The sequence below is a fragment of the Chlorocebus sabaeus genome, chromosome 28, assembly GCF_047675955.1.
Source record: "Chlorocebus sabaeus isolate Y175 chromosome 28, mChlSab1.0.hap1, whole genome shotgun sequence".
Lineage (NCBI taxonomy): Eukaryota > Metazoa > Chordata > Mammalia > Primates > Cercopithecidae > Chlorocebus > Chlorocebus sabaeus.
In genome coordinates this window covers 11,890,758-12,011,474 of record NC_132931.1, presented here as the reverse complement: position 1 = coordinate 12,011,474, position 120,717 = coordinate 11,890,758, and the positions used below count along the sequence as shown (strand labels likewise).

Here is a 120,717-nt window from a genome sequence, read left to right as displayed (position 1 = left end):
GTGCAATCATGGGTCACTGCAGCCTCAAACTCCTGGGCTCAAGCGATCCTCCAGTCCCAGACTCCTGAGTAGATGTGACTAAAGGCATGCATCGCCATGCCCTGCTAATTTTTTAGTTATTTTAATTTTTTTTAGAGATGGAGTCTTGCTATGTTGCCCAGGCTGGTCTCAAACTCTGGGCTCAAGTGATCCTCCCTCCTCAGCCTCCCAAAGTGCTGGGATTACAGGTGTGAGCCATTGCGCCTGGTTTATTCCTTCTACCTAATCTCTACCTGCTCCCTCACTCCCCTGAGGTGGGGGACATGGAACAAATGAACTCTTCGTTCCACTCTTGATTTCTACTTCTCATTTTTCCCTTTACTCTGACCAAAACTTCAGATTCCTTCTCAGAAATAATACTTCAGTGGGAAAGGACCACCTAGGAGGGACCTGTGCAGACAGCAAAAACTGTCATAAAACTGTATGGGAGGCCAGGTATGGTGGCTCATGCCTGTAATCCCAGCATTTTGGGAGGCTGAGGCGGGTGGATCACCTGAGGTCAGGTGTTGGAGACCAGCCTGGCCAACGTGGTGAAACCCCATGTCTACTAAAAATACAAAAAATTAGCCGGGTGTGGTGGTGGCACCTGTAATCCCAGCTACTCTGGAGACTGAGGCAAGAGAATCACTGAACCTGGGAGGCGGAGGTGGCAGTGAGCCGAGGTTGTGCCACAGAACTCCAGCCTGGGCGACAAGAGCGAAACTCCGTCTCAAAAACAAAACAAAACAAAAACAAACAAACAAACAAAAACAATTGTATGGGACCCTGATCCTGGTTGTTATTCCATATATGAGGGCCCGCCTTTTTGCTTGTATCATCATCTGTAGAGAAGTCAGCCTGTGTTCCCCTGCATATATGCAAACGGGAGAGAATGTTTTGCAATCTGCTGCAGGAAAAATTACGGACAGGTTTTGGAGGTTGGAGGGTACTTGACAGGTGTGTGGGGAGCAGGGCGGTAGGGGTGGAGCTGGAATGGGAGGAGTCTCTGAAGGGGAGGACCCAAGAGAATTTTCCCTCTGTTCTAACCTGCTCCTGGGCTACAGTGCCCTCTTCAGGTCTTACTGGGAACTGCTAGAGAATCCTTAGGACTGTGACCTTGTACATTTCTCTCTTTTTCTTTCCTTCCTTTCCTTCCTTCCTTCCTTCCTTCCTTCCTTCCTTCCTTCCTTCCTTCCTTCCTTCCTTCCTTCCTTCCTTCCTTCCTTCCTTCCTTCCTTCCTTCCTTCCTCTTTCTTTCCTCCCTTCCTTCCTTCTTTCCTTTTCTTTCTTTCTTTTTTCTTTTTTTTTTTTTGCAATAGAGTCTCACTCTGTCACCTAGGCTGGAGTGCAGAGGCGCGATCTCGGCTCACTGCAACCTCCGCCTCCCGGGTTCAGGCGATTTTCCTGCCTCAGCCTCCCGAGTAGCTGGGACTACAGGCGCCTGCCAATACACCTGGCTAATTTTTTGTATTTTTAGTAGAGATAGAATTTCACCATGTTGACCAGGCTGGTCTCAAACTCCTGAGCTCAGAGGATCTGCCCACCTAGGCCTCCCAAAGTGCTGGGTTTACAGGCGTGAGCCACCGTGCCCGGCCATGACCTTGTACATTTCAATACACATTTGTATTGTGGTTTCCACAGATGGCATTTGATTCTTGCACCACGAATGCTGTGAGTCAGTAAAGGAGAAATCTCCCTCTTAGGCTGCTGACATTGGAACTAAGAGGCTTGTTCTTAAGCCGAAGGAATCTGGCTAATAAGAGATTGAGCTAGAACCTGAGCACAGGATTTAGGACTCCTAACCCCAAAGGCTGTCCACCTCTTAGCCTGATTTGTAGTCTAAGGCTCAGACATCTCATCAATGAGTAACCTGCTTTTTCTCCCCTCCTCCCCCTCTGCAGGATACAGGGTCACTGATCTTATTCCACAACTCTCTTCAGACTTCTTACTGCTTTCAGTTTCTAAAATACAATAATAAAAAAATAGTAATTTTCAACCAGATGTTGCAGCTCATGCCTGTAATCCCAGCACTTTGGGAGACCAAGGTGGGAGGATCCCTTGAGCTCAGGAGTTTGAGACCATCCTGGGCAACATAGTGAGACCCCCATCTCTACAAAAAAATTTAAAAATTAGCGGGATGTGGTGGCATGCACCTGTAGTGCCAGCTACTTGGGAGGCTCAGGGCAAAACAGCACTTTGGGAGGCCGAGGTGGGCGGATCCTCTGAGCTCAGGAGTTTGAGACCAGCCTGGTCAACATGGTGAAACTCCATCTCTACTAAAAATACAAAACATTATCCAGGTATGTTGGCAGGCACCTGTAGTCCCAGCTACTCGGGAGGCTGAGGCAGGAAAATTGCCTGAACCCGGGAGGCGGAAGTTGCAGTGAGCCGAGATCACGCCACTGCACTCCAGCCTGGGAGAATCACTCAAGCCTGGGAGGTTGAGGCTGCAGTGAGCTGTGATCACACCACTGCATTCCAGCCTGGGTGACAGAGCAAGATCCCATCCCCACCCCCACAAAAATGGTAGTTATCAAACCTGAACTGTCTGAACCCTCCTGGGATGGATGTGAGAGGCGAATACGTTAGAAACTTTTAAAACATTTATTCCAAGTTTATAAAATGGCTACTGTGAAGCAAGCCTTTGCACTAAGTGCTAGGATACATGAAACAACACTCATAGCCCAGTGTCCAGTGGGCAGCCTCCTGGGGGCAAAAAGACAGACACACATTAATTTATTTTATTTTATTTTATTTTATTTTATTTATTTTTTGAGACAGGGTCTTGCTGTATCACCCAGGCTGGAGGGCAGTGGTGTAATCTCGGCTCACTTCAACCTCCACCTCCTGGTTCAAGCATTTCTTGTACCTCAGCCTCCCAAGTAGCTGGGATTACAGGCACATGCCACCATACCTGGCTAATCTGTGCGTGTGTGGTTTTTTTTTTTTTTTTTTTTTGAGACGGAGTCTCGCTCTGTCGCCCAGCCTGGAGTGCAGTGGCCGGATCTCAGCTCACTGCAAGCTCCGCCTCCCGGGTTTGCGCCATTCTCCTGCCTCAGCCTCCCGAGTAGCTGGGACTACAGGCGGCCGCCACCTCACCCGGCTAGTTTTTTGTATTTTTTAGTAGAGACGGGGTTTCACTGTGTTAGCCAGGATGGTCTCGATCTCCTGACCTCGTGATCCGCCCATCTTGGCCTCCCAAAGTGCTGGGATTACAGGCTTGAGCCACCGCGCCCGGCCTTTTTTTTTTTTTTTTTTTTTTTGTGGTAGAGATGGGGTTTCTCCATGCTGACCAGGCTAGTCTCGAACTCCTGATCTCAAGTGATCCACCCACCTCAGTCTCCCAAAATGCTGGGATTACAGGCGTGAGTCACTGCACCTGGCCTTGATGCACATTAACTCAAACACAGTCATTTTGGTATGGGACTCAGTGCTAAGCTGTGCAATGCCAAGAGGCCGGGGAAGCAAAGAACCACAGGAGTTAAAAGAACTAAGTGAGGCCCAGAGTCCGTGCTGAGAGGCAGATTCCCAAGGAAGGTGTTGCCAGATTTCAGAGGTTCTTCGAGTGCAGGCCAGGAAAGGAACTTTCCTCTGAACTACGATTATGGTTGTAATTAACAACACATTCAATCTGTGGCATCTGCACGCTGCAATTCTCACCCCAACTCCACGAAGCAGGAGTACAATGAGGATCATCTGCATTTGTCAGATGGGGAGCTAAGTTCTGCTGGAAAGTGACAGAGCCAGCTTTTTTGACTTTCCGATGGGGACAGGAGCCAGCAAAGCCTAGTTCTGAGTCAAGAGGTTACATAATTGTTTAAAGATGGTGCCTTCCGTTTGTAGAGAGCTTGGCTATTTACATGAAAAGCATGTGATTTCCTGGCCTGCTTTTCATTTGCTCTCCTAACGCCAAGAGGAAGGCCGGGATGTTGGGGGGTCCTCATTTTGCATAGGAGGAAACTGAGGCCCAGAGAGATTATGGGCCTTGCCCGGGTCATAAAACACGGAGATGGGGCTGGACGAAGTGGCTCATACTGGTAATCCCAGCACTTTGGGAGACTGAGGTGGGAGGCTGGCTTGAGCACAAGAGTTCCAGACTGGCCCCAGAAACATAGGGAGACCCTGTCTCTAAAAAAATTTTAAAGTCATGGGGCGTGATGGTGTGCACCTGTAGGCCCAGCAGAAGCAGGAGGGATCACTTGAACCCAGGGATTTGAGACTGCATTGAACTATGACTGCAGCACTGCACTCCAGCCTGGGTGGTAGAGCAAGATCCTGTCTCAAAGGAGAGAGAGAGAAAAAAAAAAAGTCCGGGTGTGGTGGCTCAGGTCTGTAATTCCTGCACTTTGGAAGACCAAGGTGGGTAGATCACCTGAGGTCAGGAGATTGAGACCTGCCTGACCAACATGGTGAAACCTCATCTCTACTAAAAATATAAACATTAGCCAGGTGTGGTGGTACACGCCTGTAATCCCAGCTACTTGGGAGGCTGAGGCATGAGGATTGCTTGAACCCGGGAGGCAGAGGTTGTAGTGAGCTGAGATGGAGTCACTGCACTCCATCCTGGGCAACAAGAGCGAGACTCCATCTCAAAAAGGAAAAAAAGAGAGAGAGAGAGTCCCTTTTCTCTCTGACCCAGGGTCACCAGGGAGAGGAAAGAGAAGAGATGGAGTGAATGAGACAGCTGTGGTCAGCAAGGCGTGTCCATCTTCCGCGACCGACTCCTTCCCATTCAATCCCCTGCTGTGGGCTCCTGCTTCTTCCCTGTGTAGGCAGAAGGTACCTATCAACTTCCCTTCTTCCCAACTCCCCGCTCTGAGTACTGCACTGGAAGCCATTCAGCTGCCTCCTGCTGCCCCAGCTCTCCATCTTAACTAGAGCCTCTCGCTCCTGGGTACCCATTGCCTCAAATCCTGCCTCTGGGCCCAAGCAGCAGGCTGAACAAAGACCTGTCCCCGGCTGGGTGTGGTGGCTCACGCCTGTAATCCCAGCACTTTGGGAGGCTGAGGCGAGCGGATCACGAGGTCAGGAGAGCGAGACCATCCTGGCTAAGATGGTGAAACTCCATCTTTATTAAAAATACAAAAAATTAGCTGGGGGTGGCGGCGTGTGCCTGTAGTCCCAGCTACTCCGGAGGCTGAGGCAGGAAAACGGCATGAACCCAGGAGGTGGAGGTTGCAGTGAGCCAAGACTGCGCCACTGCACTCCAGCCTGGGCGACAGAGAGAGACTGTCTCAAAAAACAGACAAACAAACAACAATAACAAAAAAACCTGTCCCCAGGTCACAGGTCACCTAGGATTTTTTTTTTTTTTTTTTTTTTTTGAGATGGGTTTCGCTCTTGTTGCCCAGGCTGTGGTGCAATGGAGCAATCTCAGCTCACTGCAACCTCCACTTCCCGGGTTCAAGTGATTCTCCTGCCTCAGCCTCCTGAGTAGCTGGGATTACAGGCGTACGCTACCACACCCAGCTAATTTTGTATTTTTAGTAGAGACGGGGTTTCTCCATGTTGGTCAGGCTGGTCTCAAACTCCTGACCTTAGGAGTTTGCCTCTGCCTGCCTCAGGCTCCCACAGTGCTGGTATTACAGGCGTGAGCCACCGCGCCTGGCCAGTCACCTAGGATTCTACTGGAATTACTGAACTAGGATTCTATTGGAATTACGTGATCTCACCACGGTAGGGGTTGTTGCTGGGGTTGCATTAGCTAAACAGGGTCTTTTAGACACTGGAATCTAAGCTGAATGCTAATTTTATTATTTCAAGCTGGTCAAAGTTAATTCTACTAAAATTCCATCATAAAACTGTGGCATCGTGAAAGATTGTTGGCAACAGATAAATAGATTATAGTATAGTTTCTCAACTTATGGGAGTCATGCCCAAATGTCTCTAAACTCCCTTATTTATTTAAGAAAATTGATTACTAAAAATGGCCGGTGGCTCATGCCTGTAATCCCAACACTTTGGGAGGCCAAGGTGGGCGGATCACCTGAGGTCAGGAGTTCTAGACCAGCCTGAGCAACATGGTGAAATCCTGTCTCTACTAAAAATACAAAAATTGTCTGGGCATGGTGGTGCACGCCTGTAATCCCAGCTACTTGGAAGTCTGAGGCAGGAGAATCGCTTGAACCTGGGAGGCGGAGGTTGCAGTGAGTCGAGATCGTACCATTGCACTCCAGGCTGGGCAACAAGGGCAAAACAACAGAAAAAAAAAGTATGTGACCAGGAGCGGTGGTGTACACTTGTAATATCAGCACTGTGGGAGGCCAAGGTGGGAGGATCACTTGAGGCTGGTAGTTCGAGACCAGCCTGGTCAACACAGCAAGACCCCATCTCTATAAAAAATGTTTTTAAGGCCGGGCGCGGTGGCTCAAGCCTGTAATCCCAGCACTTTGGGAGGCCGAGACGGGCGGATCACGAGGTCAGGAGATCGAGACCATCCTGGCTAACACGGTGAAACCCCGTCTCTACTAAAAATACAAAAAACTAGCCGGGCGAGGTGGCGGGCGCCTGTAGTCCCAGCTACTCCGGAGGCTGAGGCAGGAGAATGGCGTAAACCCGGGAGGCGGAGCTTGCAGTGAGCTGAGATCCGGCCACTGCAGTCCAGCCCGGGCTACAGAGCAAGACTCCGTCTCAAAAAAAAAAAAAAAAAAAAAAAAAAAAATGTTTTTAAAAATTAGCTGGGCTACTAAAAAGTAGGCTGTAGTTCCAACTACTTGGGAGGCTGAGGTTGTAGTGAGCTATGATTGAGCCACTGCACTCCAACCTGGGTGATAGAGTGAGACACTGGATCAAAAAAAAAAAAAAAAAAAAAAAAAAAAAAAGTGACTGCCACACATAGATTTCTTTCTTTTATTATTATTATTATTTTTTGAGACAGAGTCTCACTCTGTCACCCAGGCTGGAGTGCAATGGCGTGATCTTGGCTCACTGCAACCTCCACCTCCTGGGTTCAAGCGATTCTCCTGCCTCAGCCTCCTAAGTAGCTGGGATTACAGGTGCGCATCACCATGCCCAGCTAATTTTTGTATTTTTAGTACATGCTGGGTTTCACCATGTTGGCCAGGTTGATCTCGAACTCCTGGCCTCAGGTTATCCACCCTCTTTGGCCTCCCAAAGTGTTGGGATTATAGGTGTGAGCCACGGCACCCAGCCAACATCATAGATTTCCGTCTTTAAAAAAATCTTGGCTGTACTGATTGAGCCTCCTCCACAGTCTTACAGAGGAAGGAGCTAAAACACAGAGAGGGTGAGAAAAGTCCCTAAAGACACACAGCAAATTTAGGACTGGGCTCCAGTTCTCTCCAGGGGTTTTCCACAGCCCAAGTTCTCTCATACCTGTTCCTGCAGCTGCCAGTCTTGTCAAGGTTGCCAGTCTCTGGGGCCTTGCTGGTTCCTGACTCCCTAAAATACAGGGCCCAAGGGTCCTCCCCAATTTTCCTGTCCTGCCTTGAGCTCCCCACCCCCAATTCCAGACGGATTGGGAGCTGTGACCCCCAGCTCTGTGGTCCCAAAGGGAGGTCAGCTAAAGCAGCCACCAGGGTACTTATTGCCCAACAGGGAGTGGCTATGATCAATGTCTTCTGCTGCTCTTCCCTGGGTTAACCATTTCCTGACCCTTGCCCCTCTGTTGATTCCTCTGCTAACCTGGTATGGAGGAAGGGTGGACAAGGGCTTGGGATGGGCACTCTTGATATCCCCAGCTCTGACACAAACAGGCAGGGGGCCTCTCAGTCCTCAGATGTGGTCCTCAGATGTAATCCCTGCCTGGGGTCTGTTGGCATTCCGTGGCGAGGCTCTTCAGCCTCATTTGGGCAGAAGGGGTCCTGGGGACTGCAAAGGGGCTTTCTTTTTCTTTTATTTATTTCTTTTTAGAAACATGGTCTCCTTGTGTTGCCCAGGCTGAAGTGCGGTGGTGCAATCATAGCTCACTGTAGCCTTGAACTCCTGGGCTCAGGCGACCCTCTTGCCTCAGCCTCCTGAGCAGCTGGAACTACAGGTGCGCACCACCACGCTTAGATAATTTTTGTATTTTTTGTGTAGAGGGTGGGTTCTTACTATGTTGCTCAAGCTGGTCTCGAATTTTTGGGCTCAAGCAATCCTCCTACCTTGGCCTCCCAGAGTTCTGGGATTACAGGCACAAGCCACTGCGCCTGGCCATTTCTTTCTTTCTTTCGTTATTTTTTGAGACACATTTTTGCTCTTGTTGCCCAGGCTGGAGTGCAATGGCGTGATCTTGGCTCACTGCAACCTCCGCCTCCCAGGTTCAAGCAATTCTCCTGCCTCAGCCTCCTGAGTAACTGGGAGTACAGGCATGCGCCCCCATGTCCAGCTAATTTTTTTGTATTTAGTCGAGACTGAGTTTCACCATGTTGGTCAGGCTGGTCTCGAACTCCTGACCTCAAGTGATCCACCCACCTCGGCTTCCCAAAGTGCTGGGATTACAGGCATGAGCCACTGTGCCCAGCCTCCGGCCATTTCTTAATATGATCCAACCACATACCTACTGATAAATATTTATCATGATAATTTTTCCTATTGTAAACAATGTTGCAATTAACATCTTTAGGTATGGGCAAATTTGTGCAAAGTGCATGTACTTCTGCAGCAAGATTCCTAGAAAGGAAATGTTAGGTCAAAGATATGCACATTTGAAAGTTCAATAGTCATTGTCAAATGCCTTCTAAGAAGTCTTCTGGCCAGGCACAATGGCTCATGCCTGTAATCCCAACACTCTGGGAGGCCAAGGTGGGTGGATCACCTGACATCAGAAGTTCGAGACCAGCCTGACCAACATGATGAAATCCCATCTCTACTAAAAATACAAAATTAGCCGGGTGTAGTGGCACATGCCTGTAATCCCCACTACATGGGAGGCTGAGGCAAGAGAATTGCTTGAATTCAGGAGGCAGAGGTTGCAGTGAGCTGAGATTGTGCCATTGCACTCTAGCCTGGGTGACAGAGAGAGACTCCTCCCCAAAAACAAACAAGCAAAGAAACAAACAAACCAAAAAACAAATGCCTTCTAAGAAGTTTTCCCTGTCTGGGCACAATGGCTCATGTTTGTAATCTCAGCACTTTGGGAGGCTGAGGCAGGAAGATCACTGGAGCCCAGTAATTTGAGACCAGCCTGGGCAACATAGTGAGACCCTATCTCTATAAAAAAACAAAAACAAAAACAAACCCAAAAATTAGCTAGACATGGTGGCTCGTGCCTGTAATCCCAACTACCCTGGGAGGCTGAGGTGGGAGGACTGCTTGAGCCTGGGAGGTTGAGGCTGCAGTAAGCTGTGATGGCACCACTGCACTCCAGCCTGGGCAACAGAGTGAGACCCTGTCTCAAAAAAAAAAAAAGTTTTCACCAACATTCTTTGTTTTGTTTTGAGACAGGGTCTCGCTCTGTTGCTCTGGCTGGAGTGCAGTGGCTTGATCATAGCTCACTGCAGCCTCGAACACCTAAGTCCTCCTGCTTCGACCTCACAACGAGCTGGGACCTACAGGCACATACTGCCATGCTTGGTTAATTTGTACAATTTTTGTGGAGACAGTGTCTCACTCTTTTACCCAGGCTGGTCTCTAGCCTCAAGCGGTCCTACCGTCTCTGCCTCAAAAAAGCACTTGGGATTACCAGCATGAGCCACCACACCTGGCCACCAACCTACAGTCTTATCATCACTGAGTTCGTATCTATCTGCATCTTGTCCAACACTCCATACTACCGATCTTTCAAATTTTTGCCAGCTGAGCACAGTAGTTCACACCTATAATTCCGGCACTTTGGAAGGCCAAGGCAGGCAGATCACTTGAGCCCAGGAGTTTAAGACCAGCCTCGGCGACATGGCGAAACCCTGTTTCTGCAAAATATACAAAAATTAGGCGGGCTTGGTGGCATGTGCTGGTACTCCCAGCTACTCCAGAGGTTGAGATGGGAGGATCACCTGAGCCCGGAGGGTTGAGGCTGCAGTAAGCGAAGTCATGCTGCTGCGCTCCAGCCTGGGTAACAGAACGAGGTCCTGTCTCAAAAAAAAAAAATTTTTTTTTTTTGGTCACTATAAGAGTCACAATTTTGATTAGCATTTCTCTTATTACTAGTGAAACAGAACAGCTTTTCAGATGTTTGCTGGTTGTTTGTATCTCTTCCTCTGTGACTTATCTTTCTCAGTGATTTGCCAATAGGCATTTGCAGTCCTTTTTTATTTTTGACATGGAGTCTCGCGATCTCGGCTCACTACAACCTCCACCTACCAAGTTCAAGCGATTCTCGTGCCTCAGCCTCCTGCGTAGCTGGGATTATGAGCATGTGCCACCACCCCCGGCTAATTTTTTGTATTTTTAGTAGAGATGGGGTTTTGCCATGTTGGCCAGGCTGGTCTTGAACTCCTGACCTCAAGTGATCCACCCACCTTGGTGTCCCAAATGCTGGGATTACAGGTGTGAGCCACCACATCTGGCCGTTTGCAGTCCTTCCTTCACCTAACTCTCCAGTTGCCACCGTTGCCAGTTATGGAATTTTAGGTTTGAAATGGTTTTCTGTTGGAATTCTGCAGACAATGTTCCGCTGCCTCTTAGACTCCATGGTTGCTATTGAAAAGCCAGATGCCATGTTGATTTCTGATCGTTGGTATATGACCTGTTATTGTCTGTCTGAAAGTGTTTCAGATCTTCTCTTCTCCCCTGATAGTCTGAAATCCAGTGCTTCCATAGGTCTCTGTACATTCATCACCCTGGATACCTTTTTAATCTAGAGACTTGTATATTTCAGTGCTGAATATTTTCTTGTGTGTTTTTCTTTTTAAAATAATAATTTATTTTCCTTTGTTCTCTCTTTTTGAACTCCTTTCATTTGAGGTTAGACTTCCCGGATTGATCCTCCAAACCTGTTTCCTTTTTGTTTCTTTCTCTTTTTTTCCCCCCTTCTCTCTAGTTTATTTCCCTCAATTTCAATCTACAACGCTTCTACTGGATGGTAAATTTCAACTCTCGTAGTTTTAATTTCCCAGAGCTTTTCTGTGTTTCTCTGTTCATTTTTCATGGCATCCTTGGAAGGATGCCAAGCTAAGGAGGCCAGGAGTGAATAAAAGGGGTCCAAGCTCCCAACTGTGCCCTTCTCCTCTCCCCTGGGAGCCACCACTGAGGTTCCTCATGGTTCCTCCAGTCTGGACTCTGCTGCTGCTGGTGGGAGCTGCCCATCTCAGGTAAGCTGGGCCCAGTGGGTAATGATAAACCAGGGTCAGTTGAGGGTGGCTGTAGGAATATGGAAGGGCAGAGCTGGAGGGGGTGAGCAGGCTAACTACAAAAGACCTGGAGAGAGGCCGGGCGCGGTGGCTCACGCCTGTAATCCCAGCACTTTGGGAGGCTGAGGTGGGCGGATCACGAGGTCAGGAGATCAAGACCATCCTGGCCAACATGGTGAAATCCCGTCTCTACTAAAAATACAAAAAATTAGCCAGGTGTGGTGGTGCGCACCTGTAGTCCCAGCTACTTTGGAAGCTGAGGCAGGAGAATCGCTTGAACCTGGGAGGCAGAGTTTGCAGTGAGCCGAGATCATGCTATTGCACTCCAGCCTGGGTGACAGAGTGAGACTCCATCTCAAAAACAAAAAAAAAAAAAAAAAAAAAAAAAAACCTGGAGAGGAAGGGGGAAACCCGGTGGGATGGAAATGGGTTGACCTTGACTGCTGACCCCAGGAAGGGGGAGAGCTGCACAGGCCCAGAGCCTGGAATTAAGGGGCAGGTTCTGGGAGCAGGACAGGGCTACAATATGAGAAGGGACAGAGGAGGTGCAGAGCTGGAAGACACATCTAAGGCTAGGAGAGAAGGATCGAGGGGTCAGGCCCTCAGGAAATGGACAAGACCCAGGGTGGACCCAGCTGATGAGGGAGACTTAAGTATGAGGCAGCAAAGAAATGACGGATGACAGGCCGGGCGTGGCAGCTCACCCCTGTAATCCCAGCACTTTGGGAAGCCGAGGCAGGTGGATCACCTGAGGTCAGGTGCTCGAGACCAGCCTGACCAACATGGTGAAATACTGTCTGTACTAAAAATATAAAATTAGCCAGGCATGGTGGTGCATGCCTGTAATCCCAGGTACTGGGGAGGCTGAGGCAGGAGAGTCACTTGAACCCAGGAGGCAGAGGTTGCAGTGAGCCGAAATTGCACCATTGCACTCCAGCCTGGGCAACAAGAGTGAAACTCCGTCTCAAAAGAAAAAAAAAAAAAAAAAAAAAAAGAAATGATGGATGTCTTGGTGTCCTGCAGTGTGTTTGGGAGAATTTGAACAAGTAGAACTTCAACAACAAAAAACTGAGGTCTGAGCACAGTGGCTCCTACCTGTAATCCCAGCACTTTGGGAGGCCAAGGTGGGAGGATTACATGAGGTCAGGAGGTCATGGCCAGCCTGTGCAACATAGAAAGACCCCATCTCTATAAAAAATAGAAATAAATTAGCTGGGTGTGGTGGCATGCTCCTGTAGTCCCAGCTACTGGGGAGGTTGAGGTGGGAGGATTGCTGGAGCCCAGAGGTTTGGGGCTGCAGTGAGTTGTGATTGCACCACTGTACTCTAGCCTGAGTGCCGGGGAAAAGAAAAGAAAAGAAAAGGAAAACAAAGAAAAAAAGTCAAGTCACATACATTCACTGCATAAACACGGATCATCCTTCCGTGACCACTCAGAAAGCTCATAGTCACTGAGTCTTATAATTCTTGATAATGACAAGAGTTGCATTTTTGCTTTCTCCAAACCACCCCCAAGGAGAGAGAAGCCTCCGGACAAGAAGCTGGTTGTTCGCAGCTCTAGGGACAACTGTGAGTTGGAAACCAGGAGTGCTAAGATTTCTCCTCCCTCCTCCGAACCCACATTCTGCCACCAGAACGCCAGTGCCTGAGTTCCTAGCAGAAGCGGCCACCTCCAGTCCCCTCCGGGCATCAGCCAGGACTACAAAACGTGTCCCGCCAGACCAAGTCCAGCCCTCCAACCTCAGTTCATGTCCCTGACCTTGGCATTCTGTCCACTCTCCCAGACCTGAATTTCTCCTAAAAGATTCTCTCTTTCAAATCTCTGCTCTGGGCCGGGTGCTGTGGCTCACACCTGTAATTCCAACACTTAGGGAGGCCGAGGTGGGAGGATGGCTTGAGGCCAGGAGTTTGAGAGCAGCCTGGGCAACACAGTAAGACTCTATCTCTCCAAAAAACAAACAATTTCTGCTCTGGACCCCAAGTCTTTGTGACAGCTTTCTTTTTGTTTTCTTTTTTTGAGACGGAGTCTCCCTCTGTTGCTCAGGCGGGAGTGCAGTGGCGTGATCTTGGCCTCACTGCAAAGTTCGCCTCCTGGGTTCAAGCGTTTCTCTTGCCTCAGCCTCCCCAGTAGCTGGGACTACAGGTGTGCGCCGCTACACCTGGCTGATTTCATGGCAGCTTTCTCTAAGCATAGCAGTCTTGCTACTTCCATCTCCCAGTGTGGTTCTGGGCCCTGCCCCTGTCCTCTCTGAAACCTCACAGTGACCCGTTCTTCCTAGACGTCCTCACCCAGTGTGATTTTGAGGATGATGCCAAACCCCTCTGTGACTGGTCCCAAGTGTCCGCAGATGATGGAGACTGGGTTCGAGCCAGCGGGCCCTCTCCCACCGGCACCACCGGGCCTCCCGGGGGGTACCCCAATGGAGGTAAGCGGCTACGGTTTCCGGGGGGCCATGAGCAGGGAGGTGTCTGGGAGGCGGGGATGGCTAGATGGAGGGAGAAGGGAGGCAACCAGAACAGAGTGCCTGGGCTCTGAGAAGGGGATGGGTGGGGGCAGCCCTCGGAGGTGACTGGGCCTCAGGGTCCTGGGCTCTGCCTCCCCCAGAGGGCAGCTATCTGCATATGGAATCCAACAACTTCCACCGTGGGGGCGTGGCCCGCCTGCGCAGCCCCAACCTATGGGAACAAGGCCCCCTCTGCGTGAACTTCGCCTACCACATGTTTGGGCTGTCTTGGGGCGCCCAGCTCAGGCTGCTGCTGCTCTCGGGTGAAGAGGGCCGCCGCCCGCACGTGCTCTGGAAACACCGGAACACCCAGAGACCCTCCTGGATGCCCACCACCGTCACCGTGCCCGCAGGGTTCACCCTGCCCACCCGAGTAAGGCCAGGGGCAAATTGTGGGACCTCAGGGGAAATCTAGGTTTGGGGAGCCTGGGGGTGGGGGTGTGGCAAAAAGGGATTGTGGGGGCCAAGCCATCTGAAATCAGGAAGGAAACTAGGAGCCAGGAGGCCTGGCTGAGGGGCTCATGGGGTTGGGTCCATTTATCCTCTTGCAGCTGATGTTTGAGGGAACACGGGGTAGCACTGCCTACCTGGACATTGCCCTGGATGCCCTCTCTATTCGCCGGGGCTCCTGCAATCGCGGTGAGTCCCTGTCCCTCCTCCTACCACCACCTGCCCTCGGACCCTTTTCTCTCCGCCCTTGCACAACTACCCAGGGTGGCAGGAGCAGTTCATGGACCAGGAGTCTAGTTGCTTCCTCTGCCTCTGCCCTCCACGCCAGAGGTAGAGATCACGCCACTGCACTCCAGACTGGGTGACAGAACAAGACTCTGCCTCAAAAAAAAAAAAAAAAAAAAAAAGATAAAGAGGCCGGGCGCAGTGGCTCAAGCCTGTAATCCCAGCACTTTGGGAGGCCGAGACGGGTGGATCACAAGGTCAGGAGATCGAGACCATCCTGGCTAACACGGTGAAACACCGTTTCTACTAAAAAAAAAAATACAAAAAAACTAGCCGGGCGAGGTGGTGGGCACCTGTAGTCCCAGCTACTCGGGAGGCTGAGGCAGGAGAATGGCGTGAACCCGGGAGGCGGAGCTTGCAGTGAGCTGAGATCCCGCCACTGCACTCCAGCCTGGGCGACAGAGCAAGACTCCGTATCAAAAAAAAAAAAAAAAAAAAAAAAAAAAGAAGAATGAAAGGTGCCAGAGAAAGGAGATGAGGAGCTGGCTGTACTGGGTCTGCCAGGTGGAGCTCATAGGGCTTTGACTCTGGTAGCAGCCACGCCTAAAGAGAGGTCTCCTCCGCCCAGCACTGTGGCTCAGGCCTGTAATCCCAGCACCTTGGGAGGCCAAGGTGGGAGGATGGTGTGAGGCCAGGAGTTTGATATCAGCCTGGGCAACATAGGGAGACCCCCATGTCTACAAAAGAATTTATTTATTTATCTATTTGAGACAGAATTTCACTCTTGTCACCCAGGCTGGATGCAGTGGCGTGATCTCGGCTCACTGCAACTTCCGCCTCTTGGGTTCAAATGATTCTCCTGCCTCAGTCTCCCAAGTAGCTGGGATTACAGGTGCCCACCACCATGCCTGGCTAATTTTTGTATGTTTAGTAGAGCTGGGGTTTCATTGTGTTGGCAAGGCTGTTCTAGAACTCTTGACCTCAGGTGATCTGCCCACCTCAGCCTCCCAAAATGCTGAGATTACAGGCATAAGCCACCGCGCCTGGCCAAAAACTTTTTAAAAATTAGCCGTGTTGGCCAGGCACGGTGGCTCAAGCCTGTAATCTCAGCACTTTGGGAGGCCGAGATGGACAGATCACGAGGTCAGGAGATTGAGACCATCCTGGCTAACACGGTGAAACCCTGTCTCTACTAAAAAATACAAAAAACTAGCCGGGTGAAGTGGCGGGTGCCTGTAGTCCCAGCTACTTGGAAGGCTGAGGCAGGAGAATGGCGTGAACCCAGGAGGCGGAGCTTGCAGTGAGCTGAGATCTGGCCACTGCACTCCAGCCTGGGCGACAGAGCGAGACTCCGTCTCAAAAAAAAAAAAAAAAATTAGCTGGGCGTGGTGGTGCCACCTGTAGTCTTAGCTACTCAAGAGGCTGAGGTGGGAGGACTGCTTGAGTCCAGGAGTTCGAGGCTGCAGTGAGCTATGATCACACCACTGTACTCTTAGCCTGGGTGACAGAGACCCTGTCTCTAAAAAAGAAGAAAATATTATATCTTCCCTTCTTTCTTTCCTCTCAGTCTGTATGATGCAAACATGCAGCTTTGACATTCCAAATGACCTCTGTGACTGGACCTGGATCCCAACTGCCTCCGGGGCCAAGTGGACTCAGAAGAAAGGGTCGTCGGGAAAGCCAGGCGTGGGGCCTGATGGCGACTTCTCTAGCCCTGGTAGTGAGTAGCGGGCATGCTTCTGCCCCTTGTCTTTCTGGGCACCACGCACCCTACTGTAATTGCCCTGGGACGGCCTGGCATGAACACCTACAACTTCAAGCCTCTTATCAACTCAAGTTTCACGTAGGAAGCTGATTTCAAGAACCCAGCCAGCCTCCCCCACCACTGCCCTACAAGCTCTACCTGGCACACCCAATACAGCCAGCTCCTCATCTCCTTTCTCTGGCACTTTTCATTTTTTTTTTTTTTTTTTTTTTGAGGCAGAGTCTCATTCTGTCACCCAGTCTGGAGTGCAGTGGCGTGATCTCTGCTCACTGCAACCTCTGCTTCCTAGGTTTAAGCAATTCTCCTGCCTCAACCTCCCGAGTAGCTGGGACTACAGGCATGCACCACCACACCTGGATAATTTTTGTATTTTTGGTAGAGACAGGGTTCCACCATGTTGGCCAGGCTGGTCTCGAACTCCTGACCTCAAGTGATCCACCTGCCTCAGCCTCCCAAATGCTGGGATTACAGGCATGAGTCATTGCTTCTGGCCCCTTTCATTCTTCATTCATTCAAGAAATACTGAGCACCTACAATATGCCAGTTGCTGTCCTAGGCACTTGAGATACACCAGTGTACAAAACAGACAAGGAAGAGTAGGGTGGGGTAGTGGGGGACAGTTACTGAAACAAAGTAAATATAGTTATAAAGTGAGCGGTGCCACTGGGAAAATAAAGAGTTGAACAAATTTGGAGCCAAGTGCACTGGCTCACACCTGTAATCCCAGCGCTTTGGGAAGGTGAGACGGGAGGATCACCTCAAGTGATCTGCCCACTTCGGCCTCCCAAAGCACTGGGATTACAGGCGTGAGCCACTGCACTCAGCTGTGAGTTATCAATTATTTATTTATTTATTTCTGAGACAGAGTCTCGCTCTGTCTCCCAGGCTGGAGTACAGTGACTTGATCTCAGCTCACAGCAACCTCTGCCGCCCAGGTTCAATTGATTCTCCTACTTCAGCCTCCTGAGTAACTGGGACTACAGGTGTGCACCACCATGCCCAACTAATTTTTGTATTTTTAGTAGAGATGGGGTTTCCCTATGTTGGCCAGGCTGGTCTCGAACTCCTGACCTCAGGTCATCCATCCACCTCGGCCTCCCAAAGTGCTGGGATTAGAGGCGTTGAGCCACTGTGCCCGTGCAAGTTATCAATTTTAAATGGGCTGGTCAAAGTAGGTCACATTCAGGACACATTTGAGCACGAACTTGAAAAAGGTGAAGGCGTAAGGCCTGCAAATTATCAAGGGTAGAGGAGGACATTCCAGGCTGAGGGGCCAGCTGTGCGAAGGTCCTGAGGTAGCATTGGGGCTGTCAGGGAAGGAGGGGATTAAGGTACAGCAAATAGCCATGTGGCCGGGATGAAGAGGGTGACCTGAGATCCACAGGAGAGGCAGATCACATAGAGCCTTGAAGGGCATCGTCAGGACTGTGGCTTTTCTGTTCTACGTGAAGCTTCCCAAAATCCTGGGAGCTTTTGCAGGATTTTGAGCAATTATTTGATCTGACTTTTTTTTTTTTTTTTTTTTTTTTTGAGATGGAGTCTGGCTCTGTTGCCCAGGCTGGGGTGCAGTGGCCAGATCTCAGCTCACTGCAAGCTCCGCCTCCTGGGTTGATGCCATTCTCCTGCCTCAGCCTCCCGAGCAGCTGGAACTACAGGTGCCCGACACCTCGCCCGGCTAGTGTTTTTTTTTTTTGTATTTTTTAGTAGAGACGGGGTTTCACTGTGTTAGCCAGGGTGGTCTCGATCTCCTGACCTCGTGATCCACCTGTCTCGGCCTCCCAAAGTGCTGGGATTACAGGCTTGAGCCACTGCGCCGGGCCTTGATCTGACTTATTTTTAAAGGATTTTTTTTGTGTTGCGAATCCACTGATGAGAACAGGCAAAGTCGATGCAGAGACGCTGTTTAGGAGTCTTTTTTTTTTTTTTTTTTTTTTGAGACGGAGTCGCTCTGTCGCCCAGGCTGGAATGCAGTGGCCGGATCTCGGCTCACTGCAAGCTCCGCCTCCCGGGTTTTCGCCATTCTCCTGCCTCAGCCTCCCGAGTAGCTGGGACTACAGGCGCCTGCCACCTCGCCCGGCTAGTTTTTTTTTTGTATTTTTTAGTAGAGACGGGGTTTCACTGTGTTAGCCAGGATGGTCTCGATCTCCTGACCTCGTGATCCGCCCGTCTCGGCCTCCCAAAGTGCTGGGATTACAGGCTTGAGCCACCGCGCCCGGCCGATCTGACTTATTTTTAAAGGATTTTTTTTGTGTTGCGAATCCACTGAGGAGAACAGGCAAGGTCGATGCAGAGACGCTGTTTAGGAGTCTTTTGCAAAAATCCAGGTGATATTCTTTCTTTCTTTCTTTCGAGACGGAATCTTGCTCTGTCGCCAGGCTGGAGTGCAGTGGTGCGATCTCGACTCACTGCAACCTCTGCCTCCTGGGTTCAAGCGATTCTCCTGCCTCAGCCTCCCGAGTAGCTAGGATTATAGGCATGTGTCACCATGCCTGGCTAATTTTTGTATTTTTAGTAGAGATGGGGTTTCATCATGTTGGTCAGGGCGGTCTCAATCTTCTGACCTCGTGATCCACCCACCTTGGCCTCCCAAAGTGCTGGGATTACAGGCATGGGTCACTGTGGCTGGCTGATATTCTTTCTTTCTGTGCACCCAAGTCTATCCCTAGCTTCTTTCCAACACCTCCCTGTGCTCGCAGCTGAGCTTCTTTCTCTTTCTACTGTTGACTTCTTCCTTTTCTCTCTCACACAACATTCACTTTCTCTCTCAATCTTCTCCACACAGCCCACATTTCAACCCCTCACTCAAGAGGTCAAGCACAGAGGGTTCTGCTCCCTAATTTCCTTTCTGAATTTACACTTCTTAATTTTGAATTTAAAAAAATGTTTTTTTTTGTTTGTTTGTTTGTTTGTTTGTTTTTGAGACAGAGTCTCGCTCTGTTGCCCAGGCTGGAGTGCTGTGGCGCAATCTCGGCTCACTGCAAGCTCCGCCTCCCGGGTTCACGCCATTCTCCTGCCTCAGCCTCCCGAGTAGCTGGGACTACAGGCGCCCGCCACTGCGCCCGGCTAATTTTTTCTATTTTTAGTAGAGACGGGGTTTCACCATGGTCTCGATCTCCTGACCTTGTGATCCGCCCGCCTCGGCCTCCCAAAGTGCTGGGATTACAGGCGTGAGCCACCGCGCCCGGCCTAAAAAAATGTTTTTAAAAACTAAGCCAGGTGCAGTAGCTCATGGCCTGTAATCCCAGAATTTTGGGAGGCCGAGGTGGGCAGATCACTTGAGGCCAGGAGTTCAAGACCAGCCTGGGACATATAGTGAGATCTTGTCTCTACAAAAAATACAAAAATTAGCCCAGCGTGGTGGCGCACACCTGTAGTCCCAGATACTCGGGAGGCTGACGTGGGAGGATCGCCTGAGCCTGGGAAGTGGAGGTTGCAGTGAGCTGTGATTGCACCACTGCACTCCAGCCTGAGTGACAGAGTGAGATTGTGTCTCAAAATAAATAAATAAAAAAAATAGGGATGGGGTCTTGCTACATTGCCCAGGCTGGTCTCAAACTCTGGGCCTCAAGCCATCCTCCTGCCTCGGTCTCTGAAAGTGCTTGAAGTACAGGTGTGAGCTGTCACATCTGGCCTTTATCTCTTTGTTCTTCTTTTTCCCTTAATATTTCTCCTTCCTCAATCTGTTTCCTCCCTTCCACCTTACCATTTCCACATTTTCTTTTATTTTCTTTATCTGTAAAGATGGGGTCTTGGTATGTTGCCCAGGCTGGTCTCAGACTCCTGGCCTCAAGTGATCCTCTTGCCTCTGCCATATTTCCTTTTCTGTTTCTTCCCCATCTTTTCCTCTCTCCACTCCATTAGTGTCCACTCCGACTCCTGCCCTCCTGTCTCTGATCTTTCCTGCTGCCTAAACTGTCTTCTAGAAGGGCCCTGGCCAGGCGTGGTGGCTCATGCCTGTAATCCCAGCACTTTGGGAGGCGGAGGCAGGCAGATCACCTGAGGTCAGGAGTTGGAGACCAGCCTGGCCAACATAGCAAAACCCTGTCTCTACTACAAATACAAAAAATTAGCTGGGCGTGGTGGTGTGTGCCTGTAATCCCAGCTACTTGGGAGGCTGAAGCAAGAGAATTGCTTGAACCTGGGAGGCGGAGATAGCGCCACTGCACTCTAGCCTGGACAACAGAGTGAGACTCTGTCTCAATAAAAATAAATAAGTAAGTAAGTAAATAAATAAATAAATAAGGCCTTAAGAAGCCCTGGCCCCACCTTCGCTGGAAGCCGGCCAGCCCTCTCTGCCACCCCTCAGCATTTTTAAATTATGTACTGTGGACTGTGCCCAGGAGCTTCAGTAAATGCTGGCTGGCCTTTTGGCTTTTTATTTTTCCTTTTTCTCCCTTTCCATCTCCATCTTGCTCGCGTCCTTACATTTTCTTCGCCTTTCACTTTTTTTTCCCTCCCATTTCTCCTCTTCTGTTTCTCATAGGTCTCCTTGATTTTATTTTCTTTCTTTTTTTTTTTTTTTTTTAGAGACAGAGTCTCGTTCTGTTGCCCAGGCTGGAGTGCGGTGGCGCGATCTCAGCTCACTGCAACCTCCGCCTCCCGGGTTCAAGCGATTCTCCTGCCTCAGCCTCCCGAGTAGCTAGGATTACAGGTGCTCGCCACTACGCCCGGCTAATTTTTGTATTTTTAGTAGAGACGGGGTTTCGCCATGTTGGCCGGGCTGGTCTTGAACGCCGCACCTCAGGTGATCCGCCCGCCTCGGCCTCCCAAAGTGCTGGGATTACAGGCGTGAGCCACTGGGCCAGCCCGTCTCGATTTCTCTTTCACCATTTTCCCACGTCCTTTCCTTTCCCTTCCCTCTTCCTTCCCGGTTGTTTCCTTTCTTCTCCTTCCTCCTGCCCATTCCCGCCATTCCAGCCTCTTCGCCGCCGCTCAGGATCCCACCTTCCGCGGGAGTGAGCGCGCACCAGGCAGGACCGAGCGCGCGCCAGGCATGACTCCCTGGGACTCGGGCGCGAGCACGCACGCGAGCGCGCTCCCCATGAGTTGGCAGCCGCTTACATTTTCCTCTTCGCTACCAGTTGCGTCACCTAGCGAGGTCCACGCTGATTGGCTGTCTGAGTTGGGGGCCGAGGTGGTGGTGGGTGACAGGGGGTTTGCCTTTGCTGGTCTGTGTCAGAGCCGCTGTGACTCTCACCAGTTTGTATGAATAGGTTATGTCCAGCGGGTAAAGAAAAGGAAGAGGCAACCAGGTGTAGTAGCTCAAGCCTGTAATCCCAGCACTTTGGGAGGCCAAGGTGGGAGGATTGCTTGAGGCCAGGAGACCAAGACCCGCCTGGGCAACACAGTGAGACCCCATCTCTTAAAAAGAAAAATTAGCTGGGCATAGTGGTGTGCACCTGGAGTTCCAGCTACTCGGGAGGCTGTGGCGAGAGGATTGCTTGAGCCCAGGAGTTTGAGACCTATGCCACTGCACTTTAGCCTGGGCAACAGAGCCATACCCTGTCTCAGAAAAGAAAAAAGAAAAAAAAGGAACAGGCTGTGACTCTAGTGGACCTTAAGAGTTAGCACCCAGGCCAGACATGGGGGCTCGTGACTGTAATCCCTTGGGAAGCCAAGGTGGGTGGATCATCTGAGCCTAGGAGTTCAAGACCAGCCTGGGCAATGTGGTGAAACCCCATCTTTTCAAAAAAAAAATTGAAAAATTAGCAGGGCTTGGTGGCGCACACCTGTAGTCCCAGCTACTTAAGGAGGCTGAGGCGGGAGGATTACCTGAGCCCGGGCAGGTTGAGTCTGCAGTGAACCATGAGAGCCATGATTGCGCCACTGCACTCCAGCCTGGGCGACAGAGTGAGACTGTCTCAAAAACAAAAACAAAATAACAACAAGAAAAAAAAAGAGTTAACACCCAAAGGACAAAGTTCTAGTTGCTGCTTTGGAGAAGGTGTCTGGCGTTTCCCATGGCAGCGCCGGGTCCTTACCCAGCCCAAGTATTTCTGGGAAAGTTGAAGACCTCAGTCAGTTGGCATAGGACCACCTCGGCACTGCCTGATTCCAGGCTGCTGTTGGGGCTCCCCAGGGACAAGTCCCCAGCCTCCTCAGGGCCCTATCTCTGCTGCCATCTTCCCTCAATTCCATCCACCTCAATTCCCTGGCCTTTTGCTTCACAGGTGGCCACTACATGCTCCTGGACCCCAAGAATGCAAGACCCGGGCAGAAAGCCGTCCTCCTGAGTCCCGTGAGCCCGTCCTCCGGCTGTCTGAGCTTTTCCTTCCACTACGTCCTCCGGGGCCAGTCTCCTGGTGCAGCCCTCCATGTTTATGCTTCCGTCTTGGGTTAGAGCGGAGAATTCACAGGATTTACACTGACTGGGCGCATCTCCCAGGGTTGGCTTGATGGGGCATCCCTCAGGGTCTAGGGAGGTCTGGAATATGTGTGAGATTATTCCATGAAGTGGAAATCATGGCTGAGAGGGCTCTTTGGGAGGCCGAGGCGGGCAGATCACGAGGTCAGGAGATCGAGACCATCCTGGCCAACATGGTGAAACCCTGTCTCTACTAAAAATACAAAAATTAGCCGCCTGTAGTCCCAGCTACACAGGAGGCTGAGGCAGGAGAATCGCTTGAACCCGGGAGGCGGAGGTTGCAGCGAGCCGAGATCATGCCACTGCACTCCAGCCTGGCGACAGAGCAAGACTCCATCTCAAATAAAAAAGAAGGTTGTGCTGGCCTGGCACGGTGACTTACACCTGTAGTCCTGCACTTTGGGAGGCTGAGGCTGGTGGATCACCTGAGGTCAGGAGTTTGAGACCAGCCTGGCCAACATAGAGAAACCTTGTCTCTACTAAAAATACAAAAATTAACCAGGTGTTGTGGCACATGCCTGTAATCTCAGCTACTCAAGACACTGAGGTAGGAGAATCGCTTGAACCTAGGAGACAGAAGTTGCAGTGAGCCAGGATAGTGCCACTGTACTCTGGCCTGGGCAACATAGCAAGACTCCATCTCAAAAAATAATAATGATGGTCAGGCGCGGTGGCTCAAGCCGTAATCCCAGCACTTTGGGAGGCCGAGACGGGTGGATCACGAGGTCAGGAGATCAAGGCCATCCTGGCTAACACGGTGAAACCCCGTCTCTACTAAAAACTACAAAAAACTAGCCAGGCGAGGTGGCGGGTGCCTGTAGTCCCAGCTACTCAGGAGGCTGAGGCAGGAGAATGGCTTAAACCTGGGAGGCAGAGCTTGCAACGAGCTGAGATCCGGCCACAGCACTCCAGCCTGGGCGATAGAGCGAGACTCCGTCTCAAAAAAAAAAAAAAAAAAAAAAAGATAAGTAAATAAAATAAAAAAGAAGGTTGTGCTTTCATTTGGCAGTAATAGTCCCCAACTATACCCTCTGCTCCTCATCCTCCTGGGTATAGTTCAAAGTCATTTCCCAGTCCCCTTAAGCTCACTTCTCCCTCCGATTCCTTTCACTGCAGGGAGCATCCGGAAACACACTCTCTTCTCAGGACAACCTGGGCCCACCTGGCAGGCTGTTTCTGTCAATTACACAGCCGTGGGACGGATACAGGTACAGAGAAGCAAGGGGTCAGGTCCTTGCACACGGTAGGCACACCCAATGTTGAAATAAATTGAGGGGCATGGTGCTGTGGCTCATGCCTGTATTCCAAATACTTTGGGAGGCTGAGGAGGGAGGATTGCTTCAGGACAGGAGTTCAAGACCAGCCTGGGCAACATAGCAAGACCCCATCTCTACAAAAAAATACAAAAATTAGGCGGGCATAGTGATGTGTGCCTGTAGTCCTAGCTACTCGGGAGGCTGAGGTGGGAGGATCATTTGAGCCCCGGAGGTCAAGGTTGCAGTGAGCTATGATCGCACCACTGTGCTCCAGCCTGGAAAACAGAGCAAGACCCTGTCTGGGAAAAAAAAAAAATGAGGCTGGGTGCGGTGGCTCAATCCTGTAATCCCAGCACTTTGGGAGGCCGAGAATGGTGGATCACGAGGTCAGGAGATCGAGACCATCCTGGCTAACACGGTGAAACCCCGTCTCTACTAAAAAATACAAAAAAACTATCCGGGCGAGGTGGCGGGCGCCTGTAGTCCCAGCTACTCGGGAGGCTGAGGCAGGAGAATGGCTTAAACCTGGGAGGCGGAGCTTGCAGTGAGCTGAGATCCGGCCACTGCACTCCAGCCTGGGCAACAGAGCCAGACTCCGTCTCAAAAAAAAAAAAAAAAAAAAAAAAGAAATGAATTGAGGGTCTGGAACAGGGAGTAGGGATTCTGGGTCGTGGAATGGAGCCGAGTCAGATCAGGGGCTTAGGGGTATGGGCTGTGTGCTCACTCCCAGCCCATCTCCCTTTTTCTCCAGTTCACCGTGGTGGGCGTTTTTGGAAAGACCCCAGAGCCAGCTGTGGCAGTCGATGCAACCAGTATTGCTCCTTGTGGGGGTGAGAACAGGCCCTGGGAGGCCCGGATCTCTCAGAATCCGGGGTGGGCTGGGAGAGGGCTGGAGAGCATCACTCAACTTGCTTAAATATCCTATTTTGATCCCCCAGAGGGCTTTCCTCAGTGTGACTTTGAAGACAACGCCCATCCCTTCTGTGATTGGGTCCAGACTTCCGGGGATGGTGGACACTGGGCCCTCGGACATAAAAATGGACCCGTCCACGGCATGGGCCCCGTGGGAGGTTCCCCTAATGCAGGTGAGGAGATTGAAGAGCGCTTGCGCCAAGGAATCACTCAGTCTGCTCCCAGGTAGTGGGCTGGCTGCTGTGACTGCTGGGAGAAGCTGTTTCGGGCAGGGGGAAGATCAGTCCGCAGGTGTTTATTCGGAAGTTGCCATGGTACCGGAACTGTGGAGATAGCAGAGTAACTTAAAGATTCTCAGGGCGGGGGGATCACTGAAATCCTAAGAAAACCCGGGCAATCTCACTTCATGGAGCCCAAGGCTTCAAAACCCACCACCTCATTTTCAGTCTAGACACTTATGAGTGGCTCATGCCTGCAATTCCAGCACTTTGGGAGGCTGAGGCGGGAGGGTTGCTTGGGCCCAGGAGTTTGAGCTCAGCCTGGGCAACATAGTGAGAATCCCATCCTTAGAAAAAAAAAAAAATATATATATATATATATTTTAAATTAGCCAGATGTGGTGGCGTGTGCTTGTAGTCCCACCTACTTGCGAGGGTGACATGGGAGGATCGCTTGAGCTCAGAAGTCGAGGCTGCAGTGAGCTGTGATTGAGCCAGTGCGCTCCAGCCTGGGCAACAGAGAGAGACCTTGTCTCTAAAAAATAAAAATAAAAAAATAGGCCAGGTGTGGTAGCTCACACCTTTAATTCTAGCACTTTGGGAAGCCAAGGCAGGTTGATCACTTGAGGTCAGGAGTTCGAGACCAGACTGGGCAACATGGTGAAACCCTGACTCTACTAAAAATATATAAAAATTAGCCAGGAGTGGTGGTATGCACCTGTAGTCCCAGCTACTCAGGAGGCTGAGGTGGGAGAACCGCCTGACCCCAGGAGGCAGAGACTGCAGTGAGCTGAGATCACACCACTGCACTCCAATCAGGGCAACAGAGTGAGATTCTGTCTTACAAAAATATTAAAAAGAAATAACTTTTTTAAAAGACAATAATGAGGGCAGGGTGCAGTGGCTCACACATGTAATCCTAGTGCTTTGGGAGGTTGAGGCGGGTGGATCACTTGAGGCCAGGAGTTTGAGACTAGCCTGGCCAACATGATGAAACCCCACCTCTACCAAAAACACAAAAATTAGCCAGACATGGTGGCGCACACTTGTAATGCCAGCTACTTGGGAGGCTGAGGCAGGAGGATCGCTTGAACCTGGGAGGTGGAGGTTGTAGTGAGCTGAGATCGTATCCCTGCACTCCAGCCTGGGTAATACACACACACGCGCGCGCGCGCGCGCGACATTAATGAATGTAATCTAGGTTGCTGGTTTGCCTTTTTTTTTTTTTGAGATGGAGTCTTACTCTGTCACCAGGCTGGAGTGCAGGTGTGATCTCGGCTCATTGCAACCTCCACCTCCCGGGTTCAAGTGATTCTCCTGCCTCAGCCTCCCGAGTAGCTGGGATTACAGGCACGCACCACCACACCTGGCTAATTTTTGTATTTTTAGTAGAGATGGATTTTACCATGTTGGCCAGGATGGTCTTGATCTCTTGACCTCGTGATTGGCCGGCCTCGGCCTCCCAAAGTGCTGGGACTACAGGCGTGAGCCACTGTGAATGGCCACTTTTCCCTTTCTTTGTGACGTCTAAAATGAGCAGAAAATGTTAGTTAGATGTCTAAAATGAGCAGAAAAAATAATGCTATGACCTGGGGAATTTGAGTGTTTGCTCAGATCCCTGTTCAGAAAGCGAAGCTTCGCTAAAGCAGCAGTTGGTGTGTCCTGTGCAGGCTTCTTATCTTGCCTGTTCCCTTCCTTTGCCCAGGGGGTCACTATATCTACCTTGAGGCTGACAAGTTCTCCCAGGTAGGGCAGTCGGCCAGACTGGTGAGCCGGCCCTTCTGCGCCCCGGGTGACATCTGCGTGGAGTTCGCGTACCACATGTATGGCCTTGGGGAGGGTACTATGCTCGAACTCCTCCTGGGAAGTCCTGCGGGGAGCCCTCCGATTCCTCTCTGGAAACGCGTGGGGTCTCAGCGCCCTTACTGGCAGAACACCTCCGTCACCATCCCCTCAGGACACCAACAGCCCATGCAGGTGAGAGACAGAGGCTGGGGTCCTGTCTGTGTGGGGTGAGAGGGTCAATGCCTGGGATCTGGAGGCGCCACCAGTGCTGAAGAGGTAGAAAACTGGAAAGAGAGCCAAGAAAAGGGGAACTTCGTGTTACGGAAAGCGAGAAAGGGGCCGGGACAGGGCTGGACCGTTGAGGCTGGAACAAGGTGACATTTTGGCAGAGGACAGACTCTATGCCCAGTGGAATCACAGAGTTGCTGGAGATTCATTTTTGTTTCTCTCTCCGTCTTTCTCCCTTGTCGCCTTCAGCTGATTTTCAAGGCCATCCGGGGCAGCAACATGGCCTTTGTGGTTGCTATGGGTTTCATCTTGATCAATCCTGGGACTTGTCCAGGTAAGACCAAAGCCCAGGCTCCAGGAAGGGGGCAGTGCCCTGAGATCACCATTCCCCAGGGTTCTCTCTATGAACTGCTTAAAATGCAGGTCCTGGCTGGGCGCGGTGGCTCAAACCTGTAATCCCAGCACTTTGGGAGGCCGAGACGGGCAGATCACGAGGTCAGGAGATTGAGACTATCCTGGCTAACACGGTGAAACCCCGTCTCTACTGAAAAATACAAAAAACTAGCCAGGCAAGGGGGCGGGCACCTGTAGTCCCAGCTACTCGGGAGGCTGAGGCAGGAGAATAGCGTGAACCCGGGAGGCGGAGCTTGCAGTGAGCTGAGACCCGGCCACTGCACTCCAGCCTGGGCGACAGAGCGAGACTCCGTCTCAAAAAAAAAAAAAAAAAATACGGGTCCTCCCTGGAGCCTGAATTCTCACCCAGCTGGCTTTATTTTCCATCTTCTACCCGCCTCTCCTTCCCCTGCACTTCAAGATGTTTGCCTGGGTGAATGTGGCTTAGATACCATGGATTTTGGGGGCTGGATCCAGAACTCCTTCCTTCCCCTGCAATCTTGAAGGCCAGACCCATATCCTATTCATTTTTGCTTTTCTCGTACCCGGCACAATATCTGACATATATTACTGTTTGTTGAGTGAATGAAGGCTGGGGGTTGGGAGTAGAAAGAAAAGTGTAAATAAGTCGCCCACTGGAGCCCACTCCAATTAGATGGCAGTGAAGAGGGTGGTGGTATAATTTTGACTAAACTCCAGGGATTCTTATTTTTTTTCTTTTCAGTAAAAGTGCTACCAGAGCTTCCTCCCATATCTCCAGTTTCTTCCACTGGCCCTTCTGAAACCACCAGCCTCACAGAAAACCCTACAGTTTCCATAGAAAAACCCACCGTCACCACAGAAAAGCCCACAGTCCCCAAAGAAAAGCCCACCATTCCCGCAGAAAAACCCACCATCCCTACCGAAGAGCCCTCTTTCCCCACAGAAAAACCCACCATCCCCACTGAAGAGCCCACTATTCCCACAGAAAAACCCACTATTTCCACAGAAAAGCCCACTGTCCCCACAGAAGAGCCCACTACCACCACTGAGGAGACCACTATCTCCACAGAAGAGCCTGCCATCCCCACAGAAAAACCCACTGTCCCCATGGAAAAAACCCACTATCCCCACTGAAGAAACCACCACCTCCATTGAAGAGACTACCATCTCCGTAGAAAAACCCACCATCCCCACAGAAAAACCCACTATCTCCACAGAAAAACCCACTATCCCCACGGAAAAACCCACCATCCCCACGGAAAAACCCACCATCCCCACAGAAAAACCCACTGTCCCCACTGAAGAAACCACCACCTCCATTGAAGAGACTACCATCTCCATAGAAAAACCCACCATCCCCACAGAAAAACCCACTATCCCCACAGAAAAACCCACTATCCCCACGGAAAAACCCACTATCCCCACGGAAAAACCCACCATCTCCACGGAAAAACCCACCATCTCCATTGAAGAGACTACCACCTCCACAGAAAAACCCACCATCTCCACAGAAAAACCCACCATCTCCACAGAAAAACCCACCATCTCCACAGAAAAACCCACCATCTCCACAGAAAAACCCACCATCTCCATTGAAGAGACTACCATCTCTGTAGAAAAACCCACCATCCCCACAGAAAAACCCACTATCTCCACGGAAAAACCCACTATCCCCACGGAAAAACCCACCATCCCCACGGAAAAACCCACCATCCCCACAGAAAAACCCACTGTCCCCACTGAAGAAACCACCACCTCCATTGAAGAGACTACCATCTCCACAGAAAAACCCACCATCCCCACAGAAAAACCCACCATCCCCATGGAAAAACCCACCATCTCCACAGAAAAACCCACCATCCCCACAGAAAAACCCACCATCTCCACAGAAAAACCCACCATCCCCATGGAAAAACCCACCATCTCCACAGAAAAACCCACCATCTCCACAGAAAAACCTATCATCCTCACAGAAAAACCCACCATCTCCACAGAAAAACCCACCATCCCCATGGAAAAACCCACCATCTCCACAGAAAAACCCACCATCCCCATGGAAAAACCCACCATCTCCACAGAAAAACCCACCATCTCCACGGAAAAACCCACCATCTCCACAGAAAAACCCACCATCTCCACAGAAAAACCCACCATCTCCACAGAAAAACCCACCATCTCCACAGAAAAACCTATCATCCTCACAGAAAAACCCACCATCTCCACAGAAAAACCCACCATCTCCACAGAAAAACCCACCATCTCCACAGAAAAACCCACCATCTCCACAGAAAAACCTATCATCCTCACAGAAAAACCCACCATCTCCACAGAAAAACCCACCATCCCCATGGAAAAACCCACCATCTCCACAGAAAAACCCACCATCCCCATGGAAAAACCCACCATCTCCACAGAAAAACCCACCATCCCCATGGAAAAACCCACCATCTCCACAGAAAAACCCACCATCCCCACGGAAAAACCCACCATCCCCACAGAGAAGCTCACAGCCCTGAGGCCACCCCATCCCAGTCCCACAGCCACTGGGCTGGCAGCCTTGGTGATGTCTCCACATGCTCCAAGTGCCGCTATGACCAGTGTGATCCTGAGCACTACCAGAACCCCCAGACCCAATACAGGTATGAGGTGGATGGAGCGTGGGCCAAGGCTGAATGTGAGAGAGAGTGACTAGGAGAGAATCAGGGAAAGGGATGCTTCTGGTAGAAAGCTTCTAGTTGTTTCTAGATGCTTCTAGTACTCTCAGGGCAGAGCTGAAGCAGTCCATGGTGACTTCAGAGGAAATGGGGAGGACTGCCCAGAGTGAGAGGGATGGCAGGGCTGGAGTGGGTGGGGGTGTCAGGACCCAGCCACAAGGCTTCCTTCTCCTTGTTTGTTACTGAGATATAATCCATATTTCATAAAATTCACCCTTTTAAAGTGTACAATTCTAGGCCAGGCATGGTGGCTCACACCTATAATCCCAGCACTTTCAGGGGCCAAGGCAGGAGAGTTGCTTGAGCGCAGGAGTTCGAGACCAGCCTAGGCAACATACATAGCAAGAGCCTGTCTCCACTTTAAAATGGGGAAAAAAAAAAAAATTAACTGGGTGTGGTGGTGCACACCTGTAGTCCCAGCTACTCGGGAGGCTGAGGTGGGAGGATCGCTTGAGTTTGGGAGGTTGAGGCTGTAGCGAGCCATGACTGGGTCACTGTACTTTAGCCTGGGCAACAGAGCGAGACCCTATCTTTAAAAAAAAAAAAAGGCAATTCTATGGTTTTTAGTATATTCCCAAGGTTGTGCAACCATTATCACTTTCTAATCCAGACATTTTCATCACTCCAAAAAGAAACCCTGTACCTATTAGCAGTCCTCGCTCCACCTTCCCCCAGCCCCTGGCAACCACAAATTTCTTTCGTTTATCCATGGATTTGCCAGTTCTGGACAGTTCATACAAATGGAATCATGCAATATGTGAGCCTTTGTGTTTAGCTTCTTTCACTGAGTGTAATGTTTTCCGGGCCATCCATACTGTAGCATGCATCAGGACTTCATGCCTTTAAAAAAAGTATTTCTTATTGTTTATATATATATATATGCTGTGGTCCCATGACAGAGATTGATGGCAGAACACCTGGGTTCCAGCTCCATCTGCTCCCCAGGTGAAGGAACGGGGATCACCGGATAGTCCCAAGGGGTCAGCTCAGAAGCAATGGTTACACGACAGCGAAGTTATTCATTCAGTCTTTTCTTTTTTTTTTTTGAGACAGGGTCTCGCTCTGTCGCTCAGGCTGGAGTACAGTGGCCGGATCTCAGCTCACTGCAAGCTCCGCCTCCCGAGTTCACACCATTCTCCTGCCTCAGCCTCCCGAGTAGCTGGGACTACAGGTGCCCGCCACCTCGCCCAGCTAATTTTTTGTATTTTTTAGTAGAGACGGGGTTTCACCGGGTTAGCCAGGATGGTCTTCATCTCCTGACCTCGTGATCTGCCCGTCTCGGCCTTCCAAAGTGCTGGGATTACAGGCTTGAGCCACCGCGCCCGGCCGCTTATTGTTTATATTTTTGAGACAGGGTCTCGCTCTGTCACGCAGGCTGGAGTGCAGTGGTGTGATCTCGGCTCACTGCAACCTCCGCCTCCAGGGCTCAAGCAACTATCCTGCCTCAGTCTCCTGAGTAGCTGGGGCCACAGGCCTGCACCACCAGGACCGGCTAATTTTTGTGTTTTTAGTAGAAATGGGGTTTCACCATGGTGGCCAGGCTGGTATTGACCTCCCAAAGTCCTGGGATTACAGGGGTGTAATCCTGTAATTACACTTCAGTCTCGGCCTCCCAAAGTCTTGGGATTATAGGGGTGAGCCACTGTGTCCGGCTCTAGGGTTTCACCCTGTTGGCCAGGCTGTTCTTGAACTCCTGGCCTCAAGTGATTCGCCTGCCTTGGCTTCCCAAAGTGCCAAGATTACAGGTGTGAGCCACCGCGCCCAGCCTAAAATTGTTTTATTTTTAAATTTGTTTTGTAGGGATGGGGTCTCACTACGTTGCACAGGCTGGTCTCAAACTCCTGGCCTCAAACAATCCTCCCACCTCAGCCTCCCAAAGTGCTGGGATTATAGGTGTGAGCTACCACACCCAGCCTTCAGGCCTTTTTATGGCTGAATAATACGGTCCTGTTTCCTAGAGAAGAACTTGAGTTTGGGGGTAGAGGAGAGAGAGGGAGACTCCCTGAGAAAGCTGTGGAATGAAAGCATGACAGAGGCTGTTTTCTCCTTAGAGCGCTGCCCCCCAAATGCACACTACGAATCCTGTGCTTGTCCGGCTTCGTGCAAGAGTCCCAGGCCTAGCTGTGGGCCACTCTGTCGGGGGGGCTGTGTCTGCAACCTTGGCTTTTTGTTTAGTGACAACCACTGCATCCAAGCCTCTTCCTGCAATTGCTTCTACAACAACAACTACTATGAGGTAAGCCCCTCGGGATGCTGTGGTCCCATGAGGGAGATTGATGGCAGAACACCTGAGTTCCAGCTCCATCTGCTCCCCAGGTGAAGGAATGGGGATCACTGGGTAGTCCCAAGGGGTCAGCTCAGAAGCAATGGTTACACAACAGCCAAAGTTATTCATTCAGTCTTGTCTTTTATTTTGAGACAGGGTCTCGCTCTGTCGCTCAGGCTGGAGTACAGACAGTGGCGTGATAGTGGCTCACTGCAGCCTCCACTTCCCGGGCCCCAGTGATCCTCCCACCTCAGCCTCCCGAGTAGCTGGGACTACAGGCACATGCCACCGTGCCCAGCTAATTTTTGTATTTTTGGTAGAGACAGGGTTTCACTACATTGCCCAGGCTGGTCTTGAAATCCCGAGTTCAAGCAATCCTCCTGCCTCAGCCTCCCAAAGTGCTGGGATTATAGGCATAAACCACTGTGTCTGGCTGGGCACATTTAGTTTTTTCTTTTTTGAGACAAAGTCTCGCTCTGTCACCCAGGCTGGAGTGCAGTGGCACGATCTCAGCTCACTGCAACCTCCACCTCCCGGGTTCAAGCAATTCTCTGCCTCAGCCTCCCAAGTCGCTGGGATAACAGGCTCACGCCACCACGCCCAGCTAATTTTTGTTATTTTTAGTAGAGATGGGGTTTCACCATACATTCTTTACCTCTTTAAATCTTTTATCCGTATTTATAAGGTGTACACAATAAGATTTTCTACCTCATATAACATTGTTGTAAAGACGAAATTAAGTCCTAACACATACAATTACTTAATAAGTGTTAATTATTATCGTTAGCAATTTATGATAAATATATCCAAACTATTAATTAAAAGTGCATTAAAGGGCCCAGCACGGTGACTCACACCTGTAATCCCAACACTTTAGGAGGCCGATGTGGAGGGATTGCTTGAGCCCAGCAGTTTGAGGCCGCAGTGGGCTATGATTGCACCACTGCACTCCAGCCTGGGTGACAGAGAGACCCTGTCTCTAAAAAAAAAAAAAAAAAAAAAATGTGCATTAAGTAATTCATTAATGTCCAGAGCCTCTTCTCAGCTCCAGGTGTTCTTCCCATTGACATTACAGCTTCTGCTTGTCCCTTTCGGGACTATTATTTCCTTCCCTTGCTTTAACCAGTCTCCTGGGTCTCTCTGAGTTGCTGCTGAGATTAGCTTCAGCCACAGCCTGGGCAGAAAGATCTGTTACAACCACTGGCACCAAGAGGCTCTTCCCTCTGCCGTAGGAGGCATGTATTCACTTCTTTTTTTTCTTTTTTCTTTTTTTTTGGGGGGGCAAACTATTCACTCACAGCCCTCTATTGATGCAAAAACCATTCTAGCCATTTTTGGTTGGTTGATTTTGAGACAGAGTTTGGCTCTTGTTGCCCAGGCTGGAGTGCAATGGTGCCATCTCCACTCACCACAACCTCCTCTTCCCGGGTTCAAGCAGTTCTCCTGCCTCAGCCTCCCAAGTAGCTGGGATTACAGGCACGAGCCATCACGCCCAGCTAATTTTGTATTTTTGGTAGAGACAGGGTTTCTCCATGTTAGTCAGGCTGGTCTCGAACTCCCGACCTCAGGCGATCCACCCACCTCGGCTTCCCAAAGTGCTGGGATTACAGGTGTGAGCCTCCGTGCCCGGCTGTATTCACTTCTATTAGGTTCCTTTATGCATTCAACAAATGTGTATTTAGTACTTTCTTCAAAGGTGTTTTTTTTTTGTTTTTTGTTTTTGGTAGAGATGGGGTCTGGCTCTGTTGCCCAGGCTAGTCTATGAACTCCTGGGCTCAACCCATCCTCCCATCTCAGCCTCCTGAAGTGCTGGGATTACAGTGGTGAATCGCCACACCCAGCCTATGTAATACTTTCTACTCTCCTGGCCCTGGGGTTGCTATGGATAGGTCGTGGTCCTTGCCCTCATGATGCTCTCAGATTCAGAGACACACATGGGGTCTTGGTGTACTCCTTCATTCAGCAAGTATTTATTGAATGAGAGCATTCATGGGAGGACTAAGATGTTGGGTAAAGACAGACATTGGCTGGGTGTGGTGGCTCATGCCTGTAATCCCAGCACTTTGGGACGCGAAGGTGGGCGGATCACCTGAGGTCAGGAGGTCGAGACCAGCCTGGCCAACATGGAGAAACCAAGTCTGTACTAAAAATACAAAAATTAGCCAGGCGTGGTGTTGCACACCTTTAATTCCAGCTACTCGGGAGGCTGAGGCACAAGAATCGCTTAAACCCAGGGGTGGAGCTTGCAGTGAGCCAAGATCATGCCACTTCACTCCAGCCTAGGCAACAGAGCGAGACTCCATCTCAAAAAAAAAAAAAAAAAAATGACAGACATAAGGCTGGGTGCGGTGGCTCACACCTATAATCCCAGCACTTTGGGAGGCCAAGGCAGGAGGGTCACTTGAGCTCAGGAGTTCAACACCAGCCTAGGCAACATAGCAAGACTCCATCTCTCCAAAATGTTAAAAAAAAAAAAAAAAAAAAAAAAAAAAGGTCAGGCATGGTGGCATGTGCCTGTAGTCCCAGATACTTGGGAGGTTGAGGCAGGAGGATGGTTTGAGCCCAGGGGGTCAAGGCTGCAGTGAGCCATGATTGAGCCACTGCACTCCAGTCTGGGCAACAGAGTGAGACCCTGTCTCTTAAAAAACAAAAACAAGTGGGAGGAGAGAAGAGCGTTCTAGGAGGAGAGAAAAGCATGTGCAAATGCACTGTGGTGGTGGGAATATCAAGTATCAAGTAGGTGGTGGGGAGAGGAATCACATCAGGAAGGTCAGGTCTGCATGGGAGAGCAGCCTCTCTCCTGGGCACGGCGGAGGGAAAGGAAGAATAGCTGGTCACGGAGGCTCACGCCTGTAATCCCAGCACTTTGGGAGGCTGAAGCAGGTGATCACCTGAGGTCAGGAGTTCAAGGCCAGCCTGGTCAACATGGTGAAACCCCATCTCCACTAAAAATACAAAAATTAGGTGGACATGGTGGTGGGTGCCTGTATTCCCAGTTACTCAGGAGGCTGAGGCATGAGAATCACTTGAACCTGGGAGGCAGAGATTGCAACGAGCTGAGATCAGACTCCATCCAAAAAAAAAAAGAGAAAGAAAGAAAAAAGGAGGGAAGGAAGGAACAAAGACAAAGAAAGGAAGGAAAAAGGAAAAGAAAGAAAGGAAGGAAGGAAGGAAGAAACGAAAGAGGGAAGGAAAGGCCAGGCTCAGTGGCTCATGCCTGTAATCCGAGCACTTTGGGAAGCCGAGGCAGGCAGATCTCCTGAGGTCAGGAGTTCGAGACCAGCCTGGCCAACATGGAGAAGCCCCACCTCTACTAAAAATACAAAAAATTTGCTGGGCATAGTAGTGGGCATCTGTAGTCCCAGCTACTCAGGAGACTGAAGCAGGAGAATTGCTTGAGCCCGGGAGGTGGAGGTTGTAGTGAGCCGAGATCACACCACTGCACTCCAGCTTGGGCAACAGAGTGAGACTCCATCCCAAATAAATCAATAAATATAAAAAAGAAAAAGAAAAGAAAAGGAAGAAGGACTCTAGGAGCTATATGACCATGTGACCTCATATCCCTTTCTCCCAGCCTGGGGCAGAGTGGTTCAGCCCCAACTGCACAGAACGTTGCCGCTGTTGGCCAGGGAGTCGGGTCGAGTGCCAAATCTCTCAGTGCGGGACACACACTGTGTGTCAGCTTAAGAATGGCCAGTACGGATGCCACCCCTATGGTGAGAGCCCCTCCCCATGCTGTCCCCGCCTGCCAGCCTGTTGGAGTGGACATGATGCCAGGATCCCAATCCCTCGATTGAGCAGAGGAACGGGGGCCTGCCACCAGGCAGTGGGTGGGCCGGCGTGTGGGGTCCAGCCTGGAGGGACCACAGAAGCAGCTTCCCCTGTTCTTTCCCCCTCCCAGCAGGCACTGCCACCTGCTTGGTCTACGGAGATCCTCACTACGTCACCTTTGATGGGAGGCACTTTGGCTTCATGGGCAAGTGCTCTTACATCTTGGCCCAACCCTGTGGCAACTCAACAGGTAGGCCCTGGAGATGCTGCCGCGGTCTGGGGGAAGGGTCTGTGGGCAGCGCTGCTGGGCATGAGGCATGGTGGGTGGCAGGAAGTGGCAGGGCACAGATGGGGGAAGAGGCAAAATAAGAGCAAGTTCTTCTGTAAGGTGAGGGTTGAAGGCCGGGCACAGTGGCTCACACTGGTAACCTCAGCACTTTGGGAGGCTGAGGCAGGAAGATCACTTGAATCCAGGAGTTTGAGACCAGCCTGGGCAGCACAGCAGGACTCTCATCTCCATGAAAAAAATAATAATAATGAAAATCAGGCCGGGCGCAGTGGTTACACCTGTAATCCTAACACTTTGGGAGGCTGAGGTGGGTGGTTCACCTGAGGTCAGGAGTTTGAGACCAGCCTGGCCAACATGGTGAAACCCTGTCTCTACTAAAAATATAAAAAATTAGCTGGGCATGGTGGCAGGCACCTGTAATCCCAGCTACTCGGGAGGCTGAGGCAGGAGAATTGCTTGAACCCGGGAGGCAGAGGTTGCAGTGAGCAGAGATTGCGCCACTGCACTCCTGCACTCTAGCCTAAGCAGTAAGAGTAAAACTGCATCTCAAAAAAAAAAAAAAAATTAAAAAATCAGCTGGGTGTGGTGGGACACACCTATAGTCCCAGCTACTTGGGAGGCTGAGGCAGGAGGATCACTTGAGCCCAAGAGTTGGAGGCTGCAGTGAGCTATGATCACACCACTGCACTCCAGCCTGGGTAGCACAGTGAGACCCTATCTTGAAAAATAAATAAATACATACATAAATAAAGGTAAAAAAAAAAAAAAAAGAAGAGGAAGAAGGTAGTAGTTGGGGAGCACAGACGCCCTGGAGGATGTTCCAGCCACTGAACGGAGACAGACACATTGCGGCTGCAGGCTCTTCTGACAGAGGCAGTCGTGGTCTGCTCCTGTGTGGGTCCGGCCTCCCCTGCTGGACTTTGGGGCCAGTGCCTCTGTGGTGTTCATCTCTCCCTGCGGCGCTGGGCTCAGGGCACTGCTCGTGGCGGATGTTGAGAAATGAGCCACTGGACTCTTTTCATTCTTCTCCCCACCCAGACCCATTCTTCAGGGTGACAGCCAAGAATGAGGAGCAGGGACAGGAAGGCGTGTCCTGCCTAAGCAAAGTCTACGTGACCCTTCCCGAGACCACCGTCACCCTGCTTAAGAGCAGACGTACTCTGGTGAGCCCCGTTCCGCCCCCACCATCCTTGCAGGGTCTCACTGTGTCCCCTGGCTGACCCTTCCAGGCCCTGAACCCTTCCACGGATGGGGTTCCACAAGACAGTGGCCTGCAATCCCAGCTCCTTGGGAGGCTAAAGTGGGAGGATTGCTTGAGGCCAGGAGTTTGAAGCCAGCCTGGGCAAGATAGCAAGACCCTGTCTCTTTAAAAATAGAAAAAATTAGCCTGGTGTGGTGGCACTTGCCTGTTGTCCCCTCTACTCCAGAGGCTGAGGTGGGAGGATTGCTGGAGCCTGGGAGGTCGAGGCTGCAGTGAGCTGTGATTGCACCATTGCACTCCAGCCTGGGCAACATAGTAAGACACTGTCTCTTAAAAACAAAAACAAAACAATGGTGAGGAAGCTCCAGTCCACTCCTGGTAGATGAGATTGTTAGGCTGCTGTGGATGGTGTCCTGCCTTCCAGCCATGGAAATGGAAGTCTGCTGGGGTCGTCCTTGACCCCCAGATCTGTCTCTCTGTCTCTTGCCTCTGCCCTGCCTTTCCAGGTTGAGGGTCAGCGAGTTACTCTCCCAGCCATACCCTCTAACGGCGTCTTCCTGGGTGCAAGCGGGCGATTTGTGGAGTTGCAGACGGAGTTTGGTTTGCGGGTGAGATGGGATGGTGACCAGCAGCTGTATGTGACTGTGTCCAGGTGAGGCGGTGTCCCGGCCAGGCAGCTGCCACTTCTTCCTGCTGCCCACCCTGCCCACTCCCCTTCCATCCCTGGCAGCACTACTTGATCCTTTATGCATCTCCTGATGGGTGGGAAGCACCCTGCTTAAGTGGCAGGGCTCTCTTTGGACCAGGAGACAGGAGAAAATGGTTTCGGGGCATGTGATAGATAGCAGGATGGACGTACATGCTTTGGTAATGTGCTAGAAGGAGCACTAGTGAGTTCTGGAGGCTTTCAGAAGGGCAGACACCTGGTCCCATTCTCAAAGGAAGAGTGGCTCCCCAGATGGACAGAACAAGGGAAAGAAAGATTCTTTTTCTTTTCCTTTTTTTTTTTTTTTTTTGAGACAGGATCCCTCGCTCTGTTGCCCAGGCTGGAGTGCAGTGGTGCTATCTCGGCTCCCTGCAACCTCTGCCTCCCAGGTTCAAGCGATTCTCCTGCCTCATCCTCCCAAGTAGCTGGGATTACAGGCATGCACCACCATGCCCAGCTAATTTTTGTATTTTTAGTAGACAGGATTTCACCATGTTGGCCATGCTTGTCTCAAACTCCTGACCTCAGGTGATCCTCCTGCCTCAGCCTCCCAAAGTCTTGGGATTACAGGGGTGACCCACTGTGCCCAGTGAAAGAAAGACTTTAGAAAAATAATTTATAGCGGCCAGGTGCAGGGGTTCCCGCCTATAGCTCTGCACTGTGGGAGGCTGAGGTGGGAGAATCCCTTGGGGCCAGGAGTTCCAGACCAGCCTGGGCAACATAGTGAGACCCCATCTCCACAAAAAATTTTAAATATTAGCCAGGCATAGTGGTCTACACCTATAACCTCAGCATGCTGGGAGGCCGAAGCAAGAGGATCACTTGAGTCCAGGAGTTCCAGACCAGCCTGGACAACATAGTGAGATCCTGTCTCTTAAAAAATAAAAAACAAAATTAGCTGGTTGTGGCAGTACTTGCTTGTAGTCTCAGCTACTCAGGAGGCTGACGTGGGAGGATTGCTCGAGCCCAGGAGTTGGAGGCTGCAGTGAGACGAGATTGCACCACTGCGCTCCAGCCTGAGCCACAGAGGGTGACCCTATCTCTAAAATAAATAAATAAATAAATAATTTGGCCAGGCATGGTGGCTGACACCTGTAATCCTAGCACTTTGGGAGGCCGAGGCAGGCAGATTATCTGAGGTCAGGAGTTCGAGACCAGCCTGGCCAACATGGTGAAACCCCGTCTCTACTAAAAATACAAAAAAATTAGCTGGGCATGGTGGTATGTGCCTATAATCCCAGCTACTTGGAAGGCTGAGGCAGGAGAATCGCTAGAACCTGGGAGGCGGAGGTTGCAGTGAGCCAAGATTGCACCACTGCACTCCAGCCTGGGTGACAGAGAGAGACTCCATCTGAAAAAAAGAAGAATAAAATAAAATAAATAAGGCGGGAGTGTTTTAGGGCCAGCAAGGGGTTTGCTGTGGCTGGACAATGAACAGAGGGGAAGGAGGCTCGGGGGAGAGCCATGGGTCCTCTTGTCCAGTCCACACCTCTTCATCCTCCTCACGCCCTCTGCTTTGGGACGCTAGGTCCTTGCCTTCTCTGCCACTGCCCCTCGAGGACTGAGGCTCCTTCTTTCCATTAACGCCAGCTCCTCTCCTGTTCCCCCAGCACCTACTCTGGCAAACTCTGTGGTTTGTGTGGAAACTATGACGGCAACAGTGACAATGACCATCTGAAGTCGGATGGCAGTCCAGCAGGAGACAAGGAGGAGCTGGGGAACAGCTGGCAGACAGACCAGGACGAGGACCAGGAGTGAGCAAGGAGCCCTCCCACTGGGGCCTCAGGAGGGTCCTGTCCCCTTCCTGGCACTCTCTTTCTTTCTTTCTTTTTTTTTTTGAAATGGAGTCTCCCTCTCTCGCTCAGGCTGGAGTGCAGTGGTGCGATCTTAGCTCACTGCAACCTCCACTTCCCAGGCTCAAGCAATTCCTGCCTCAGCCACCCGAGTAGCTGGGATTACAGGCGCCCACCACCACGCCCGGCTAATTTTCTTATTTTTGTAGAGATGGGGTTTCACCATGTTGGCCAGGCTGGTCTCAAACTCTTGGCCTCAAGTGATTCACCTGCCTTGGCCTCTCAAAGTGCTGGGATTACAGGTGTGAGCCACTACACCACCACGCCCAGTCCTCCCCCGCCCCATTTTTTTTTTTTTTTTTTGGAGATGGGATCCCCCCTCTGTCTCCCAAGCTGGAGTGCAATGGCACGATCGTGGCTTACTGTAGTCTCAAACTCCTGGGCTCAAGCAATCCTCCCTTCTCTGCCTCCCAAGTAGCTTGGACTATACCATGCCCAGCTAACTTTAACAAAATGTTTTGGTAGAGATGGGAGGGTCTCACTATGTTGACCAGGCTGCTGGCCCTCCCCAACTTTTTTTTTTTTTTTTTTTGAGATGGAGTCTTGCTCTGTCACCCAGGCTGGAGTGTAGTGGCGCAATCTCAGCTCACTGAAACCTCTGCCTCCTGGGCTCAAGTGATTCTTGAGCCTCAGTCTCCCAAGTAGCTGGGATTATAGGCACACACCACCACACCTGTCTGATTTTTGTATTTTTAATAGAGACGGGGTCTCATCATGTTGGCCGGGCTGGTTTCGAACTCCTGACCTCAGGTGATTCGCCTGCCCTGGCCTCCCAAAATGCCAGGATTACAGGCATGCACTACCGCACCCAGCCTGTGCCCTCCCTTTGAAAATGACTGGCATTGCCCCTTTCTCCTCTCTACCCTGGAGACTTCAAGTTGTTCTTTCAGTTGCTCAATATTCTTCTTTGTTTGTTTGTTTGTTTGTTTTTAGAGATAGGACCTTGCTCTGTCACCCAGGCTGGAGTACAATGGTTCAATCACAGCTCACTGTAGCCTCCAAGTCCTGGGCTCAACTGATCCTCTCACTTCAGCCTCCTGAGTAGCTGGGGCTATGGATGTGCGCCACCAAACCCAGCTAATTTCATATTTATTTTTGTAGAGATGGGATCTTACTGCATTGCCCAGGCTGGCCTGGAACTCCTGGGCTCAAGTGATTCTCCCTGCCTCGGCCTCCCACAGTGCCTGGCCAGGGCTCGGTGTTCAGACGTCCTCTGGGAGGGGTTTCCCAGCTGACAGGCTGGTTTGCCAACCAGGACCCGGCCTGCCAACCTTGCTGCCTGCTGGGTTAGGGCTGAGCTGGAAGCGAGTCTTTGTCTTTAGGGCATTTGGGGTGGGTCTCTTGCAGGTGTCAGAAGCACCAGGTGGTGAATCCCCCGTCTTGTGATTCATCTCTGCAGAGCAACATGTCGGGGCCAGGATTCTGTGGACGGCTGGTCGACACCCGTGGCCCGTTTGAGTATGAAGGAGGGCAGGCAGGGTCGCGCAGGGGTGGTGCTTGGCACCGGGGCTCCTCCAAGGGTCTGGCCCCATCCACCCCATTCCCCCTGACTTGGTCTCTCCCTGTAGGACATGCCTGCTGCATGTGAAGGCCACTTCCTTCTTCGACAGCTGCATGCTTGATATGTGCAGATTCCAGGGACTGCAGCACCTGCTGTGCACACACATGTCCACCATGACCACCACCTGCCAGGACGCAGGCCATGCTGTGAAGCCCTGGAGGGAACCCCAGTTCTGCCGTGAGTTGTGCCAAATGCAGGGGAGAGGCCAGGCGCAGTGGCTCACACCTGTATCCCAGCACTTTGGGAGGCCGAGGTGGTGGATCACGAGGTCAGGAGTTCGAGACCAGCCTGGCCAGCATGCTGAAACCCCGTCTTTACTGAACATACCAAAATTAGCCAGGCATGGTGGCATATGCCTGTAGTCCCAGCAACTCTGGAGGCTGAGGCAGGAGAATCGCTTGAACTTGGGAGGTGGAGGTTGCAGTGACCCAAGATTGCACCACTGTACTCCAGCCTGGTGACAGAGTGAGACTCCATCTCAAAAAACAATAAAAATAGGCTGGGTGCGGTGGCTCACACCTGTAATCCCAGCACTTTGGGAGGCTGAGGCGGGTGGATCACGAGGTCAAGAGTTCAACACCAGCCTGGCCAAGATGGTGAAACCCTGTCTCTACTAAAAATACAAAAATTAGCCGGGCGTGGTGGCACGCGCCTGTAATCCCTGCTACTCAGGAGGCTGAGGCAGAGAATTGCTTGACCCCGGGAGGCAGAGGTTGCAGTAAACCGAGATCACACCATTGCACTCCAGCCTGGGCGACAGAGCGAGACTCCGTCTCAAAAAAAATAAATAAATAAATAAATAAAATAAAAATACAAAAATTAGCTGGATGTGGGAGTGGGCGCCTGTAATCCCAGCTACTTGGGAGGCTGAGGCAGGAGAATCGCTTGAACCCAGGAGGTGGAGGTTGCAGTAAGCAGATATTGCACCACTGCACTCCAGCCTGGGCAACGAGAGTGAAACTCTGTCTTAAAAAAAAAAAAAAAAGTGTTTTTGTGCAGCCAAGTCATCACATGGAGGCACACGGTACAGGCCCTAGGCAGGGGAGGCAACGTGGCCCAGCTCTTTGGGGAAGCTGCTTCAGGGCAGGTCTATCCCCTGACTCAGACCTCACAGGTGGCCCCGTTCCCCTGCAGGCCAACAGCTCACCTGGGGCATGTTTTTACAGCAGCGTTACCAGTGGTGGGTCGGTCAGTTCCCACCATAGGTCTATCTAAGGCTCTTAGGGCAGGCGCCTTAGTGCTGGCCCTGCAGCCCCAGGGAGCCAGCCAGGCTTCTTGGGGAAGCTTCTCACAGTCACTGTCTCTTCTCGAGATTGGCCAGAAACCTGGAGCTGGGACCCTTCTGAACGTGTCTTTCCTGTTTCCCACCTGGGCTCGTGGCTTGTTCGTCTCCTTCTCACCCAAGCTTTTCCCTCCACCAGCAATGGCTTGCCCGCCCAATAGCAAGTACTCCCTGTGTGCCAAGCCATGCCCTGACACCTGCCATTCAGGATTCACCGGCATGTTCTGCTCAGACCGGTGCGTGGAGGCCTGTGAATGCAATCCAGGCTTCGTCCTCAGTGGCCTCGAGTGCGTACCTCGCTCCCAATGTGGGTGCCTCCACCCTGCAGGCAGCTACTTCAAGGTGAGCGGCTGCGTGGACCTCTCAGCCCTGCAGCCAGAAAGGGCCTGCTCCCTGCTCTCACACCCCCTGCAAGCTCTTTCTTTTCTTTTTGTTTCTTGTTTTGTTTTGTTTTGTTTTTGAGACAGAGTTTCTCTCTGTCCCCAGGCTGGAGTGCAGTGACGCCATCTCGGCTCACGGCAACCTCTGCCTCCTGGGTTCACGCCATTCTCCTGCCTCGGCCTCCCGAGTAGCTGGGACTACAGGCGTGTGCCACCATGCCCAGCTAATTTTTGAATTTTTAGTAGAGACAGGGTAGGGGGTGGTTTCACCATGTTGGTCAGGATGGTCTTGATCTCTTGATCTCGTGATCTGCCCACCTGGGCCTCCCAAAGTGCTGGGATTACAGGCATGAGCCACCACGCCTGGACTTTGGTTTTTTGGTTTTGTTTTGTTTTGTTTGTGTTTTGAGACCGAGTCTCACTCTGTTGCCCAGACTGGAGTTCAGTGGCATGGTCTCAGCTCACTGCAACCTCTGCCTCCTGGGTTCGAGTGATTCTTCTGCCTCAGCCTCCCGAGTAGCTGGGATTACAGGCACACACTACTACGCCAGGCTGATTTTTGTGTTTTTAGTAGAGATGAGATTTCGCCATGTTGGCCAGGCTGGTCTCAAACTCCTGACCTCAAGTGATCCGCCCACCTTGGCCTCTGAAAGTGCCGGGATTACAGGCGTGAGCCGCCACACCTGGCCTCGGATAGATCAGTTTTGGTTGAAATGATGAACAGACCCAGAAATGATGAAGTGACTGAAGCAGTGAATGGATGCCGAGCTTTTGCAGCGAATCTCGGAGCTTCAGGAAAAGAGGATGTCTCCCCACGATTAAGCCAGTGATCTGAACAACTCTGGTGGGCTCTGGTGTCAGATCTGGGAACAAACAAAACAAAACAAACCACTTTCTCTTCCTTCCCTGCTGTCTTCCCCCAGGTAGGGGAGCAGTGGTACAAGCCGGGCTGCAAAGAGCTGTGCATCTGTGAAAGCAACAACAGAATTCGCTGCCAGCCCTGGAGGTGTAGGGCCCAGGAGTTCTGTGGCCTGCAGGATGGTATCTATGGCTGCCATGCCCAAGGTGAGCCGTCAGGGTGGAAGGTGAGCCAGGAGCTGCCCAGGTAACACCAGGCAAGGTGATGGGTCCTGCCCAAAGCAGCTTCCCCAGACAGCTGAGTCTCCACCAAGGCCTAGGAGGGGCAGCATTATCAAAGACCCAGAGGGTGAGGTTGGGGATGTCAGTGTTTCTCTTCGGCAGCTCCAAACCAAGCCAACCACACTTCCTAGGGAAACACCGCATCTGCGGGTGGGCCGTGGGGACCATGCCGGTGTGGACTCGCCAGTGTGGCAGCTCTGGGTCAGAGCTTCTGGGGAGTGGAGCAGTGAGACCGTGAACTCCATCTTCTCCTCCGCAGGTGCCGCCACCTGCACGGCCTCGGGCGATCCCCACTACCTGACCTTCGATGGCGCCTTGCACCACTTCATGGGCACCTGCACCTATGTCCTGACCCGGCCTTGCTGGTCCAGGTCCCAAGACAGCTATTTTGTTGTGAGCGCCACCAACGAGAACCGCGGGGGGAACCTGGAGGTCTCCTACATCAAAGCTGTCCACGTGATGGTCTTTGACCTCAGCATCTCACTGCTCAGAGGCTGTAAGGTCATGGTGGGTGTCTTCCTCCTGCCTCCTGGACCCTGAACACCCAGCCTGCTTGCTTCTCTCCTGTGCCCCTCCTTGCCCACATGCCCACCTCTCTGGCTCCTTAGAGCACCTGGGAGGCACCTGCAGCTGACCCAGACCCTCCTCCTTGGACTCCCTCCTCCCTCTGTGAAATGCCCACCGGCACCAGCCCCTCCTGCTCCCAGTTTTTTGCTCCCCCCCGACCACTTTTTTTTTTTTTTTTTTTTTTTTTTCCTGAGACAAGGTCTTGCTCTATCACCTAGGCTGGAGTGCAGTCGTGCAATCATAGCTCATTGTAGCCTTGACCCCCTGGGCTCAAGTGATCCTCCCGCCTCAGCCTCCCAAGTAGCTGGAACTACAGGCACGCACCACCTGCACGGCTATTTTTTTTTTTTTTTTTACTTTTTGTAGAGACGGGGTTTCTCCATGTTGCCCAGGCTGATCTTGAGATCCTGGGCTCAAGCAATCCTCCTGCCTTGGCCTCCCAAAGTGCTGGGTTTGCAGGCATGAGCCCCCGTCCTTGACTTTAACCCAAGTTCCTTCCTGACTCTCCTTTCTACGTCCTCCCTGCCTCTGAAGCTGAATGGCCATCGGGTGGCCCTACCTGTGTGGCCTGCACAAGGCCGGGTGACCATAAGGCTCAGCAGCAACTTTGTCCTCCTCTACACGAACTTTGGGCTCCAAGTTCGCTACGATGGGAGCCACTTGGTGGAAGTGACAGTCCCCTCCTCCTATGGCGGCCAGCTCTGCGGGCTGTGCGGTGAGTTTCCTGGGCACCTGCAGGGAAAGCTGGAGCAATGAGGAGGCATGTGACCTGGTCCTCCCACATCTCTGTGAGGTGTTCTAAGTACTTGTCAACTGACTAATTGGTTGAGGACATTAGGCATGAAGGTAGGAGTTAAGGGAAGACGGAGATGAAGAGACAGAAAGGGGCCACGTGCAGTGGTTCATGCCTGTAAATGCAGCACTTTGAGAGCCCGAGGAGGGCAGATCACTTGAGGTCAAGAGTTCGAGACCAGCCTGGCCAACATAGTGAAACCCTGTCTCTACTAAAAATACAAAAAGTAGCTGGGCATGGTGGTGCACGCCTGTAATCCCAGCTACTCGGGAGGCTGACGCAGGAGAATCGCTTGAACCTGGGAGGCAGAGGTTCCAATGAGCCGAGATCACGCCTATACTTCAGCCTGGGTGATAGAACAAGACTGCATCTCAAAAAAGAAGCAAAAGCAAAAGAGACAGAAAGGGTTAACTTTGCTATGTAGAGTGAAGAGTGAGGGTGCCTCTTCTGGCCAGGAGGATGGTGGCCCTGGGGCCTGCCCTGCTGGGGGGCCCTTTGTTGCCTGTTTTAACGGCTCCCTCCTCTAGGGAACTACAACAACAACAGCTTGGACGACAACCAGCGCCCCGACAGAAAGCCTGCGGGCGATTCCGTGCAGCTGGGGGCAGCCTGGAAGTTACCTGAATCCTCTGAACCTGGGTGAGCTGGGGGCCGGGGGAGCCAGGCAGGAGGGGCTGGGCCAGGGAAAGGCCTCGGGGGGCAGCTTGGAAGTGTCCTCTGTGTGTCCCCACTCCCTCTGTGCTGTACTTCCCTACTGGCCAGAAACTGGCAATCTCGCCTGTTTAGACTCTCCAAGATTGGAGTTGGTAAGAAGTTATTCTGACCTCCCACGCCCCCACGCCCACGCCTGCTGACTTCTATGTTTAGTGATCTCTTTGGAGGGTCCACTTGAGTTCACCCTGAGGTCTAACCTTTTTCCTTCCTGCTGCATCTCCTGGCCTTCCCACTTGAGGGCACCGTTTTGTCCTCTTCTCCTGTATCGCTCTCTCTTTCCCTGCCCACTTTTTGTTTTGTTTTGTTTTTGAGACAGAGTCATGCTCTGTCACTCAGGCTAGAGTGCAGTGGCACAATCTTGGCTCAATGCAACCTCCGCCTCCCAGGTTCAAGTGATTCTCCTGCCTCAGCCTTCCAAGTAGCTGGGATTACAGGTGCTCTCCACCACGCCTGGTTAATTTTTGTATTTTTATTTGAGACAGGGGTTCTCCATGTTGGCCAGGCTAGTCTCAAACTCCTGACCTCAGGTGATCTGCCTGCCTTGGCCTCCCAAAGTGCTGGGATTACAGGTGTGAGCCACTACGCCCAGACCCTTGTCCACTTTTGCTTCGGTTTGGGAGATGGTTCCTCAGGCCCTCAGGTCTTCCCTTCCCTTTTTCCTTTCCTTTTTTTCTTTTCTTCTCTTGAGATAGGGTCTTGGTCTGTTGCCCAGGCTGGAGTGCAGTGGTGCAATCATAGCTCACTGAGGCCTCCAACTGCTGGGCTTAAGCCATCCTCCCACCACAGCCTCCTGAGTAGCTGGGACTATAGGCACATGCCGCCACGCCCGGCTAATTTTTTAAAGTTTTGTGTAGAGATGGGATCTCACTATGTTGCCCAGCCTGGTCCTGAACTTCTAGTCTCAAGCAGTCCTCCTACCTTGGCCTCCCAAAGTGCTGGGATTATAGGCATGAGCCACTGTGCCCAGCCTGTAGCCCTCAGTTTCTATTCTCTCCTCATTCAGCTGTTTCCTTGTGGGTGGCAAGCCCTCCAGCTGCCAGGAGAACAGCATGGCAGACGCCTGGAACAAGAACTGTGCGATCTTAATAAACCCTCAGGGTAAGACATGTCCCTGCTGGTCCTTTTTCCTCCCTGAAGGACAGGAGCCTGGGGAAGGAGTCTAGTCAGGGAGGGAGAAACAAAACCAGAAACAGATGGAAAGGCACGAGGAAGGCAAATGGGAACACAGGACCAACCAGCGGTCACCTTCTTGGGACCTATGACTGATGGGTCTGTATTTGTGTCTCAGGCAGTAAATAAATCAGGAATTTCTTTCTTTCTTTCTTTCTTTCTTTCTTTCTTTCTTTCTTTCTTTCTTTCTTTCTTTCTTTCTTTCTTTCTTTCTTTCTTTCTTTCTTTCTTTCTTTCTTTCTTTCTTTCTTTCTTTCTTTCTTTCTTTCTTTCTTTCTTTCTTTCTTTCTTTCTTTCTTTCTTTCTTTCTTTCTTTCTTTCTTTCTTTCTTTTCTATTAGAAATGTTTTAATAGGCCGGGCGCAGTGGCTCATGCCTGTATCCCAGTACTTTGGGAAGTTGAGGAGGGCATATCATGAGGTCAGGAGTTCGAGACCAGCCTGGCTAACACGGTGAAACTCCGTCTCTACTAAAAATACAAAAAATTAGCTGGGCCTGGTGGTGGGCACCTGTAGTCCCAGCTACTCGGGAGGCTGAGGCAGGAGAATCGCTTTAACCTGGGAGGCAGAGGTTGCAGTGAGCTAAGATTACACCACTGCACTCCAGCCTGGGCCACAGAGTGAGACTCTGTCTCAAAAAAAAAAAAGAAAGTAAGTTTTAATAGAGATGGGGGACTCTCACTGTGTAGCCCAGGCTGTTCTGGAACTATGGACCTCAAGGGATCCTCCCCTTGGCCTCCTAAGTAGTTGGGGTGACAGGCATGAGCCACGACGCCTGGCCGTTTTTTCTTTTTTCTTATTTTTTAGAGATAAGGTCTCACTCTGTTGCCCAGGCTGGAGTGCAGTGGCACGATCACAGCTCACTGCAGGCTTGAACTCCTGGGCTCAAGTAATCCCCCCGCTTCAGCCTACAGAGTAGCTGGGACTACAGGCAGGCACCACCATGCCCAACTAATTTTTTTTTTTTTTCTGAGTTGGAATCTCGCCCTGTCGCCTAGGCTGGAGTACAATGGTGTGATCTCGGCTCACTGCAACCTCCGCCTCCCAGGTTCAAGTTATTTTACCACCTCAACTTCCCAAGTAGCTGGGATTACAGGCCTGTGCCACCACACCCAGCTTGTTTTTGTATTTTTAGTATTTCACCATGTTGGCCAGACTGGTCTTGAACTCCTGACCTCAAATGATCCGCCTACCTCAGACTCCCAAAGCGCTGGGATTACAGGCGTGAGCCACCGTGCCCGGCCCAATTTTTTAATATTTTGGAGATGAGGCCTTGCTATGCAGCTCAGGCTGGTCTTGAACTCCCGGGCTCAAGTGATTCTCCTGCTTTGCCCTCCTAAAGTGCTGAGGTTACAGGCGGGAGCCACCACACAAATCTGGGTTTTGTTTGTTTGTTTGTTTTGTTTTTATTGTCTGTTGCCCAGGTTGGAGTGCAATGGCACAATCATAGCTCATCCTGCCTCAGTCTCTCGAGTAGCTGGGACTACAGGTGTGCACCACCATGCCCAGCTAATTTTTGTAGAGACAGAGTTTCACCGTATTGCTCAGGCTGGAAAATCCAGGGTTTTTTTTTTTGTTTGTTTTGTTTCATTTTGTTTTGTTTTTGAGACAGAGTCTCGATTTGTTGCCCAGGCTGGAGTGCAATGGCGCTATCTCAGCTCACTGCCACATTTGCCTCCTGGGTTCAAGAGATTCTCCTGCCTCAACCTCCCGAGTTGCCTAGACTACAGGTGCTCTCTACAATGCCCTGCTAATTTTTGTATTTTTACTAGAGATTGGGTTTCACCATGTTGGTCAGGTGAGTCTCCAACTCCTGACCTCAAGTAATCTGCCCGCCTCGGCCTCCCAAAGTGCTGGAATTGCAGGTGTGAGCCACTGTGCCTGGTGGGAAAATCCAGGTTTTGATTGAAGTGGATGTCAAATCAGCCCCCAGGGAAGCCACATGGCCGTGCTCCTTCCCGGCCCCTCCCCTGGCTCACCTGCCTTCTCTCTTCCTGCAGGACCCTTCTCTCAATGTCACCAGGTGGTGCCTCCCAAGTCCAGCTTTGCCAGTTGCGTGCATGGCCAGTGTGGGACCAAGGGCGACACCACGGCCCTGTGCCGCTCCCTGCAGGCTTATGCGTCCCTGTGTGCCCGGGCTGGCCAGGCTCCTGCCTGGCGGAACAGAACTTTCTGCCGTGAGTGACTGGCCACCTGTTCCCACAGCCTGTAGGAACCCTCCAGAATTCTGCCCTCCCTTTCTTCCTCTAAATTCTTTTTTTTTTTTTTTTCTTTGAGATGGAGTCTTGCTCTGTTGCCCAGGCTGGAGTGCAGTGGCGCAATCTCGGCTCACTGCAACCTCCACCTCCTGTGTTCAAGTCAAAGTGGGCGGATCGCCTGAGGTCAGGAGTTGCAGACCAGCCTGGTCAACATGGTGAAACCCTGTCTCTATTAAAAATACAAAAATTGGCCAGGTGTGGTGGTGAGCACCTGTAATCCCAGCTACTTGAGAGGCTGAGGTGGGAGAATCACTTGAACCTGGGAGGCAGAGGTTGCAGTGCACCGAGATCGCACCACTGCAGTCCAGCCTGGGCGACAAGAGTGAAACAAAAAACAAGAGTGTAAAACAAAACAAAACAAAACAAAAAGTTCTGGCGATGGATGGTGGTAATGGCAGCACAACAATGTGAATGTATTTAGTGCTGTTGAAGTGTACATTTAAAAATTGTTGCCGGGCGCGGTGGCTCATGCCTGTAATCCCAGTACTTTGGGAGGTCGAGGCAGGTGGATCACAAGGTCAGGAGATTGAGACCATCCTGGCTAACACAGTGAAACCTTGTCTCTACTAAAAACACAACCTATTAGCCAGGCGTGGTGGTGGGCACCTGTAGTCCCAGCTACTTGGGGGGCTGAGGCATGAGAATGGCATGAATCCGGGAGGCGGAGCTTGCAGTGAGCCAAGATCACACCACTGCTCTCCAGCCTGGGTGACAGAGTGAGACTCTGTCTCAAAGAAAAAAAAAATGTTAAATGGTAGATTTTATGTCTGTTTGGTTTTTTTTGGTTTTTGCTTTTGAGAGTCTCGCTGTCACCCAGGCTGGAGTGTGGTGGTCTGACCTTGCCTCATTGCAACCTCTGCCTCTCAGGGTCAAGAGATTCTCTTGCCTCAGCCACCTAAGTAGCTGGGACGACAGGCGTGCACCACCACGCCCAGCTAATTTTTGCATTTTTAGTAGAGATGAGTTTCACCATGTTGGCCAGCCTGATCTCGAACTCCTGACCTCAGGTGATCCACCTGCCTCAGCCTCCCAAAGTGCTGGGATTACAGGTGTGAGCCACCATGCCCAGCCACTACTAGGAGCTTTTGACGCCCCAAGGTTTGGGGGCTGGAAATGCCCCCCCGCTCTTCCTAATGCTCTCATTTTCCTTAGCTATGAGGTGCCCACCTGGCAGCAGCTATAGCCCCTGCGGCAGCCCCTGCCCAGCCACCTGCAGCAGCATAAACGACCCGAGGGACTGCCCCAAAGCACTGCCTTGTGCTGAGAGCTGCGAATGTCAGAAAGGCTACATCTTGAGTGGAACCTCCTGCGTGCCCCTTGGCCAGTGTGGCTGCACCGAGCCAGCGGGCTCCTACCATCCGGTGAGAGGCCAGCTAGCAGGGGCCCTGCCCTTTCCAGGCCCACATGTTTGGGGTCAGGGCAAGCTCAGGAGAGGCAGGAGGAAGGCTCAGAACCTGGAAGGGGCAGGGCTGGCCAAGGCTGGGGGACGAGGAGGAAGGCCAGATGCTGCAGCCAACTTCAACCCGGACATCAGCCCATCTCCCGATTCCAACTTTCTGTTGGCTCTGCTGATCCCTGTGGCCCACAGGTCGGGGAGCGCTGGTACACAGAGGACACCTGCACCAGGCTCTGCACCTGCTCCATCCACAACAACATCACCTGCTTCCAAAGCACCTGTAAACCCAACCAGATGTGCTGGGCCCTGGATGGGCTACTCCGTTGCCGGGCCTCAGGTAGGAGGACCACGGTGATAGGGGGACCCCACAACCCTGAGGCCAGCTCTCCCAACTCCCCAACAGACTCCCTGCTGCCTGTAGCACTGGGGTTCAGGTTTCGGCTCATAACTCTGCTGCAACAAAGAGCTTCCAGTGGGAAAGATGACCTCCAACTGCTGAGAAGGGAGACTCACTCATCCTTCTCCTGCAGTGGCCACCAACTTAGATGGAATATTATAAATCCTTTCCTGGGGCCGGACACCGTGGCTCACACTTGTAATCTCAGCACTTTGGAAGGCCAAGGCAGGCAGATCACTTGAGACCAGGGTTCAAGACCAGCCTGACCAACATGGCTAAACCCCGTCTGTACTAAAAATACAAAAATTAGCCTGTAATCCCAGCTACTCGAGAGGCCGAGGCAGGAGAATTGCTTGAACCCAGGAGGCAGAGGTCGCAGTGAGCAGATATCATGTCATTGCACTCCAGCCTGGGTGACAAGAGCAAAACTCCGTCTCTAAATAAATCTTTCCCTGGAGGCCAGGCATGGTGGCTCATGCCTGTAATCCCAGTGCTTTGGGAAGCTGAAGTCAGAGGGTCACTTGAGGCCAGTAGTTCAAGACCAGCCTGGGCAACATAGTGAGATGCCCATCTCTACAAAAAACAAAAAATTAAAAATTAAAAATTAAAATTAAAGACATTGCACCTGTAGCTCCTGCTACTTGGGAGGCTGAGGTAGGAGGATCCCTTGAGCCCAGGAATTAGAGTCTGCAGTGAACTATGATCTTGCCACTGCACACCAGTCTGGGTAACAGAACAAGACCCTGTCTCTAAAAAAAATTTTTTTTAATTAGTTGAATAGGGTACTTCATGCCTGTAGTCCCAGATACTCTGGAGGCTGAGGTAGGAGGACGGCTTGAGCCCAGGAGTTTGAGGCTGCAGTGAGCTATGATCATGCCACTGCATTCCAGCCTGAGTGACAGAGAGAGACCATGTCTCAAAAAAGAAAAAAAAAATCCTTCCTCCAAAGAATCATGCCCCCCTCCGCCCATAAACTTCACGCCTCCTAACTCTGGCCCCAGGTTTTTTTTTTTTTCTTTTCTTTTCTTTTTTTTTTTTGTTGAGACGGAGTCTCACTCAGTCGCCCAGGCTGCAGTGCAGTGGCGTGATCTTGGGCTCACTACAAGCTCCACCTCCCGGATTCACGCCATTCTCTTGCTTCATCCTCCCAAGTAGCTGGGACTACAGGCACCCGCTGCCACGCCTGGCTAATTTTTTGCATTTTTAGTAGAGACGGGGTTTCACCGTGTTAGCCAGGATGGTCTCGATCTCCTGACCTCGTGATCCACTTGCCTTGGCCTCCCAAAGTGCTGGGATTACAGGCGTGAGCCATCGCGCCCGGCCTTTTTTTTCTTTTTTTGAGATAGTGTCTTTGTCGCCCAGGCTGGAGTGCAGTGGCGCAATCTCAGCTCACTGCAACCTCCGCCTCCCTGGTTCAAGCGATTCTCCTGCCTCAGTCTTCCAAGTAGCTGGGATTACAGGCACATGTCACCACACCCTATTTTTTTTTTTTTGTATTTTTTTAGTAGAGACGGGGTTTTACCATGTTGGTCAGGCTGGTCTCAAACCAGCCCGCCTCGGCCTCCCAAAGTGCTGGGATTAGAGGCATGAGCCGCTGCGCACAGCTGGACCTGGAGTCTTGACTCTTTTCTGGAAGGCAGGGAGAACCCAGGACTAGTTTCCCAGGGACGCTGTACCTGCCAGAGGAACATCATAGCCCAGCTGTGTCTCTGTCCTCCCAGGTATGGGGGTGTGTCAGCTCCCAGGGGAGTCCCACTACGTGAGCTTTGATGGTAGCAACCATTCTATCCGGGACACCTGCACTCACGTCCTGGTGAAAGTGTGCCACCCCGCCATGGCCTTGCCGTTCTTCAAGATCAGTGCCAAGCATGAGAAGGAGGAAGGTGGAACTGAGGCTTTCCGCCTTCACGAGGTCTACATTGACATCTACGACGCCCGGGTCACCCTGCAGAAGGGCCACCGTGTGCTGGTGAGCTGGGTGTGGTGACCGGGCCTGGGAGGGAGTGTTGGGGAGAGGACTCCAGTCCCTGCTCCTACTTAGCGTCACTGTCCTCCTGTTTAGATCAACAGCAAAAAGGTCACCCTCCCTGCAATCTCCCAGATCCCCGGGGTCAGCGTCAAGTCCAGCAGCGTCTACACCATTGTTAACATCAAGATCGGGGTGCAAGTCAAGTTTGACGGGAATCGCCTCTTAGAGATTGAACTCCCCACAACCTACTACGGAAAGGTGAGGAAAACATCTGGCTCTGCTAGCTGGGGAGATTGATGGCCGGCAGGGACGGGGGGCAGTGTTCACATCGTGCCTGCCCAAAGAGGCCACTCCTCAGGAGGGAGCAGGGCAGTGGTGGAGCGCGCCTTTCTGTGTAGGATGGACAAGAGTGTTTCCAGGAAAAAACAGGAAAAACCGTTCTGGCTGGGTGTGGTGGCTCACGCCTGTAATCTCAGCACTTTGGGAGGCCGAGGCAGATGGGTCACCTGAGGTCAGGAGGTTGGGATCAGCCTGGCCAACATAGTGAAACCCTGTCTCTATTAAAAATAAAGATTAAAAAAATTAGCTAGGGGTGGTGATGCGCACCTGTAATCCCAGCTACTTGGGAGGTTGAGGCGGGAGAGTCACTTGAACCCGGGAGGCGAATAGTGAGGTGAGCCGAGATCATGCCACGGCACTCCAGGCTGGGTGACAAGACCCGAAGAAACTCGAAGGAAGAGAGGGAGGGAGGAAGGGAGGGAGGGAAGGAGGGAGGGAGAAAAGCTGCTCTCGTGCTTCCCCAGCACCGAAAAACCACTCTCCCCACCCAGGTCTGCGGCGTGTGCGGGAACTTCAATGACGAGGAAGAGGATGAACTAATGATGCCCAGCGACGAACTAGCGCATAGTGATAGTGAATTTGTGACCAGTTGGAAAGATAAGGACATTGACCCAAGGTAGTGGTCCCCTAAGACCCTCTAGCTTTTCTTTCTTTTTTTCCCGAGACGGAATCTTGCTCTGTCACCCAGGCTGGAGTACCATGGCACGATCTCGGCTCACTGCAACCTCCGCCTCCCGGGTTCAAGAGATTCTCCTGCCTCAGCCTCCCGAGTAACTGGGATTACAGCCACCTACCACCATGCCCAGCTAATTTTTGTAGTTTTTAGAAGAGATGGGGCTTCACCATGTTGGCCAGGCTGGTCTCGAGCTCCTGACCTCAGGCGATGCGCCTGCCTTGGCCTCCCAAAGTGCTAGGTAATCATGAGCCACTGCACCTGGCCCCTCTAGCTTTTCTTTTTTTCTTTCTTTCTTTTTTTTTTTTGAGATGGAGTTTTGCTCTGTTGCCCAGGCTGGAGTGCAATGGTGCAATCTTGGCTCACTGCAACCTCTGCTTCCCAGGTTCAGGCAATTCTTGTGCCTCCACCTCCCGAGTAACTGGGATTACAGGTGCATGACACCACGCCCCACGCCTGGCTAATTTGTGTATTTTAGGTAGAAACAGAGTTTCACCATGTTGGCCAGGCTGGCCTTGAACTCCTGACCTCAAGTGATCCACCTGCCTCAGCCTCCCAAAATGCTAGGATTACAAGCGTGAGCCACTGTGCCTGGCCACCCCTCCAGCTTTTCATAGTAACATGAACTAGGGAGCCAGACTGTAGGGCACACCTGGGGCAGGAAGACCAGAATGTTCCTTTTATCTTCTTCAATTTTTAAATTTTTTGTAGAGACAGGGTCTCGCCACGTTTGTCCAGGTTGGTCTCAAACTCCTGGGCGCTAATGATCCTCCTGCCTAGGCTTCCCAAAGTGCTGGGATTACAGACCAGAATCTTGCTTTGTGTGTGTGATTTGAGAGCGATGACTTCTGGGCATTCTGGGGTGATATGTGTAATTGATCCATCTCAAGGCTGCTAGAACCCACTTGGGGAAGTGTGAAAGTCTTCTTTTCCTCACTTAGAAACCTTGGAGGAGGAGCAGGAGCAGTGGCTCATGCCTGTAATTCCAGCACTTTGGGAGACCAAGACTGGAGGATCACTTGAGGCCAGGAGTTTGAGACCGGCCTAGGCAACATAGCAAGACCCTGTCTCTATAAAAAATTAAAAACTAAAATTAGCCAGGCATGGTGGCACATGCCTGTAATCCCAGCTCCTCGGAAGGCTAAGGCAGGAGAATCGCTTTAACCTGATACATAGAGGTCGCAGTGAGCCAAGATCACGCCACTGAACTCCAGCCTGGGCGACAAAGTGAGACCTTGTCTCCAAATAAACCAAAACCAAAAATTAGCTGGGTGTGGTGGTGCGCACCTGTAATCCCAGCTACTCAGGAGGCTGAGGCAGGAGAATTGCTTGAACCTGGGAGGCAGAGGTTTCAGTGAGCCAAGATTGCACTATTGCACTGCTGCATTCAAGCCTGGGCGACAGAGTGAGACTGTCTCCAAAAAAAAAAAAAAAAAAAGATAAACAACAAAAAAAACAAGCATTCGTTGGGCGTGGTGGCAAGTGCCTGTAGTCCCAGCTACTCGGGAGGCTGAGGCAGGAGAATCTCTTGAACCCAGGAGGGGAGGCAGAGGTTGCAGTGAGTCGAGACTGTTGCATTGAACTCCACCCTGGGAGACAGAGCAAGACTCCCTCTAAAGAAAAAAAAAAAAAAATTGTGTCATGGTAGAGGGACAACTGTCCCTAGGCTGATTCTTTTCCCTTCCCAGTTGTCAGAGTCTCCCAGTAGATGAGCAGCAGATTCCAGCGGAACAGCAGGAGAACCCAAGTGGAAACTGCAGGGCGGCCGACCTCCGCAGGGCGCGGGAAAAGTGCGAGGCAGTGCTCCGGGCTCCCGTGTGGGCCCAGTGTGCCTCCCACACAGACCTCATGCCCTTCCTGGTAGGCTGTACGAACGCCCTCTGTGAGTTTGGAGGTCTCCACCAGGCCCTATGCCAGGCTCTGCAAGCCTTCGGGGCCACCTGCCAGAGCCAGGGCCTCAAGCCCCCACTCTGGAGAAACAGCAGCTTCTGCCGTGAGTGTGCCCTGCTGTCACCCCAAACCCCTCCCAAACCCCCTTTCCCTCTCTGCTTCCCTGAGAGCTCCCTCACTCTCCTTCCTGTTTGTTCCTAATTCAGCTCTCATTGTCTCTTTGACAAGGACTATTTTTGAATTATTTATTTATATATATATATAGGCTGGGTATGATGGCTCACGCCTTTAGTCCCAGCACTTGGGGAGGCCAAGGTGGGTGGATCACCTGAGGTCAGGAGTTCGAGACCAGCCTGGCCAACATGGTGAAACCCCATCCCACTGAAAACACAAAATTAGCTGGGTGTGGTGGCACATGCCTGTAATCCCAGCTACTCGGGAGGCTGAAGCAGGAGAATGGCTTGAACCTGGGAGGCAGAGGTTGCAGTGAGCCGAGATGGTGACATTGCACTCCAGCCTGGGCAAAAAGGAGCAAAACTCTGTCAAAAAAAAAAATTTTTTTTTTTTTTTTTTTTTTTTTTTTTTTTTTGAGACGGAGTCTGGCTCTGTCACCCAGGCTGGAGTGCAGTGGCCGGATCTCTGCTCACCGCAAGCTCCTCCTCCCGGGTTTACGCCATTCTCCTGCCTCAGCCTCCGGAGTAGCTGGGACTACAGGCGCCCGCCACCTCGCCCGGCTAGTTTTTTGTACTTTTTAGTAGAGACGGGGTTTCACCGTGTTAGCCAGGATGGTCTCGATCTCCTGACCTCATGATCCGCCCGTCTCGGCCTCCCAAAGTGCTGGGATTACAGGCTTGAGCCACCGCGCCCGGCCAAAATTTTTTTTTGAGACAGGGTCTCACTCTGTCACCCAGGCTGGAGTGCACCACCACACCAGCTAATTTTTGTATATTTAATAGAGATGGGGTTTCACCATGTTGGCCAGGATGGTCTCGATCTCTTGACCTCGCAATTCACCCACCTTGGCCTCCCAAAGTGCTGGGATTACAGGCGTCAGCCACCGTGCCTGGCCAAGAAGGTTTATTTTTCTTCTTTTTTTTTTTTTTTGAGACGGAGTCTTGCTCTGTATCCCGGGCTGGACTGCAGTGGCCGGATCTCAGCTCACTGCAAGCTCCGCCTCCCGGGTTTACGCCATTCTCCTGCCTCAGCCTCCCGAGTAGCTGGGACTACAGGCGCCCACCACCTCGCCCGGCTAGTTTTTTGCATTTTTAGTAGAGACGGGGTTTCACCGTGTTAGCCAGGATGGTCTCGATCTCCTGACCTCCTGATCCGCCCGTCTCGGCCTCCCAAAGTGCTGGGATTACAGGCTTGAGCCACCGCGCCCGGCCAGGTTTATTTTTCTTTAACGCACTCTCTCATTCTAGGAGCAAAGCAGAGGTACAGGGGGCGCTGCAGAGCTTCTCAGGGCCAGTGGAGGCAACATGAGCACAGCAGCCTGAGCTGGCCGGAGGGTCAGGGTGAACGCAGCGCACAGGTCCTGTACAGAATGGGGCCTCTGCTCAGCTGCCCCACAGCTGGTGGGCATCACCGTGGGTCCAGTGTGACTAGACCCTCTGATTTTTTTTTTGGGAATAAGCTATAAGCCTGAGTTTTTATTTGATATTGCCATACCTTTTTTTTTCTTTTCTTTTCTTTTTTTTTTTTTGAGTTTCACTGTAGCTCAGGCTGGAGTGCAGTGGCATGATCTCGGCTCACTGCAACCTCTGCCTCCCAGGTTCCAGTGATTCTCCTGCCTCAGCCTCCGAGTAGCTGAGATTACTCGCATGTTCCACCAGGCCCAGCTAATTTTTGTATTTTTATTAGAGACGGGGTTTCACCATATTGGCCAGGCTGGTCTTGAACTCCTCACTCAGGTGATCCACCTGGCTCAAGCCTCCCGAAGTGCTAGGATTACAGGCGTGAGCCACTGCGCCTGGACATGAAAAATAACAAGTCTTAATTTGAGTTTTTATTATGAGTGAGATTGGACATTTTTTCATATACTTAGGAACGCTTTGAATTTCCCTTTCTGTAAACTATCTGCTCATAGCCAGTCACCATTTTTCCACTAGGTCGTTGGTCTTTATTGAACTATTTCATGGAAGTCTTTTATCTATTATGGAAAGTAGACCTTTATTAGTGCTCTGAGTTACACAGTTTTCCAGTGCTTTTTGTTTTCATCTTTTGGCTTTTTTTTTTCCATGCAGGAAAAAATTTTTTATGGGGTCAAATATATTAATCTTGTTTTATGTCTTCTGCATCTTGAGCAATAGCTATAAATGCGAGCCGCACAGAAGCTACAAAAGAGTTTGCTGATTCTTTGCTCTAGAAATTTTGTTTGTTTGAGACTGGGCGCGGTGGCTCAAGCCTGTAATCCCAGCACTTTGGGAGGCTGAGACAGGCGGATCACCAGGTCAGGAGATCGAGACCATCCTGGCTAACACGGTGAAACCCTGTCTCTACTAAAAAAAAATACAAAAAACTAGCTGGGCGTGGTGGTGGGCGCCTGTAGTCCCAGCTACTTGGGAGGCTGAGGCAGGAGAATGGCGTGAACCCAGGAGGCGGAGCTTGCAGTGAGTGGAGATTGCATCACTGCAGTGGTGTGATCCCGGATCACTGCAACCTCCACCTCCCGGATTCACGCCATTCTCCTGCCTCAGCCTTCGGAGTAGCTGGGATTACAGGCACCTCCCACCACGCCTAGCTAATTTTTTTGTATTTTTAGTAGAGATGGGGTTTCACCATGTTGGCCAGGCTGGTCTCAAACTCCTGGCCTCAAGTGATCTGCCCGCCTCGTCCTCCCCAAGTGTTGGGGTTACAGGAGTGAGCCACCGTGTCTGGCCTGCTCTAGAACTTTTATGGTTTCATTTTTTTACATTTAAGTGAGGTGTTTTTTTTTTTTTTTTTTTTTTTTTGGTGTATATTAAGTTTTTGACCCATGAGGATTTATCCTGATGTGTAAAATGAGGTGTGAATCAACTTTGTTTCTGTTTTTCTCCAGAAGGCTAGCCAGCTGTTCCAACATTATTAAATGACGAGTCTGTCTTTGCCCAGGGACTGAGATTCCACACTTTGTCTTCTACTAAATTCCCATATATATTTGGATCCTTATCTGAGCTTTCTCCTCTGTTCTATTGGTTCATCTGTATTTGCATGTAATAGTAACACAAAGTCGTAATCACTGAAAATTTGAAATGAGCTTTGGACTGGGCACAGTGCCTTACGCCTGTAATCCCAGCACTTTGGGAGGCCGAGGTGGGCGGATCACCTGAGGTCAGGAGTTCGAGACCAGTCTGGCCAACATGGTGAAACCCCGTCCCTACTAAAAATACAAAAATTAGCTGAGTGTGGTGGTATGTGCCTGTAATTCCAGCAACTCAGGAGGCTGAGGCAGGAGAATTGCTTGAACCCAGGAGGTGGAAGTTGCAGTGAGCCGAGATTGTGCCATTGCACTCCAGCCAGGGTGAAAAGAGCAAAACTCTGTCTCAAAAAATAAATAAATTAAAAAAAATAAAATAAAATAAACGTTGACTATGGAGGGACATTTACTACTGATGGCTCTTTTTTTTTTTTTTTTTTTTTTTAGGGATTTCCTGGCTTTTCTGGTTTGCTTATGTCTTCAGCTCAACTTTGAAATCATCTTGTCCTATTAAAAGCACACACACGTTTGGGCCAGGTGTGGTGGCTCACGCCTGTAATCCCAGCACTTTGGGAGGCCGAGATGGGCGGATCACGAGGTCAGGAGATCAAAACCATCCTGGCTGACACGGTGAAACCCTGTCTCTACTGAAAATGCAAAAAAATTAGCTGGGTGTAGTGCTAGGCGCCTGTAGTCCCAGCTACTCGGGAGGCCGAGGCAGGAGAATGGCATGAACACAGGAGGCGGAGCTTGCAGTGAGCCGAGATCATTCCACTGCACTCCAGCCTGGGCAACTCAGCGAGACTCCATCTCCAAAAAAAAAAAAAAAAAAAGCACACACACATATAAAATACTTTTGGTGGCTGGATGCGGTGGCTAACGCCTGTAATCCTAGCACTTTGGGAGGCCATTGTGGGAGGATCACCTGAGGTCAGGAGTTTGAGACCAATCTGGCCAACATGGTGAAACCCCATCTCTACTAAAAATACAAAAATCAGCCTGGCGTGGTAGTGCATACCTGTAATCCCAGCTACCTGGGAGGCTGAAGTAGGAGAATCTCTGGAACTGGGGAGGCAGAGGCTGCAATGAGCCAAGATCACTCCTGGATGTCAGAGAGAGACTCCGTCCCCACACCCCGCCCCCCCCCACAAAAAAAAATTTTTGGTATATTTTATTGAGATCACATTAAATGTGTACATTCACTGAGGCAGAACTAACATCACCATGTTGCTGAACCTTCCTATCCATGAACATGGTATGCATTTCCATTTGTTCACACTACTTTTGCTTAAGGGCCTTTCTTTAACTCCCCCAACAGAATTAACACCTCCCTTCTCTGTGCCTCCATCATGCCTTGTATACTCTTGCCTGTCAACACACCTACTGATCATGCACATCAAGGTCATGTTGCAGTTACTGTTTGACCACAGTCCTTCATGCTGACTTGGGAGAGTCATTCTTGTTCCTTTTTTTTTTTTTTTTTGAGACAATCTTGCTCTGTTGCCCAGGCTGGAGTGCAGGAGTGTGATCTTGGCTCACTGCAACCTCTGTCTCCTGGGTTCAAGTGATTCTCCTGCCTCAGCCTCCTGAGTAGCTGGGACTACAGGCACCTGCCACATGCCCGGTTAATTGTTGTATTTTTAGTAGAGACGGGGTTTCACCATGTTGGCCAGGGTGGTCTCGATCTCCCGACCTCATGATCCACCCACCTCGGCCTCCCAAAGTGCTGGGATTACAGGCGTGAGCCACGGTGCCCAGCTGCTTGTTCCTTTCTTTCCCCCAAAGCCTGGCACACAACCCATACTTAGTAAATGTTTTCTGAATGAATAACAAAAGAACAAAAAAAAGCTCCCCAAGCCTTGTTGGTCATCCATCCGTAGCCTGGTTTCTACAATCCCTGCCCACCCTGGCTCCCCTGTGACCCTCTCCACTGACCCACTGTCTCCTTCACCCACAGCTCTGGAATGCCCTGCCTACAGCAGCTACACCAACTGCCTTCCCTCCTGCTCACCCTCCTGCTGGGACCTGGATGGCCGGTGTGAAGGCGCCAAAGTCCCCTCTGCCTGTGCAGAGGGCTGCATTTGTCAGCCCGGCTATGTGCTGAGTGAGGACAAGTGTGTCCCCAGAAGTCAGTGCGGCTGCAAGGATGCCCATGGTGGCTCCATTCCTGTGAGTGGGCATGGGAAATGGGACTGGAGGCAACACAGCTTGAGGGTGGTGCTTTCTCCTTTTCTCCGTCTCTCTCTGCCTGGGATACCCATGACTTTACAGCTGGCCCAGGGGTGTGAAGGCTGGTGTAAGTGGCACATTGATCTCTAGCCAGGTCTGGGCTGATGGCACATGATTTGGGTTTTGGATTTGAGGAATCCAAACAAGGAGCATGTGGTATGGTATAGTGGAAAGACCATGGGCTCATTTCAAGCTGATGTAGGATTGAATCCTGATAGTGCCACTGATGAGTCAGATGACCTCTGTTATCTCCGTTTCCTCATCTGTAAAATGGGTTCAGTAATACCTCCTGCACAACATTATGTAAGACACCAAGCACAAACACAGTGCCTTTTTCTTTTCTTTTCTTTTCTTTTTGAGGCGGAGTCTCCCTCTATTATCCAGCAGGCTGGAGTGCAGTGGCATGATCTCTGCTCACTGCAACCTCCGCCTCCTGGGTTCAAGTGATTCTCCTGCCTCAGTCTCCTGTGTAGCTGGGATTACAGGCAAGCGCCACCATGCCCTGCTACTTTTTGTATTTTTAGTAGAGATGGTGTTTCGCCATGTTGGCCAGGCTGGTCTTGAATTCCTGACTTCAAGTGATCTGCCCACCTTGGCCTCCCGAAGTGCTAAGATTACAGGCGTGAGCCACCACACTTGGCCCGCACAGTTGTCTTTTGATGTTCACATGACACTGTGGCTGCCTCTGGCCAGCATTAATTAAACCATTTAGATGGTGGGCTAGGCTGCTGGGGCAAGAGGAAGGAGAACTGGCCCTTCCCTCTTCACTCTTTTTTTGAGACAGAGTCTCACTCTGTTGCCAGGCTGGAGTGCAGTGGCGTGATCTTGGCTCACTGCAACCTCTGCCTCCTGGGTTCAAGCAGTTCTCCTGCCTCAGCCTCTCGAGTAGCTGGGATTACACGCGCGGGCCACCATGCCCGGCTAGTTTTTGTGTTTTTAGTAGAGAAGGGGTTTCACCAGGTTGGCCAGGCTCATCACAAACTCCTGACCTTAGGTGATCTGCCGTCTCGGCCTCCCAAAGTGCTGAGATTACAGGCGTGAGCCCCTGCGCCCAGCCCCCTCCTCACTCTGTTTCTCTTCCTGTAATTTCTACAGCTGGGCAAGAGCTGGGTCTCCCGTGGTTGCACGGAGAAGTGTGTCTGCACAGGAGGAGCCATTCAGTGCGGGGACTTCCGATGCCCCTCTGGGTCCCATTGCCAGCTCAGTTCCGACAACAGCAACAGCAATTGTGTCTCGGACAGTAAGGGGAGCGACCGGGGAGGTTGGAGAGGGGGGCAGTTGGGGCCAGGGCTGAGGTAGAGGAAGAGGCAGGGTGGGAAGGGGCTTAGCCTGAACCCCAGCACAGTCAGGGGTTGGAGCAGGCGACTGGATCAGGAGGCCTGGCCTCCAATCTGGCTCTTGCCAACTCTGTGGCCATGTGCCAGGTCCTGATCCTCTCTGGAACCCTCCACCTGTAGGACAGAAAGAGGGGACTGGCCAAGGCGATCCTCCAAGGTTTTTGTTTGCTTGCTTGTTTGTTTTTTGAGACAGGGTCTTGCTCTGTTGCCCAGGCTGGAGTGCACTGGCACCATGATATAGCTCGCTGCAACCTCAAATGCCTGGAATCAAGTGATCCTCACACCTCAGCCTCCCAAGTAGCTGGGACTACAGGCATGGACCACCACACTCAGCCAATTTTGCTATTTTTTTTCCCTAGAGATGGGGTCTTGCTATGTTGCCCAGGATGGGCTTGAACTCATGGGCTCAAGTGTTCCTCCTGCCTCAGTCTCCTAAAGTGTTGAGATTACAGGCATGAGCCACTGTGCCCGGCCCCTCTGATTTTAATCAGGCCAGGAGAGAGAGAAAGTTGAAGATCAAGGATCCAGGGAGGCTGGGCATGGTGGTTCACACCTGTAATCCCAGTACTTGGGAGGCTGAGGTGGAAGAGTCACTTCAGCCCAGGAGTTTAACACCAGCCTGGCCAACATAGGAAGACCCTTTCCCTACAAAAAATTTTAAAATTTTAAAAAATTAGGTGTAGTGGCTTGTGCCTGCGGTCCCAGCTACTCAGGAGGCCGAGGCAGGAGAATTGCTTAAGCTTAGGAGTTTGAGGCTGCAGTGAGCTATGACTGCACCACTGCACTCCAGCCTGGGACACAGAATGAGACCTTGTCTCAAAAAAATAAAATAATAATAATAATAAAAAGGCCTTTAATTGAATGTCAGCAGGTATTGGGGAAAAAAAAAAATCCAGGTACCAGGCCTGGTGGCTTATGCCTGTAATCTCAGCACTTTGGACTTTGGGAGGCTAAGGTGGGAGGATTTCTTGAGGCCAGGAGTTCAAGACCAGCCTGGGCAATGTAGTGTGGCCCCCATTTATAAAAAAAGAAAAAAATTAGCTGAGGGTAGTGGTACACACCTGAAGTCCCAGATACTCTGGAGGCTAAGGCAAGAGGATGGCTTGAGACCAGGAGTTGGAGGCTGCAGTGAGCTATGATTGTACCACTTGCACTCCAGTCTGGGTGACAGAATAAGATCCTGTCTCAAAAAAAAAAGAAAAAGAAGAAAAAAAGAGAAAAGAAAGGATCCAGGGAGCCTGAGCCTAAGAGGGTGGCCACAGGGGATGTCACCGTAGGGGAGGGACTCTGGGGATCGTTACACCTGGGCAGGGTCGCTTCTCAGTCTTTTGTTTTGCTTTTTGTTCTTTTTTTGAGATGGTGTCTCACTCTGTCACCCAGACTGGAGTGCAGTGGCATGATCTCAGCGCTCACTGCAACCTCCGCCTCCCAGGTTCAAGCAATTATCTTGCCCAGTAGAGAACTACCAAGTAGCTGGGATTACAGGCACGCACCCACCATACCCGGCTAATTTTCGTATTTTCAGTAGAGACAGGGTTTTGCCATGTTGGCCAGGCGGGTCTCAAACTCCTGACCTCAGGTCATCCACCCGCCTTGGCCTCCCAAAGTTCTGGATTACAGGCATGAGTCACTGCGCCCGGCCCCTTCTCACTGTTTGACTTCTTCGCAGAGTCTGAACAATGCTCAGTCTACGGGGACCCCCATTATCTCACATTTGATGGCTTCAGCTACCGCTTCCGGGGCCGCATGACCTACGTTCTGATCAAGACTGTGGATGTACTGCCTGAGGGGGTGGAGCCCCTCCTTGTGGAGGGACGCAACAAGATGGATCCGCCCAGGAGCTCCACCTTCTTGCAAGAAGTGATTACCACTGTCTATGGCTATAAAGTGCAGCTCCAAGCTGGTCTGGAGCTTGTGGTAAGAGCTGGGCCAGGGCCTGGTGGGTGTGGGGAGGCAGGTGGACCAGGTAAGCCACCTGGAGTAGAAGTCAGAGATCCCTGTTCCCTGGGACGTTTGTGACGGTTGGGCTGGTTGTAAAATCAGAGTCAGCAGGATGCAGTAGTTCACGCCTGTAATCTCAGCTACTCAGGAGGCTAAGACAGGAGGATCACTTGAGCCCAGGAGTTCAAGACCAGCCTGGGCAACATAGCAAGACCCCACATCTCTGCAAAAAATTTAAAATGAGCTGGGTATGGGGGCGCACACCTGTAGTTCCAGCTATTGGACAGGCTGAGGCTGGAGGATCTCTTGAGCCCAGGAGTTTGAGGCTGCAGTGAGCCAAGATCTTGCCACTGCACTTTAGCCTGGGTGACAGAGAGAAACTGTCTCAAAACCAAAAACACATTCAGCAACAAGCTCTTGTCATGTGGGGAGGCAGCGGAGGCTGGCAAGACACAAGAGGAAGAGAGGAGGAAGAGGACAGAACACGAGGTGTGAAGGTCAATCCTGGGCTGAAGAACCAATGGCATCCACTACACCAATGTATTTTTATTTTTTGAGACAGAGTCTTGCTCTGTCACCCAGGCTGGAGTGCAGTGGCACCATCTCAGCTCACTGCAACCTCACCTCCAAGGTTCAAGTGATTTTCCTGCCTCAACCTCCCTAGTACCTGGGACTATAGGCATGTACCACCACACCCGGCAAGATGGGTTTTTGTATTTTTAGTAGAGACACGGTTTCCCCATGTTGGCCAAGCTGGTCTGGAACTCCTGACCTCAAGTGATCCGCCTGCCTCAGCCTCTCAAAATGCTGGGATTACAGGTGTGCGTCACCATGTCCGGTTAATTTTTGTATTTTTAGTAGAGATGCAGTTTCTCCATGTTGGCCAGGCTGGCCTGGAAGTCCTGACCTCAAGTGATCTGCCCACCTTGGCCTCCCGAAGTGCCGGGATTACAGGTGTGAGCCACCACGCCCAGCCTCACTGCACCAATTTTTTGCAAGGAAGGACTTGGGCTGGGAAGGGGGCGGACCTCACAGAAACTTCCGCCACATGAATAGCAAAGTCCACTGGGGTATCTTATTCCACTGTCTGCACGGAGACGTATGGAGATGACCCGGAAAAGCAAAGCCCAGCCAGGAAATGGCAGCAGGTCAGGTGGATTCAGCGCTCCCTGTTGCTCCTGTCTTCCCTCTTTAGGTCAACAACCAGAAGATGGCCGTCCCCTACAGGCCGAATGAGCACCTGCGGGTCACCCTGCGGGGCCAACGGCTCTACCTGGTCACCGACTTTGAGCTGGTCATCAGTTTCGGGGGAAGGAAAAATGCAGGTACCGGAGAGAGGGGAAAGAAGAGCAGAAGGGCCGTTTCTGAGAAGTTGGAGGGAAAATCCTATCTAAGATAGGCAAATCCTGGTGAGCGGACTCAGCCCGGTAGTGGGACACCCAGCTCCACAGGAGGACCAGGAGGAGGTGGGGTGAGAACAGGTGGAAAGCAGGGGGCAGAGTCTTGGCCGGGCGCTGTGGCACCGGCCTGTAATCCCAGAGCTCTGGGAAGCTAAGACAGGAGGATCGCTTGAGGTCAGAAGCTCAAGACCAGCCTGGGGAACATAGCGAGACCCCCGTCTCTACCAAAAAAAAATGTTTAAAGGCCATGCGTGGTGGCTCACGCCCGTAATCCCAGCACTTTGGGAGGCTGAGGCAGGCGGATCACCTAAGGTCAGGAGTTCAAGACCAGCCTAGCCAACATGGTGAAACCGCATCTCTACTAAAAATACAAAAATTAGCTGGGTGTGGTGGTGGGGGCCTGTAATCCCAGTTACTTGGGAGGCTGAGGCAGGAGAATCACTTGAACGTGGGAGGCGAAGGTTGCAGTGAGCTGAGATGGTGCCACTGCACTCCAGCCTAGTGACAAGAGCAAAACTCTGTCTCAAAAAAAAAAAAAAAAAAAAAAAAAATTTAAATGAGACAGGTATGTTGGTGCATGCCTGTAATCCCAGATTCTGGAACTGGAGACGCTGAGACGGGAGGATCACTTGAGGCCAGGCATTCGAGACCAGCCTGGGCAAACATAGCAAGACCCCATCTCTACAAAAAATAAAAATAAAAAATTAGCTGGATGTGGTTGTGCACACCTGTAGTCCCAGCTACTGGAAAGGCTGAGGAGAGAGGATCACTTGAGCCCAGGAGTTGGAGGCCGCAGTGAGCCATGATTGAGCCACTGTACTCCAGCCTGGGCAACAGAGCAAGACCCTGCTTTAAAAAAAAGTTAGTGAGGAGGGATGGCATTGGGAGTTATACCTGATGTAAATGACGAGTTGATGGGTGCTGACGAGTTGATGAGTGCAGCACACCAACATGGCACAAGTATACATATGTAACAAACCTGCACGTTATGCACATGTACCCTAGAACTTAAAGTATTAAAAAAAAAAAAAAAGTTATTTAAGGCCGGGCACGGTGGCTTACGCCTATAATTCCAGCACTTTGGGAGGCTGAGGCAGGCGGATCATGAGGTCAGGAGATCGAGACTATCCTGGTTAACATGGTGAGACCCCGTCTCTACTAAAAATACAAAAAATTAGCCAGGCATGTTGGCGGGTGCCTGTAGTCCCAGCTACTCGGGAAGCTGAGGCAGGAGAATGGAGTGAACCTGGGAAGCAGAGCTTGCTGTGAGCGGAGATCGTGCCACCACACTCCAGCCTGGGCGACAGAGCGAGACTCTGTCTCAAAAAAAAAAAAAAAGTTAATTAAATAAAAAGAGTAAGGGCTGGTTGCAGTGCTCATGCCTGTAATCCCAGTACTCTGGGAGGCCGAGGCGGGCAGATCACTTGAGGTCAGGAGTTCTAGACCAGTTTGGCCAACATGGTGAAACACCATCTCTACTAAAAATATAAAAATTAGCCAGGCATGATGGTGTGTGCCTGTAGTCCTAGCTACTTGGGAGGCTGAGCCACGAGAATTGCTTGAAACTGGGAGGCGGAGGTTGCAGTGAGCCAAGATCACGCCACTGCACTTCCAGCCTGGGCAACAGAGCAAGACTCTATCTCAGAAAAAAAAAAAAAAAGGAGTGAGGAGTCTCACTTCTGGGGGCCCCCTTCCTCCCACAGTGATCTCCCTACCCAGCATGTACGAGGGGCTCGTGCGTGGCCTGTGTGGAAACTACGACAATAACCGCAAGAATGACATGATGCTGCCCAGTGGCGCCCTGACCTGGAACCTCAACACCTTTGGCGACAGCTGGGAGGTGAAGACCGAGGGCGTCCTCCTCCGCTTCCCCAGGTGCGTGGCCTGGAAGGGATGAAGCTGGGGAGGTGAACAACAGTGTCTGTGCACGGTGGCCACTAGCCCTCCTTCCTCAGCAGAGGATGAAACTCCAAGGAGAGGGTGCAGAGAGGCCTGGATCCTCCCAATTCTGTCATTCCCTCTCACCTGACTCTGGGGGTACCCGCTCAATGGAAATCCCGCTCTGTGTCCCCGCTCTGCGCTCAGCCTGCCTTCCCAGTTCTTCTTCTTCCTTCTTTTTTTCCTTCTTCCTTCTTTCTCCTCCTCCTCTTCCTCCTCCTTTTTTTTCTCTTCCTCCTCCTCCTCCTTTTCCTTCTTCTTCTTCCTCTGTCACCCAGGCTGGAGTGCAGTGGCGTGATCTCAGCTCACTGCAACCTCTGCCTCCCAATTTCAAGCGATTCTTGTGCCTTAGTCTCCCGAGTAGCTGGGACTACAGGCATACACCACCACTCTCGGCTAATGTTCGTATTTTTAGTAGAGATGGGGTTTCACCATGTTGACCATACTGGTCTTGAACTCCTGACCTCAAGGGATCCGCCCACTTTGGCCTCCCAAAGTGCTGGGATTACAGGTGTGAGCCACCACACCCAGCCCCATTTCTTATTTCTTTTTTTAAAATATATTTTTTAGAGATGGGGTCTTGCTCTGTTACCCAGGTTGGAGTGCAGGGGCGTGATCTTGGCTCACTGCAGCCTCCACCTCCTGGGCTCAAGTATCCTCCTGCCTCATCTCCCGAGTAGCTGGGACTCCAGGCAGGCACCACTACACCCGGCTAATCAGTTGTTCTTCTTCTTTCCCCGCTTCACCTTCCTCGGGGCCTCACCTGACCCCGTGGCTGTCTCTGCCGCAGGGCTATACCAGTGGAGGAAAGACGAGGGGTGGAACTGGGCCTCCGCGTGTCCGAATGTAGCCCGGAGCAGTTGGCGAGCAACAGCACCCAGGCCTGTAGGGTGCTGGCAGACCCCCAGGGCCCATTTGCTGCCTGTCACCAGACAGTGGCCGCAGAGCCCTTCCAGGAGTGAGTCATGGGCCCAGGACTTGCGGGAATGGCCCAGGTGCCTGCTCAGGTCTTTCCCTGAGGCCTCGTGCCCACTTCCTGACCCAAGCTCTGTGTGGTTCACTCCTCCGTTCTCCCTGTGGCCTCATTTCCTTGTGACCCTCCCTGGACACCGACTGATGTCTTTCTATTTGGGGTTCCAGGCTCTCTTCTGCAGGGTTGGGTCTCCTCCCCTCCCCAAACTCTGACTGCATCCTTTCTGCCCCCTCTCCGCCCCAGGCACTGCGTGCTGGATCTGTGCTCCACTCAGGACCCAAGAGAGCAAGAGGAGCTGCGCTGCCAGGTCCTCAGTGGGTACGCCATCCTCTGCCAGGAGGCGGGCGCTGTCCTGGCTGGCTGGCGGGACCGCACCCTCTGCGGTGAGGCGCTGCCCCTCCCCGTGCCGACCCTGACCCCTCTGCCATCCACCTCTGCTGAACACTTTTCCCACCACTGCCTCATCTCGGACTTTCTGTCTTAATCTCAGCATCCCTCGAATTTCTGTCTCAGTCCCAGGTCCAAGTCAGCACAACCAGCAGCTTGCCTCCTTCTCTGCCCCTACCTGGGAGCCTCCCAACCCCATCCCACATCCCACTCCTTCCTGCCAAGGTCCACCTCTGCTCAACCAGTTCCTTCAAACGCTCTAATGTTGCAGACAAAAAGACCCTGAATGGGCTGGGCGTGGTGGCTCACACCTGTAATCCCAGTGCTTTGGGAGGCTGAGGCTGGAGGATGGCTTGAGCCCAGGAGTCCCAGGCTGCAGTGAACCATGACTGCACCACTGCACCCCAGCTTGGGCAACAGAGCAACAGCCTATTTAAAAAAAAAGAAAAGAAAAGAAAGAAAGAAAAAGAAAAAAGAAAGAAAAAGAAAAGACTGGACAGGCTGGGCGTGGTAGCTCACACCTGTAGCTTCACCACTTTGGGAGGCTGAGGCGGGAGGATCAATTGAAGCCAAGAGTTTGAGACCAGTTTGGGCAACACAGTGAGACCCCATCTCTATAAAAAGTTTAAACAAATTAGCCAGGTGTGGTGGTGCATGACTATAGCTCCAGTCACCAGGGAGGCTGAGGTGGGCGGATCATGGGAACCCAGGAGTTGGAGGCTGCAGTGAGCTGTGATAACGCCAGCCTGGGCACTCCAGCCTGGGCAACAGAGTGAGACTCCATCTCAAAAAGAAAAGAAAAAAAGACCCTAGATGAAGCTGCGATGCGTTCTGGCTTCCTGCCTATAAGCAACTCTGAGTGTTTTTGTTGTTGTGGTGGTTGTTTGAGACGGAGTTTTGCTCTTTGTCGCCCAGGCTGGAGTGCAATGGTGCGATCTTGGCTCACTGCAACCTCTGCCTCCCGGGTTCAAGTGATTCTCCTGTCTCAGCCTCCCGAGTAGCTGGGATTTCAGGTGCCCACCACCATGCCCGGCTCATTTTTGTATTTTTAGCAGAGATGGGATTTCACCATGTTGGCCAGGCTGGTCTTGAACTCCTGACCTCACGTGACCCACCTGCCTCATCCTCCCAAAGTGTTGAGATTACAGGTGTGAGCCGCTGCGTCCAGCCTACTCTGAGTTTTATTGGGTGACCTTGCCCCTGTTTGGCCTGCCCAGCCCCAGCCAACTTCTGACCATGATTGTCCCCGCAGCCATGGAGTGTCCAGCAGGTACCATGTATCAGAGCTGTATGACACCCTGTCCAGCATCCTGTGCCAACCTGGCGGACCCCGGGGACTGCGAAGGCCCCTGTGTGGAAGGCTGTGCCAGCATCCCAGGCTATGCCTACAGTGGCACCCAGAGCCTCCCGCTGGCTGACTGTGGCTGCACCAGCAATGGCATCTACTACCAGGTCCGGGCTGGCAGCGGGAGGCCCCGGGGAACAGAGGTGCCAAGGAGAGCCAGACCAGGGATGGAACCAGAATGTCTCCTCCTGACCCCTCTCCTTTCTAGCTGGGCAGCAGCTTTGTGACTGAGGACTGCTCTCAGCGCTGCACCTGTGCCAGCTCACAGATCCTGCTGTGCGAGCCATTCAGCTGCAGAGAGGGGGAGGTCTGCACCCTGGGGAACCACACCCGAGGCTGCTTTCCAGGTGAACCTGCACCCCTGCCCGGTTCCAAGCTGCCCCATGCCCTGGGGCATCCGTGGACCAAGAATCATCCCCTTGTTGTCCTGGGGACTCTTCCACATTGATTTCAGGACGTCTGTCCCTGCCTTTGTAGGGAGAGACAAAGGACAAAGATCTCCCCTTCCCTAAGCATCCACGACCTGCCCAATCCTTCCCTAGCATTCCTTCCCATTGTCTCCTTCAGCCCTGGTGGTTAGCACAGCACTTCTAATTTATACATAACAAACATGGAGTTCAGAGAGGTTAAGCAGTTTCCTGCCTGTAATCCCAGCATTTTCCGAGGTGAAGTGGGAGAATTGCTTTGAGCTCAGGAGTTCAAGATCAGCCTGGGCAATATGGGGAGACATCGTCTCTACTAAACATTAAAGAAAAAAAGAGCTGGGTGTGGTGGTGCACTCCTGTAGTCTCAGCTACTTGGAAAGCTGAGGTGGGAAGATCACTTGAGCCCAAGAAATTGAGGCTACAGTGAGCTATAATTGTGCCACTGCACTCCAGCCTGGGTGACAGAGTGAGATCCTGTCTCAAAAAAAAAGAGAAGAGAAGGGAGAAGGGGAGGGAAGGGGAGAGAAGGGAAGGAAGGGAGGGAAAGGAGGGTAGAGGAGGGAGAAGAGACAGAGGGAGGGAGGGAGGAAGAGAGGAAAGAAGAGATGAAAGAGTTTCGAAGGGCCGGTGGGCGGTGGCTCACGCTTGTAATCCTAGCACTTTGGGAGGCCGAGGCAGGCGGATCACAAGGTCAGGAGATTGCGACCATCCTGGCTAACATGGTGAAACCCCATCTCTACTTAAAAAATATAAAAATTAGCCAGGTGTGGTGGTGGGCGCCTGTAGTCCCAGCTACTTGGGAGGCTGAGGCAGGAGAATTGTGTGAACCCGGGAGGTGGAGCTTGCAGTGAGCTGAGATCGCACCACTGCACTCCAGCCTGGGCGACAGTGCAAGACTCCGTCTCAAAAAAAAAAAAAAAAAGAGTTTCGAAGGAAGGAAGTTTCCCCAAAGCCCAGGGCTAGTAAGGCAGGGTTGGGAGCCAGGCTGGCTGACCCCTGGCCAGTCTCTGGCAGCCGCTACTTTCTCCCCTGGCGTCCCAGCCTCTAGCCAGGCCTCCCCTGAGCTGGGACTGACCTCCCACGGTCCCCCTCCCACAACCCTCTCTGTCCTTGCAGAAAGCCCGTGTCTGCAGAACCCCTGTCAGAATGATGGGCAGTGTCAGGAGCAGGGAGCCATCTTCACCTGCGAGTGTGAAGTTGGTTATGGGGGAGACCTCTGTACGGAGCCACGAGATGTGCCACCTCCCAGAAAGCCAGGTGAGGGCATCATCCAAGGCCCTGTACCCTCACAGCCTCTTCCCGGCCGACAACCACATAATGATTCTATATGTATTGTATTCACATATAGAATGATATGCATTATAATATGTTATAGATATATATTATTATAAACAATATCGATTTGTATATATAATTGATATTAATATATTAATATATGTTGTATGTTGATTATATGTTTATATATTGCATATATTATTATAGTAGGAATTATAATATAATCCCTAGAAATTAGCAGGACAAGCATCCTCAAAAAACCAGTCCTGGCCGGGTGCGGTGGTTCACGCCTGTAATCCAGCACTTTGGGAGGCTGAGGTAGGCGGATCACGAGGTCAGGAGATCGAGACCATTCTGGCTAACACGGTGAAAATTCAAATTTTTAGTCTCTACTAAAAATTCAAAAAGTTAGCCAGGCGTGGTTGTGTGTGCCTGTAGTCCCAGCTACTCAGGAGGCTAAGGCAGGAGAATCACTTGAACCCGGGAGGTGGAGGTTGCAGTGAGCCAAGATCAAGCCACTGCACTTCAGCCTGGGTGACAGAGCAAGAATCTGTCTCAAAAAAAAAAAAAAAATTAGGTGGGTATGGTGGTGCACAGCTGTAATCCCAGCTACTCGGAGGCTGAGGCACGAGACTCGCTTGAACCCGGGAGGCAGAGGTTGCCATGAGCTTAGATCGCGCTACTGCGCTCCAGCCTGAATGACAAAGCAAGACTCCATCTCAAAAAAAACCCAAAAACCAAAACCAAAAACAAAACAAAAAACCAGTTCCTGTGGCCACCTCCTACCTATATACTGTGGAATCTTCTCTCTGAAGCCCAGCTCCCCATTCCTGTGACCTGTATCTCTCACCCATGCTGCTTCCTCCTCCTGTGTCCATCGGTGCCTCTCCAGCACCTTCCACTGTCCTTCCCTATCCCAAACTACAATTCCCATGAGCCTCTGGACCAGCGGTTCTCCAGCTTTATCTTGTCTAAGATTGAAGAGGGGGTAACTTGTGAACATGTGTATTCCAGAACACACCCCGAAAGATCAGATCCGGTAGGTCTGGAGTTGGCCCAGGAATCTTTTTTTTTTTTTTTTTTGAGACAGAGTCTTGCTCTGTTGCCCAGGTTGGAGTGCAGTGGCATGATCTCTGCTCATTGCAACCTCCACCTCCCAGCTTCAAGTAATTCTCCTGTCTCAGCCTCCTAAGTAGCTGGGATTACAGGCACCGGCCATCATGCCTGGCTAATTTTGTATTTTTAGTAGAGACAGGGTTTCGCCATCTTGGCCAGGCTGGTCTCAAACTCCTGACCTCAGGTGATCCTCCCACCTCAGCCTCCCAAAGTGCTGGGATTACAGGCATGAGCCACCGCGCCCAGTCAGAATCTGCATTTTCAACAAGGGCCCAGGAAACTATGGAAGTGACTCCAGGGCTACTCTTTGAGAAATGCTGGCTGAGATGACACCTGGACTCTAGGGCACCTACGAGGAACAGCTACCCCCTCTAAATAGGCTTAAGGGAGGGCAGGCATGGTGGTTCATGCCTGTAATTCCAGGACTCTGGGAGGCTGAGGCAGGAGGATCACTTGAGCCCAGGAGTTCAAGACCAGCCTGGTAACATAGCAAGACCCCATCTCTACAAAAAATCACGGAAATTAACTGGGTGTGGTGGCATGTGCCTGTAGTCCTAGCTACTTGGAAAGGAGGCTGAGGCGGGAGGATCGCCTGAGCCCGGGAGTTCAAGGCTGCAGAAAGCTATGATCCGGCTACTGCACTCCAGCCTGGGCAAGAGCCAGACCCTGTCTAAAAAGGCTTATGGGAAACAGAAAACATTGTGGGTGTAGGGGCGCTAAGACCTTGGAGTCCCTGGAGGTGAGAACCTCCTGTAGGGAGAAGCAGACACACCTAGAGATTTAGAGAGATGAGGTCCCCTGGGGTAGCACACAGTCCCCAAAAGGGAGTGCCCATCAGTCCCCACCCTTCCCGTCTCACGTTCGACCTAATGTCTCTTCCCCGCACCTGGAAGCATCTAACCCGGTGGCCATCCTACTGGGACTGCTGGTGCCTGTGGTGGTCGTAGTACTGGCCATGACCAGAGAGTGCATTTATAGAATGAGGAGGAAGAGGTGAGTCCTGGAAAGAGGAAGGGCAGGTGGGGTGTGCAAATGGGGGAGTGCAAACAGGGAAGTGGCTGGGCCCATAAAGGGCCACTCGGGGACCCATGTCTATTACCCCATGCCTTCTAGAGAGAAAATGCAGAGCCAGGAACGAGACAGACTGGCCAGGCTGGTGGACACAGGTGAGAACCGACCCCACAGCCCGGAACCTCAGGGCCTAGAGTTGAGTCTCCTCTCATACATGGTTTTCTTGCTTTCTCCTCAGATATTGTTCTGGACTGTGCCAGTTAAGCTGCTCAGTTTTGAGTTGTCTTCAAACAAGAAGATTAAATAAATATACGTATTTATTTATTTGAGACAGGGTTTTGCTCTATCATCCAGGCTGGAGTGCAGTGGCACGATCAGAGCTCACTGCAGCCTCAACCTCCTGGGCCTCCTGCCTCAGCCTCCTGGGTAGCTGGGACTGCAGGCATGCGTCACCATGAAGGTTAAATTTTAACATTGTTGGCCGGGCACGGTGGCTCACGCCTGTAATCCCAGCACTTTGGGAGGCTGAGACGGGCAGATCACAAGGTCAGGAGATCGCTACCATCCTGGCTAACACGGTGAAACCCCGTCTCTACTAAAAAATAAAAAAAAAAAAAACTAGCCGGGCGTGGTGGCGGGCGCCTATAGTCCCAGCTACTCGGGAGGCTGACGCAGGAGAATGGCATAAACCCAGGAGGCGGAGCTTGCAGTGAGCTGAGATCCGGCCACTGCACTCCAGCCTGGGAGACAGAGCGAGACTCCGTCTCAAAAAAAAAAAAAAAAAAAAAAAAAAAAAAAAAATTTTAACATTGTTGTTTTTGTAGAGATAGGGGTGAGGGTCTCACTACGTTGCCCAGGCTGGTCTCAAACTCCTGGCCTCCAGCAATCCTCCCGCCTTGGCCTTCCAGGGCACTGCGGTTACAGGCATGAGTCACGGCACCTGGCCAAAATTATTTATTTTTGTTTTGGTTTTTTGTTGAGACAGAGTCTCGCTCTGTCTCCCAGGCTGGAGTACAGTGGTGTGATCTCTGTTCACTGCAACCTCCGCCTCCTGGGTTCAAGCAATTCTCCTGCCTCAGCCTCCTAAGTAGATGGGATTACAAGTATGCACCACCTTGCCTGGCTAATTTTTGTATTTCTAGTAGAGATGAGGTTTTGCCGTGGTGGCCAAGCTGGTCTCGAACTCCTGACCTCGAGTGATCCACCCAACTCGGGCTCCCAAAGTGCTGGGATTACAGGCGTGAGCCACCGTGCCTGGCCCAAAATTATGTATTTGTGAGACGTGAATGTCCACATGATTATGGTGGAGGAAGTTGGGTCTTAGAGGGAGGAAAATGAGGGAGAGAGGCACATGGAGGACTAGGTAGGGCTGGGTTCTGTGCAAAATGTCTAGAGGGGAGAGGAACCTAGGTTTGAGGTGAGGGTGTTGTCCCTGAGAGAAAACCACATGGGGGTGGCCCATTCGGTCCTGGCAAGGCTGACATCACTGGGGGAGACAGAAGGAGCAGGGAGGGCAGAAGGAACAGGGCAGGCAGGGGAATAGGAGGGTGGGATGCAGCCTCAGACCCTTGGCTTCTGATTTAGGAGAAGACTTCACCCCAGGAATCCGAGTGCTTAGAGGATATGGCCTCTGGCTCCCCACCAAGGTGATTCTGAGAAATTTTACATGTCAAATACAGACTAAGGTTAGGGAATGTGGCTTTTTCTTTTTTCTTTTGGAGACAAGGTCTCACTCTGTTGCCCAGGCTAGAGTGCAGTGGTGCAGTCATAGCTCACTGCAGCCTTGACCCCCGGGGCTCAAATGATCCTCCCATCTCAGCCTCCTGAGTAGCTGGTACTACAGGTAGGCACCACTACGCCTGGCTAATTTTGATGTTTTTTGGAAGAGAGACGGTCTCACTATGTTGCCCAGGCTGGTCTTGAACTCCTGGGCTCAAAGAGCTCAGCCTGCCTCCACCTCCCAAAGTACTAGGAATACACGTGAGCCACCTCGCCCAGCCAAATGTGGCCTGCCTGCCTTCCCTCCCTCCCTCCCTCCTTGCCTCCCTTCCTTCTTTCCTTGCTTCCTCCATCCTTCCCTCCCTCCTTCTATTCCTTTTCTTCCTCTCTTCCTCACTCATTTCCTTCCTTCTTTCCTTCCTTCCTTCTTTCCTTCCTTCTTCCCTCCTTCCCTCCCTCCCTCCCTGCCTCCCTTCCTTCTTCCCTCCCTCCCTCCCTCTCTTTTTTTTTCTTTCTCTCTCCCCTCCCTCCCTCCCTCTCTCTCTCTTTTTTTCTTTCTTTCTCTCTCCCCTCCCTCCCTCCCTCTCCCTCTCTTTTTTTCTTTCTTTCTCTCTCCCCTCCCTCCCTCCCTCCCTCCCTTTTTTAGAGACAAGGGCTTCCTGTTACCCAGGCTAGAGTGCAGTGGTGCAATCATAGTTCACCCCCCAAGTCCCTCCCAAACCTCCTGGGGGTACAAAACATGGGTGATGTGTCACCAAGGGAAGATGGGACAGAGGACTCAAGAGCCCGAGAGACTCCAGAAGAGGGCAGTAGAGGTGAGAAATTGAGGACAAGACTCCCTGGGCTGGAAAGGACCCAAGCTGTGATTTGGGGTCCAGCACTGACACAAACACGACAATAGGGGGTGACGGAGGTGTGGAAATGGAAAAAGCAAGTCGGGTGCGGTGGCTCACGCCTGTAATCCCAGCACCTTGGGAGGCTGAGAGGGGAGGACTGCTTGAGGCCAGGAGTTTGAGATCAACCTGGGCAACATTATGAGGCCCCCCCGCTGTCTCTACAAAGAATAAAAAATCAGCTGGACATGGTGGCGTGCGCCTGGAGGATTCTCGGCTACTCGGGAGGCTCAGATGGGAGCTTGAACTCTTGGGCTCAAGCCTCAGCCTCTCAAGTAGCCAGGACTACAGGCGCACGTCACCACGCCCTGGCTAAAAAAAGTGGGTTTTTCCAAAAAAGCAAATCAGCCTGTGACTCTCCGGGGGAGGCCCCCACCCTCGGCATTCCTCCATTTCCCAAAAGGGGCTGGGGGTTACTGAGGGCGGGGTCTGGGGTCTGCGTTGCTGAAGAATTCTGACCTCTATCCTAGTAGGAGTGACCCACTCGCCCCAGCCTGAGGCCAAGGTGCAAACGTCCCGCCCCCTTCCTTGCGACTCCTGCCTCCCATCAGGCAGGTCCTTGCTTGGGAGTGGGGACTGGGACGTTTTGCTTGGGCTCTAAGAAGAAAAGGAAGGCTTGCTGGGTGCGGTGGCTCACACCTGTAATCCCAGCACTTTGGGAGGCTAAGGCGGGCAGATCTTTCGAAGTCAATAGTTGGAGACCAGCTTGGCTAACATGTTGCAGTGAGCTGAGATTGCACCACGGCACTCCAGCCTGGGCAACAGAGTGAGACTTTTTTTTTTTTTTTTTAAAAAAAAAAAAGGGCCAGGAACAGTGGCTCACGCCTGTAATCCCAGCACTTTGGGAGGCCGAGGCGGGCAGATCACGAGGTCAGGAGATCAAGACCATCCTGGCCAACACAGTGAAGCCACATCTCTACTAAAAATACAAAAAAAATTAGCCGGGCGAGGTGGCGGGCGCCTGTAATCCCAGCTACTCAGGAGGCTGAGGCAGGAGAATGGCGTGAACCCGGGAGGCGGAACTTGCAGTGAGCCGAGATCGCACCACTGCACTCCAGCCTGGGCAACAGAGCAAGACTCCATCTCAAAAAAACAAAAAACAAAAAACACACTGACAATTGGGCTGGTGGAGGATCAGGACATAGGACCCCAAAGGGGATTTGGGTTTGGGGATGTCAAAACAGAGAGGATAGGCTGGGTGTGGTGGCTCACACCTGTATTCCCAGTGCTTTGGGAGGCTGAGGAGGGAGAGTTGCTTGAGGTCAGGAGTTGGAGACCAGCTTGAGCAACACAGGGACAGAGTCCCTGTCTCTACAAAAATGTAAGAAATTATTGGGTGACTGAGGCGGGAGGACTGTCTGAGCCCAGGAGTTCCAAGCTGTAGTGAGCTATGATTGCACCACTGCACTCCAGCCTGGGCAACAGAACAGGACCCTGTCTCTAAAGAAACCACCAACCAACCAGGGAGGATTGAGTTCTAGAAATGTATTATACTCTGCGCTCATCCTCTGGGATGACATGCCCTGAGGCCACCTGCGTGGAAGGAAGACCCAACATGGGTAAGGAAAGGACCGTGGGAAGGAAGGGTCCTGCCCAGCGAGACTCCCCCTTTCCCTAGCTGGGAGAGCATTCGCGCTGGGGAGCTGGATGTGGCAGGCTGGCTCAGGGCAGCCTGGAGTTGTTGGGCTGGACCTCAGGGGGCTTCTGCAGCCCCCTGCCCTGACCCCAGCTCCCCACACCGGGTCTTCACTCAGCCTCTCTGCTATGCCTCTGCAATGCCCATTAACCTTTCTCCAGCTACCAGCTCTCTCGGATACCTGATCTAGCCTGGATGTCTGGTTGGCAGGGGAAGAGGGTGGGCCTGGGCAACATCCTCTGGATGGACCCGAGTCCCTCCCACACCTCCTCGGGGGTACGAAACATGGGTGATGTGTCAACAAGGGAAGAGGGGACAGAGGACTCAAGAGCCTGAGGAACTCCAAAAGAGGGTTGTAGAGGTGGGAAATTGAGGACAAGCCTCCCTGGACCGGAAGGGCCCAAACTGATTTGGGGTCCAGCACTGACCCAAACACGTCAACAGGGGGCGACTCAAGTGCAGAAATGGAAAAGGCAGGTTGGGCGCGGAGGTTCACGCCTGTAATCCCAGCGCCTTGGGAAGCTGAGAGGGGAGGATCACTTGAGGCCAGGAGTTTGAGATCAGCCTGGACAACATTGTGAGACCCACGCCCCCAGCCCATCTCTACAACAAAATTTAAAAATCAGTTGGGCGTGGTAGCGTGTGCCTGGAGGATTCCCAGTTACTCAGAAGGCTGAGATGGGAGGATCCCTTGAGCCCAGGAGTTCAAGGTTATAGTGAACTATGATCATTCCACTGCACTCCAGCCTGAGGGACAGAGCGAGACCCTGTCTCAAAAACAAACAAACAAAAAAGCAAAAAAAAAAACAGAAAAAGAAATGGACCAGGTTAAGCCAGGTTGGTCTTTGTCAAGACCCGCCCCTGCAGGTGTCCAGGGGGAGGCCAGAAAGATCCCTGGAGAAAAGGACACAGAAAATGGCAAGAAAGAGAGCGGGGCCTTTGGAGGGGGAAGTTGGGGGAAGACAGGAGGTTCCCCCTCCCGTTTCCAAGAGGCTGGGAGAACCTGCCCGGGCAGCATCTTGAATGGGAGAATTGTCCTTGGCCCAGCCACCCGCGCAAGTGCCTGTGTACACACGTGGGGGGCCCCTTCTTCCCTTCCGTCACAGCCACATTGCATCGAAATCTACCCCAGCTGTCAACATCTGGCCCCCATCTGTCTCCTTCATCCAACAGGACCCCCTGCTCCAGCTCCTGCTCCCTCCTCCCTCTCCAGGGGCTGTGGGGCAGGGCTGGGAGCTCAAGGCCTTCCCTCCCTCCCTCCCGAAGCAGCCCCTGGCCAGGATGGAGGAACCAGCACAGGGGAGGGAGGGGACAGCCCCACCCCGGAGGTGCCCCAGGCTCTTGGCAGAGTCAGCTGGAGCCGTTAGAAGCAGATGCCGAATGATTCATCTCGCCCCACCACCTCAAACACACCCTGGGGCTCATAACCGAGTTCCAGCCCCTACAGCCCTGCAGCCTCCAGACCTCTGACCGCTGTCAGTCAGTCACAAAGCCCTCCCTACCCAGCCCCCCTCTCCTTAGAAACGTAGTCCGTCACCCCGTCACCCCCGGAGCTGGGACACGTCCCATTTTCTTTTATTCATACAAAAAGTTACTTTTTTAAATATAATTTAAGAACCCCTCCAAGCACCGGCATCCGTTTCTGGGTTCCACCACCACCTACCGCCCCTTTTACTACCTCACCCCGCGCCCCTTCATGGGACACAGCTTGGGGGTCCCAGGCGGGATCCCGGGAGGCGGCATGACCAAGGCACTGTTCTGGAAACAGACACAATGATGGATCCCTGTTTCAACTTGGGCAAAGGAGGCCGTAGTGAAAAACAGGTTCCCTCCAACACAGAGTTCTGACAAGGACGGTAGAAAAACCAAACGAAAAAACAAGAAGGGAACTGGGAGAAAAATTAAGACCAAAAACAAAACTCAAAAACCTTCAATATGAAGGCAGCAGCTGGGGGAGAGGCATTTACAAGGGAAAAAATGATTGAGTTTGGTGGTGACAGCAGCAAGTTGGGACTACAAACCCCAATGGTTTTGTCACTGGGCCCTGACACCCTTCTTGCCCCCTGGGACAGTCCCCCTCTCCGGAGCTGGCAAGGGAGTCACACTCTTTGGTCTGCGGGAAGGCACCCGTCAAGGTGAGGGGGGTCACCTGGGGAGGCTGGGAGATGATGGGCACTTCCTTTCCCTCTGGTCACACCCAGTCCCGAGGGAAAGGCACCCTCACCCTTGGTCTGGAGTTCCCCGAGGGGGCTGGGGGGGTGATTTTCCCCTCCTATTATGGCAGAACCCCCAAATCCTATCTCCAAATTGCCAACTCCCCACCCCACGGGTTCAAAGTGCAATCCAGCGGGGCTCAGGGCTGGGGGCCTCTGTGAGTCCCCACTCTGCCCCAGAAAGATGGGGAGGCCATGTCCCTGGGGTGGGCAGTTCCTGCAGGTCAGTACTGCGGGGTCGGTCCTCCGGTCCCACCCGGGGCTCCTGGCTTGGCCTGGGACTTCATGTGCTGGACACTGGCCAAGATTTTCTTCTGGTGTCCCGCCAGAGTGACTCCGATTCGGAGCAGGTCCCTGTAGAAGGAAAGGAGAGCTCGGTGAGACCCTAGGGTCCCTGTGGCCACTCTCCTCACTTAGCTACTGAGCTGGTCCTAGCCTCAGGATTGTAAGCCAATCAGAAAAGCCAGCGGAAGAGGGAGAACCGATGTCAACAGTTGCGGGGCAGTTTTAGGAGCCAGGCAGCCATCCTCCTGTGCAGCCGCAGTAGCGGGTGGGGCTGGAGGCCAGAGGCGGGGGGCTTTGGCTTGGGTACCAGGGAAGGAAGGAAAAGAGAGAAAGTCCCGCAAACTGAGACTAGGGGAAGAGGCTGCACAGATTGCCGTAGAGGGAAATGGAGACGTGAGAAAGAAAAGGCTGAAGTGGGAGAGGAAGAGCTGGGTGGAGAGGAAGAGGAGGTTGCTGATGGCTGGAGACTGAGATAAGGGGAAAAAAGGGAGAGGAGGCCCTCTGGGTCAGAGAGAGGCTGGGAAGAATTAGGGAGGGATGTGCCCAGGCCCCACGGGGCAGGGGCAGACTGGCCTGGGACCCTCTGGCTCTAGCCTCCAGAGTAGCTGAGACCTCAGGCACGCACCACCATGCCCGGCTAAGTTTTTTGTTTTTGTTTTGTAGAGATGGGGTTTTGCTATGTTGGCCAGGCTGCTCTCAAACTCCTGGGCTAAAGCATCAGTCCACCTCAGCCTCCCAAATTGCTGGGATTACAGGCATGAGCCACCACCCGGCCTTCACACTTTTTTTTTTTTTTTTGAGATGGAGTTTCACTCTGTTATCCAGGCTGGAGTGCGATGGCACAATCTTGGCTCGCTGCAACCTCCACCTCCCAGGTTCAAGCGATTCTCCTGCCTCAGCCTCCTGAGTAGCTGGTATCACAGACACGCACCACTATGCCCAGCTAATTTTTGTATTTTTAGTAGAGATAAGGTTTCACCAAGTTGTGCACAATGGGCTCAAACTCCTGACCTCAAGTTATCCACCCGCCTCGGCCTCCCAAAGTGCTGGGATTACAGGCATGAACCACCGTGCCCGGCCTTCAGATTTTTATATTCCTTCTATTTCTGTTATTCAACCTGGGATGAGAGGAGATCTTGGGAGAGAAACGGGAAAGCAGAAAGGGGGAGTAGCAGACAAAGGCCAAGTGGGGATATGCAGCCTTTGGGAGGCGAGGAATCATAAAACCATTTCACATAAAAGCTGAAGAGGATCTCCAAAACCTAGCCCAATCTTCTCCTTTTATGGGTGGAAAAAGAGAACCCGAGTTGACACGTTGTTACTGTGAGAGCCAGGCCTGGAATGCAGATAGATGCACAAAGATAGATACGGAGTGAGAGGCGGAAACGCGATGGCCCAGGGCAGTGATGGCAGGAGGAGGTGAGGCGGGCAGGCTGGCCCCAAAGAGTCCTTGGGTCCTTGGCTACACGGGGCTGTTACTGCTCCTCCGGGGCCCTTCTAGGCATGGCATGAACGCCGTGCGAGAAGACAGCGTTGGCACCCGAAGCTGACCCCAAAAGCCCCTGCAGACCCCATGGGCCTGACTCCAGCTGCCTTGCTTTCCCCGCCCCACTCCAGCTCCTGCCGCTACTTACTCGGCAGAGATCTGGCTGACCAGCTCAAAGGAGCCAAAGCCAGCGGCTGCAAAACTTTCTTCGTATCTTCCCATCTTGATGGCCCGAAGCCACTCGCCCACAGAGCCAAAAGCTGAGTAGTGAGGCTGCCGCTGGTCCAGGAGAGGGTGTGAGGCCCTGGGAGGCAAGGATGGGGAGGAATGCTGAGTACCAGGCGCGGGTCCGGGCGAGGAGGTGGAGCCCAGCCTTGGAGAGGCGGACAGAGACCCTTCCACCTAACATCAATGAACAGACACTTCTGGGCAAGGAGTGGGGGCAGAGAGCAGGAAGGGGCCCATTCCCTGCAGTCCTCACCCGCCATTCTCCCGGGCCACGATTTTGAGGCTGGCAGGGTTCCGGATCATCTTGTCCAGGGCGCTAACCACCTGAGGGAAGCGGGGCCGGGCATTCCGGTCTTTCTGCCAACAGTCCAGCATGAGCTGGTGGAGGGACGTGGGACAGTCTGGGGGCGGGGGCAGCCGGTAGTCCTGTTCAATGGCATTGATCACCTGGAAAGAGGGGAAGCAGCTCTGGGTAAGGCTGTCCAGGAAAAGCAAGATGCTAACAGGCCCAGGTAATGGTGGCCTGGCAGATGGTAGCATAGCAGCCACAGCCCCCACAAAAATCACAGATCCAGGAATCTTCCTAGCCAGAGTTGAAGCCCTCTGTGGCTGGAGGCCCCAGCAGCTCTTAGGCTATGATACAGACATGTTACCTCCCAACCCTGCCCTCCGTCTCTGCATCCTTCTGCGACCCCAATATGCTGTATCCAACTCTTTTTTTTTTTTTTTTTTCGCCCAGGCTGGAGTGCAGTGGCACAATCTCGGCTCACTGCAAGCTCCGCCTCCTGAGTTCTCGCCATTCTTCTGCCTCAGCCTCCCGAGTAGCTGGGACTACAGGCGCCCGCCACTACGCCTGGCTAATTTTTTTTTTGTATTTTTAGTAGAGACGGGGTTTCACCGTGTCGGCCTGGATGGTCTCGATCTCCTGACCTTGTGATCCACCCGTCTCGGCCTCCCAAAGTGCTGGGATTACAGGCATGAGCCACGGCGCCCGGCCCCAACTCTTTTATTTATTTTTTAAGATGAAGTCTCACTCAGTTGCCCAGGATGGAATGCAATGGCGTGATCTTAGTTCACTGCAGCCTCTGTTCCTGGGTTCAAGCGATTCTCCTGTCTCAGCCTCCCGAGTAGCTGGGATTACAGGCACCCGCCATCATGCTCGGCTAATTTTTTGTATATTTTTAGAAACGGGGTTTCACCATGTTGGCCAGGCTGGTCTTGAACTCCTGACCTCAGGTGATCTGTCCACCTTGGCCTCCCAAAGTGCTGGGATTACAGGTGGGAGACACCACGCCAGGTTCCCAACTCTTTTTAAAACTTTTTTCTAGAGATAGGATCCGGCTGTGATACCCAGGCTGGTCTCAAGATCCTGAGTTCAAGTGATCCCCCCTCCTCAGCCTCCCATAGTGTTGGGATTACAGGCGTTGAGCCACTAGGCCTGGCCCTGCATCTTAACTCTTTGATACAAAGATCAATTCTCCTTTTTTGTCATCTCCACGGTCTCAAGAACCCAGCAGTCATGACTTTCTGGGAACCCACCCTTCACCCCAAATCCCAGGTGAGAAAACACTCGAGGAAAGCTTGGTACGACCATGGGACACTTACATCCTGATTGCTCATGTCCCAGTATGGCCGCTCCCCAAATGACATCACCTCCCACATCACAATCCCGTAACTCCAGGCATCACTGGCAGAAGTGAACTTCCGGAATGCAATGGCCTCCGGGGCAGTCCATCGGATGGGAATCTTTCCTCCCTGAAGAAGGAGAAGAAAAGGTGAGCTGGGGGACTCACTGAGGGACTCAGCAGACCCAGCACACTGCCCCCTAGACCCCAACCCCACTCGGCTTTTTTTCCCTAGCTCAGGCCCCAAGCCTCCTACTCTCCAATGCTGTTTGCCCAGGTTGGACTGCAGTGGCACAATCTTGGCTCACTGAAACCTCCGCCTCCCTGGTTCAAGTGATTCTCCTACCTCAGCCTCCTGAGTAGCTGGGATTACAGGCGTACACCACCTCCCCCACCCCAGCTAATTTTGTATTTTTAGTAGCGACAGGGTTTCCCAATGTTGGCCAGGCTGGTCTCGAACTCCTGACCTCAGGTGATCCTCCCGCCTCAGCCTCCCAAAGTGCTGAATGAATTTACAGGCATGAGCCACCGTGCCTGGCCACTGTTCTTTCGAGACAGGGTCTTACTCCGTCGCCCAGGCTGCAGTACAGTGGCACATTCATAGCTCACTGCAGCCTCCAACTCCTGGGCTTAAGCGATCCTCCTGCCTCAACCTCCCAAATAGCTGGGACTACAGATGCATGCCACTGCGCCTGGCTAATCTTTTACCTTTTTTGTAGAGATGGGGTCTTGCTGTGTTGCCCAGGTTATCCAACTGTTATTTTCCTAGACGTCTGGAAGTCGGCTTCCCGGAGCTGACTGTCCCCGCCACCCACAGCCTGCTCCTCTATCCTCGCCCCGGAGCAGGGCTGCCAAACCCTCAGCCTCCCACCTTTCCAACCTGCCCTCCCCACCTGGCCCTAAGAAGCTCACACCCCTGGTCCCCAGCGTTACCAGGGAGCTCGTGTAGGTGGGATCAGAAGAGTTCTCCTCCAGGAATCGGGAAAGGCCAAAGTCAGACACTTTGCAGACCAGGTTGCTGTTGACTAGGATGTTGCGAGCAGCCAGGTCTCGGTGGACGTAGCTCATCTCGGCAAGGTACCGCATGCCCGAGGCGATGCCCCGCAGCATGCCCACGAGCTGGATGACCGTGAACTGTCCATCGTTCAGCTGGAGAGCAGATGGGGTGGGGGCTTGGTGAGGACAGCCCACCCACCGTTCCCCCTCCCATCCACCTTTTTTTTTTTTTTTTTTTTATACTTTAAGTTCTAGGATACATGTGCACGTGCAGGGTTGTTACATATGTATACGTGTGCCATGCTTTTTTTCTTTTTTGAGGCAGAGTCTAGCTCTGTCGCCCAGGCTGGAGTGCGGTGTCGCGATCTCGGCTCACTGCAAGCTCTGCCTCCCGGGTTCCCGCCATTCTCCTGCCTCAGCCTCCCGAGTAGCTGGGACTACAGGTGCCTGCCACCACGCCCGGCTAATTTTTTGTATTTTTAGTACAGACGGGTTTTCACCATGTTAGCCAGGATGGTCTCGATCTCCTGACCTCGTGATTCGCCTGCCTCGGCCTCCTGAGTAGCTGGAACAATAGGCATGTGCTATTATGTCTGGATAATTTTTTAATTTTTAGTAGAGATAGGTTCCCATTATGTTGCCAGGCTGGTCTTTAACTCTTGGCCTGAAGTGATCTTTCCGCCTGGGTCTCCCAAAGCACTGGGATTACAGGTGTTGAGTCACCACATCCAGCCTCCCGTCCACTTCCTGAACTGTATATGTCGCTTCCAGACGCACCTCACAACTCACCTGTAGGGCAAGTCCCCAACTCTCCCAGGTGAGCCTTCCTTTCTTTTCCCAAGTTTTCTCGGTTTTTGCTACAATATCACAACCCATTGCTTAACTTACAACGGTTGCTGTTTCAATGGTAAGTATTCAGTCTCTCCAAATTAGGTTATAATTTCAAAAATTATTTCAAGTTTTCCTTCTATTTAACCTGGTACACTGCTTTACACCCAGGAAATACTCAACAAATGCTTTTCTGTTTTTCAGTTTTTTGGAGACAGGGTCTCTTTCTTTCCCCCAGGTTGGAGTGCAGTGGCACGATCATGGTTCACCACAGCCTTAAACTCCTGGGCTTAAAGGATCCTTCTGCCTCAGCCTCCTTAATAGCTGGGACTACAGGTGCACATCACTGCACTGGCTAATTAAAACAAAGGGTTGGTTTTTTTTTTGGTAGAGGTGGGGGTCTCACTGTGTTTCCCAGGCTTGTCTCTAACTCCTGGTCTCAAGCGATCTTCCCACCTTGGCCTCCCGCAAGGTGCTGGGATTACAGGCATGAGTCACCTGAGCGACCTGTCTACAGGTGGAGATGCACCGGTGCTGATCCAACCACAAAACTGTTCAGCCCTCTTGGACTAGCTGTGTGTGGATTTGCAAGAGAACAGTGAGGAACTGCAGTATGGCCACTGATTGAGTGCAGAAACCAAGGTCTGAAGTCCAACCTTGACCTTGAAAGAGTTCCCTCTCACCAGGGAAACCAACAAGTCACAGACAGTAAACAAATCCCATTTTCTGGGTTCAGCTAAGATTCAGGAGACTGTCTGCAGCCCTACAGAACCAGGGACATAGAGTCCAAAAACTGAATTCTGAATCCCCTCCAGACCTGCACCTGCCCTACTCCCTACTCAGTTCATGGCAACACCATCCTACTTGTCAGATGGTCAGGGTATAGACCTCAGAGTCTCCTGTGACCCCCTTTTCTCCCTCACCAGCCACTTCCAATCCATTGGCAAGTTCTGCTGGTGATGCTTCCAAAACATGTCCCAAATCCAAACCCTTCCCTTCACCCCACAGCCTGGATGCTGGCAACAGACTTCTGCTGCAGGCCTCTCCCAGCTCCCGCTCTTGCTCCCCAGCATTCAGCAAAGACGTCTTTGTATTTTTTTTTTTTTTTGAGACGGAGTCTCGCTCTGTTGTCCAGGCTGGAGTAAAGTGGCATTATCTTGGCTCACTGCAACCTCCGCCTCCTGAGTTCAAGCGATTCTTCTGTCTTGGTCTCCTGAGTAGCTGGGATTACAGGGGTGCACCACCACGCCTGGCTAATTTTTGTATTTTTAGTAGAGACAAGGTTTCACCATGTTGGCCAGGCTGGTCTCAAACTCCTGACCTCAAGTGATCTACCTGCCTCGGCCTCCCAAAGTGCTGGGATTACAGGTGTGAGCCACTGTGCCCAGCGGGATCCTCTTAAACCACTCTCCTGCCAAAGCCCTCCAGCGGGTTCTCATCACACTGCCCAATGCAGGGTCTACCATCTCTCCTCTGTTTACCAGGTTCACCTGCACTCGCCTTCCCGTCTCTCTCTCTTTTTAAGAGATGGGAGGCCAGGCGTGATGGCTCACGCCTTTTTGGGAGGCTAAGGCGGGCGGATAACCAGGTCAGGAGATCAAGACCATCCTGGCTAACACGGTGAAACTCCATTTCTACTAAAAATACAAAAAACTAGCCAGGCATGGTGGCGGGCGCCTGCAGTCCCAGCTACTCGGGAGGCTGAGCAGGAGAATGGCACGAACCCGGGAGGTGGAGCTTGCAGTGAGCCAAGATCGTGCCACAGCACTCCAGCCTGGGGGACAGAGTGAGACTCCATCTCAAAAAAAAAAAAAAAAAGAGATGGGATCGCCCAGGTTGGAATGCAGTAGTGAGTAGTGCAATGATGGCTCACTGCAGCCTCAATCTCCCAGGCTTAAGTGATCCTCCTGCCTCAGCCTCCAGAGTAGCTGGGACTACAGATATGTGCCATCATGCTCTGCACATTTTTATATTTTTTGTAGAGCTGTATTTTGTATTTTGTAGAGTGCAGTGTGAGCCACTGTGCCTTTAAGCAGCTTTCTGTCTCTTTGACCAGTATTGGTGGCTCACGCCTTTAATCCCAGCACTTTGGGAGGCCAAGGAGGGTGCGTGACTTGAGGCCAGGGATTTGAGATCAGCCTGGCCAACATGGTGAAATCCCGCCTCTACTAAAAATACAAAAATCAGCCAGGCGCGGTGGCTCATGCTTGTAATCCCAGCATTTTGGGAGGCCGAGGCAGGCAGATCACGAGGTCAGAAGTTCAAGACCATCCTGGCCAATACGATGAAACTCCGTCTCTACTAAAAATACAAAAATTAGCTGGGCGTGGTGGCACTCGCCTGTAGTCCCAGCTGCTCAGGTGGCTGAGGCAAAAGAATCTCTTGAACCCAGGAAGTGGAGGTTGCAGTGAGCCAAGATCGTTCCACTGTACTCCAGCCTGGACGGCAGAGCGAGACTCCGTCTCAAAAACCAAACAAACAAACTAAACCAAAAAAATCCCACATCAGATAGAGCTTCTCTTACAGAAAATACAGAGACACAAGCTAAATGATCCCACAAGAAGAATCTCATAAATCCAGAAAACAAGACATTCAGGCAGACAAGAGACCCAACCCCTCAGTGTGTCAGTGTCATCATAAGGAGCTGCTCAGGATTTAGAAAGGCTCGAAAATATAATAATCAGTAGGCGCGGTGACTCATGCCCGTAATCCCAGCACTTTGGGAGGTTAAGGAGGCAGGATTGCTTGAGTCCAGGAGTTTGAGACCAGCCTAGGCAACATAGCGAGACTCCATCTCCACAAAAAATTAAAAAATTAGCCAGGTGTGGTGGTGTGCACCTGTAGTCCCAGCTACCCAGGAGGCTGAGGTAGGAGGATCACCTGGGCCAAGGAGTTTGGAGGCTGCAGTGAGCTATGACTGCACCACTGCACTCTAAATTGGGTGACAGGGCAAGACCCTGTTTCTAAAATAAATAAATAAAATATATATAATAACCAGATACAAAGCGTGGTCCTGAACTGAATCCTGGTTGGAATAAAGCAGCCGTGAAGGACATTTTTGGAACAACTAGAGAAACATGAAAATCAGCTAGGTATTCAATGACACTAGGGAATCACTATAATTCTGTTCAATGCAATGTTATTTTGCTACATAGAAAAATGTTTTGATTTTTTAAAAAAAGATGCCTAGGCCAAGCATGGTGGCTCATGTCTGTAATCCCAGCAATTTGTGGGGCCGAGATGGGTGGATCACTCGAGCCCAGGAGTTCAAGACAAGCCTGGGCAACATGGTGAAACCCAGTCTCTACTAAAAATACAAAAATCAGCCGGGTATGGTGGCGCATGCCTGTAATTCCAAGCTACTCAGGAGGCTGAGGCAGGAGAATCACTTGAACCCAGGAGGTGGACATTGTGGTGAGCCAAGAACGCACCATTGCACTCCAGCCTGGGTGACAGATGGAGACTCGGTCTTTTTTTTTTTTTTTTTTTAAAAAAAGCCTAATAAAGTTAAAAAAAAAAAAGTCAGTAAAATCTGGTAAAGTGACCAAATAAAGTTAAGTTCTTCCCTTTCCTCTCTAGCCATATTTGCATGAATGACCCTGTTTGCTTTTTTTCACATTTGAAATGATTTGTTTACTTTTTTAAAAAGCACTTGCTAATTTTCAGTCCCCCTGTCCCATTAGACCGTCTGTTCCCCAGGAGCAGAAATCCAGTTTGCTGTGTGCATAGCTTTATTCTTGGGGACTGGGAGGATGGCTGGTGCATAGAAGGCACTCGGTAAATATTTGTCAAATGAAGGAAGGACAGGCCAGGCACGGTGGCTCATGCCTGTAATCCCAGTGCTTTGGGAGGCTGAGGAGGGAGGATCGCTTGAGGCCAGGAATTTCAGACCAACCTGGGCAACCTATCAAGATCCTGTCTCTACAAAAAAATTTTAAAATTTGCTGAGCATGGTGGTACGTGAGTGTAGTTCCAGCTACTCAGGGGGCTGAGGCGGGAGGATCACTTGAACCCAGAAGGTCAAGGCTGCAGTGAGCTGTGAATGCACCACTGCACTCCAGCCTGGATGACAGAGTGAGACCCTGTCCTAAAAAAAATAAAAAATTAAATTAAAACAAAATTTAAAAAAGAAGGAACGACAACCTTCAGCTGTATGGGTCAGTGGCAAAGGAAGGTCCCAGGAGCCCGGCCTTTCCCAGAGGGAAAATTAAAGGCAGAGGACCAGCCGGACATGGTGCCTCATACCTGTAATACCAACACTTTTTCAGAGGCTGAGGCCGGGAGATAACTTGAGGTCAGAAGTTTGATACCAGCCTGGCCAACATGGTGAAACCCTGTGTCTACTAAAAATACAAAAATTAGTCGGCATGGTGGTGGACGCCTATCGTGCCAACTACTTGTGAGACTGAGACAGAAGAATCGCTTGAACCCTGGAGGTGGAGATGGCAATGAGCCGAGATCGCGCCACTGCACTCCAGCCTGGGCGACAGAGCAAGGCTGTCTTTTTTTTTTTTTTTTTTTGAGGCGGAGTCTGGCTCTCTTGTCCAGGCTGGAGTGCAGTGGCCAGATCTCAGCTCACTGCAAGCTCCGCCTCCTGGGTTCACACCATTCTCCTGCCTCAGCCTCCCGAGTACCTGGGACTACAGGCGCCCGCCACCTCGCCCAGCTAGTTTTTTGTATTTTTTAAGTAGAGACGGGGTTTCACTGTGTTAGCCAGGATGGTCTCGATCTCCTGACCTCGTGATCCGCCCGTCTCGGCCTCCCAAAGTGCTGGGATTACAGGCTTGAGCCACTGCGCCCGGCCGGCTCTGTCTTTAAAAAAAAAAAAAAAAAAAAGGCAGAGGACCAGGGCTTAGCCCAAGAGGAAAAGGCTGGAGAAGCTGACGTGGGATCCACTGTCTGTCCTGGCTTCTTAGCCCAAGTGGCCTCTGGGTGTAAGCGGGAACTCCAGGTGGCTGCGGAAGCCAGGGAGGGTGCTCACCCGCAGGAAGGAGTCCAGGGCGCCGTTCTCCATGAACTCCGTGAGAATCATGACAGGCATGCTGTTGGTGACCACGCCCTCCAGGCGGATGATATTGGGATGCTCGAACTGGCCCATGATGGAGGCCTCGCTCAGAAACTCGCGCCGCTGCCGCTCCGTGTAGCCACCCTTCAGGGTTTTAATTGCCACACAGCTCTCCTTCTTCCCTGGGGCCTTGAGCCGCCCCCGGCACACCTCGCCAAACTCACCTTCAAACAAGGACGCGGACGTCATCAGCTCTCCCGCCCTGATGTGGCCCTGCCCACTCCCGCTTCGTTCCCAGGTGCCGGGGCAGCCTTCCGCTTCCGCTCTCACCTGCGCCAATCACCTCTTCAATCTTGACATAGGAGACATCGATCTCTTTTGCAAATTCCCTCACAGCCTCATTAGGGTCTTCGTAAGTGAAGGGGTCGATGTAGACCTTAGTACCTGAGAAATCAGGCAGGGCCCCGTCAGCCAGGAATTAACTCCCACTGGACTCAGAGGCTCGGCTCATAGCTCTTGGCCCCAAGTCCCTATTTCCTTGTTTTTGTTTTTTTCCTGAGATGCAGTCTCGCTCTGTTGCCCAGGCCTGGAGTGCAGGGGCACAATCTTGGCTCACTGCAACCTCTGCCTCCCAGGTTAAAGTGATTCTCCTGCCTCAGCCTCCCGAGTAGCTGGGATTACAGGTGCCCACCACCATGCCTGGCTAACTGTTGTATTTTTTTATAGAGACAGAGTTTCAACATGTTGGCCTGGCTGGTCTCGAACTCCTGACTTCAAGTGATCCGCCCACCTCTGCCTCTCAAAGTTCTGGGATTACAGATAGAAGCCACCGCACCCAGTCCCAAGCCCCTATTTTCCATCACATTAGGGCAACCCACCGTGCCCAATGAGATACTGTCCGTGTTTGTCCGAATATTCTGCTTCTCTCCCGTTGCTCTGCTTCCTGTAGCCAATGGGAAAGGAGCAAAAGGTAAACTGAGTCACACATCTCTATGAGGCACACAGTGATGGGAGGAGCAGGGATTGGAGAAGATTTCAAGTAAAAAGAGGCTGGGGGCACCCAGAAAGTCTTGCCCTGTAGCACCCAGGCAGGTGGCCATCCACTCAGGGCTTCCAGGGCCCTCTGGGTGTCAGAGCTCTTACCTGAGGCAGAGAACGGCGACCACAATGACCACCAGGACCAGGACCACACCCACGACCGCCGTGCCCGCAATCAGGGCCAGCTGCTCCCGCCAGCCCTCGTTCTCTGCAGAAGGAAAGGCTGTTGATCAGGAGAAACTGATGGACCTGCAGGAGGCCCCAGCTCCGGCTCTGAGCAATGAACTGTGGTCTCCTGAGAACAGGTCCCCAGTACAGGGGACAGGTGGAGGGAGAGGACACAGGCAGGCAGGGTCAGGGAGCAGACCATGGGTTTCAAATTGTCCTCCAGGGGCCAGCAGGCTCTTCTGAAGTCCCTCAGGGCAAGGGAGGAAGTTCCACAATGTTTTTACTGCCAGAGTAGCTTTTTGTTTGTTTTTTGAGATGCAGTCTCACTCTGTCGCCCAGGCTGGAGTGCAGTGGTGCAATCTCAGCTCACTGCAAACTCTGCCTCCCGGGTTCTGCAATTATCCTGCCTCAGCCTCCTGAGTAGCTGGGATGACAGGTGTGTACCACCATGCTCAGCTAATTTGTGTATTTTTAGTTGTAATGGGGTTTCACCATGTTGGCCAGGCTGGTCTTGAACCAGCCTGGGCATAAGCCAGCATGCCAGCCACCAGAGTGGTTGTGATTTGGTTGTAGTTTAAATACCAGAGTCCACACACAAAAAAAATCTCCATTCAATGAAACATTCTAAAGATGAAACATTTTCAGGTTTTTATCCAAAAAGTGGAAACAATTGAAATGTTCACTAAAAGATAAAATAATAAACAAAATCGGCTATTTCCACACAACTGATTGTTACGTCTCCATAAAAAGAAATGAAATACTGGCCAGGAGCAGTGGCTCATGCCCGTAATCCCAGTACTTTGAGATGCTGAGGTGGGAGGATTGTTTGAGGCCAGGGGTTCAAGACCAGCCTGGGAAACACAGCAAGACCCCATCTCTACCAAAAAATAATAATGATTAGCCAGGCACGTCCCAGCTACTCAGGAGGCCGAGGTGGGAGGATTGCTTGAGCCCAGGAGTTTGAGGCTGCAACGCGCTATGATCACACTGTTACATTTCAGCCTCGGTGACGGGGCAAAACCATGTGTCAAAAACAAAAACAAATAACAGATCAGGTCCAGTGGCTCATGCCTATAATCACAGCACTTTGGGAGGCTGAGGTGGGCGGATTGCCTGAGCTCAGGAGTTCGAAACCAGCCTGGGTAACATGGTAAAATCCATCTTTACAAAAAATACCAAAAAAAAAAAAAATTAGCTGGGCATGGTGGCTCATGCCTGCAGTCCCAGCTACTTGGGAGGCTGAGACTGGAGGATCACGAGCCTGGGAGGTTGAGGCTGCAGTGAGCTGTAACTGAACCACTGCACTCCGGCCTGGGTGACAGAATGAGACCCTGTTTCCGAAACAAAGAAACAAAAAGCAAAACACAACCAAAAAAACCCACGGATATATACTACAACATGCAGAAACCTTGAAAACATTCTGCTTGGTGAACAGTCACAGAAGACCACAGTGGAGGATTTCAAGACAGAAAGTGGATTAGTGCTTGCAAGGGGTTAAGGCAACAGAAAGATCTGGGTGGAGGGTGATGGCTAAGGGCTATAGGGTCTCCTTTGAGGGTGCTGAAAAATGTCCCGAAATTACTTGTGGTGGTGACTGCACAATTCTGTGAATGTATCAAAAGTCATCGATTGTACCCTTTGAACAGGCAAATTGTATGGCAGGGGAACTGTATTTCAGTAAAGCTATTACAGAAAATTACAAGGTTAGAAAGCCACTGGTCCAAGGCCGGGTGTGGCAGCTCACACCTGCAATCCCAGCACTTTGGGAGGCCGATGCGGGCGGATTGCTTGAGGCCAGAAATTTGAGACCAGCCTGGGCGACATAGGGAAACTGTCTCAACAAAAAATAAAAATAAAAAATTAATAGAGCACGGTGGCACATGCCTGTAGTCCCAGCTACTTGGGAGGCTAAAGCGGGAGGATTGGTTGAGCTCGGGAGTTGCAGGCTGCAGTGAGCCAGATGGTGCCACTGCACTCCAGCCTGGGTGATAAAAGCAAGATCCTGTCTCTTAAAAAAAAAAAAAAAAAGTTAGGCCGGGCGTGGTGGCTCACACCTGTAGTCCCAACACTCTGGGAGGCCGAGGCAGGCGGACCACGAGGTCAGATTTAGAACAGGAGGCAGGGCCTGCGGTGAGCCAAGATCGCAATAGAGCAAGACCATGTCTCAAAAAAAAAAAGTTTAAGAAAAAAGAAAGCCACTGGCCTAGCATATTAAAAATAACCTGTTACCTCCAATCCTCAAAGCCCTGCAGGAAGCTTCATGATATTTCCAGTTTATTGGATGGGGAATGGAGAGCTCGGGGTCAGGTTGTTGCTAAACGTCAAGCCTTTTTTTTTTTTTTGAGACAGTCTTGCTCTGTTGCCCAGACTGGAGTACAGTGGCACAATCTCAGCTCACTGCAACCTCCACCTCCCAGGTTCAAACAATTCTCCTGCCTCGGCCTCCCGAGTAGCTGGGATTACAGGCATGCACCGCCACGCTCAACTAACTTTTGTATTTTTAGTAGAGATGGGGTTTCACCATGTTGGCCAGACTGGTCTCGAACTCCTGACCTCAAGTGATCCTCCTGCTTCGGCCTCCCATAGTGCTGGGATTACAGGGTGAGCCACTGTGCCTGGCCGTGCAGTGAGCTTTGACTGCGCCACTGCACTCCAGCCTGGGGGTATAGAGTGAACCAGGCTGAACTTCACACTCAGCTGTTGGTTTTGGTTCCGACACCCTATGTTCTTTCCTCTCTAGGGCATGCCATGTGATCCACAGAAAGAAGGACATGAAGATAGGACTCTGGCCAGGTGCAGTGGGTCACGCCTGTAATCCCAGCACTTTGGGAGGCTGAGGCGGGTGAATCACAAAGTCAGGAGTTCGAGACCAGCCTGGCCAACATGGTGAAACCCCGTCTCTACTAAAAATTAGCCAGGCGCAGTGGCAGGCGCCTGTAATCTCAGCTCCTCGGGAGGCTGAGACAGGAGAATTGCTTGAACCCAGGAGGCAGAGTTTGCAGTGAGCCGAGATGGCGCCACTGTACTCCAGCCTGAGAGACAGAGCAAGACTCCATCTCAAAAGAAAAAAAGAAGATTGGACTTTGGGGACCTGGGGTCTTCCCAGGAACTTTGGGGGTCTTTCCAACCCCCAGCCTCACCCCTTCCCCAGGCTCACCATCCAGTTGGGTCTGGCTGTGATGTTCCTGGCCAAAGGGTCCGTAGCCAGCCTCAGAGCGCGCCCGTACCTGCACCAGGTAGCTGGCTCCCCGCTTCAGCCCCCGCAGCTCTGCCCGGTTTTCTGACGTCTTCAGGAACCGCACGCTGCTGGGACCCTCGGCACCCTGTCCAGGAGAAGTAGGGGGGTGGCCGTCACGTGGGGCCCAAAGTTCCTACTGCTCTTCCTGCCTCCTCCCCTCGCCCTCCACTCGCATCACTAGCCTGCCTCGCAGCTGGTGGGGCCTTTGGGAGAACTTATGTATACAAGCCATGTGCTGTATTCATAATATCTTTTTTTTTTTTTAAGACAAGGTCGGCCGGGCGCGGTGGCTCACGCCTGTAATCCCAGCACTTTGGGAGGCCGAGATGGGCGGATCAGGAGGTCAGGAGATCGAGACCATCCTGACTAACACAGTGAAACCCCGTCTCTACTAAAAATACAAAAATTAGCCGGGCGCGGTGGCGGGCGTCTGTAGTCCCAGCCACACGGGAGGCTGAGGCAGGAGAATGGCGTGAACCCGGGAGGCGGAGCTTGCAGTGAGTGGAGATTGCGCCACCGCACTCCAGCCTGGGCAACAGAGCGAGACTCCGTCTCAAAAACAAACAAACAAACAAAAAGACAAGGTCTCACTCTGTCTCTCAGGCTGGAATGCAGTGGCGCAAACACGACTCACTGCAGCCTCGACCTCAAGTCGAGAATCACTTGGGCTCAAGTGATTCTCCTACCTTAGCCTCCCGAGTAGCTGGGACCACAGGCACACGCCACCATGCCTGGCAAATTTTTTTTTTTTTGAGATGGAGTCTCACTCTGTTGCCCAGGCTGCAGTGCAATGGCGCCATCTCAGCTCACTAGAACATCCACCTCTTGGGTTCAAGTGATTCTCCGGTCTCAGCCTCCTGAGTAGCTGGGATTACAGGGGCCCGCCAACATGCCCAGCTAATTTTGGTATTTTTAGTAGAGATGGGGATTTCACCACGTTGGCCAGGCTGGTCTCGAAGTCTTCATCGCAGGTGTTCCACCCGCCTCGGCCTCCCAAAGTGCTGGGATTACAGGCATGAGCCACTGTGCCCAGTCTAATTTTTTTCATTTTAAATTTTTCATAGAGGTGAGGTTTCACCATGTTGCCCAGCCTGGTCTCAAACTCCTAGGTTCAAGTAATCTGCCCACCTTGGCTCCCAAAGTGCAGGGTATTACAGGCGTGAACCACCACGCCTGACCTGAGCCACTGTGTCCAGCTGCTGGTAACTATTACAGTAACTATTTTATAGATGAAGAGTCTCAGGCTCAGACAGGCCAAGGGGCTTACCCAAGGCTGCCCAGGGAATTCACGGCAGAGCTGGAATTCAAATACCTGCCAGGTGCCTACAACCCATGTGTCCCAGCCAGGAGAGCACAACCCATTGCCCACCCACCCCAGGGCCGGGGGATGGCCTCACCTTCTCATGGTACTTGACCTCGTAGTCCAGCACAGCCCCACTGGGTGCCCGGGGAACAGCCCAGGCCAGGCTCAGGCTGCTGGGTGAGGACCGCGTCACCCGGATGTCAGACACTGCGGGAGGTACTGTGAGAGGCAGAGACACAGGGAACCCTTCTGCATGGTAGGTCTGTCCCTTAACTTTAAAAAATTTTTTTTTCGAGACAGAGTCTTGCTCTGTCACCTAGGCTGGAGTGCAGTGGCACAGTCTCGGATTACTGCAACCTCCACCTCCCGGGTTCAAGCAATTCTTCTGCTTCAGCTTCCCAAGTGGATTACAGGTGCCCACCACCATGCCTGACTAATTTTTTTATTTTTAGTAGAGACGAGGTTTCACCATGCTGGCCAGGCTAGTCTTGAACTCCTGACCTTATGATCAGCCTGGCCATGTCCCTTATCTTTTCCAACACTTCCTCTGCTGGCTACGCTTATCTCAGTTTCTCCCTGGCTGTTTCGAGAATTCCTTGATTCTCTCGGCCCCCAGTCCCATTGGGAGCCTTCCTGTACTTAACTCTCCAGCTCACCTTTAGGTCCTCCGCACCCTCTCTTTCTTATTCTTTATTTTGAGAGAGCGTCTCACTCTGTCACCCAGGCTGGAGTACAGCGGTGCGATCATAGCTCACTGCAGCCTTCAACTCCTGGGCTCAAGCGATCCTCTCGCCTCAGCCTCTTGAGTAGCTGGGACCAAAGGCATGCACCGCCTCACCCGGCTAATATTTTTATGTTTTGTGGAGACAAGATCTTCCTATGTTACCCAGGGTGGTCTTGAACTCCAGGGCTCAAGTGATCCACCTGTCTCAGACTCCCAAAGTGCAGGGATTACAGGAGTGAGCCACTGAGCCCAGCCATTGCCCTCTTTCTGCCTCTTGCCCCCAAAGCTTCGGCCCCTCATACTTCCTGGGGACCCTTCACAGCCCCTGCCTCTCCCCTTCAGGCCCTCAGTGACATCTCTCCCACTGGACCACCAGCCGCCCCAGCCCCCAAGTCTCACCCTCTCGGTCGGTGGTGACATTGACAGGCTCAAATGGGACGGGCCCCGTGGCTAAGGAGGACACTCCGTTCAACGCAGTGACCTCAAAAGTATAGGTGAAGTCAGGACGCAGCCCTCGAACCACCACCCAGGGCTCCACCAGGTCCCGGGGGCCAGGGTCAAAAGTCAGGTCTCCCCCGCAGGGCACGCAGGAGCCTCCGGGTCGGCACTCCCGGCAGCGGAGGGCGTAGGTGAGGTCCTCTCGGCCACCGGACTCCAGGGGGGCACTCCATTCCAGGTGCAGGGAGGAGCCGTTCAGGCGGGAAACCACGCTCCGCGGAGCCGAGGGAGGGGCTGCAGGAGACCAGGGAGTCAGGCAGAGGCTGACCTGCTCCGCAGCGGTGGGGAGAGGTCTGTGGAGGGACCAGCAGCCATGCTGGACTCTTGCCTTTGAGAAAGCGGGCTCCACCTGTTCCTCTGGGCTAGGGACCAGCATGCCAGGGACAAAGGGAAGAAGCCCAGGGAGGATGGGGGCCATGTCAGGGTCCATCTCAGGGGTCTGTGACCCCTCCCCAATGAACTTGCACCTGGGTGCTGGTCACTTACTGGTGCAGGGTGCACCCCGGGGGTCTGTGCGTGCCCGGAAGTACCCGATGCGGCACTGGCAGACGGCTGATCCAATGCTGTTAGAGTGGCTGTTGGCTGGGCATGGCTGGCAGGACCCTTCTCCTGACAGGGGCTTGAAGGTGCCCTGGGCACAGGCTGAGAGAAAGAGAAAGCATTCATCAAAAGCATGCATGAAAACATCCATCTGTGCGGGGGGCCTGGTGGCTCATGTCTTGAATCCCAGCGCTTTGGGAGGCTGAGGCCGGAGGATCGCTTGAGCCAAGGGGTTCAAGACCAGTCTGGGCAACATACTGAGATCCCATCTCCAAAAAAAGAAAAAAATTCCGGCGCTTTTAAGGGTGATGAAGTGCTAAGGTGGGAAAATGGACAAAAGATCTCAAAACCTCTCCTCTTAGAGGAGAAAGGAGACTCTCTCCAGAGAAGGGATCCTAACCTGTTTTGACCCTAATCTTGGCAGTCTGGTGAAGCCCACAGAAAGACCTCTACTCCAAATTATGATTTTAAATGCACACCACAAAATACATATAAATACCAGGGAAACCAATTAAGCTGAAATGCAATGATTGAAACATGAGGAAAAAACTTTGGCCTACAGCAACACTTGTGTTTTTTTATTAAGATATAGCAGCAGGGCCGGGCGTGCTGGCTCAAGCCTGTAATCCCAGCACTTTGGGAGGCCAAGATGGGCAGATCACGAGGTCAGGAGATCGAGACTATCTTGGCTAACCCAGTGAAACCCCGTCTCTACTAAAAAATACAAAAAGCTAGCCGGGCGAGGTGGCGGGCGCCTGTAGTCCCAGCTACTTGGGAGGCTGAGGCAGGAGAATGGCATAAACCCGGGAAGCGGAGCTTGCAGTAAGCTGAGATCCGGCCACTGCACTCCAGCCTGGGCAACAGAGTGAGACTCCGTCTCAAAAAAAAAAAAAAAAAAGATATAGCAGCAGGCCTCTTAACCTCTGTAATACTGAAGTCATTATGAGCAAAAACAATGTTTTGGCTCTTGGAATGGCTTGTAAATACCTGTGGTTTGTTTTTTTTTTTTTCCTAAGAAGGAGGCCTTGGGCAGGCAAATCACTTGAGGTCAGGAGTTCAAGACCAGCCTGGCCAACATGGTAGAACCCTGTCTCTACTAAAAATACAAAAGTAGTCAGGTGTGGTGATGCACGCCTGTAATCCCAGCTACTACTTGGGAGGCTGAGGCAGGAGAATCGCCTGAACCCAGGAGGCAGAGGTTGCGGTGAGCTGAGATCCCGCCACTGTACTCCAGCCTGGGCAAAAACAGCCAAACTCCGTCCTTTTGGAGTGCGCTCCCAGGCTGGAGTGCAATGGCGCGATCTCGGCTCACCGCAACCTCTGCCTCCCGGGTTCAGGAGATTCTCCTGCCTCAGCCTCCCGAGTAGCTGGGATTACAGGCATGCACCACCATGTCTGGCTAATTTTGTATTTTTGGTAGAGATAGGGTTTCTCCATGTTGGTCAGGCAGGTCGCCCAGATAATTATTTTAAATTTTTTTTGTAGAGACGGGGTCTTGCTATGTTGCACAGGCTGGTCTCAAACTTCTGGGCTCAAGTGATCCTCCCACCTTGGCATCTCAAAGTCCTGGAACTACAAGCATGAACCACTGTGCCATAGCAATAGCTATGATTTCCATGAGGCCCAAGTCTCAGGTCCTGTTACAACCGCAGGTGGAATTTCAGGTGAAAATAAAAAGTCTTTTTTTTTCCAGCCAGGTGTGGTGACACACGCCTGTAATCCCAGCACTTTGGGAGGTGGAGGCGGGCAAATCACTTGAGGTCAGGAGTTTGAGACCAGCCTGGCCAACATGGCAAAACCCTGTCTCTACTAAAAATACAAAAACTAGCCAGGTGTGGTGGTGCGTGCCTGTAGTCCCAGCTACTCTGGAGGCTGAGGCAGGAGAATCGCTTGAACCCAGGAAGCGGAGGTTACGGTGATCCAAGGTCGCGCTACTACACGCTAGCCTGGGCGACAGAGCAAGACGCTGTCTCAAAAAAAAAAAAAAAAAAAGTCGGCCAGGCACAGTGGCTCATGCCTGTAATCCCAGCACTCTGGGAGGCCGAGGCAGGCGGATCACGAGATCAGGAGATCGAGATCATCCTGGCTAACACAGAAAAACTCTGTCTCTACTAAAAATACAAAAAATTAGCCAGACGTGGTGGCGGGCGCCTGTAGTCCCACCTACTAGGGAGGCTGAGGCAGGAGAATGCTGTGAACCCGGGAGGCGGAGCTTGCAGTGAGCCAAGATCACGACACTGCACTCCAGCCTGGGCGACAGAGCGAGACTCCGTCTCAAAATAAATAAATAAATAGTCATTTTTTTCCTCCATCAAAGCTCACAGATTCCCTAGAAAACCAGAGGGTAAGTAGCCCTGCTCTAGAGAGAAGGCTAAGCGAGAATTCAGTATCAGTAAATTAGAGACTCACAATGAACAAGTGTGGAGACCTTAAAGGCTTTGTCCCTGCACCAACAAGGTCCACCCCACAGGACAGTCCTGCGGCCCAGCCTCCCATGTTCGGCAAGCAGGGAAGTTGGCCAAGGTTAAAGAGAAGTCTGGAAATGAGAAAGGGCTCAGAAAACAGACCCTCTGGTAACTGAGTGCTCAGGAGAGGGAAGAGCATTTGAAACAGAAAGTTGGCTGGGTGCAGTGGCTCACGCCTGTAATCCCAACACTTTGGCAGGCCAAGGTGGGTGGATCACGAGGTCAAGAGTTTGAGACCAGTCTGGCCAACATGGTGAAATCCTCTGTCTACTAAAAATACAAAAATTAGCCGGGCATGGTGGCGTGTGCCTGTAGTCCCAGCTATTCGGGAGGCTGAGACAGGAGAACTGCGTGAACTAGGACCCGGAAGGCGAAGGTTGCAGTGAGCAGATTGTGCCACTGCACTCCAGCCTGGGAGGCAGAGCAAGCCTCCATTTCAACAACTAAATAAAATGGAAGCTTAAGAAGTGGGTCCTGAGTGGAGTTCAGGACTCTCCCCCGCATGAGCAGCAGTCGCAGGGGAAGCTCCAGCTCTCACCTCGGCACTTGGTGTTCCCCTCGGCCGCCTCGAATCCTGGAGCACAGCTGCAGCCGGTCACCGGCTGCTCAGCCCACTGGCCGTCCTCACGGCAGTAGAGGCTGGGGCTGGGGCCAGGGGCGGGGACGGCATCCACCACGCAGCTGCCAGCCACGGGCACCACTAGCTCCCGAGGCACCGTCTCCGGGAAGCGGGTCAGGTTCACGGTCAGCTGGGCGCACTTCTTGTAGAAGAGGTGCAGGGACAGCAGGGCCATGCAGGCACCCTGGTCCTGGAAGGCCAAGTAGAAGCCGGCCTTGCTGAGTGGTCCCAGACGCAGCGTCTTGACATTCACCTTCCCGGTGGCCTCGGCCCCAGGGCGCTTCCGGGTGAGATGCTCCGCGGCCACTGTGTCCACCTGCCAGGGCGGGGGAGGCACACCGCTGCTGTCCCCACTCCCTGAGGACCCAGTGGACTGTCGTGCTCTTCCCAGCTCACCCCCCTGGGCCTCCTTGGTTTCTGTTCCAGAACCTTCCCTCCACCTTCCCCAGGGCACACTTTCTGCAGGCCCCCACACTGTCCATTCATCCTTGCAAAGCTCCTGCGATGTGCCCAGCCTCTAGCCTGCACCTCTGCCCTTTTTATTCACTCATTCTACAAACATTTACTGACACTGACGCCATGCCAGGCCCTGACCTCAGAGTCAAGGAGACAGCAATGAATGAATCTTAGGGAAGTTATAAAGTTCCCTGAGGCCGGGCGCAGTGCCTCACGCCTGTAATCCCAGCACTTTAGGAGGCTGAGGTGGGAGAATCTCTTGAGCCCAGGAGTTAGAGACCAGCCTGGGTAACATAGAAGACCCCGTTTTAAAAATATAGATATAAAAGAAAAATAAATAAAATAAAATGAGTGCTGAGACAGGCAGGTGGACAGAGGTATGCAGGATTACAGGGAGGAGAGAATCAGCCAAGGCAGCACAGGCAAGATCTCGGAGCTGGAACTTGGAAGACAAGTAGGGGTGTGAGAGGCAGAGAGGCCCCCAGGTGGAGACATCACCGCTGCAAAGTCACGAGCTGGAAACCAGCCAGGTGCAGTCAGGGAATGGGAGAAACTCAGCGTGGCTGGAGCGTAGTGGGGTAGAGTGGTTGAGTTGACCTGAGGAGAAGCCTGACCCCTGGGCCTCCCTGGGGACCGGGCCAGGCAGCCCCCATATATTCTGCTGCTCCGCCCAGAAGATCACCTTGTTCCCTCCCCAGACCTAAGCCTCCTGCTTCCAGCCCCTAGCGCCCCAGTTAGAGGCCTCAGAACTACATCGGCTGCCCTCCAGGCCACAGGCTTGCTGGCTGGAATCCCACCTTGGCTGTGGCTGAGCCCCAGTGGCGCCCAGGTACCTTGATGTAGGGGTTCTCCATCCAGGCTGGCGTGAGGGCCGTGGCCGTGTCCGCATCGCTCTCATAGTAGAAGACAGTGAAAGTTTCCTTGCAGGAGCGCCCGGCCCGAGGCAGGGATAGGCACTCAAGCATGGTGAAGCGCAGCGTGGCGTAAACGTGGACGGCGCCACGCCGTGGGACCCAGCCCGTGCGAAGCCAGTGGGCCTGGCCCGGGGCACGCTGCACATCACACACCTCGTAGGTGCGCACACTGTGCTGTTCCTCATCCAGGCCGCTCAGTTCCTCCCACTGTGCAGAGAAGGAGGTCAGCTAGGGGGCTGGGGAGCCGCCAGGGAGAGGGCTGCCTGGGGTGACTCCTATAAAGTGAGAGGGATGGAGAAAGGGGGCCCGCTGGTACTGCGGGGAGGGTGCCTCTGAGGAGAAGGGCTCAGACAACACTGCTGGGGCTGCTGTCATCTGGGGGGACAGGGGTGAGGAGTGGCGCACAGAAAGCAGGTGGCACAGGCCCTCCCTCCTCCCTCAGTTTCCCTCCAGAGCTCCAACTCCTGGGTGCAGCTCTCACCTGCCCGTCCACCTGAGGGAACGTCACCCACTTCAGATCTGCAGTTTCCAATTTTGTGTTCAGCAGGGTCTCTGAGACAGACAGACAGAGTCAGTGCTGCTTGGGGTTGGGGAGGGAGGTCAGGAAGACCAGATCCGTGGGAACTAGAGGAGTTGGGGGGCCAACAGGGGACTAAGTCCTGCCCTCTGCACCCGCCTCCGATTTCTGGCCTCTTTTGCTAAGTGCCAACCCCACCGCCAACATCTGGTAGGCGTGGAGCTCCCTTGGGATACCCCAGATCTAGGCCTTCCTGGAGAAGGGAGGGAGATCAAAATGGATGGGGAGAAGGGGCGGCAGCTCAGAAAGGGTTAAAATGAGAGCCCTGCCCCGGTCCTGACCCCCAAGAGCAGAGGCTGCTGGTATGGGAGAGGAACCTCTTGTCTTAGCCTCCATGTTTCCCCCGCTAAGTCCCAGAATCGGTCTCTCTACCCCACAGCTTCACTCCCTGTCCAAGACCCCTCCCTGCTTTCAGACCTAACACCCCGTCCTTTCCTCCTTGAAGGGAGTGCTCTGTGCCTGGGGCATAGCCCTGGCCCCCATCCCAGCACCTCCCTCCTCACAAGTGCCCTGATCAGGAAGCGCTGGAGGCCAGGATGCTAGGGTTCCCAGGCTCCCGCAGAGGCCTCACATCTGGATTTGGTTACGGGAAGGCGGAGGGGAGGAGATTATGGGGGGCGGTGTGAATGGGAGGGGTGAACACACCTGGCTTGGCTCGAATCATCGGGGGAGGGGACAGGCACTGGAGGAAGAGGGGGGGATCAGGAAAAACTGCACAGCCCCTGGCAGTGGGGATTGGAGGAGGGAGGGTAGGGGAATCCCCTCAGACACCAGCAATGTGGGGGGCAGTGGGCACTAGGAAGGGCAGAGAGGGGAGCCAGAACACCTGGCTCCTACCCCATGGGAGCTGCAGGAGAGAAGGGAAAGAGGGTGGGTGAGACAGCCTCTTCCTGGGGTCCAAATGATGTCCTCTGGCCAGGGTTCAGGTGGGAAGCCAGCCAGCCTGAGGTGAGAGGTGCAGGGTCCCCACGGGTGGCAAGAGACAGTCCTGCTCGCTGGGGACAGGATGCCCGGGTTCTGGGAAGCGGGTGGATAGAGGCTGCCGTCTCCACCCTCCATTGTTCCAGCCGGGATAGTGTTTTCCTGTCTCCAATTTACACACTGTCTCTGCCTCGGGCTATCCGCAGCCTGGAGCGAGAGCCCGCTCCCTTTCTGCAGCCCAGCTCGGCTGCAGCACACTTTGATCTGTCAGTTCGCGTGTCTCTCACCTCTCTCTCCTCCTCCACTCTCTGTCCACCTCAATTTCTCTTTCTGACAAGTCACTATCTCTCCTTTGCTTTCGGCCTCCACTTCTCACTGTTCCTCTAAGCACAGGGCCTTAGATAAACTACATAACTTTAACTAAGCCCTGGCCTCCTCATCTGAAAAATGGGGGCAATGATAGCACCCACCCTCAGCGTTGCTGGACGGGTGAAATTAACATTTGTAAGGCGCTCAGCACAGGCCTAGTGCTTGGAAACACTCAGGTAATAGGTGTCACAATCACCATTTCCTCTGCGTCTTTCCTTCTCACCACACCTCGTCCTCGTGGTTTTTCTACCCCTTTGGCCTTCCTCTTCCCCTCGTTCATGGTTTTTTTTTTTTTCCCTTCTCCTTTCTCTGAGCTGGGCAAACCTCCCCTCAACTCCCAACCCCACACCTAGCCTTTGATCTCTAGCCCAGGGCAATCCTGTTCAGCCCGGCGGGGGGAGAGGGTTTTTCTAACTCCACTGAATCCTTCCCTTCGGGAGTCCCTCATAGCCTACCCCCCATAGACCACTTTCATACCAGACAGAGAAAGGGGGGTGTTAGCAGCTCACTGAAAGGAGATTAGGGACACAGAAGGAGGGTTTCTAGGGCTCTTGGCTCCCCCTCTACGGGACCAGGAGGGACAGCGATCCATGGCCAAAACAACACTTGGAGAGACCAGGAGGCGGGAGATAGGTTAGTTAGGGCGATGTGGGGACCATGTAGGTTCAGTTTCTACCTGGGGGCTGTGTAGGTCAGTTTCTACCCGCTCCTAGGTCTCAAGGGAAGCCCAGGACTCACCTGGGGCCGGGATCTAGACCGCATTTAAAGGAGTGGGGTGCAGCCTGTAGAAACCAAGGAGCCACTCTATAGCAGGGGCAGGGGCAGTGGGTCGGAGAGCGGTTTGGGGGTTTGATGTGTGAATGCAAAGGAGGCCATCCTGTTGCAGGAGTGTGGAATTGGAGGATCAAGGTGTGATCGCTAAAGAATTGGCGATGGGGGTCGTTTTAGGGCCTAGCACGAAAAGTTCTGCCTTGTCTGCCGTTGCTCCTCCAGAAACCTTCCCTCATGTAGGGCGGGAGGTGGGACTGGGACAGAAACTTTGCAGATAGTTTTGAAGAGTGGGGTAGGGAGGAAAGGAAACGCTGCCAGGGACGTATGGAGTCAGCAGTGAGAGTTTGGGGAGCCCAGGCAGGGCAATGTCCCGGGTCGCAGCCAGACTCCATCTCTTTCCCAAACAAAAGAAAACTCCACTCCCCGCCGGGCGCCTCTTCCCCGCCCCCCTCCCGTTCCAGCACTATCGGTCCGAAGTGTTTGGGATTGGAGTGCCTGGGTAAGCGTAGACAGAGGCCGGCCACTCCACTCAAAGGCCCAGATGTGGTAGGGAGGTCCCAGGAGTGACGGGGTGCCTCCCCAAAGGAAACTCACCTTCCAAAGCGGCGGCCAAAGAAACCCAGCAGAGCAGCGCCCGGAGCTCCATGGCGCCGCCTCACTCGGGTAGAATCCAAACTGAGTTTGGGGGGCCCTCGCCCCCCCAGGTCTGACTCTCCCTGGGCGGGTGGACGTCGATTCTCCGCGCGGGACTCTCCGTCGGGGCCCTCAGCGCGGGCCCATGCGAGCGTGCGGGGCACCCGGCGGCGGCGCCAAGTGTGGCTCCGCGTCTGTGCCGCGCGCGGGCGGCGGGCCGGGAGCGTGCTGGCAGTGGCCGCGCCGGGCGGGCGCGCAGCAAGACGTGGCTGGAGTCGGGGTCCCTTCGGGGCCTCGGGGTCCCGCCCCGGGTGGCGGGGGCTGAGCCGGCCGCTCGCGGTCTCCCCCCCTCCCTGGAGTGGCTCTGCTCGCGCCGCCGGGCTGAGTGCTCTCCTCGCGGGCGGGGATGGTTGGAGCCCGAGCGGGGACGGAGCGGGAGGGAGGGAGACTGCGGCGCGGGGCCGGGCGGGCCGGGCCGGGGCTGAGCAGCGCTGGGACTGGGCCGGGCGGCGCCGGGCCCGGGAGGGAGGGGCGCGCGGGGGGCGGGGGCAGCTCCCCTAAAGCCGGGGCTCGGCGAGGGGGCCCGGGGAGCGCTGATTGGAGCTCACGCTACTGAATAATTCATGAGAGAAGCGGAGAGGGGCACCGAGTGGAGCAGGTCGGGAAGTTGGGAGAAAGTTTGGAGAAGGGGGAGGGGCGGCGGGTGAGGAGCCCCGGGACCGCCCAGATGTGCGCCGTGGCCTTGCGCGCTGTCTGGGACCGAGCATGTCGGGGCTGGGGCCCAGGGACCCCCGGGACAGGCCCGAACCCGGCTGGCACCAGGGAGCAGAGAAAACACACACCTAGCAGCAACACGGAGGGCCGCCCAGGCGTGCACGTAAATGTTCACCGCGCACACAAAGCCCGCTCTGACCTTGCTGCGGACTCCAGATGCCGCTCTTGGATGCGCCCACCACCCTCTAGTGGGCGCAGGGACTGCGTTTGGGGGAAAAGGAAGGAAAAGGGAGTAGAAGCTTTGGAGAATAGAGGGCCGCCCAGGGGGCCTCAAGGAGCAGTCCCAGTTTGGATAACCTTGCAGCGAACGTTCACAGTCACCCCATAAATATTCAGTGTTGAGAACCTACTGTGCGTGCAACCAAGCCCTGGAAAATGTCCGGAGGGGGCGCGCACTAAGCTGCGCTGGGGAGTAGAGAAAAATCGAGGAAGCAACGGTAAAGAAAAGGTGGGTGTGGCCGGGCGCGGTGGCTCACGCCTGTAATCCCAGCACTTTGGGAGGCCGAGGCAGGCGGATCATTTGAGGTCAGGAGTTCAAGACCAGCCTGGCCAACATGGTGAAACCCCGTCGCTACTAAAAATACAAAAATTAGCTGGGCATGGTGGCGCGCGCCTGTAATCCTAGCTACTCGGGAGGCTGACGCAGGAGAATTGCTTGAACCGGGACCCGGGAGGCGGAGGTTGCAGTGAGCTGACAGCTAAGATCCAGCCACTGCATTCCAGCCTGGGCTACAGAGTGAGACGAAGTCTAAAAAAAAAAAAAAAAAAAAAAAAAGTGGGTGTGTCCAAGAGGGTGAGGGGTCCGGCTAGATCTCCAAATCGCCCTTCTCACTCTCACTCTCGTGTTTTGGGGGGGCTTCCCCGCCGCCTGCAGCCATGACCCCTGAGGCTGGGGCTGCGGCTGCGGCTGCTGTCTTTCCTGAGCTGTTTCCTGTCTGGCTCCTGGGGGCCCTCGGGATGACTGGGAGGGGCCCTTCCTCTCATTACCAACTCCCCTCACCCTCCCATCAGTTAGCGGGGAGGGTCCAGCACAGCCGTGCTCCTCCCACCAACCCCCTTCTACTTCAGGGAACTTACGGTATGGGTTACTGGATGGATGGATGGATTGGAGGGGGTGCTGCTCCAGGAGTCAGTCCCTGCAAGGGGCAGAAAGAAAGGGCTTAGACTCCCACAGTAATTAGCGGGGACAGAATCCTTTCTTTTTTTGAGACGGAGTCTCCCTTTATTTCCCAGGCTGGAGTGCAGTGGTGTGATCTTGACTCACTGCAACCTCCACCTCCCGGGTTCAGGCGATTCTCCTGCCTCAGCCTCCCGAGTAGCTGGGATTACAGGCGCAGGGCACCACCCCCGGCTAGTTTTTGTATTTTTGGTAGAGACAGGGTTTCACCAATTTGGCCAGGCTGGTCTCGAACTCCTGACCTCAAGTGATCCACCCACCTTGGCCTCTCAAAGCGCTGGGATTACAGACGTTAGCCACCGCTCCCTGCTGGGGGACAGAATCTTGAAGAGCCCAGCAAGAGAGATGTTGGAGTCCAGGATGCTTGGGGGGCTGCCAAGCGCCCTTACGTCCCAGATAGGACAGCCAGGCCTGTGATAACCTCTTGTCCCGGCTTACTTATCTTCCTGCTGCAAGAGGTGTTCCCCACACCCCTGCCCTTCCTCGCTGTTCTGCCTGGGTCCTGCGCACGGGTTGTGGGGCGGCGGGGGGGGTGCGGGGCGGGGGTCACCGAGGGCAGGAAACAGCCGGCTCTGCTGGAGCCAGGCAGACCAGGCTGGAGCTGGGAATTCCCTCCTCCCTCCCCAGTGCAGGCCCAGTCTCCCCTTCTCTTATTCAGCTTCTCCCTCGGGGTACTCTGCAACCCTCTCCCAAACCCCTGCCCTGCCTTTTGCCACTCTCACTCTGTACCCAGATCCTGTAGCCTCTAAAAGTTATGTCTTCTGGCTGGGGACAGTAGCTCAGGTCTGTGATCTCAGCATTTTGGGAGGCCAAGGCGGGTGGATCACTTGAGCCCAAGAGTTCGAGACCAGCCTGGCCAACATGGTGAAACCCCTTCTCTACTAAAAACACAAAAATCAGCTGGGCATGATGGCGCGCACCTGTAGTCCTAGCTACTAGGGAGTCTGAGACAGGAGAATTGCTTGAACCCTGCGTGGTGGAGGTTGCAGTGAGCTGAAATCGTGCCACTGCACTCCAGCCTGGGCAACAGAGTGAAACTCTGTCTCAAATTAATTAATAATAAAAAAGAAAACACTCATCTCAGTGGGGCACAGTGACTCACACCTGTAATGCCGGCACTTTGGGAGGCCGAGATGGGAGGATCGTTTGAGTTCAGGAGTTTGAGACCAGCCTGGACAACATAGCGAGACCCTGTAAGAAAGAAAGAGAGAAAGAAAGGAAGAGAGAGAGGAAGAGAGAAAGCAAGAGAGAGAGGAAGAGAGAGAGAAATAGAGAGAGAGAGAGAAAGAAAGAAAACATTCTATCCCATGTCAGGTCATCAGCCCACCCCCCACACCAGGAGGCAGTAATCCATTTCCTACCATCTAGTGTATGCTAGTCAAAGAACGAATAAATTGCCAGGTGCGGTGGCTCATGCGTGTAATCCCAGGACTTTGGGAGGCCAGGACAGGTGGATCACGAGGTCAGGAGATCGAGACCATCCTGGCTAACACGGTGAAACCCGTCCCTACTAAAAATAAATAAATAAATAAATTTAAAAAAAAAGAATGAATAAATGCAATATTTCTTGAGCCTCTGCTATGTGCCGAGTGATCACATTGCTAGTTTTCAAGATTTGTAAAACATGGGTTCTGGCCTCAAAGAGAATGTGGTAAAAATTAATATAGTTTTATGTCATCTGGTGAATTATAACCCAGTAAAAAAAAAATCCCATGATTTCCCGTTTACGTGGAGATGGCATCTGAGATTTTCACTTCAGTTCTCAGGAACCACCCTTGGTCTATCCTGTGTGTGTGAAGTCATGTCCTCCACCCTCAGACCACCCAGAACTGCTTTCCAGGCAAGCAAATTCAGTAGCCACTGAATTACAGAACGTGGATGAGCACTGACATTACTACCTGAATCCATGCCTGTTCTGCAAGCCAAACAAATCTCAGGCTCTCCCTTCCTCATTATTAGAGTACTTTGCTGTTCTCTACCCAAAAGATTAGGCTGCCACCTTTGTTCCCAGCCCAGAGCAACACAGTGCTATCACATGTTGCATTGTCAGTACTTGCACATAGCATCCACCGACGGCTACTGGAATTTTCTTTTTTCTATTTTATTTTATTTTATTTTATTTTATTTTTGGAGACAAGAGTTTCATTCTTGTTGCCCAGGGTGGGTGCAATGGTGCGATCTCGACTCACCACAACCTCTGCCTCCCGGGTTCAAGCAATTCTCCCGCCTCAGCCGCCCGAGTAGCTGGGATTACAGGCATGCGCCACCATGCCTAGCTAATTTTATATTTTTAGTAGAGACGGGGGTTTCTCCATGTTGGTCAGGCTGGTCTCGAACTCCCAACCTCAGGTGATCCACCTGCCTTGGCCTCCCAAAGTGTTGGGATTATAGGCGTGAACCACTGCACCTGGCTGTCTTTTTTTTTTAGAGATAGGGTCTTGCTCTGTTGCCCATGCTGGAGTGCAGTGGCACAGTCATGGCTCACTGCAGCCTTGACCTCCTGGGCTCAAGCAATCCTCCATCAGCCTCCCAAGGAGCTGGGACCCCAGCCTGGGACCATGCTGGGCTAATAAGTTTACTTCTTCTTGTCCAGATCGTGACAGTTGTTTTGAGTAATCCTGGAGTTAGAGCTTTTCCTATTGTAAGAAATAACAAGCAACAAATCATCCCTTTCTCTGTAAATTGTTGAACTTCTCATTACTCTTTCCACATCTCAGTCTCCCCCTCTTCTGGGCCACCTAACTGTGTCGGGTCCAAAGTTCAGGTTTACCCCAAAGTTCATGAAGTTTAAGCTTCAGCACCTGTCACCTGCCTGGCTTCTTCCATGGCCCTGGTTAATAAGTGCCATCAATTTAAACAGTTTCAATTTAGAGTTTCAGCAGGACAACACTATTCAGACCTGAAATCTTACAGCTCTGTTACAAAAGGAATTTGATAGAGCTTTCAACATTACCAACGGAGTTGTAAAGCTCAAATAAATTTTTATAAACAATAATGAAACCTTAAAAACTTAGCCAGGCTGCTTGGGAGGCGGAGGCAGGAGAATCACTTGAACCTGGGAGGCGGAGGCTGCAGTGAGCAGAGATCACGCCACTGCACTCCAGCCTGGCAACAGAGCGAGACTCCATTCCCCCGACCACACCCCCCCCCCAAAAAAAAAAACTTAGCCAGGCACTGTGGCTCACGCCTGTAATTCCAGCACTTTGGGAAGCCAAGGCAGGAGGATTGCTTGAGTCCTGGAGTTTGAGACCAGCCTGGGCAACAAAGGGAGACCCCTGTCTCTACCAAAAAATAAAATTAAAAAAAAAAAATAGCTGGGCATGGTGGCATGTGGCTATGGTCTCAGACACTGGGGAGGCCGAGGTGGGAGGATCACTTGGGCCTGAGAGGTCTAGGCTGCAGGGAGTCATGATGGCACTACTGCATTCCAGCCTGGGCAACAGAGCGAGACCCCATCTCAAAGAAAAAATTAATCAGCCATCCTACAGGAAAGATGGAGAAAGAATAGAAAATAATATTACAAAATCATCATATGAAGAGGTGATCAAAGAGTACACATCTAAGAAAAAGGTAGCAAATGCGTATTCCAGGGCTATGTCAAGCTTATTTACTATAAATGTTATTTTTCTAGCTTATATAATATTTATGATGTTTGTCATATTTTAAACATTTGAGGTCAGTTGGGATTTCTTCTCTCAATCCAAAGATTAATTTTTATACTTTTTTTTTTTTTTTTTTAAGAAACAGGGTCTCCCTTTGTCACCCATGCTGGAGTGTGCAGTGGCACGATCGAGGTTCACTGCAGCCTCAAACTCCCAGGCTCAAGCTATCCTCCTGCCTCAGCCTTCCAAGTAGCTGAGACTATAGGCGTGTGCAACCATGCCTAGCTAACATTTTTAGCGTTTGTAGAGACAGGGTCTCACTATGTTGCCCAGGCTAGTCTTGAACTCCTGAGCTCAAGTGATCATCTCGCCTCAGCCTCCCAAAGTCCTATGATTACAGGTGTGATCCACTGCACCTGGCCCAGCTAATTTATTTTATTTTATTTTTATTTTTTGTAGACATGAGATCTTGCTATGTTGTCCAGGCTGGTCTCAAACTCCTACCTAATTCTAGTACTGTGTGAGGCCAAAAAAAAAAAAAAAAATGTTGAAAAAAAGGCTGGGCGCAGTGGCTCACACCTGTAATCCTAGCACCTTGGGAGGCTGAGGCAGGTGGATTACCTGAGGTCGGGAGTTCAAGATCAGCCTGGCCAACAATGGTGAAAGCCTGTATCTACTAAAAATACAAAAAATTAGCCAGGTGCAGTGGTGCACGCCTGTAATCCCAGCTACTCAGGAGGCTGAGGCACGATAATTGCTTGAACCCAGGAGGCAGAGGTTGCAGTGAGCTGAGATTGTACCACTGCACTCCAGACTGGGCAACAGAGTGAGACTCTGTCTCAAAACAAAACAAAACAAAAAAACAAAGAAAAAAAAAAACAGGCAAGTTGTGGTGGCTCATGCCTATAATCCTAGCACTTTGGGAGGCTGAGGTGGGAGGATCACTTGAGCCCAGGAGTTCCAGGCCAGCCTGGGCAACATAGTGAGACCCCATCTTTAAAAAGAAAATATAGCTGGGCGCAGTGGCTCACGCCTATAATCCTAGCACTTTGGGAGGCCGAGGCGGGCAGATCACGAGGTCAGGAGATCAAGACCATCCTGGCTAACACGGTGAAACCCCATCTCTACTAAAAATACAAAAATTAGCCAGGCATGGTGGCGGGTGCCTGTAGTCCCAGCTACTCAGGAGGCTGAGGCAGGAAAATGGCTTGAACCTGGGAGGCGGAGCTTGCAGTAAACCGAGATCGCACCACTGCACTCCAGCCTGGGCGACAGAGCGAGACTCCGTCTCAAAAGGAAAAAAAAAAAAAGAAAGGAAAAATAAAATAAAATAGAAATTGAAAATGGAGGACACCTAGTCATTTTCTAATTTCCAGGATTGGACAAGTCAGGGGTAGAAACAGCCACAAGGCCTCACCAGCATCCAGATGGGTAAGCGCACAGCCTGTCATGGTGCACAGACTGTACAGGATCATGCAGGAAGCACAGCCGATGCAGGTTCAGGTGAGCTTTCTGCAGAAGGTGAAGATGTCTGAATGAGTCCTAGAGGAGACTGGCAGGAAAGAATTTTAAAGGCAGAGTTGTGAGATCGCCCCATTCAGAGAGCTGCCAGAGTTCACGACCCAGAGGGCAAGGATAGTGACCATGGGTGAACTGGAGAGGTGAGTGAGGGCCAGCCTCAGGTCATTATGGGTTTCTGCAGGGCTGCTCTGGGGAGGTAGTGAAGGGTTTTAGGCCAAGAAACCACACTGTATGGTTTGTAGAGGAAGATCCCACTTGTACAGCTTTGGAGAATGGATTGAAAGGAATCAAGCCTGAAAGTGGGGAAACCAGTGCAGTATCCAAGTGACTACGTGGGCTTGAACCCAGATAGGCGTGTGTGTGTGAGTGTGTGTGTGTTGAGCGGGATGGTGCACGCACGTATGGAGCCAGGGGAGGATTCAGGAGATGTTAAGGGTTGGGCGCGGTGGCTCACACCTATAATCCCAGCACTTGGGAGTCCGCAGCTGGCGGATCACTTGAGACCAGGAGTACAAGACCAGCCTGGGCAACATGATGAATCCTCGTCTCTACAAAAATTAGCTGGGTGTGGTGGAGTGTGCTATTCGGGAGGCTGAGGAGAGAGGATCACCTGAGCTCAGGAGGCAGAGGTTGTAGTGAGATCACACCACTGCACTCCAGCCTGGGCAACAGAGTGAGACCCTGTCTCAAAAAAAAAAAAAAAAAAAAAAAATTAAACAAAAGAGTGTGATTGACTGGGCACGGTGGCTCATGCCTGTAATCCCAGCACTTTGGGAGGCCAAGGCAAGTGGATCACCTGAAGTCAGGAGTTTGAGACCAGACTGGCCAATATGGTGAAACCCCAGTCTCTACTAAAAATGCAAAAATTAGTTGAGCATCGCCAGGCGTGGTGGCTCACGCTTGTAATCCCAGCACTTTGGGAGGCCGAGGTGGGTGGATCACCTGAGGTCAGAAGTTCAAGACCAGCCTGGTCAACATGGTGAAAACCTGTCTCTACTAAATATACAAAAATTAGCCGGGCGTGGTGGCAGGCGACTGTAATCCCAGCTATGCAGGAGGCTGAGGCAGGAGAATCACTTGAACTTGGGAGGCAGAGGTTGCAGTGAGCCGAGATTGCGCCATTGCGCTCCAGCCTGGGCAACAAGAGCAAAACTTCGTTCCCCCCCCCAAAAAAAAAATTAGCTGGACATGGTGGCAGGTGCCTGTAATCCCAGCTACTTGGGAGGCTGAGGCAGGAGAATTGCTTGAACCCGGGAAGCAGAGGTTGCAGTGAGCTGAGATGGTTTCACTGCACTCCAGCCCGGGCAACAGAGCGAGGCTCCGTCTTCAAAAAAAAAAAAAAAAAGGCGGGACACGGTGGCTCACCCCTGTAATCCCAGCAATTTGGTAGGCCAAGGCAGGCAGATCCTGAGGTCAAGAGATTGAGACCATCCTTGCCAACATAGCGAAACCCTGTCTCTACTAAAAATACAAAAATTAGCTTAGTGTGGTGGTGCACCCCTGTAGTTCCAGCTACTTGGGAGACTGAGGCAGGAGAATTGCTTGAACCAGGGAGGCAGAGGTTTCAGTGAGCCGAGATTGCACCACTGCACTCCAGCCTGGGTGACAGAGCAACATTCTGTCTCAAACACACACACACACACACACACACACACACACACACACACACACACACAAGGGTGTGATTGACCCTTTAACATTTCATGCAGACTTTCCCATCCTGCTCCCCGCCTCAGTGCTGGGGATAGAGGAAGGGCTCTGGAGTGCTGTTGGAATAGCAAGAGGCTGACAGAAATAGCTAGAAATGGCAGTGAGCATCAGTGAGCTGATAGGAATGAGAGGAGAAGGGCAGAGCTTTCAGCAGAGGCCAGGGATGCCAGAGGGCATGGAGGTGGAGGAGAGAGAGGCTAAGGGGCTAGGGCCAGAGCTAAGAACGGCTGTTCAGGGAGGGGAGTGGAAAGGTAGGCGGGAGTGGGAGGGTTGGGGAGAGGTAGTGGGAGGCTCATTGTCCCAGTAGGGGGAAGTCTTTTGTTTCCTCTCTTCCCCTGACAGCCTGGCAGGATATGAGGCCAAGCCCCCCCATGCCAGCATCCCTGCACCCACTAGACTACACTGTGGCCCTTCCCTGACTATTGTGTCCTGGCTGGGAATGGGGGCAGGGGGAGGCAGGAGGCTGGCTCTAGGAGGGAAAGTAAGAAGGACTATTTGTGGCTGGAGGCTAGGATACTGGGGTCCGGAAGGGACAAGAAGCTCTTGGGCTGGTTAGGGGAGCTTGGCACAGAAAGGTCTGTGGGGGAGGAGCAGGAAGCCAGGCCGGGTGGGGCCAGCACCGAGGGTAGCAGGTCGGGCCAGGGGAAGGTAGGCCGAGCCCCAGAGGAGATGACGCAGGGCCTCAGGCCTCTCCCAGCCCCCACTCTTCCAGCCTGGGGACTAGAGAGCTCACCTGAACCTCAGAGAACCCACCCCTCCTCCATTCCCTAAGGCTGACATCACCCCATGCCTCACAGCCCTGCAACCTGTCTGGCCAGAGCCTTCCACATCCAGCTGCTGCCCCGGATACCCTTCCTCCCCAGGATCCAGGGGTCCGGCCTCGCACTGCTGCCCTCTAGGAACCCTGGAATTTCATCCCTCCTCTCTGCTCACTCCTGGGCCATTTTGCCCCATCAGCTGTTCTTGCAGGAAGGGCGCCCAGCTCAGCTCGCCTCTCTTCCCGAGAGTCTTTTGTTTGCTGGGTCTGCAGGAAATTGGAGGGGCGGTGGCCAAGGGCTCATCTGCCCCTGGGACCTGGGGGAGGGGGGCCCAGATTCACCAAACTCCTGGGGAGTTTACAGCAGGAATGGGGTGGGGGAGGGTGGGGGTGAAGTGGGCGGATCTCCAGGAAATTAGCATTTAAGGCCTAACTCTGAGAGTGCCATTGGATCTCCTTCTCCCCTCAGAGCAGATGGGGCATGTGTGTGTTCCAGGATCGGGGATCCCTATAAGTGAGGGCTGGGGGGCCACTCTGAGGTCACCTAATAGGTTGACAGGGGCGTTGACACCAAGGGAGAAAATCTCTGATACTGAATCCCACAATCTCCTCTATTTCTATACACGATTTTTAAAAATAGAGATGCAGGCTCGCTATGTTGCCCAGGCTGGTCTCGAACCTCTGGGCTCAAGCGATATTCTCGCCGTGGCCCCGCAAAGCGCTGGGATTACAGGCATGAGTCACTGCGCCCAGTCCCACAATCCGTCTTTTACACGCCTGGGATCCTGGGGATGAAAAGAGGTGGGGAGGCAGGTCGGACCAAACCCTCTTTGAGAATTATTTTTTCCATTAAAAAAATGGTGGAGAGGACGACCCGCACGCAGCCCCACAATTCGCGCCTTCCCAGGACGCAACCGCAGAAAAGGCGGTGGCGTGGACGCTCTGGCGGGCCGGCGTCCTCTCGTTGGTTGCCCTCTCTCTGAAGCCATCTTGGGCGCCGCCATCTTTCCTTCCCGGCCGTCAGTCACGAGAGCAGCACGCCCCAGGCCTCCGACTGCTGGCGTGCAGTGGGGCGGATTCCGGAGGGTTGCAGCAGCCACCGTGAATGTTTGGTTTTTCCAGGCGCAGGGCAGTAGCGAAGAAAACTGAAGCTCCTGTTTCGTAGACCTTAACTTCCTTTCGTTTTTGAGACAGGATCTCTCTCTGTTACCTATGCTGAGTGCATGGGCACGATCATAGCTCATTGCAGCCTCGAACTCCTGACCTCAAGTGATCCTCCACCCTTGGCCTCCCAAAGTGTTGGGATTATAGGCCTGAGCCACCGAGCTCGTCCTGAGCTTAACTTTCTATTGGGAGTAGGCAATCAATGAACAAGATACATACAATATATATCAGTTAGATGGTGTTAAGTGCTATGGAGGAAAAAAATAGGAAAAAGGGAGGAGGTACAATGGTTTAATTTTATTTTTGTGTATTTATTTTTGAGACAGAGTCTCATTTTGTTACCCAGGCTGGAGTGCAGTGGTGCAATCGCGGCTCACTGCAACGTCCACCTCCCAAGTTCAATCAATTCTCCTGCCTCAGCCTCAAGAGTAGCTGGGATTACAGGTGTGTGCCACCACGCCCGCCCAGCTAATTTTTGTTTTTAGTAGAGACGGGTTTCACCATGTTGGGCAGGCTGGTCTTGAATTCCCAACCTCAGGTGATCCGCCTGCCTCGGCATCCCAAAGTGCTGGGATTACAGGCGGGACCTACCACGCACAGCCAATTTTATTTCATCTATTAGTTTTTTAAAAAATTTATTTCAATTTTTAAATTTTTTTGTGGAGACAGTCTTGTTATGTTGCCCAGGCTGGTCTCACACTCCTGGGCTCAAGTGATCCTCTTGCTTCCACCTCCCAAAGCTTTGGGATTGTAGCGCCCAGCCATGCGGTTCAATTTTATTTATTTATTTATTTATTTATTTATTTATTTATTTATTTATTTATTTATTTGAGACGGAGTCTCGCTCTGTCGCCCAGGCTGGAGGGCAGTGGCCGGATCTCAGCTCACTGCAAGCTCCGCCTCCAGGGTTTACGCCATTCTCCTGCCTCAGCCTCCTGAGTAGCTGGGACTACAGGCGCCCGCCACCTCGCCCGGCTAGTTTTTTGTATTTTTAGTAGAGACGGGGTTTCACCGTGTTAGCCAGGATGGTCTGGATCTCCTGACCTCATGATCCGCCCATCTCGGCCTCCCAAAGTGCTGGGATTACAGGCTTGAGCCACCGCGCCCCGCCTGTGGTTCAATTTTAAATGGGATTGGCAGGGAAGATTTCACTAGGAAGATAATATTTGAGTCCAGAAGATCTAAAAGAGGTTCCGGGGTTGTCTGAGGAACAGCCCGGAGGCCCTAGTGGGGCACGCGCAGGAGGTGAGAAGAGAGATGTGGGAATAGAGAGGCCTTATTACAGGCATGGACCACCATGCCTAGCATTCTGGAACACTTCTGAGCGAAGGAGATACTATTATTTATTTATTTGTTTACGTATGTATGTATGTATTTATTTACGTATGTATGTATTTATTTATTTATTTATTTTGAGACGGAGTCTCACTCTGTCACCAAGGCTGGAGTACAGGGACGCGATCTCGGTTCACTGCGACCTGGCCTCCCGGGCTCAAGCGATCCTCCCACCTCACCATCCCCAGTACCTAGGATTACAGGCGTGCGGCACCACACCAGCTATTTTTTTTGCATTTTTAGTAGAAATACAGTGTTGGCCAGGCTGGTCTTAAACGCCTGACCTCAAGTGATCTGTCCACCGTGGCCTCCCAAAATGGTGGGATTACAGGCGTGAGCCACTGCACCCAGCCGAGAGATGCTGTTAATATTGAAGTCAAGGCATCAGGCATACAGCAGGACTGTAGTTGGAAAGTCAGGCCATCCTCCTTACAGATGCGGACTTCGGCTTTAACTTTGAGGAGAAAGGCATGTCATTGGAGAATTATGAAAGGTGGCAACCATCAGGAATGGATAGTTACTTAAACAGCATCCCTCTAGCTGCTAAGTTGAGAATAGACTTTGGGACAAGTGCAGAAGTGGGAAAACCAGTTAGGAGGCTATTGTGAAAATGCGGAAGAAGTGATGGTGGCTTGGACTGGGTGGTAAAATGTGGTTGCAGACTGGTTATAACTTGAAAGTGGAGGCCAGAGGAATTGTCTATGGTGTGGATGTTGGGTGTGAGAGTATTCCGGTGTAACCCCAGGTTTCCCGCCTGAGTGGCGGGAGAGATGAGAGGACCACAGGAGGAGCAGGTGGTGGGAGTTTGAATATTTGGTATTGGACGTACCAAGTTTGAGTTTTCCATTTGATGTCCAAGCAGAGATGGTGGTAGAGCTGGGTGCCATGGCTCACGCCTGTAATCCCAACACTTTGGGAGGCCGAGGTGGGTGGATCACGTGAGGTCAGAAGTTTGAGACCAGCCTGGCCAACTTGGGGGAACCCCATCTCTACTAAAAATACAAAAATTAGCCAGGCGTGGTGGCATGCACCTGTAATCCCAGCTACTCGGGAGGCTGAGGCAGGAGAATCACTTGAACCCGGGAAGAGGAGGTTGCAGTGAGCAGAGGTCTTACCACTGCACTCCAGCCTGGGCGACAGAGTGACTCCATCCCCCAAAAATAAAAAATAATAAAAATAAAAATAAAAAAAGATGGTAGTAGATTGTTAGTTATACAGTCTGAAGTTCAGAGTAGAGGTCTGGGCTAAAGGTACACCCTTGGAGGCACTATTATATAGAAGGAATTAAAACAGATTGGGCCGGATGTGGTGGCTCATGTC

The 120,717-nt window shown here is 52.2% G+C and overlaps 2 protein-coding genes across 2 annotated transcripts; one reads left to right on the top strand and one right to left on the bottom strand.

The window, feature by feature from the left end:
• Positions 1-11,157: 11,157 nt before the first annotated feature.
• On the top strand, positions 11,158-75,473 carry ZAN (zonadhesin). The gene is given in 50 exon segments (XM_073012734.1): positions 11,158-11,210; positions 12,765-12,817; positions 13,528-13,674; positions 13,854-14,125; positions 14,304-14,391; positions 15,995-16,147; positions 22,363-22,527; positions 23,673-23,764; positions 24,564-24,642; positions 24,751-24,897; positions 26,648-26,919; positions 27,205-27,289; positions 28,073-28,313; positions 28,504-29,150; positions 29,319-29,969; positions 32,096-32,280; positions 35,885-36,026; positions 36,212-36,331; positions 37,409-37,533; positions 38,078-38,223; positions 39,888-40,031; positions 41,478-41,588; positions 41,699-41,868; positions 43,113-43,315; positions 44,277-44,418; positions 44,753-45,000; positions 45,595-45,775; positions 46,381-46,492; positions 47,571-47,665; positions 49,736-49,912; positions 51,146-51,354; positions 51,582-51,726; positions 53,508-53,755; positions 53,849-54,013; positions 54,586-54,710; positions 56,456-56,760; positions 61,790-62,001; positions 63,157-63,301; positions 65,068-65,315; positions 66,535-66,664; positions 68,443-68,614; positions 69,468-69,635; positions 69,894-69,968; positions 71,290-71,443; positions 71,445-71,489; positions 71,591-71,729; positions 72,924-73,064; positions 75,092-75,191; positions 75,312-75,364; positions 75,448-75,473. Coding segments are annotated over 50 exon segments (8,451 nt in total).
• A 5,513-nt stretch (positions 75,474-80,986) lies between these two features.
• EPHB4 (EPH receptor B4) lies at positions 80,987-108,005 on the bottom strand. The gene is made up of 17 exons (XM_008018515.3): positions 107,319-108,005; positions 104,568-104,638; positions 104,006-104,293; positions 102,636-103,032; positions 99,579-99,734; positions 98,994-99,326; positions 97,965-98,089; positions 96,487-96,652; positions 93,267-93,369; positions 93,002-93,066; positions 92,454-92,567; positions 92,100-92,347; positions 86,228-86,443; positions 85,275-85,424; positions 83,923-84,116; positions 83,590-83,745; positions 80,987-82,024 (listed from the first exon to the last, which is right to left on the bottom strand). Exons 1-17 carry the CDS (start codon positions 107,368-107,370, stop codon positions 81,895-81,897), a joined length of 2,964 nt encoding a protein of 987 aa, XP_008016706.1. The 5' UTR covers positions 107,371-108,005; the 3' UTR covers positions 80,987-81,894.
• Between the last annotated feature and the right edge of the window lie 12,712 nt (positions 108,006-120,717).

Bases quoted from the DNA above. Each gene is read 5' to 3' on its own strand.
- EPHB4 (XM_008018515.3), bottom strand. From the start codon at position 107,370: ATGGAGCTCCGGGCGCTGCTCTGCTGGGTTTCTTTGGCCGCCGCTTTG. The intron at 96,653-97,964 runs GTGAGGCCATCC...TCTCCTGGACAG, and splicing joins AGGTCAAGTACCATGAGAAG to GGTGCCGAGGGTCCCAGCAG. The intron at 93,067-93,266 runs GTAAGAGCTCTG...CATTGGCTACAG, and splicing joins GTCGCCGTTCTCTGCCTCAG to GAAGCAGAGCAACGGGAGAG.